This window comes from Carassius auratus, chromosome 21, assembly GCF_003368295.1.
Source record: "Carassius auratus strain Wakin chromosome 21, ASM336829v1, whole genome shotgun sequence".
Lineage (NCBI taxonomy): Eukaryota > Metazoa > Chordata > Actinopteri > Cypriniformes > Cyprinidae > Carassius > Carassius auratus.
The window spans coordinates 2,496,087-2,640,265 of NC_039263.1; the positions used below are offsets into that span (position 1 = coordinate 2,496,087).

The 144,179-nt window shown below is 41.1% G+C and overlaps 7 protein-coding genes and 1 long non-coding RNA gene across 14 annotated transcripts; 6 read left to right on the forward strand and 2 right to left on the reverse strand.

Annotated features, from left to right (window-relative positions):
• Positions 1–42,268: 42,268 nt before the first annotated feature.
• On the reverse strand, positions 42,269–49,852 carry LOC113038208 (uncharacterized). The gene is made up of 3 exons (XR_003274742.1): positions 49,691–49,852; positions 45,899–46,019; positions 42,269–42,413 (listed from the first exon to the last, which is right to left on the reverse strand). It is a non-coding gene; the product is annotated as an uncharacterized LOC113038208 (long non-coding RNA).
• Positions 42,410–60,024, forward strand: LOC113038205 (polypeptide N-acetylgalactosaminyltransferase 10-like). Of its 3 annotated transcripts, XR_003274741.1 has the most exons (13): positions 42,410–42,686; positions 46,715–46,805; positions 46,883–47,021; positions 48,307–48,473; positions 53,672–53,857; positions 53,936–54,119; positions 54,691–54,808; positions 55,201–55,308; positions 55,801–56,022; positions 56,103–56,219; positions 56,376–56,525; positions 58,472–59,475; positions 59,763–60,024. XR_003274741.1 is itself a non-coding variant. In XM_026195464.1 (12 exons), the coding sequence occupies exons 1-12, from the start codon at positions 42,540–42,542 to the stop codon at positions 58,631–58,633; spliced, it is 1,791 nt and encodes a 596-aa protein (XP_026051249.1). In that variant the 5' UTR covers positions 42,410–42,539; the 3' UTR covers positions 58,634–59,623. The 3 variants fall into 3 exon arrangements, 2 of the variants coding, with proteins under 2 accessions (XP_026051249.1, XP_026051250.1); XM_026195464.1 differs by lacking the exon at positions 59,763–60,024 and having other exon boundaries at positions 58,472–59,623; XM_026195465.1 differs by lacking the exons at positions 42,410–42,686; positions 59,763–60,024 and adding an exon at positions 42,744–42,886 and having other exon boundaries at positions 58,472–59,623.
• A 153-nt stretch (positions 60,025–60,177) lies between these two features.
• Positions 60,178–63,451, forward strand: LOC113038207 (histone deacetylase complex subunit SAP30L-like). The gene is made up of 4 exons (XM_026195468.1): positions 60,178–60,523; positions 60,945–61,067; positions 61,339–61,437; positions 61,896–63,451. The coding sequence occupies exons 1-4, from the start codon at positions 60,338–60,340 to the stop codon at positions 62,022–62,024; spliced, it is 537 nt and encodes a 178-aa protein (XP_026051253.1). The 5' UTR covers positions 60,178–60,337; the 3' UTR covers positions 62,025–63,451.
• Positions 63,452–64,104: 653 nt separating this feature from the next.
• Positions 64,105–75,863, forward strand: LOC113038204 (probable ATP-dependent RNA helicase DDX46). 2 transcript variants are annotated; one of them, XM_026195462.1, is made up of 23 exons: positions 64,105–64,237; positions 64,663–64,830; positions 64,908–64,970; positions 65,405–65,486; positions 65,561–65,729; positions 66,038–66,243; positions 66,649–66,759; positions 67,084–67,249; positions 67,324–67,444; positions 67,516–67,691; positions 68,033–68,154; positions 68,222–68,300; positions 69,024–69,106; positions 70,166–70,330; positions 70,734–70,896; positions 71,300–71,493; positions 71,683–71,820; positions 73,735–73,884; positions 74,127–74,357; positions 74,480–74,698; positions 75,259–75,403; positions 75,472–75,545; positions 75,619–75,863. In XM_026195462.1, exons 1-23 carry the CDS (start codon positions 64,221–64,223, stop codon positions 75,664–75,666), a joined length of 3,090 nt encoding a protein of 1,029 aa, XP_026051247.1. In that variant the 5' UTR covers positions 64,105–64,220; the 3' UTR covers positions 75,667–75,863. The 2 variants fall into 2 exon arrangements, with proteins under 2 accessions (XP_026051247.1, XP_026051248.1); XM_026195463.1 differs by having other exon boundaries at positions 65,564–65,729.
• A 4,027-nt stretch (positions 75,864–79,890) lies between these two features.
• Positions 79,891–85,037, forward strand: c21h5orf24 (chromosome 21 C5orf24 homolog). Of its 2 annotated transcripts, none has more exons than XM_026195467.1 (3): positions 79,891–80,277; positions 81,969–82,564; positions 84,157–85,037. In XM_026195467.1, exons 2-3 carry the CDS (start codon positions 81,975–81,977, stop codon positions 84,347–84,349), a joined length of 783 nt encoding a protein of 260 aa, XP_026051252.1. In that variant the 5' UTR covers positions 79,891–80,277; positions 81,969–81,974; the 3' UTR covers positions 84,350–85,037. The 2 variants fall into 2 exon arrangements, with proteins under 2 accessions (XP_026051252.1, XP_026051251.1); XM_026195466.1 differs by having other exon boundaries at positions 81,972–82,564.
• An 869-nt stretch (positions 85,038–85,906) lies between these two features.
• Positions 85,907–88,828, forward strand: LOC113038209 (thioredoxin domain-containing protein 15-like). Its single transcript, XM_026195469.1, has 5 exons — positions 85,907–86,102; positions 86,174–86,391; positions 87,046–87,209; positions 87,287–87,417; positions 88,099–88,828. Exons 1-5 carry the CDS (start codon positions 86,024–86,026, stop codon positions 88,278–88,280), a joined length of 774 nt encoding a protein of 257 aa, XP_026051254.1. The 5' UTR covers positions 85,907–86,023; the 3' UTR covers positions 88,281–88,828.
• Positions 88,829–91,242: 2,414 nt separating this feature from the next.
• LOC113038210 (pterin-4-alpha-carbinolamine dehydratase 2-like) lies at positions 91,243–109,503 on the forward strand. Of its 3 annotated transcripts, none has more exons than XM_026195472.1 (5): positions 91,243–91,425; positions 94,883–95,008; positions 102,221–102,301; positions 102,873–102,987; positions 105,784–109,503. In XM_026195472.1, exons 1-4 carry the CDS (start codon positions 91,336–91,338, stop codon positions 102,966–102,968), a joined length of 393 nt encoding a protein of 130 aa, XP_026051257.1. In that variant the 5' UTR covers positions 91,243–91,335; the 3' UTR covers positions 102,969–102,987; positions 105,784–109,503. The 3 variants fall into 3 exon arrangements, with proteins under 3 accessions (XP_026051257.1, XP_026051255.1, XP_026051256.1); XM_026195470.1 differs by having other exon boundaries at positions 102,873–102,950; XM_026195471.1 differs by lacking the exon at positions 105,784–109,503 and having other exon boundaries at positions 102,873–103,511.
• Positions 109,504–112,700: 3,197 nt separating this feature from the next.
• LOC113038211 (pituitary homeobox 1-like) lies at positions 112,701–116,492 on the reverse strand. Its single transcript, XM_026195473.1, has 3 exons — positions 116,085–116,492; positions 115,156–115,358; positions 112,701–113,733 (listed from the first exon to the last, which is right to left on the reverse strand). Exons 1-3 carry the CDS (start codon positions 116,185–116,187, stop codon positions 113,197–113,199), a joined length of 843 nt encoding a protein of 280 aa, XP_026051258.1. The 5' UTR covers positions 116,188–116,492; the 3' UTR covers positions 112,701–113,196.
• Between the last annotated feature and the right edge of the window lie 27,687 nt (positions 116,493–144,179).

Consider the following 144,179-nt stretch of genomic DNA (forward strand, 5'->3'; position numbering starts at 1 on the left):
ATAGGGAAGTGAAACTAGGCTGCAAAGGCTCATGTGGTATTTTCGGAGAAATATGACGAATGTTTTGATATCTGTTTGAGACGTGGCTGCAGAGACGTGGCTTCAGTTTGATCACAAGGTTTATGGATTCGCAGAACTATAAGAGGAGGCAATTCACCCCTCTTTGCTCAGCTCAGACTGAGTTCAGCCTAGACCCTTCTAGCTGGACTTAGCCTTTTCTCACCTTCTTCTTTATCTTTGATTCCGGGCTCACTTGAATACTTCAAACTTCTCTCAGGTTTTATTCATCTCAGATATGATTATTATTATATTATTTGTTATTATATGAATACTATTATAACTTTTGACTTTGTATTGTTGGTTAAACAATTGTTATTTCAAACAATTTTATACTGATTCCAAATATGCATGGGGAGTGGTACACCACTTTGCCAAAACTTGGGAAGCAAGAGATTTCAAAACTGCAGATGGGAAACCCATAGCACATTCAAACCTGATAGGACAGTTAACCAAAGCAGTACAGCTACCTGCCGAAGTGGCCATAGTAAAGGTAAAAGGTCACGCAACAGGTGAGGAAGAACAGGCTGTAGGAAATAGGAGAGCTGATGAAGTCGCAAAAGAAGCACCCAAAGCCCAGATAAAATCACCATTTAATATGGGTGACAAAACACAGATAGCTATGACTATGCATGTGACTAATGTTCCTGACATTGACATTAAAATTTTGCAGAGTCAACCTACACAAGTTGATTTAGAGCACTGGAGTAAACATAACTGTGCTCCAGACAAAGATGGGCTCTTAAGAGATGAGAAAGGAAGAATAGCCTTACCAAAATTAGGACTAATAGTCCTTATTAGACATTACCATGGACTGTCACATACAAGTTGTGCAAAAGTAGTACAAGTTATTAATCAATTGTATTGCATTGTAGATGTACACAAAACAGCAAAGCTGATTTTAGACTCGTGTCTCACATGTGCTCAGGTAAATCCGCACAAACCTATTAAACACAACGCATTACCGCATCCAGAAGCACCATTTCAACATGTACAAATTGATTTCACGCACATGCCGCCAATAGGTAACTTGAAATACCTTTTGGTTATTGTGGATCGATTTTCAAAGTGGCCAGAAGCATTTCCATGTGCAAAGGAAGATGCTAAAACAGTGGTAAAGATTTTGACTAAGGAAATAATTCCTAGATTTGGGATACCTAACACTATTGAGAGTGATAATGGAACACCATTCACATCAAAGGTAACTCAGCTACTTGCTAAAGTATTATCGATTGATTGGCACCTGAACATACCTTTCCATCCACAGTCTTCGTCCAATGTGGAGAGACTTAACCAAACAGTCAAACGAAGGCTCACTAAGGCCTCTATTGATACAGGAAAGAAATGGGTAGATTTGCTACCTGCTGTCTTGACAGAACTAAGAATGACTCCATCTTCCACCGCTAAGTTTTCACCATTTGAAATACTAATGGGTAGACCTTTCCCGACCCCATGGGTTAAAGGTCGCGCAGGCTTTACTTCCTTAGGTGATCTGGAGGTGATCCAGGAGGACTACGTGACTTCCCTCATTGAGAAACTTAACTCCATATGTGCTGATGTTTCTTTGTGTCTTCCTCTTCCCTCAGAAAAGCCTACTCACCCCTTTGTTCCAGGACAGAGTGTGCTCATCAAAAGCCTGAAACCAACGAAGGTGGGAGAACCAAGATATCTTGGACCAGCCACTGTGATCGCAGTAACCCGGACGGGAGTGCTGACAGATTATCAACCGCAGTGGATACACGCCTCACGCCTGAAGAATTACTCTACAGGAGAGCAGGCAAGCTCCAATTTCACATAGAATCTCGAACGGGGATTCACCTTACTGTTTAACAGGGAGGAAAAGGCACTGGTTAAGCGGAGGAAGGAACTACCTCTTATAGTGAGGTGGGGGTTGTCCAAAGCAAGAAGATAGTTGGCCCATTGAGTCAAAACAGTGCTAACTCCTTAAACCACCCTGTTACCATTAAGGGCTAAATTCTATTGATGGACATACCACCGTTGATTTCAATGAGGAACTTGGATTCTACACACTGTTGTGCCTATTGTTATATTCATAGTGATTCTTCTGATAATAGCACCCTGTATGATGCAAGGTATTAGTACTTCTATAATGCGTTCTGTTACAGCGCTCACTACAGGAAATACCTACCAAGCAATGCTACATGTATCCAATCCAGTATCAACCTTTGTTAGGGTTCCAGAGCAGTTGGAGATGAATGTGATTGAAGCTGAGGATTTTCCAACAGATGCTGATAGCTCTACTGGAGATGATTATGTGCATACTTATGAGTTAGAGCCTGAACTGTATAACAGAAATGAATTCTAACTGAAGATATATATCACATTTGATTACTGTGTATGAAAGTACATAAGATATGCCCAAGATTGTTCACGATTGTGTAAGACATGTCTTCGACTGTCTTAAAGTGGCCATTGTGAGATTCTGCTCGTACACGTGAACATCTTGTGATAAAGGACATTGTGGTGTGATAACAGTATGATGTATTCCTTTGAACCTTACTCTATATTCATGGTGTTGCTCAATGCAGTGTGTTATGCTTGATCAGCTAAATATCTGCCAGACATTACGTTGTTTCATTTCCCTATAAAAGTAGCACCCCTTGTACAATAAAGTTGAGCTTAGAATGAACTACACCACTTGTGTGACTCATTCTTGGTTCCCGGGTACCTGCTCTTCTCTGCTCAGATAACCCAACCTGAACCAAAATAATATTTATGATCTCGAAGGCAAGAATATACAATTTATGCACATTTGCGATACAGGTATTGTTGTATACTTTGTATTATTATTTTTAACATGTTGATTACTTTTGAATATTATAATGCATTTTGTATTATTCTTAATTTGGCAACATCCATCATATATGGATTGCTTTTAAAACTATATGGATTTTGGGATTTGTATTTTCTATATTTGAAGCTGATTTTAATACTTACTAATCTGTTTGCAAGTTATGAGTTGTACTCTCATTTCCTATATTCTTTGAATAAATTTGCATACTAAAATACCAACCCACCGTCTGACATGGATTGAAAGTAAATTTTTTGCATCAAACTCATAACTTGCAAACAGATTAGTAAATAGGTTAGAGACTTTTGTAGAAGTTGAAGTATCAACTCAAGCTTTTTACTCAAGTAAAAGTGTAAAAGTACTGGTTTAAAAAACTACTTAAAGTATAAAAGTAAAAGTAATGTAAGGGAAAAAATGCCATTAAGAACAAAAGCTTGGGCCATGCCACAGGGGCCTATAGTGCACTACCCCTCCTCAAAAAAACATTTTTCTAAAGGCCATAGGCCATAATGACTATAATGTTATATTAAAATGTTCATGTTGAAAAATTTGCGATGCACTAGGCTTCCTGTTTCAGACGCATATATGCCCATTGAAAATGAACGCACTTTAGTACAATGCAAATACAGAGCTAGAGATTTGATGACTAGTTGTCTATAAGTATTGTAATACTGCAAAAAGTCTAACTTCAGAGGCATGTCATCAATAACCTTTAATGGAATGTACTGTACATCCAAGCTTAGCTGCAGGAATCTGCGAGGGGAATGGACAAGAACATGAGTGTACCAAGGGCAGGCTTAGTAACAATTACTCTTGTATGGTTGTCTATTTACAATAAACATTATAGTGCTGTCAAAATTTATGATTAAGCCAAGTGATTAATCAAAAACTAAAAATGAAAAATAACTCATAATCCTGATACCTTCTTGATTGATATCTTCTTGTATTTGGTACATACGTCTGCTATGTCCAGTGTATGGGGGGTAACGAGATACAAAGTTGGTAAAGCCTAGTTATCACAACATTGTCAATCGTGTCATCAATCGCAAACGATAATTTATTAAAACGTCTCGCTACCGAACTACCTACAGTAGCTTAATTTGCGGAGGAAGAAGAGAAAGCACTCATTTGGTAAATGAGCCAGTGAGAAATAATAACTTTTAAATAGGGTCCAGTGCCTTTTCGATACTTTTAAAACGGTACCGGCGCCTAAACGGTGCCTGAACTGATAAAAAAAAGAACCACAAAAAAAAACTATGGATAACATTAAGGAACATTACATATATTTAAGATAAATCCATAGCTTTCAGCTTGGATGCTCTCATTTCCCAAGTTGTGCTTCCCTTAATCTAAGGCTAATAAATGTATTTCACAATCTGGGTCATTATTTAATACAAAACCACACATAATATTTCTACTGTATCTCTGTCACTCACTCTGATATTTAGTTAAGATGAGTGCTGTCTGTCACTGTCTTTTATCAGTTCTGTGAATTACTGTATGCTCATTCTTTATAAAGTAGCAACAATGTCGTTTTTAAAATACAGTACTGTGCAAAAGTCTTATGGAAAATAAAAAAAATTATTTTCACCCCAAAAAAAGGGTTTTAAGCCAGTTATTTATATCTTTTGCTGCAGTGTGTCCATAGGAAATATCAGTTTCCCATTAATTTTAATAATAATCTAGTGCTATTTTGAATGCACAAGCAGTTTGACAACAGCAGAATGAATGTTTGGAAATGTAAACTGATATTTTCTACTGACACACTACAGCAAAATATATAAATAGCCGAACACCATTCTTTTAAGTGAAAATACTAACGTGCCTAAGACTTTTGCAAAGTAGTGTATGTATAAAGTACGTATGATTTAATTAAGTATATTTAAATAAGTGTAATTAAAGTATGTGTTCGTTCACATGTGTTAAGGGCTAGATTGTCGCTGGAGGAAACGGCTGTGGTGTGATGAGCACTGACAAGCTAAAACTTTACAGTAGATAAGAAACCGACTGCGTGACCTTTTGTAAACTGTATTTATGACAAAGAACTGCACAGATACAGATATTCTAACAATCTATCGGTAAACACACACCTTGTGTCCTCTGTCTCTGTTTGAGCTCGCGCTGCTCCGCCGCGGTCTGGAGATTGAAGAGCGCACTGAAAGACGGGAGGAGACCGGACTGACGCCGGTTTCATATGAAATTTAAGCGGACTGACTCTGAGGCGATGGGATACCGGTTCGGTTCCATACCCAACCCTACTTTTAAGAAATATATTTTTGATAAACGAACCAAACACTGGCTATGTACTTGCTGGAGTGTGATGTCATGTGGATGGATTTGTGTCATGTGCAGGTGCGATGGATCGCGTACAAACCAATAGGATGTCGGAATGGTGTATGTTTATACTTCTCATCCAACCACAATCAAATTCAGTTTACAAATTTATCTGGATAGTTTTTTTTTTATTTTTTATGATGACAAGCCGGAATGAAAACAAGCCGAAATGAAATAGCAGTAACGAAGCTATTTTTAAAATGTAAGGTGTAGAAAGTACAGATACTTGCGTGAAAATGTAAGGAGTAGAAGTAAAAAGTCGGCTGAAAAATAATTACTCAAGTAAAGTATAGATACCCCAAATTTCTACTTAAGTACAGTAACGAAGTATTTGTACTTCGTTACTTGACACCTCTGATTAACCCTTGTCTTATGTTGTGGGTCAATTTGACCCGTTTAGATTTTCTAGTTGTTGGAAATACTGGTTAACCTATGTTTTTTTTCTTGATAATTTGTGACTTTTTCTCATTTATCATCATTAACATGCATGCAAAGTTTCAACATGCTGGTGTTTTTTGACAAATACAAACAAAATTACTATTACGTTCGTGATGTTCGCGGGTCAATTTGACCCGCATATTTTAACGCTCTAAGGAAACTGTACTGAACCAAAATAATAACCTTTCTTGGTTATATTTTGTTATTTTATTATTTTACTACTTTATGAAGCTAAAAAATTAGGATTTCCACACTTATTTCAATACAGAAAAATATTTTGTAAGCCTCAGATGGTAAAAATTACCTATCATTTATTTTTTCAAGCTACCTGAAATAATATTAAACCTTTTTTCTTTTATTGATATTTTGTGACTTTTTCTCATTTATCATCATGGACATGTATGCAAAGTTTCAACATGCTGGTTTTTTTTACATATACACGCAAAATTAATATTACATGTGTGATGTCCGTGGGTCAGTTTGACTCTCATAGACAGCCATTCAAAAGAAACTGTACAGACACAAAATAAAAAAAAATATTTCATGTATGTCAGGCAACAGCTCCAGTTCTAAAGTGTAAGTGTATCTAAAAGTGCTCTAACCCTAACCAAACACACGTCGAAAAGCTAAATCATTGTGTTCAAAATTAATAGCAAATTACAAATGACAAACCTGAGCTACCCAAAGAGATTCTGAACATGGAGGGCAGAAACATGCATCCGGAGTCAGACCCACAGAAAATAAAGGAGTGAACACAGATGATAGGAAAAAACGGAAGAGATATGAGGTGTGCCCATCCAAGCGCGACAACAAAACCAGCACCATGTGTGTGAAGTGCAAGAAATTTACATGCCAAAAGCACACACTTGCTGTGTGCTCATCATGTCAAAAGTAACTTCTTGACTTTATGAAATGAGTTTACAAAACAGCCAACTTAAGAAAAATAAATATTTTCATCGTACAGCTATATTTAATTGTTCAGTTATGATGTTCTAAGAAAAAAAAAATGTATATGCAAAACAAGTCAACATACTGTTTATTTTCAAATTTTGTCAAAACAAAACATCTTTAAAAATGGTTAAAAAAAACATTTGCATTAAATCATACCTTCAGATATATTTTTGGGGGAATATTTGACAAATGTTCATAATAAAAGTTTACAGTTTGTACCTGAATCTTTGTTGTTTTTCATAGTGTGATTTTTGAGGAATTGTATTGAATCCAATTAGGGTCAATTTGACCCGCTCCATAAAGGGTGTACACAGAAATCGAACAGTGCACTAGGGTTAAATTGAAATCTTTTAAGAATCAGCCTTCACCTTTTTCAAATGCATCTGATAAGGCATTGTTCTTGCCCGTCATGCATTTATTTGTACTATTTTTCATGGTTTTCTTTTTTATATATATTAGGGGTGTAACGATACGCGTATTCGTATTGAACCGTTCGGTACGACGCTTTCGGTTCGGTACGCGGTACGCATTATGTATACCGAACGGTTCGTTGGACTAATTCATTATATTAAAAAAAAAAAAAAAAAAAAAAAAAAAGAGAGAAATATAATGATATGCGTTCAACAAGGTAGCCCAATAACCCAAACGACGTAACAGGCAACGCCCCTGACACTCCCGAAGAAGAAAAAAACACCATCTTATATGTTTATGTTAGGCTACTCAGCAGGCGCTCGCTCACTCAGTACGCGCTGAAGGCTCGTTGCAAAATGGCCAATGCGTTTAACAGACCAGAAAAAGAAGATCCTCCAGTAACCAACAGGTCTGGTGTTTGGGTGCACTTTGGATTCCCTTTAAGCTATAATGGTGATGGCAAGAGAGTGGTGGATAAAAAAACAACGGTATGTCGCCTCTGTTACATGACAGGGTACACCAGCGGGAATACAAAAAAAAAAAAAAAACACCAGCGGGAATACTTGAAACATGTCAACTCATTTACGCCGACATCACCTTATTGTGTCAGTATCTGGGAAAAGACGAAAAAAAGGAGAAACATGCACGCAGCAAACTATCCCTGCAGCATTTAGACACTATAGCTTACAGGGAATCCAACCCAAACACCAGACCTGTTGGTTATTTTAGGATCTTATATTTCTGGTCTGTTAAATGCATTAGACATTTTGCAACGAGCCTTCAGCGCGTGCTGAGTGAGCGAGCGCCTTAGGGGCCGTTCACATATCGCGCCTAAAAACGCATGGAAAACGCTAAGCGCGTCTTTCTCCTCCTTTCCAAAGCGCTCGGGCTGAAGCGCTCATGAGGCGTCTGTCTTTGCTAAGCAACAATGACGTGCTCTCTCCATGAGACGCGGAAATTTCAGCGAATGATAAATGGATTTGCAAGCTCTAAAAATCGCTTGCAGTAGCTCTGCTACTAAATTTATTTCAAAATTGCAATCCATATACAACTGTGAACAGCTGTTCCTTCATCTTGGCTGAGTTTTCAACGTTGTTACGGGAAAGGATGAAGCTGATTGGTTAGTTCTTGTCACATGACCCGCGGTGCGCTTGCGGCATTCTGAAAAGTTGAGATGTTTTTACATTTTGCTGTATCTAAAACGTACCGAACCGAACCGAACCGTGACATCAGTGTATCGTATCGAACCGAACCGTGAATTTTGTGAACCGTTACACCCCTAATATATATATATATATATATATATATAATTCCATTGTTTTTCGTTATGTCTAAATTATAAATAAATTCAAATGAGCATTTTACTATTAACCTACTCTTCATTTGGTCCGTTTTGCAACATGACTCATTTAAACACTCATGACTGTCTCCTGGGTCCTAACCTCCACACCTCGCAATCGCTCCAAGTGGGCTTTGAACCCAGGTCTCCAGCATGGGAGGCAGATACACTAACAAGGAGGTTTACCTGCACAACACCTACTCGCTGGCCTCCGTTACATATCTATAGTCGATCTGCCTATATCCTGTGCACTCTCAGACTGCTCTCTTCTGCAACTCTCTTCTCATTACAAAACACGACTTCTTACTGATGATTGGCTGCAAGTGTGTTTTGGGGCATAGTCCGACAGTGTCTTCAAAACCCACCAATTCACGATATCAACAAATTAGAATACTTCATAAAACCAAATTAAAAAATACATTTAGTGAATTGTTGGCCTTCTGGAAAGTATGTTAATTAACTGTACATGTACTCAGTACTTGGTAGGGGCTCCTTTAGCTTTAATTACTGCCTCAATTCGGCGTGGCATGGAGGTGATCAGTTTGTGGCACTGCTGAGGTGGTCTGGAAGCCCAAGTTTCTTTGACAGTGGCCTTCAACTCATCTGCTTTGTTTGGTCTCTTGTTTCTCATTTTACTCTTGACAATAGCCCATAGATTCTCTCTGAGGTTCAGGTCTGGTGAGTTTGCTGGCCAGTCAAGCACACCAACACCATGGTCATTTAACCAACTTTTGGTGCTTTTGGCATCTTCAATAAGCTGGTCAGCAGAAGGAAGCATGAAGTGCTCCAAAATTTCTTGGTAAATGGGTAAAATGACTTTGGTTTTCAAAAAACACAATGGACCAACACCAGCAGATGACATTGCACCCCAAATCATCACAGACTGTGGAAATTTAAAACTGGAATTCAAGCAACTTGGGCTATGACCTTCTCCTCACTTCCTCCAGAGTCTAGGACCTTGGTTTCCAAATGAAATACAAAACTTGCTATCATCTGAAAAAAGACTTTGGACCAATGGCAACAGTGCATTTCTTCTTCTCCTTAGCCCAGGTAAGACTCATCTGATGTTGTCTTTGGTACAGGAGTACCAAACAAGAGTAATACAACAACTGTATCCAAATTCTTTGACACGTCTGTGTGTGATGGCTCTTGATGCCTTCACCCCAGCCTCGGTCCATTCCTTGTGAAGTTCAATCAAATTCTTGAATCCAGTTTGCTTGGCAATCTTCACAAGGCTGCGGTTCTCTCTGTCGGATGTGCATCTTTTTCTTCCACACTTTTTCCTTCCACTCAACTTTCTTTTAACATACATGGATACAGCACTCTGTGAAAAGCCAGCTTATTGGCAAAAATAGCAAAAACTACGACTTTATTCAGCATTGTCTTCTCTTCCGTGTCTGTGTGAGAGAGAGTTCAAAACAAAGCAGTTTGTGATATCCGGTTTGCGAACAAATCATTTGATGTAACCGGATCTTTTTGAACCAGTTCACCAAATCGAACTGATTCGTTTTAAACGGTTCGCGTCTCTAATACGCATTAATCCACAAATGACTTAAGCTGTTAACTTGTTTAATGTGGCTGACACTCCCTCTGAGTTCAAACAAACCAATATCCCGGAGTAATTCATGTACTCAAACAGTACACTGACTGAACTGCTGTGTTCAAGACAACTTGAAAATGAAAATGATTTAAGAATTGACTTAAAATGAATTTAAGACAGTTTAAAAATAGAAAATGATTTTACATAAAATACAGTGCAATACATAAAATATAGTGTAATCAGTTCGGACATCACATAGTGCTCATTCAATAAATGCACAGCTAAACAATGAGCAATAGCTACATTTGCTATAGATGTTATTAATCTTTGTTAAAAAATACAAGTCTTAGTTCATGTTAGCTCATTAAATAACACAATTGCAACTTTAAATTTTAACAATGTGTTATTAAATATTGGAATATCTAAGATTAATGAATGTTCAGAATAATTTTTTCATTGGCAGTTTATGTTAACTAATGAAGCCATAATGTAAAGTGTGAACGAACAATAAAAGATCAAAACACTTTCAAACAATATCTAGGGCATTTGTAGTCCAGATTTAAAAAAAAAAAAAAAGTTTGAAGATAAATAGCCTATTAAGTCTAAATATTTCAGTAGTTGGCTCTGTAAAAAACATCATAGGGAAAACACAAATCTGAATGATTATTTAAGATTATTTTTATGTTTCCAGGGTAAGGGCTGCATTTAGCGCCATCTACTGTCAGAGACTGAATGTGCTTTCATTCAGCGCGTCTCTCACCTGTTCCTCCATGTGCTTCTCATGTGCTTGTTTACATCAGAGCGCATGCACTCTTTCAAGCAGCAAACAGCGGTGTTGTGCATTTTAAGCAGCTGATAGGAATAATATTCTTAAAATGCATTCCAAATTCGGAATAATTTGTAATGTATATTTATTCACGGTATTTAGAAGTGCCCACGGTAACAATATCGTGCATATTAATCACCGCAATATATCGCATTACCGAATACCAGCACAAGTCTAATGGACAGTATACCTTACACACAGCTTCAATGGAGGGACTGAGAGCTCTCGGACTAAATCTAAAATATCTTAAACCAAAGATAAACTGTGGTCTTACGGACAACAATGAGGGTAAGTTATTAATGACATAATTTTGCTATTTGGGTGAACTATCCCTTTAAGTCTGTGTGCACTGAATTGATTTAATACATGAGTTTCACAATTTGAGTTGAATTACTGAAATAAATTAACTTTTCCTCGACATTCTAATTTATTGAGAAGCACCTGTATATAATATGAACAGAACAGGGGCCAAAATAGAGCCCTGAGGAACTTTAAACCAGTCAAGAGCACAACCTGTAATGACCCACACATTCTTCAAGGAGTGATATTAGGATTATATGATCTAAAGTATCAAAAAAGCACTTAAATCTAATAGTAATAAATAAAGCCCTCCCTACACCATCTCTAACGCTACTCAATACCTACATAAAATTATGTTGTATGCAAAAGCAGTATGAATATCAGAGCATTACTTTTTTTTAACAGTTAGTGTGGAAGATTTTTATTAATAAGATTTTAATCAATCAAGAATAATTAATGTGAATCTAGCCCTTTTTGCTGCTAGTTATTATTCTATTAAAATCTTATAGGTCTAAAATCTAATAGAAAGTTGCCTACGTGCTGGAATGTACAAAACTGATGAGAAACACATGGTCAGACATACAGGGCCTTTCTTTAGAATAAATCAAGCAGGGGGCCTCTCCTCTCTAGGGAGGTATTAAAATTGTGAGCATAAGGAAAGTCTGACTATTTTGGAAACGCCCTGTATAGGGTATATAATGAGATGCTACCTAGCATTCGGGGGATGTTCTCACAGAGAATGTCTCGGCTTTGTTTCTCTCTGAAATAAAGTCTATCTTCTGGAAACAAAACCCCGAGACTGCGTGATTCCTCAGATGCATGCCAGACAAAAATACACTACATTTGGCGACCCAGATGGGACTGGAAAGGAGCAGAGTGGACGACTGCTTTTGAGCTGACTGATGAGCAACACACACACACAGTGGTGGCCACCATAGAATAAGGTAAGCATCTTTGCTTATATAATTAGTGTGTGTTGTTGACTGGTCAGTTCTGAGCGGTAAGGTCACTTAAAATCTGCTCTTCCAAATTTAGAACTAATTAAATAAATAAAAATGGGCGGTTTTGTTTGCAGAAGAAAAACTGCATACACATATTTGGTTTACTGAAAGGTCTTTTGGAAAGGGCCTGATTTTAATCTGGATAGTGTAAGCAGAAATACATTGCATGCAATGGTCTGTGTTCATTGTGGGCTGGGCCTATAAGGGACAGCAATACACGTGAGCCAGATGTACTGTAGTATGGAAATCGTGGAAAAGGCCTTTGGATACCGCTCTGTATATGTAAGATACAGAGGTCAGAACGGAAAGGCAGGTCACTCAGGAGAGTGTGGAGTACTCTGTATTTATGTACGTTTTAATGTAAGTGTCTGTGTGACTGGCTGTGTTTGTGTGAGAAAATAGACTCTATATCTTTTGGAGCAAGAGGTGCTCTCCGCTCCTGGACCATCACTTGAGTGTGATTAGGTTACAGAGACAGACGGGCGTGGCTGGTGTTGAGAAAGGATAAGTGCAGGAGCCCTAAAACAATAAAGTTAACTGTATGAAGGTTGTTTTAGAGAAAAAATAAATAAAATGTACCAAGAAATGGACTAATATAGAGATGGCAGATATGGTGGAATATAGAAATAATAATAAATTAATTAAAATAAGATATGCATTTATTATTTAATAACTTGTCTTAATATATGAATTTAAAAGATGCACGTGCTTAAAACTTTATATCTAATATGTGAAGACATCTAAAATTTGTATCTTGTTATCCCTGGGACAGTATGAAAGTTAATCCATTACAGAGTTTCAGAGATTGGGCTTGTGTAAATGTAAAAAATAAAATAAATAACTTGTGCAATGTGGAATGAAAGCAAGATTGGGTGAGCAAGTTAATAGACAATTGGATTCAAAAGCCATAGGCATTTTACAATAGGAAGGGAACTAGTTGCTTAAAGAATTAAATTTAATTATTTTATTTACAATAATAGGAATTATTTTCTGTTGGTTAAGAAACATTAATTCACAAATACTAGATTATTCTGAATCATGTATGCAAATTTAGAATACAAATTATGATTGAAGTCCTTATTTTACCATACGCATGTCATGCTGTTATAAAAGAAAGGTTTATTTTATTGCAGTATACTTAGATAATAAAGGTAGCTGATTTCTGCATCTTGCAAAGAAGAAAAAATGCTTGCTATATTCCTGCAATGAAGAACTTGCTTTACTAACAAAGAATAAGAGAACTGCTGTTTTCAACCAGATGATTTTGTTTTTATTAAGGGACCACTGAAAGAGGAGGTTGAAAACTGAAAATTAGAAAAAGAGCTGACTGCTCAGAAACAATTTGGTCAGAAGTTACATAGGTACATTTGATTAATGCAGACTCTGAGTGTTAAACTTTCAGATGACTTCTGGAACAGTGCCTTGACAAAGGAAAGCGATGAACTGGAGTCTGTCGAGGAATGGCAAAGCAGCAAACACAGCTGCAGAGAGAAGAAGAGGGAGGGGCTGATGGACGCTATACCCTCCTGAAAGAGAAGAACACACTGACACAAGGAGAAAGACTGAAATTAAAGCAGGAAAAGGTGAATCTTTTACTTAAGACTTTTCCTGAGGGTGAAAAGAACATTATGAAATGCAAAACTCTGGCAGAAAGCAACCAGAAGCCAGACTGAGAAGAAGCAGAGAAACAACAGAGACCGTACGTCACAACATCAGGTCTTTGAGTGCCATCACAGACTGACGACCCAGTACAACAGCCCAGGCTGATGAGGTCACCAGAAGGACTTCCATCCCTTCAGTGCACAGGTCCTGCAGATTCAATGAACACTATAGAGACTGCTTCAAATGTTAATTATTTATTTCATTATTTTATTAACTATATCTTGATTATTCACTGGTCTCACAGCACTTCTTTAAATTCTGTAACTCTCTCAATCTGCTTTTCAATAGGTTCCAGTCCAGCCTTATGTCTTAAAGAAAAAATAATTTTGACAGACAGAAGTGAGTACTTGACTCACCAATCAGATAAACACGGAGCTGGATTTGGCAGAGTAAGGCTGTTTCATTAACCAACTAGGGGAAAATGCACAACTAAATACTTGACAACAATGCTGAACCCTTTTGGGAAAAGAGAATAAATACATAAATAAAAAAGGGTATCTTGATGAATAATAGGAAAAATATATATGGTTGAAAAAATAGAAATATTGGTCACTCCATTTTGTTTAAAGGTAATTTTCTAAGGTAAAACTGAATAAAATAATAATGAATAAAAAAATTATTTCCAAAATCATGAAATCACATATACTGTCATCACTGGGGATAACAAGATGGAAATGTTGATGGCCATGGATCCTAGATTTACAGAGATCTCCAATCCTCTTCTCAGAGTTGCTCATGAGCAATAACAAAAAAGTATTTGACTAAACTTTAAATTAGACGAACAAGTGACATTTGAGAAATGATAATTGGCTCTCTCAAATGCCCAATGCCTAGGCCCAATATTCTAAACAAATCAATCTATTAGATTTTGGAAAAAGAAAGGAAAGAAGGAAAAAGAGGTTTATACAGTGGTGTTACACTAAACTTTATGGTGACTGAGGTTGCCCAGTTGCATGCAAGTTTTTGGCCAAAAAGGGGAGTGAAAGTGTGTGAAAAAGTATGAATGATGGTGTTGTATGGCATGAAAGTAAGTGTCTGACGAGACACTGAGGCAATTCAGTCAATTTGACAAAACAGCTGTATACAAATTTGAATGTGGGCCCACAGGGCAAACTTATGCCCAGTAAAATAATGACCATGGATGAATTTGGTTAAGTTTCCTGGTCTGTACCTGGGTCTTTGTTGTGGCAGAAAGAAAAACAGTGCCACACATGCGCAGCGTATAACATGGGAAGGCAGAGCTGAGCAAAGCAAGCTTGCTCTGTCTACCCAACATTTAACTTTCTTTTCAGCATAACATTATGGAGCTGATTCTGTGTCAAAAGGATAAAATATTGTCTTTCTAAATGTTAAAATAAAGTGGGTTGAGTGTTTTCCAGGTCAAAAGGCCTATGCTACGGAGCAAGATAGGCTTAGATAAATTATCCATTAATCTAGTGGAACTCAGTTTACAAAACAAAGAGATAACTGAATAAGCAAATTGTTGAGAATAAAATTGAAATGAATTTAACAATAGTAAGTATGCCGATAACGGAGTAAAACCAAATTCTTTGTTATATTATAAACAAATGGGTATTCACCCTTTTCTCATTATAAAGACAGCACTGAATTTGTGAAAACTCAAAAAGGGGCCAAGACAGCCCTCAACCCACATTACATCTCCACAGGTCACACCAAGAAGGACGACTAGCAAGATGAACAAATTAGCATGCTTGATAACACTAACAAAAAATTCTTAAGTTTTCCATTTACAGGTGACAGCAGTTCTAGTAAGACCAAGGAATGCTTCGCTCCATCAAAGAGAACCAGTGAGGGTGCAGTAATGATCTCAAGAGAGCCTTGCATTAATCAGCAAAACGGTTACAGAGTGACACCTGAGTTCACATCTCTATCCTTAAAATACACCAACCAGATTCAACAACTCCACACAGCATGAAGTGAGGGATGAAGGGCGTGCTAGTAACGACCCACCCTTGCCAACGAGGGAAAGACCACTGCAACGACTCGCAAAGAGTCTCCCTGGTGAAGATGGAATGAGAGAGTGATGGGACTGCTACTGAGATCAAAATACTTGGCAGCAGATATGAGCCAACAAATAGAAAAGAAAAAATGGAAAGATAATGTCAAGAAATGTCAGATCAAGAAGTTGAAGGTTATGAGAAGGGAAATATGGATGTAGGAAGGATAGAAGGGAGAATAGAGCAATTGAATGCAACAAATAGAATGAAAAAAGCAAAGTAGAAAAGCTCGAGATTATTTGAAAATTGAAGAAGGAAAAGTATGTGTTATGTCTGGGGGACAATGCTGTATTTATAGAAGGAGCATTTAATGAAGTAATGATCAAATTGAAAAGACTAAGAATGGTAGATAAAGAAAATGTTGGAAAAGATAATAAAATGTAAGACTGGTTTGATTTAAAGTTAGGAGCATGGGGAGCATAGTTTATAATTAAATTGGGAAAGTTTTTAGGAATTGCATTATTGACAGGAGATTTACTATTTTAATGTATACTTCCTATATTGAGGTCACGAGTCAAAGCCACAGTTAAGCAAATTAAATTCAAAGATGTCAAGATAATGGGGAATTGATACATAAGGTATCTAAACTGAAGATCAACTCTTATAATCTTGTGATATTCAATGTGTGATGTATGTATTTTTATGCCTTTTATACATAACTGTGATAACCAGGCAAATGCTGAACCAATTGCATGTTCATGCTTATAACATTGTTTACTATTAAAGAAGGAATTGGGGAGACTGGATCTTTTACTCACTCCTTGTCAAATTAGGAGAGAGATGTTTGGTCCAGTAATCCCTCAGAGTGGAATTTCATAATCTAGTCACTGGGGATAATACAATGTGACTTATTTAGTCACTAGATAGTGTAACTAATATGACTGGATTATGGAGTAGCACTCTGGATAAGAATAATCAAATATGAGACTTATTAAGTCTCAAAGGGGAGAATATGTGGAAGATTTTTATTAGTAAGGTTTTAATTAATCAAGTAATCAATGTGAATCTAGCCATTTTTGCTGCTAGTTATTATTCTATTAAAATCTTATGGGTCTAAAATCTAATAGAAAGTTGCCTACGTGCTGGAATGTACAAAACTGATGAGAAACACATGGTCAGACATACAGGGCCTTTCTTTAGAATAAATCAAGCAGGGGGCCTCTCCTCTCTAGGGAGGTATTAAAATTGTGATATCAGATATCTTTATTAGTCCCCAAAGGGGCAATTCAGTTCTACAGCCAACCCATCCAATAAGGTATTAGCACACAATAATATAAGGATTATAAGTAAAAAATGTATACAACGATCACACCCTGACACACACATACAGCACAACACACACATTCACCTGCCAGTGACAGAACAAAGCAGTGGAATCCAAGAGCCATTTATGTAGTTATGAGTTCTCATTCAAGAATCTTATAGCAGAGGGAAGGAATGAGTTTGCATAACGATTCGTTTTCCGTATTGGCACATAATACCGCCGACCTGACTGCATGAGCACAAATCCATACCTGAGCACATGATCTGGTTGGCACAGTATTCTATCTGCTTTTTGGACCACTCTTTTTTTCCAGAGAGAACAGAGATCATTTAATTGGGTACCAGTAATTTTTGAGCATGCTTTAACAATGTCATTCAAACTCTTTTTGTCTTTCACAGCTAAACCATTAAACCAACCCAAGAAAGAAAAAGTTAATAGACTCTCAATGAATGCCTGATAGAATGTACATAAAAATTTTTTACAAACCCCAAAGGAGTTCAACTTCCTCAGTAGGTATATTCATTGGTTTGCTCGCTTAATAATGCTATCAGTGTTCTCTCTGAAATTCAAGTGTGAGTCAAATACTGTGCCCAAATACTTGTATGTTTGAACCACTTGAACACCTTCATTGTGTATTACACTCAGTTTAGGGTCGTCACTAACCTTCCTAAAATCTATTATCAATTCTTTAGTCTTTGACACATTTAAGTCAAGGAGACTGTCATCGCACCATCTAGCAAACTCCTCAAGGGCACTGCTATGATCAGGTTGGTTGCCCTGTAAAAGGGACAACAGGGCTGTGTCATCTGAAAACCTCACTAAGTAGCTGTTCTCCCAAGATGACCTGCAGTTGTCGGTGTATAATATGAAAAGAAGGGGAGAGAGCACACAGCCCTGAGGAGAGCCTGTGTTTGATATCATAACAGATGACATATTTCCATTTACACAGACCTGCTGCCTTCTATTTGTTAAAAAGTTTAAGATGAGTAATAGGATCTGCTCAGGTAACTTAAAATATGAAGCTAATCGTTCAATCAGAATGTGAGGCTGCATTTTATTAAAAGCTGAACTAAAGTCAGCAAATAAAATTCTTACATATGATGCAGGTTTCTCAAGATGTTTATACACCTTGTCAAGAATAAAAAGTTTTGCATCCTCTACACCCTTGCCCGCTTGATATGCGAACTGTAGAGGATCTAATTTGTCTACAGTTAGGGGGATGATTGTGTCCTTCAAGATCTTTTCAAAACATTTCATGACCAGGGAAGTTAATGCAATTGGTCTAAAATCATTGAGGTCTTTAGGAAATGTTGTTTTTGGGATGGGTATTACTGTTGATGTTTTCCATAAATCAGGTATATCCCCACTATCAGCACATTTTTGAAAGATAACTGTAAAAGCCTCACTAAGCTGCTCAGCACAATAATGGAGTGTACGCCCACAGATTGCGTCAGGACCGGGAGCCTTGCCTATTTTTATACTTTTAAGTAGTGTTGTGACTTTTTCCTGTTGTATTTTTATCCCTCTCTGAGGCTTCCACGTCTCTCTCAGTGTGACTAGGCTATCTGAGAAGGACCTTTCGAACCTACAGAAAAATTTATTAAAAATATCTGGCAAATCGCCGTCATATATACCACTCAATTTTATTGGTTGCCCTGTTCTACACACAGGCTGATTAATGGCTGCCATGGTTTTAATGCCTTGCCAGGCTGCCTTTAAATCCCCACTATTATATTGATTTTCAATTTTATTCTTGTATTGGCTTTTTGCTTTCCTTATTTCATTTTTGACTTCTCTTGAGACAGCTTTTTTCTCTACCAGGTCTCCTAAATAGAATGTCTTTTTTTCCTGTTGATAACACTTTTCAATTCCTTCGTTAACCAAGGCTTGTTATTAGGATAAATGACCACTTTTTTAGATGGAATAATCATATCAACACAATATTTGACATAGGCAGACGTTGTTTCTGTAAGTTCATTAATATCATTACAAGTGTCATAAAAACAAGTCCAATCAGTACATTCCAGACACCCCTGTAGAGAGGAAATGCTGTCTTCTGTCCAAAGTTTTATGTTTTTTTCCTCACGCTCAAGGCGTCTGAACGTGGGCTTATACACAGGCATCAAATAAATACTGTTGTGGTAGGAGGCACCAAGTGGTGGCATAGCCATAGAGCTATAGGCTCCATTTACTGAACCATAACATAGATCTAAAGTGGTGTTCCTCTGCATTGTAGAACAAGTTATATACTGTTCATATGATCTTAAGGTCTTGTCTAAAGTACAGTGGTTAAAATCTCCTATAAAAAACTTGGGGTCCTCTGGGCAAATAGAGTCCAGTCTGTGAGTGACATCAGCGATAACTTGCGCTGCAATTGAAGCATTGGCTCGCGGATGAATGTACACAAGCGTATAAAACAATTGTTGGAACTCTCGAGGTAAATAGAACGGCCGGAGAGACATTGTCAACAATTCAATATCCGAAGTGCATATTCTTTCTCTCACTACTACAGTGTTACAGTACCTTTTGTTTACGTAGAGGCACACTCCTCCTCCCCGACTTTTCCCAGTTGTCATCGGGTCTCGGTCCAGGCGAATTGGGCTACCAAACCCATTCATAATCAGGTCCTCGTCCCGGTCTAACTCCCTTAGCCATGTTTCCGAGAAGGCGAGAAGACAAGTGTCTCTTATACCGGGTTTGCTCTTGATCCAAGCTTCCAGCTCGTCTGTCTTGTGTCTTAATGACTGCACGTTTGACAACAGGATTGTGGGGAGTGGGGGTAGCTTATGGCGGTTATCGAGCCTGAGGATTTTAAGTCTCCGATGCAGGCCTCCTCTTCTCCCTCTTTTCCGATGTTTGCTCCGTGCATGCAATCTGCACAACTCCACCGGAATATCTGTGTGGTGGAGGCGTGGTTTAGCGAAGTCTGCAACGGGAGAGCGAGTGAAGAGACGAGCGGCGATAAGTGGTTCAGGTGAGAAACAAGTAACACCTGGATCTCGTTTCAGTGATTGGCGTGGGGAACCCGCATTTAAGGAGCACGACAGCCGGCGAAAGGCGAGAGAGACGGGGACTCGTGAGCGCATGAAGCTGGAGAGCGATCGAGCCAGACAGACGCAGTATTCGTGGCCAAAGTGCTGTTAGAGAGTGCGCGCACCTGCCGCGCTTGTTTATTTGTTTGTTTTGTTTTTTTGAATAAAGCCTCTCACGAGCCCCGTACGCCGACTCTGGTCTCCTTCCTCTACCCTGATTGAACCTTCGTTACACTGGTGCCGAAACCCGGGAGGAAGGAGAGCGTTCGCCATGCAGACTCCGTCAGCTACATCAGCCTCGCCATTTGCGGACATCATATCATCTCCCGCCTTCCAAAGAAGACCGCCCAGTGGGTCCAGTGCCACCGCCCGGCGTCGCTGGATCTGGCCATCCAACTGGCGGAGGATCAGCTGGCGGCGTGCTCCGGGGTCGGCGAGCCCCTCCCTGCTGTCTCTCTCTCTCTCTCTCTGTTTCCCCCTCCCCCCCCACTCCGAAATCTCTCCCTCTCCCTAGGTCCCGTTGGGTGGGGCCACCGAGGGCTGCGCCCCGCTGGAGGGTGGCGATGGAGCCTGCGGCCGGGGCCCGAGGTCCCGCACGAGGGATGGCCGCTCCCCAGCGACGGGGGAGTGAAGACACTCTGGCTGCTTCCCCACGTCAATCCCGATGATGGAGGTGGGGACAATGGTCCGGATCCCGGACGACCCGCAGGCTGCCCCCGATCAAGCCGGGCTGTACCAAATACCCGTGAGTATTAAGGGGGGTACCTATCAGGCTCTGGTGGATTCAGGTTGTAACCAGACCTCCATCCATCAAAGCCTGATACAATCCGGGGCATTGGATACGGGCCGCATGGTTAAGGTGAGGTGTGTGCACGGGGATATAAGGGAATATCCATTAAAAGCCATAGGCATTAAATTTCGGGGCCATAAGCATAGTGTGGAGGTGGCCGTTAGTCCGCGCCTCCGGCATCTGCTAATTTTGGGGACGAATTGGCCAGCGTTTCAGCATTTACTAGGGTGTTTGACAGCGGGTGCCGTCGGGGGAAAGAACCGGCCGGGGGGCGGGGCGAGCGCTCAGGTGGGAGAATCTGTCCCGGGACCTAGCGGGGCGGTCTCAGGGGAACCGAGCGGCAAGCGAGGCTTAACCTTGCCGGCCGCGATGACTTTCCCCTGGAACAATCCCAGGACGAGACGCTGAAGCATGCCTTCGAGCAGGTCCGCTCGATCGATGGGCGGGTCCTCCACCCTGAGCGTCCGCTATCCCACCCGTATTTTGCCGTTATTAAAGACAGGTTGTATCGAGTGACCCACGACGCTCAGACAAATGAAGATACAACCCAGCTGTTAGTATCGCGGAGTCGTCGGGAAATGCTTTTCCAGACGGCGCATTGTAATCCTATGGCAGGGCACTTAGGAGTAGCAGCAACACTAAATCGTCTAACGACCCGATTCTTTTGGCCGGGCATTCACGAGAACGTGCGCAGGTGATGCGCGTCTTGTCGGGAATGTCAGCTGGTAAACCCACCGGCCGTTCCAAAAGCGCCTTTGCGCCCTATTCCTCTAGTGCAGGTCCCCTTCGAGCGAATTGGTATGGACCTGATCGGGCCGTTAGAGCGATCCGCACGGGGACACCGTTTCGCGTTAGTCTTAGTGGATTACGCGACACGGTATCCGGAAGCAGTGGCGCTCCGCAACATCTCAGCCAAAAGTGTGGCGGATGCCTTGTTTCGTTTAATCTCCCGCGTGGGAATCCCAAAAGAGATTCTCACGGACCAGGGCACCGCGTTTATGTCGCGCACGTTAAACGAATTGTACGGATTATTGGGCATTAATGCGGTGCGTACCAGCGTCTATCACCCACAAACGGACGGTCTGGTGGAACGGTTTAATGGCACATTAAAAACCATGATCCGGAAATTCGTACATGAAGACGCGAAAAATTGGGACCGTTGGCTAGAACCCCTCTTATTTGCTGTGCGCGAAGTCCCCCAAGCCTCCACGGGGTTTTCCCCTTTCGACCGGGGAACTAAGCTGCGAGAATTTGCACCGGGAGATAAAGTGCTCGTTTTACTGCCAACCTCTAGCTCCAAATTGTTAGCCAAGTGACAAGGACCATTTGAGGTCACACGGCGGATAGGAGATCTCAATTATGAGGTAGTACGGACAGATAGAGGCGACTCACGGCAAATCTACCACCTCAACCTCCTTAAAAAATGGAGCGGGGAGGAGTCAGTGTTGCTAGCGACGGTAGTGAGTGGGGAGGAGGATCTCGGGCCAGAGGCGATTATTAAAGGAAAACCCCTCGCACTGGCTCTAGTAGGGGACCACCTCTCGCCCTCGCAGCTCACTGACATCGCGCAGTTGCAGGTAGAATTTGCAGACGTGTTTTCGCCCCTACCCGGCCGTACGGACCTGATTCAGCACCACATTGAGACAGAGCCGGGGGTCGTAATTCACAGCCGGCCATATAGATTGCCTGAACACAAAAAAAAGGTAGTTCAGACCGAATTAGAGGCTATGCTGGGGATGGGAGTAATCGAGGAGTCACACAGCGATTGGGCGAGCCCGATAGTTTTGGTGCCCAAAACGGATGGCTCGGTACGGTTCTGTGTAAACTATCACAGGGTGAATGCAATTTCCAAATTTGATGCTTATCCAATGCCGCGGATTGACGAGTTGCTCGATCGGTTAGGCACGGCTCGTTTTTATTCGACATTGGACTTAACCAAAGGTTATTGGCAGATCCCCTTATCTCCCATATCCAAAGAAAAGACCGCCTTCACCACGCCGTTTGGATTACACCAATTTGTTACGCTTCCGTTTGGCTTGTTCGGGGCCCCGGCTACGTTTCAGCGCCTCATGGATCAAGTGCTGCGGCCCCATGCTGCATATGCCGCCGCCTACCTGGATGATATTATCATCTATAGTGGGGACTGGCAGCGGCATATGGAGCATGTGAGGGCGATCCTCAGGGCGCTGAGACGGGCGGGGCTAACGGCCAACCCGAAGAAGTGCGCAGTTGGGCGGGTGGAGGTAAAGTATCTGGGCTTCCACTTGGGCCACGGGCAGGTGCGTCCCCAAATTGATAAGACGGCAGCAATTGCAACCTGTCCCAGGCCCAAGACCAAAAAGGAGGTGAGGCAGTTCTTGGGGCTGGCGGGATATTACAGGAGGTTTATTCCTCATTATTCGGACCTCACCAGCCCGTTGACTGACCTCACTAAAAAGGAGGTACCAGATACGGTCCAGTGGACGGAGCCGTGCCAACGGGCCTTTACCCGAGTTAAAGCGGCCCTGTGTGGCGGGCCGCTCCTGCACTCTCCTAACTTTGCTCTCCCTTTTTTTTGCAGACCGACGCGTCGGACAGGGGGCTGGGTGCGGTCCTGTCCCAGGAGGTGGGGGGGGTAAGACCGCCCGGTGCTGTACATTAGTCGGAAGCTCTCCAAGAGAGAGACTAAGTACAGCACCATAGAGAAGGAGTGTTTGGCCATCAGGTGGGCGGTTCTCACCCTTCGTTACTACCTCCTGGGACGGGAGTTCACCCTCTGCTCGGATCACGCGCCCCTCCAGTGGCTCCACCGCATGAAGGATACCAACGCGCGAATCACCCGTTGGTATCTAGCTTTACAGCCATTTAAGTTCAAGGTGATTCACAGGCCGGGGGCGCAGATGGCTGTGGCCGATTTCCTCTCCAGGAATGGGGGGGGCTGCAGGCCGGATGGCTCCCCGGCCTGAGTCGGGCGGTGGGGGTATGTGGCGGAGGCGTGGTTTAGCGAAGTCTGCAACGGGAGAGCGAGTGAAGAGACGAGCGGCGATAAGTGGTTCAGGTGAGAAACAAGTAACACCTGGATCTCGTTTCAGTGATTGGCGTGGGAAACCCGCATTTAAGGAGCGCGACAGCCGGCGAAAGGCGAGAGAGACGGGGACTCGTGAGCGCATGAAGCTGGAGAGCGATCGAGCCAGACAGACGCAGTATTCGTGGCCAAAGTGCTGTTAGAGAGTGCGCGCACCTGCCACGCTTGTTTATTTGTTTGTTTTGTTTTTTTGAATAAAGCCTCTCACGAGCCCCGTACGCCGACTCTGGTCTCCTTCCTCTACCCTGATTGAACCTTCGTTACAATCTGGTATAATACCGGCAGACGCTGTTCGTAGGGAGATCAGAAACTCCCGACTGTAGATAATTTCCCCCAATACTCCATACTCCGAACCGTAACAGGAGGAGAGTTCCAGCAGTAGCGTTATCACAATAGATATTGCGAACAGTAGATCAAAAGTCTTTAGAAGCCACATCTCTGAATTACTGACACTTCCATTCACGCATAATCATTAATGTCCACAATAAACACTCAATAAAACGAGTAAAACAAACAATGGATGGGCAAGCTGCTGGGTCGCACACACACTGGAGCGCCCCGGAAGTGAGTATTTTCTCTAACGGGTACTGTAAGATACAAGCTCATTAACCCAGTGTTATTAGGGGGTTTCTCAGATTTCATAAGTATATGTTTTTTTTAGCTGCAGTATTTGCAAGTAAAACAAAAAAGCCTTTGTGATAGGTCATGCAAAGTGAAGTGACATCACCTAGCATCCAAATTTTAGGATCAGGATCAATATGATTCTTTGATATTTCAGAAATTGTTGCAATAACATACTTCCAGAGTGTCTCTAAGGCTGGACAACTCCAGAGCATCTAAAGAAGAGTCCCAGTAGATATTTTACATGTTTGACACATGGCAGAGATCCCACCATTAAGTTTGTTTGGCCTGTAGGGGCTATAATATGTTCTATGTAAGATGTTAGATTGAATTTGTCTATGCTTGGTGGATACCAATACCGTTTTTCAATTACTAATATCATATGAACCCTCAAGATCTGATTCCCATTTTTGCTTTGTTGAAAATTGTTGGTATGCTGGAAGATTGTTAATAAGAATTGATTGTTCACAAAAAATTGTTCACAAGTAACAATGTGTTTAAACCCAAGAGTCTATGTGATTCCTGCCATGCATCAAAGGAGAGCAGGGTATTTCATAATCACAGAAAGCTCAGAAAAGGGTAGTTTTCATTTCATGCTGCTCCCAGGGTTACATTTACAGACCCATTTCACATCACTGTTCCTTGAATGCATCCAAATCCACAAGTAGGCTGAACTGTGATGCTAGATAATTCAATCAAAATTTTGGGAGATTCAGCCCTCCCTTAGCCTAAGGGGACTGATGTGTGGTTAAATTCACTCTTGGGGTTTTCTTATAAACATGTGGATATAGATAAAAATTTGGATTTTAATTAATTTTAATTAATCTAATTAATGTTGTTTAGTTGCTTTGACGCAATGTTTTTTGTTTAAAGCCCTACATAAATAAAGGTGACTTGACTTGATATAGCGTTCTTAAAAAAAATATTTACATAAAAACATTTGGTAATGAAAGAGATTAAATACTGTCTTTGTGAATGTGTGTTATTAAATCATCTCGGGGGAGTACAGTATGTTCGTTCATCAGAGTTTGGCTGAAAATAACTGTTTTGGAGGCTTAAGTTGTATGTAAACTTTTAAAATGGGACGAACACCTCGGAATATGTTTTGAGAAACTTCATTAACACTCCATGAGTCGACATATCATTAGGTTTCGGATGTTTAAGCACAGCATTATGAAACACATAGGGCAAATTCCAAACTGCTTTTTGCACCCTTGAAGGGCACTTCTGGAAGGGGACACCATTTGTAGGGACGTTCCAAATGAATGTGAACAACCGAAGCCCTACAGTACACCCTTCAAAGAACACAATTCAAGGACTCTGGCCTTCAGAGGGAGCAGGGCATAGAGAATTCACCCATTATCTAACTTCTTTTATTTTGGTTTTACCTCGTTGTCTGTCTCTGTGTATTTTGGCAAGTCTTTGAATATTTTCTTGAACAGAATCTAAATTTTACTTATCCTAAAGCCAGCTTTTCTTTCCTCCCTTCTCCAAAAAGTAATTCAGTTGTCTAGCAATTTGTCTTTTTACACACACACACACACACACACACACACACACACACAAAAGAAGAAAAGGGCCAAGATCAAAATGGCTAAACACAAAGCTTTTGATGGTCTTCTTAACCACAAATTACTGATATAGAAATCAGTGAGAATTAAGCAGATGTATTGGGGGCTCGTCCGGGATCACTCCCACCTTGTGGCCGGAAGCTGATCCACTGATACGGCAACCTTGGACCAAAAGTGACCTGATGCAACCAGCGAGCTGCAGCCAGCGGAAAAAGATCTCCAGAAACCATCGATGCTGTCTACGGATGAAGAGGTTACCTGTAATGAATGAAGACTAATGACTGTGCTGTGCTGAAATCTACAACCATCAAGAACAGAGCGTGAATTGTGATCCTGGACTCTTGTGACCAAGTGCGAAGAATTGGGAAGCAGTATGGCAGATGGTGAGAGAAAAAGGTTGGTGTGAGCCATCAAAAAGACCCTTCTCACTCTCTCTGTAGGTGAACTGTTCCAGATTGCCAAGTCATTGGGTCCAGTGCCAGGAATTGACGAGTCTCGCGTTAAGTTGACAGATGAGGAGGGTTGTTTTGAGTACATTTACAGTTTCATGTCCAGTGAACCTTTACTGGAGTTACAGGATTCTGGGATGGCACACTTATTAAATTTAATGGAATTTATCGACATAGTCATTCAGGGTCGTGCTTCACAAGTTGCTGTAGCAATTTCTCCTGATAACCCCGAAAAGAACTTAAATTACCATTTCAGTTTTGATCGTACAGATAAGAGCAATACATCAATCGAATCTGTAAAGGGTCGGCTTTTTTTTTGTATACAGACATAATAACAACAGAACTTTGTGCACTTATAAAATAAAGATAACAAACAAGGTGTGCTGTCTGCAGCCTTTGTCTGCGCTGATCTTCATTTACAAACGCGTCATTAAAATGAACTGTAGCTCCGTGAATACTCAACGAAGAGACATGAGAGAGATATCTATAGAAAGCCTGACATATCTACTTTTAAACTAAACAAGTGTTGCCGAAAACAGATATTGGAAAACAACGCAATGTCCATTTTTCACATCTCCCTTCATTATCTTCTAATGTGACCATGCCCCTGCGCTGACGCTCTAATCAGATTCTGCACAGTGTCCTTGTGTAAAGGAGAAGGTGCCAAAAACAGATGTGATCCAGCAGTTAAAGGAGAAACTTGAAGAGCTTACAAGTACAGTTGAGCTCATGAGACAGTCAATGCAGACACAGGTGGCAGGACAGTTCAGCCACAATGGAAAAGGTAGAGGAGACCGCAGGAGGGAGAAACCATATGGCTGTGACAAGTGCGTGGAGCAAAATCATCCCGACTGCCCTCACTGTTTCCACTCTGGTGAAGAAGGCCACCAGGCAGTGGGCTGTCTAAAGCAGTGGTTCCCAAACTTTTCCATTCCACGACCCACCTAGACAGGTGTAATCTATTTCACGACCCACCAAAATATTTGAGAGAAAAAAAATGGTTGACATTACTTTAAGCCTAATCTTACTTAAAAGTGTGATGACAGAAATTAAGTATTTAAGAAAAATAACCATTTTATTTTAGAGTACACCTGCAAAATTTCACGACTAATATTTAAGTTTAAATTTTTGTTTACAGACATTAAAATATGAAATGTCCATAAAAACGTGAAGCAGGCTCACTCCAGTGAACTGTAATCTGCGCTGCTGTGTTTTGTTGCAGAAAATGCATTCATGATCCTTCCGTGTGTGTCGGCGAGAACGGAGCACAATCCAACACTTTTTTAGAAAAGCATAAGAAGCAAAGCAGAACTAAAACAGTATGGAGATTAAAATAATTGTGAAATAGGTAAAAAAAACAACAAAAAAAAAACAGATGTGTCTTGTTTTAAATTTAAAAAAGAAACTGGATGACATTAAGTTCAGGCAGAAATGTATTTTTGCAATGGTTAAATAAATGTTCAGCAATATCTTCAAAAGATTTCTGAACTTTGGCAAATTTTTCTCTAAACAGAGATGATGCTAAATGATGATACATTTTTGTTATGTGGAAATGTTTAAATCTTGTAGTGTTACAATTAACCCTGCGTTTGTGCCTTTCTTAACCTGTACATGTGAAATGCTTTTTACAAACCATTTCCCGAACTAAAACGGATGATAGAAATTAATGAACATGGTCTACCTGAAACCGTTTTCGTAACATTTGAATTCTCTGGTGTATGCAATCTCATGCAGAATATAGTGTATTGAAGAGAGCAAGTTTTTTCTCTTTAAATAATGTGGACCGATTGAACCTTTTAACGACATTGCTCTGAGACCTTCACGGTTATTACAGCTCGAGCGTGCCTGCGCTTCAAAACACGCAACGCACGCGAATTGACTTAATTGCAATTTCGAAAATCACACTAAGGATATTGCAGTTCGTAATTTTTGTTGGTGGGCTATATCGTTGTGACGAGTGGGTTCCCGGTTCCCACATCCTTCTTCCCGTGATTGTGAAGTTTTTAATGCGTTACACCGGTGCCGAAGCCTGGAAGGAAGGAGGGACACGCTGCCGAAGATCCCCCGCTGTGGTGTCTGCCACCGAGGATGCTCGAGGTGGTGGGCTGGAGTGAGTTGACGGGGGGAAGTATGAACTCACTCCAGCCCACTGCCTTGATGACTCCTTCAGGAAGGAGGTGGGAACCGGCTGACAATCAAACAAAGTTTTAATAACCAAATAAACACAAAACAGCGCAACAGCCCCTCGCGGACGACTGCCGCGCACAAACAGAAATCAAACACAAAATAAAACCCAGGCCTGGTCGTCGCTCCTCTTTTGTATCCCTCCAGTCTCCTCCATGGTTACTGAGACCGGTAAGTGTCACAGGTGTTTCTCATTTCCAATAACTCCACCGGCCTCGCTCCGTTCCCATGGCCCTCTGCCTCGCCCCACTCGTCACATTCGTGCAGCCCTAGACTGAACTGTGTGAGTGTGTGTGTTTCATTGAAATGCAAAATTAGCCAAGTGACTTTGTGCGACCCACCTTGTTCCATTCTGTGACCCACAAGTGGGTCGCGACCCACAGTTTAAATACCCCTGGTCTAAAGAGACCAACATGTCAGGGAAACTGGAGCCGGTCCCTGCCGAGGGACAATCAGTGACCGGGTCTCAGCGATTGTCCCAACCACTTGACACTTGTCATACTGATCAACCCGGAATTGAAAGGAGACTGGCAAAAGACAAAATAATGGAAAAGGGACGGAAAGAACCAAACAAGACAACCAATCCATTCACTTATGACCTACAAAAGGGAACATATAGCCTTAATGGATTAGCAGTCAGTGCTCTGCTAGACACTGGGGCTCAAGTCAGTATGATTGATAGAGACTGGAAGAGTAAATATCTACCTGACACTCCTGTTAGGGCACTTAGTGACATTATAGGTGACAAAGACGAGTTAAGGGTGTATGCAGTGAACGGTGACATCCTCCCTTTTGATGGCTGGGTTACCCTTACAGTCAATTTGATGGGGAATGAGGACCCTAATCTGTCAATCACTGTGCCTTTTCTTGTCAGCAGTCTTGCTCTGGAGAGACCAATGTTGGGTTTCAACATGCTGGAAGAGATGATACAAGAACAACTTGAAAAGCTGATTTCAACCCTTGTCGTCCTACTCTGTAATGCCTTGTGTATACCAGCAGAGAAGGCAGAGCTAATGGTGAGCTTCATCCAAGCCAGCAAACCCTCTGTGCAGTGCGGGATCCTACGGACAGGCAGACAGAACATGGTTATCCCAGCAGGTCAAGTAGCCTGGGTCAAGTGCCAAGTCCCTCCCCTCACGAGTACATCTGACACAGTCTTCCTATTTGAGCCTGATGACGACATTGTGCAGTTGACAAAACTGGATGTGGGTGAAGGTCTGTTGGAGGTACAAAATCCAAAAAAACCTTATGAAGCTGTACCTGTGGATAACAACACTAAACATGCAACAAAAACAGCACTTGGCGGCATCCACTGTGTTGAAGAAGTGATTGCAACAGACTCACCTGAAGCACCCAAGCCCATTGTGACTGTTAACAGTGCTGTATCGACACCTGTTGACGCCCATCCATGTACAGAGAGCATACTTCACAGTCCCGAAGCCACTGTTTAAAGAGGTAAAGGAGTATATACAGGAGCTGCTGATGAGAGGCTGGATTGTTAAATCCAAGTCCCCTTATGCTCCCCCTGTGTTAGGATGAAGGATGGCAGTCTACGTTTTTGTATCGATTATCGCCTCCTGAACAAAAAGACTGTTCCTGATCGACATCCACTACCCAGAATACAAGACCTGACAGACACACTGGGGGCTACACCCGGTTTAGCATCCTAGACCAGGGAAAAGCTTACCATCAGGGTTTCATCGCCGAGGGTTCACGTCACCTGACTGCCTTCGTCACCCCGTGGGGCCTCTACGAATGGGTCCGTATCCCATTCGGTCTCTCAAATGCCCCAGCAGCATTTCAGCGGAGCATGGAGGAGGTGCTAGGTACCTCAGGGATGAATGCTGCATCCCTTATCTGGATGATGTACTCTGTTAGGCGAGAACATTTGATGAACATGTGGAGGCCCTCCGCAAAGTGCTCCAGGCTCTTCAACATCACGGAGTAAAACTGAGACCTGAGAAGTGTGAGCTCTTCAGACAAGAAATAAGGTATGTGGGGCACCTTGTGTCAGCTGATGGTATCAAGATGTGGGAAAACCACCAAACTCCCACAGCTGACTTCCGGACAGCCTGTTGACTGGACCACTAAACATCAGGAAGCTTTAGAGCAATTGGTCACTCTCCTTATAACCCCACCTGTCTTAGCGTATCCTGATTTCAACCTACCTTTCACGCTGCATACAGACGCCTCAGACCAGGGCCTGGGGGTTGTCCTCTATCAGTGCCAGAATGGAAAGCTGAGAGTCATTGGCTATGGCTCAAGGACTTTGACACCTGCTGAATCTAACTGCCACCTGCACAGTGGAAAACTGGAGTTCCTCACATTGAAATGGGCTGTGTGTGAAAAGTTCCAGGACTACCTGTACTACGCTCCCCATTTCACTGTGTACACGGACAACAACCCCCTGACCTATATCATGAGTACAGCAAAACTCCATGCTGTTGTCCATCGGTGGGTGGGAGAACTCTCAGATTTCCAGTTCCACATCAGGTATAGGCCTGGAAAATCAAATGTTGATGCAGACACACTCTTCCGGCTCCCCTTGGACATGGGGAAATATGAGGTGGCTTGTACAGAGGAGTTCTCAAACGAGGCAGTGCATGTCACATGGGATGGGAGTCAGGCAGCAGAATGGAAGGATGTGGCCTGGGTTGCAGCACTTAACACGTGTTCACCGGATCCTCCACCACAACCTCATTGTCACCTGCCAGCTATCAGCCGTCATGATCTTGTTAAGGCTCAAAGAGATGATAAAGCCATAGGCAAGATTATTGAGTTAAAGGAGTCAAACACAAAACTGACAGATGACATACACCAAACTGTAAGTGGAGCCACCAGAAAGCTGCTGCATGAGTGGAGTAAGCTGCAACCTTTACAGAAGGACGATCCAGCGAAAGCAGTTAGTACTCCCTCTGAAATACAGGCCGATTGCTCAGAAGTACCTACACAATGAGATGGGCTATGTAGGCACAGAGAGAGTGCTCCATCTTGCTCTGCAAAGATTTTACTGGCCCTTTATGGCCAGAGAAATTGAAGACTATGTCACCCAAAAATGTCTCGGTATCAGGTCTAAGAAACCCACAACACACACGAGAGCTCCTACGGGCATCATCACATCTAACTTCCCTTTAGAGCTTGTGTGTATTGACTATTTGCATCTGAAAACCAGCTGTGGGGGATATGAATATATTCTAGTAGTGCTTGATAATTTCACTAGATTTGCCCAGGCATATCCCAGGAAGAACAAGAGTGGGAAAACAGCTGCTGAGCGCATCTTCAATGATTTTATACCCTGTTTCGGATAGCCATCCAAACTACATCGTGACCAGGGTCGTGAATTTGAGAACAAACTGCTCCAATCATTACAGCGTTTGTCAGGGGTTGGCCACTCGCGGACGTCACCCTATCACCCACAACCCACCATCCTCCAGATGTTAAGAACATTGACTCATAGTGAGAAACTACGGTGGAAGGATCACCTCCCGCATTATATACACATACAATTGCACCAGACATGATTCAACCGGCTACTCACCGTTTTTCCTTCTCTACGGATGTCACCCACATCTCCCAGTTGACTTGCTGTTTGGATTGATTGGAGAAAGGGAACCATATTCACCTACAGGATTTGCAGGAAAATGGGCTAAAAAGATGTCAGAAGCCTACCGCATTGCTGGCGAGAATAGCAAAAAGTCCAGTGCAAGGGAAAAAATGACGTATGACAAGAAAGCAAGAGGGGTTGTACTGCAACCATGGAACAGAGTTCTGGTCCGGAACCTCAGTGAATGTGGAGGGCCTGGAAAATTAAGGGCATACTGGGAGAACACTGTATACATAGTCGAACGTCAACTCGCTGAGAACCCAGTGTACGTTGTCTGCCCTGAAACTGGAGACAAACAGAAAAGCAGGACACTGCACCGTAATCTCATTTTGCTGGTGAATGAATTACCTGTCGATGTCACTCCACCTGACACCAGATCTATTCCTGAGAAGAAAACACATAACAGACAAAACCAAGAGATAATGACACACAAAGACACACAAAGACGAGCAGACACCAGTGATGACAGTGAAAATGATTCTGGCTCGGAATACTGGTTAAGGAGACTGACTGAAAGGATAGAGGAAAGACCTGTTACCTACCAGGAGCAACTCACCAGGTATCCAGAGATTCGGGGGTCAGACCCGCACCTTTAAGGAGAGAAAGTCATACTGTACCTGAACACTTACCAGATCCTACTTTACTCACTGGACCTGTGGAAGGGGAGGAAAACAATGGACACCAAGACTCTGACTCAGAAGCTCGACCTTTGACTCCTTCTGTCGAGCACACTCAGTCAGACATTAGAAGGTCCGCTCGTGAGAAAAGGCCACGTCGTTTTCTCACATATGAGTCATTAGGTGAGCCATCAGTCCAGACGCACGCCACAGTTAACTCGATGACCGGATACACAGCACCCTATATACCTGTCATAGAAGCCTGTCATCACACAACACCTGCACACTCAATCTTTCCATACATCCCGCTTCTTTGTATGTCATATTCACACCTACTCCTTTACTCCCGCCTGTTAATGTCACCTGTTGCTACCAAAATCACATCCGAAGAGTTTTATTTTTATCTCCTTGAACATTTTTGTAAAGTCTTAATACTCTTGAAATGTATGATATAGTGTAAAATGTGAAAGGCTAATGTTAAAAACTGAGTTTGTCATGGTTAAAAGCTAATGTTAAAAGCAAATGTGATTTATATTTAAAAAAAATGGTTAAAACCAAGCTAAAATCTGTCAGCTCATGCTTTTTGAGAAGAGTAAAAATGACTTTTGCTGGAAATGGAAAATGCATTTAGGAACCATCTGTAAATGGTAACAAACTATGTTTTATATGTAAGTGATAACATAAGCTATGTTTTATTTTGAGTTAAAAAGATACAACTTAAGGGGTAACCGTGGTTATTGTCATTTTGATTTATTTAATCACACAAAACTTAAAACTCAGTATTTGCTGAAAGATAGAAAAAAAAGACAAATTGTATTTTATTTTGAAGTCGTGTTTATTTGATAGTGAACACTGAGTATTTGTAACAGAGGAGGATTTAAAATGTGAATGTCTAATAAATCCTCTCTCCCTCTTTCTGCTGAGCAAGATGAAAAACAGAAGCAGAGTTTGCTCGGTCTCATTTATTTCTCCTGTTTCCAGAGAGAGAATATAAGCTGTTTATGTGGTGCCAGCCGGTACCTGTAACAGATGCACTCCTTAAAAAAGCTTTTGCTGTGTCAGAAATAATCAAAGACAGATGAGAATGAGGTTTGTGGCTGAATTCAGAGTAGTGTGGCAGGATGAATTATGATGAAACATGAGTTTGTGGGAATTATAATGAATGCACAGGAGGGGATTTAGTGATTTGGGGTCCCCAGTCGCAATACAGGAATGGGGCACTATTTCACACATTTACAACCTTGAGGTTCCTTTCACTGTTGTGATGCTCTCTGCTGCACGACTGTGTCCCATAGTTGTGTCCAATCATTTAGATTTGTCATGTACAAGTTTTAAATAAAGGATTTCTTTAATGTTGTAGATCTCTTGTTCACATTTAAACTGGTTATAATAGTAGTTTGGACACAAGGTGGTGCTTTGGGGTAATTTTCATGCTGTCTACTCTATACAAAGCAAGGCTGTCTAATTTAAAATATAATATATATATATATATATATATATATATATATATATATATATATATATATATATATATATATATATATATATATATATATAAAATATATATATATATATATATAAAATATATATATAAAATAAAAAAAATTAAATTACACATTTAAATTAAACTGAAGGAAATTCATTCATTCAACACACTTTAACAATGATTATTTCAACCATACATGAAGTGTGCCTGTGTAGAAAGTGACTGTGCATGGTCCTTCTTGAGCGCCATTTAAACTAATTGAAATAGACTCTATATAATACATACTGTTAGTATTCAATTATACCTTCAGATGCATGATATTTGTACGGCCCTATGAAAACTGTTTTATTTTTCCCAAAGTAGCCTATGTTTTATTTTTTCCAAAATATTTCTTTCAGTTTTTATTTTTTCTGTCTTTCATTCCAATGAAAATTAAACAAACCATTTAAATTTTGTACATTCAAAGTGCCACACAACAGAAGTTTACTGTGTAAGGAGCACTCTCACGGAATTAGTCAAAAATTAAATGATTAAATCAAATGCAATTCAGTACACTTTAATCAAAATGCAATATGGACTAGTGTATGTAAATATTAAATAGCAAAAAAATACTATTTAGCTACTACAGATGACAACCCCGAGTGTTGAGAGTGCTTGCTAGCAAACTAGCAAACGAAACATGCATCTGTGCCGTTCATTCTGTCACATTACACATTACACAGTAGCCTAAATTACATTTTATGAATTCCGGGATTCAATCCCCGTTTTCTACATCGGGGAAATCTTAGGGGCCCTTACCTTTTTCTAATAAGCACGTTCAACATGGACATACAGACGGTTGTTGTGGTATTGAACACCACAGCCACCACTTGTTCATCATCACTGAACGTGCATCTCACATATAGAAAACATTTTAGGGGGCCCTTGGCTTTTAGGGGCCCAAGGCGGTCGTCTGCCTTTGCCTAATGTCCTCATCATGGGGGGAGTTGTGTTCTAGTGGTTAGAGAGTTTGACTCCTAACCCTAGGGTTGTGGGTTTGAGTCTCAGGCTGGCAATACCACGATTGAGGAGCACTTGAGCAAGACACTGAACCCCCAACTGCTCCCCGTTCACCGCAGCATAAATGATGAACACAGCTCCGGGTGTGTCTGTGTGTGTGTGTGTGTGTGTTCACAGTGTGTGTGTGTGTTCACAGTGTGTGTGTGTTCACTGCTCCGGGTGTTTGTTCACAGTGTGTGTGTGTTCACAGTGTGTGTGTGTTCACTCCTCCGGGTGTGTGTTCACAGTGTGTGTTCACAGTGTGTGTGTGTGTTCAAAGTGTGTGTGTGTGTGTGTGTGTGTGCACGCACTCTTTGGATGGGTTTAATGCAGAGCACACATTCTGAGTATGGGTCATCATACTTGGCTGAATGTCACATCACATCATTTTCACTTTCACTTTTCACTAATGGTTAAGTCCACCTCTGTAAATGCATCTTTACCAGTAAAGTGTGGAGGAAGATCACTGTCAAAAGCTCATTAATTCAGACTGTTTGTGATTATTACAGTCTCACATTAAGCTCTAAATAACCAGAAGATGTTTTTCAACTAATCATGAGCTGTTTGAAGCCATCAGTACTGAGTGGAACAACACTGACTTAAAGATGTACGAAGATGAAGGCAAAGGCTGTCCCAAACCATACAAAATGTTTTCATCTACAGTATTTGTGTAATTGATGGTTTTTATGGTAAAGCATGCACAATTAAAAGCTAATTTTTAGGCCAGGAGTGTGTACACAGCATCATTCATTTCATATATAATCATACAAATCCAGTAATTTCTTTAATATTTTACCATTTATCACATCCTTTCCTGGTATAGTGTTCTGCGAGATGTTGGATGCTACTCTTCAAACTCATCATCCAAACCACATTTATTTGAGTTTCACTTAGTAAGAAAAAAATGATGTGTCACGGTAGGAAATCCAGTGTTTCCTCCGTGTCATGTTTTGTGATTGTTTTTGTACTTACGTTGTCTCCATGTGCTAGTTTAGTTGATTGTCATCACCTGGGTGTTGATTGTCTCGCTCCAGCTGATCTTCATCACACCTCAGCTACTTATACTCACCTCGCTCTCTCTCTGTTGTCAGATCCTCTCTCATGTCTTCGTGTCCTAGTTGGATTACCATCTTCCGTGTTCGTGTGCTGGAGTGGATTAAGTGTTGTTGTCCTCGTGTCAGTGTTCCGGTCTGTTCCTGGTTTCAACCATTGACCACCTTCACCTGCACCGCCGACTTCACCACCCAGCTCTTCTCACGCCACCGTAGACCTTCCTTGCCATTGCCAACATCCTGGACTCTCTTTCTCAATAAACTACATCTGATCGCCTGCAATTGCTTCCTCCTCTTTTATCTGTCGTTACAGAAGGATCTGACCATCATGGAAGCAGCAGGCGACCGCTCCCCATCTCATCTGGAAGAATTTCTGCAACGAGCTGTGGGTCGTATGGATCGCCAAGACAAGGCGATAGATGAGATGGGTCGAGCCTTCCAAGCAATGGTGACGAAGGTGTCCGAGCTCGCTCTCCAGACGCAACACCAACAACAACCGTCACCCGCTGCGCCTCCCACGCCACCCACACCGCCGATCGTCTCCGGGGGGATTTCCCAGCCCGAACCACGCCTCCCCATCCCGGAGAAATATGCGGGTGAGCCAGAGTTCTGTCGATCATTTTTGTCTCATTGTTCTCTGCACTTCGCCATGCAGCCCCGCACGTTCTACACCGAGGAAATGAAGGTGGCATTCGTCTTATCACTACTTACGGGAAGGGCTGCCCTCTGGGGGACGGCGGTGTGGGAAAACCAAGACAGCTGCTGTGCCTCGTTCCACGCCCTTTCGGAAGAGATGAGACGGGTCTTCGACCGCTCCGTCGCCGGGAGGGAAGCGGCTCGCCTTCTCACGGACCTACGTCAGGGGGAAAGGTCCGTTTCCGATTACTCGATTGAGTTCCGCACCCTGGCGGCGGAGTGTAAGTGGAACGAAGAGGCGCAGTGGGATCACTTCCTGCATGGGTTGGCTGACCGCATCCAACAGGAGATCCGCGCCGTCGAGCTCCCCACTTCTCTCAATAGTCTGATTGACCTCACCATCAGAGTTGACAATCGACTCGATCAAGCCGCCAGACGGAGGGGGAGAACAGTTCTCGCGAACAGACCGGAGGCTCAGTATCAGTGCTCAGATGTTGCGGTCAGCCCACCGGGAGATCTTGAACCCATGCAGGTGGGGCGAGCTCGGCTCTCCCGGGAGGAGAGGATCAGGCGGAGATCCCTGGGACTATGTTTATACTGCGGCAGTCAAGAACATCACATCCAGCGTTGTCCGGTAAAAGACCAAGCCCGATAGTAAAACGGAGGCTACTATCGGGTGGGATCTCTGCCAGGAAGACCTCATCTACATCGACACTCCTTCCGGTGAGTCTACGGTGGTCCACCCACGCACTCGATCATCACGCTTTGTCTGGGGCAGAGGGTAATTTCATGGACTTCAAGTTCGCTTGTAAGCTTAACATTCCTCTCACCTCCCTCAAACACCCCATTGCACCCTTTGCTCTCAACGGACACAGACTACCAGTCATCACTCAGACCACCTTACCTGTTTCCCTCACCACATCTGGCAACCATACTGAGGAGATATCATTTTACATCACGGACTCACCTCAATCCCCCATCGTTCTCGGTCACACCTGGCTTCAGAAACACAACCCCAGGATCAATTGGCGCCTTGGATCTGTGGTTAGCTGGAGCGAGGAATGTCATTTGTCTTGTCTTTTGTCTGCTGGTGTTAATGTTTCTGAGTCTGTGTTTCAGGGGGAAGCAGTGGATTTGGCTAGCGTGCCCGCGGAGTACCACGACCTGAAGGAGGTGTTCAGTAAGTCTCGTGCTGATTCTCTTCCTCCTCATCGTCCCTATGACTGTGCGATAGAGTTATTGCCAGGTACTTCTCCGCCTAAGGGCAAGTTATATTCTCTGTCTATTCCAGAGACGGCGGCCATGGAGAAATATATATCCAGTTCTCTAGCAACGGGGTTTATCCGCCCTTCTTCTTCTCCAGCGGGGGCGGGGTTCTTTTTTGTGGGAAAGAAGGACGGATCCTTGCGACCTTGCATTGACTACCGAGGGCTGAACAACATAACGGTAAAGAATACCTATCCTTTACCGCTTATGTCTTCAGCTTTTGAGAGGTTGCAGGGAGCGTCCGTTTTCACTAAATTGGACTTACGTAATGCTTATCATTTGGTCCGCATCAGGGAGGGGGATGAGTGGAAGACTGCCTTTAACACCCCTAGAGGCCATTTTGAGTACTGCGTTATGCCGTTCGGGCTAACCAACTCGCCGGCAGTCTTTCAAGCACTCGTTAATGACGTGTTGCGAGACATGGTCGATCTGTTCATATATGTTTACCTGGATGACATATTGATTTTTTCTTCGTCTCTCCAGGAACACGTGCAACACGTACGACGAGTGCTTCTGCGGTTGCTAGAGAATGGATTGTTTGTCAAGGCGGAGAAATGCGTTTTTCATGCACAGTCTGTTTCTTTTCTAGGACACATCATTTCGACTGAGGGTGTTCGCATGGATCCTGAGAAGGTTAAGGCTGTGGTAAATTGGCCATCCCCAGAGTCTCGCAAGGCCCTGCAGAGATTTCTGGGGTTCGCCAATTTTTACCGGCGTTTCATTCGCAATTTCAGCCAACTAGCCGCTCCTCTGACCGCCTTGACCTCCCCTAGTTTGACGTTCAGGTGGTCAGACGCAGCTGAGGCTGCGTTTGCCAAACTGAAAAGCTGCTTTGTTTCAGCTCCCATTCTCGTTACCCCTGATCGCTCACGTCAATTCATAGTGGAGGTCGACGCGTCAGAGGTGGGGGTAGGAGCAGTGTTATCCCAACGCGCATCCTCAGACGGAAAGGTGCATCCGTGCGCGTATTATTCTCACCGTTTATCTCCTGCAGAAGTTAATTATGACATTGGCAATCGAGAGTTGTTGGCAGTCAAACTTGCACTGGAAGAATGGCGTCACTGGCTTGAGGGGTCGGGTGTACCTTTCATTGTATGGACGGACCATAAGAATCTCGAATACATTAGAACCGCCAAAAGACTTAACTCCAGGCAGGCGCGGTGGGCATTGTTTTTCGGTCGTTTCGATTTTACACTTTCTTACCGGCCGGGTTCCAAAAACATCAAACCCGATGCTTTATCCCGTCTTTTTGAGCGTTCCGATCGTACTGCTACTCCCGAGCCCATTTTACCGGGGACCATCATTATCTCCGCGCTCAGATGGGAGGTCGAATCGAAGGTGTTGACCGCCTTAGAAGGGGTAACGCCCCCGGCTCGTTGCCCACCGAACCGATTGTTTGTGCCGGAGGGGTTACGGTCAGACGTTCTCCAGTGGGGTCATTGTTCCAGTGTTGCTTGTCACCCAGGGGTTAGTAGAACTAGATTTCTAGTCAAGCAACGATTTTGGTGGCCTGGTATGGCTCGTGACGTCCACGATTTCGTCTTGGCTTGTTCAGTTTGCGCTATTGGTAAGACTTCCAATCGACCTCCAGATGGGTTACTCTTACCGCTGTCTGTCCCTTCAAGACCCTGGTCCCACATTTCGCTAGATTTTATCACCGCCCTCCCGCCCTCTAGAGGCAATACGGTGATTTTAACCGTAGTGGACCGGTTCTCGAAGGCGACTCATTTTATTCCCTTGCCCAAATTACCTTCAGCCAAGGAAACAGCGGTAGCTGTCATTGACCACGTCTTCCGTATACATGGCCTTCCGACAGACGTGGTTTCTGACAGGGGTCCCCAATTTGTGTCCAAATTTTGGCGAGAATTTTGTAGATTGTTAGGAGCGACTGTTAGTCTTTCTTCCGGGTTCCATCCCCAGAGCAATGGTCAAACCGAACGAGCCAATCAGGATGTCGAGAGGGTTTTGCGATGTTTGGTTTCCAATAATCCTTCGTCCTGGTGTCAGCAACTCTCAGTTGTGGAGTACGCACACAATTCTTTGCCAGTGTCATCTACGGGCATGTCTCCTTTTAAGTGTAGTTTAGGGTACCAACCACCTAATTTTGTCAGTACGGAATCCGAGGTTTCGGTCCCCTCCGCACACGCACTAGTCCAGAGGTGTCACCGCACCTGGACCAGAGCTCGCAGAGCTCTGCTCCAGGCTAGGTCGCGCACCAAGGCTAAGGCCGATCGCCACCGGTCGAAGCCTCCCCGTTACGTCGTCGGTCAAAGAGTGTGGCTTTCTACCCAGAATATTCCTATGCGTTCCGTTTCTAACAAACTTGCTCCCAAATTTATTGGCCCGTTTTCTATTACCAAGATTATTAATCCGGTAACCGTGCGTCTTAGCCTTCCTCCGGCGTACAGGAGGATTCATCCCGTGTTCCACGTGTCCAAAATTAAATCGGTGATTTCTTCCCGTCTTAATCCGCCTGCTCCGGTTCCCCCCCCGCCTCGTCTCGTTAATGGGGAGACCACCTATTCGGTTAATCGTATTCTGGACTCTAGACGGAGGGGACGCGGTTTTCAGTACTTGGTGGATTGGGAAGGTTACGGTCCGGAGGAGAGAAGCTGGGTTCCTGCTCGGGACATATTGGATCACCACCTTATAGATGATTACAATCTACAGGTAAAGCAGGCTGGGAACGTCAGGTGACGTCCTAGGGGAGAGGGTACTGTCACGGTAGGAAATCCAGTGTTTCCTCCGTGTCATGTTTTGTGATTGTTTTTGTACTTACGTTGTCTCCATGTGCTAGTTTAGTTGATTGTCATCACCTGGGTGTTGATTGTCTCGCTCCAGCTGATCTTCATCACACCTCAGCTACTTATACTCACCTCGCTCTCTCTCTCTGTTGTCAGATCCTCTCTCATGTCTTCGTGTCCTAGTTGGATTACCGTCTTCCGTGTTCGTGTGCTGGAGTGGATTAAGTGTTGTCGTCCTCGTGTCAGTGTTCCGGTCTGTTCCTGGTTTCAACCATTGACCACCTTCACCTGCACCGCCGACTTCACCACCCAGCTCTTCTCACGCCACCGTAGACCTTCCTTGCCATTGCCAACATCCTGGACTCTCTTTCTCAATAAACTACATCTGATCGCCTGCAATTGCTTCCTCCTCTTTTATCTGTCGTTACATGATGAGGTTTGAAGATCTTGATGAAGATGTTTATTGCAGCATAGCAGGGAAAAATACGACAGAGTCAGAATGAACCCAGAACATCCTAAGCTCAAACATTTTATACACTAAGAGTTTACTCCCCTTAATGTAAAAAGTTGCTCCTGTCATTACAGCTGTGGTCTGTTAAGTTCTGACACGTCTTTGTCTTCAGTGTCCCACACCTGTCCCTTCTACAGTCAGTCACCATTTGCTCAGGATGATCTCAAACAAACAACATAACTGTTGACTTTCTTCTTCTCTATAATAATTAAGCCATTTTGGGAAAAGAGCCTGATCAAATATATTGTGTAGAGGAATCTGGGTCGGGTCAGACTATTGATTCTTTCACCTTCCAGCAGAATTGCAGACATTTGGTCAAACTAGCCTTTTCATACTTCTACTCATTTTGTTAACATAAACTCTTATGTTAGGGTCATTGATCTTTTTAGAGAACTTATATACTAATAATGTATAATACATGTAATAAATATACAATAATGTATGTTTATAATATATGTGTATATATAAAACATACATTTATTATGTATTATTTTGCAGGGTGGTATGTCTGCTAATTAACTAAAACGGTGTAAATGTAGCCACTGCTTCATTCATAAAAGAGCAACTTGCGTTCCGTTCCATTAACAGGGAGCTGCTCAGACACAGCTCGGTGAAATATAAGAGGGGAAATCAGTAAACACCCTTTTTAAATTAACTTTATTTCAGTTCATCTTTACCAGGATTCCCGTGAAATAACCGTGCATGTTGTATTTTTAAAGTCATATTAAGTGAATTTGGTGCTGGAAGGACTCCCCGCTCGGAGATGAAGTGGTTCAGTCCAGGATCGCGGAAGTTCTGAGGAGAGAGAGAGAGAGAGAGAGAGTAATAATAGCTCCAAAAGAGAGAGAGAGAAGTTAGGGACTTGGGTGAGTTTGTGTTGATACATGTAAGGACACAGAAGCGCCACGCAGAGACTCCGAGATGCGGCGAAAGCAGAAGAGACTGCTGCAGATCGCGCTGCTGCTGCTGGTGGTCTTTCTGTTCCTGCCGAGCGTCGGCTTGTGGTCCTCGTCTCTGGAGCGAATGATTGACAGCTCCGCGGACGCCGGCGCACTCTCGCGCGCACAGGTACGACAGCGCACTCTTAAAGCGCTCATACACTCTGAGCTTACAACATCACACAGCAGAAACTCGCTCGTTGATGGCAGTGCTACGTGGCTAGAAGAGTTTTTGACTTCTTTGTGTTCCGCCTAAGCGTCAGTTGAGTAACGCGACGCGACTAGAACGCGTCGCTTTATCGCGCTGTTTACAGGCTTATCAACGTGCTGGTAAGTTATTGGTTGATCAGAAATAATATGGTTCTTTTGAACAAAGTTCACAGACTGATAACAAATTGACTTTAGACGTTATTGGAGATAAATGATGTGTAATTTCTGTCATGGACATTAAAACACTTAGCCCTAGTATACAGTATTCTTCACATTCGGATAAAACAAACATTAAACTTGTTTACTTTACTCTTTTGTTGTTTTTGATTGCTTCCGTTGTCTTCATTTATAAGTCACTTTACTTGTGTGATGCGATGATGTGTGTTTGGCATGTGTGTGATGATGTGTGTTGAGCAGGTGTGTGATGGGATGATGTGTGTTTGATGTGTGATGGGATGATGTGTGTTTGGCGTGTGTGTGATGGGATGATGTGTGTTTGATGTGTGATGGGATGATGTGTGTTGAGCAGGTGTGTGATGGGATGATGTGTGTTTGATGTGTGATGGGATGATGTGTGTTGAGCAGGTGTGTGATGGGATGATGTGTGTTTGATGTGTGATGGGATGATGTGTGTTTGGCGTGTGTATGATGGGATGATGTGTGTTGAGCAGGTGTGTGATGGGATGATGTGTGTTTGATGTGTGATGGGATGATGTGTGTTTGGCGTGTGTGTGATGGGATGATGTGTGTTTGATGTGTGATGGGATGATGTGTGTTTGGCGTGTGTGTGATGGGATGATGTGTGTTGAGCGGGTGTGTGATGGGATGATGTGTGTTTGATGTGTGATGGGATGATGTGTGTTTGGCGTGTGTATGATGGGATGATGTGTGTTGAGCAGGTGTGTGATGGGATGATGTGTGTTTGATGTGTGATGGGATGATGTGTGTTTGGCGTGTGTATGATGGGATGATGTGTGTTGAGCAGGTGTGTGATGGGATGATGTGTGTTGAGCAGGTGTGTGATGGGATGATGTGTGTTTTTTGGCGTGTGTGATGGGATGATGTGTGTTTGGCATGTGTGTGATGGGATGATGTCTGTTTGGCGTGTGTGTGATGGAATGATGTGTGTTGGGTGGGTGTGTGATGGGATGATGTGTGTTGAGCAGGTGTGTGATGGGATGATGTGTGTTTTTTGGCGTGTGTGATGGAATGATGTGTGTTGGGTGGGTGTGTGATGCGATGGTGTATGATGGGATGATGTGTGTTTTTTGGCGTGTGTGTGATGGAATGATGTGTGTTTGGTGGGTGTGTGATAAGATGGTGTATGATGGGATGATGTATGTTGAGCAGGTGTGTGATGGGATGATGTGTGTTTGGCATTTGCGTGATGGGATGATGTGTGTTCGGCGTATGTGTGATGGGATGATGTGTGTTGAGCAGGTGTGTGATGGGATGATGTGTGTTTGGCATTTGCGTGATGGGATGATTTGTGTTCGGCGTATGTGTGATGGGATGATGTGTGTTGAGCAGGTGTGTGATGGGATGATGTGTGTTTGGCATTTGCGTGATGGGATGATTTGTGTTCGGCGTATGTGTGATGGGATGATGTGTGTTTGGCATGTGTATGATGGGATGATGTGTGATGGGCGTGTGTGTGATGGGATGATGTGTGTTTGGCATGTGTATGATGGGATGATGTGTGATGGGCGTGTGTGTGATGGGATGATGTGTGATGGGCGTGTGTGTGATGGGATGATGTGTGTTTGGCGGGTGTGTGTGATGGGATGATGTGTGTTTGGCGGGTGTGTGTGATGGGATGATGTGATGGGATGATGTGTGTTGGGCGGGTGTGTGATGGATGGGTGTGTGATGGGAGGATATTTGTTGGGCTGGTGTGTGATAAGATAAGTGTAAAACAATCATCAAGCCATTGGCGCTTTCTGATGGCATTTGCTATAATGTGTAATGTAGTTTAGCTCTACAGTTCTTAATTTTCAATGCTATTCTTTGCTTAGGTCTGTTTTTATTACAACAAAAAAGTAACTATAATTATCCGATTAATCATCAGATTAATTGACCGATTACTCGATTGCCAAAATAATCGCCACTGACAGCCTTAGGGGCCATTCACATATCGCGCCTAAAAACGCGTGGAAAACGCTAGGCGCGCCGCTTTCTCCTTCTTTCCAAAGCGCTTGGGCAGAAGCGCTCCTGAGGCATCTGCCTTTGCTACACAACCATGACTCTCTCCCTGAAGACGCGGAAATTTCAGCAAAGGATAAATGGATTTGCAGCACTAAAAATCGCTCTCAGTAGCTCTGCTACTAAATTTATTTCAAAATGGCAATCCATATACAGCTATGAACAGCTGTTCCTTCATCTTGGCTGAGTTTTCAATGTTGTCACGGGAAAGGATGAAGCTATTTGGTTAGTTCTTGTCACATGACCCGCGGTGCGCTTGCGGCATTCTGAAAAGTTGAGATGTGTGCGCGCAAAATACGCAATATGTGAACGGCCCCTTAAAGTACAAATCTCTTTAAAAGTGTTTGGCAGGGAAAGAGTTAAGTACATTATGTAAGACTGGGAGACATAAATTCTAAAATCCTATGTGCTATGTGGGTTTGGAATGATATGAGGATTACAGATATATATATTTATATATATATATACATACCGTATTTTCCAGACTATAAGTCGCACAGTTTTTTTCATAGTTTGGCTGGTCCTGCGACTTATAGTCAGGTGTGACTTATTTATCAAAATTAATTTGACATGAACCAAGAGAAAACATTACCATCTACAGCCGCAAGAGGGCGCTCAATGCTGCTCAGTTCTCCTGTAGTCTACACTGAAGACATAGAGCGCCCTCTCGCGGCTGGAGACGGTAATGTTTTCTCTTGGTTCTAAATAAATGCGACTTATATTCTGGTGCGACTTATATATGTTTTTTTCCTCATCATGATGTATTTTTGGACTGATGCGACTTATACTCAGGTGCGAATTATAGTCCGAAAAATACGGTATATATTACAGATATACAGATATGTATATATATATATATATATATTCCTGTACTGCTGCTGTCAGGATGAAGATGATGGGAAGAGCTGGTGTTTATAGGGAAGGCTGTACTTGGTGTTGTTGAAAGGCAGTGTTGTTTAGGCTCTGGGCTGGCTCTGGTCCGGGCTGCTGGTCTGATAGTGCCTCTGTTTCCCGAGCTTCAGCAGGTGCATCCATCCCTTTCACACATTCACTGTAAGCATCGCTACACACACACACACACACACACACACACACACACTATTACACCTGGAAGAACCTTTTCATGTTACCTTGTCCACACAAACAGCTTTTCCATTACGGATCATTCACTCATCCCATTTACCACTGCTCTGCTTCATTGTCAAGGTTTTGGGACGTGCTTGTTATTAAAAGAGGTGTGGCCATGAACAGTGTTTACATTTAAAAATCAGACACATAGCAGGAAACTGCGTCCCAATTCACCTACTTACACTACGCCCTGTCCTAAAGCATGTACTCTTTTTGTGGAGAAAATGTAGATCTTTTTGAGTGTGTGGACAAACGACCAGCTCAGAAAGTTCTGTCACAGAATGAGAGGGGATTCATGACCCTTTACAGCTCCACTGATGAATCATCATACTTTAATAGAACAGAAATTAGTAATCAGACATCATTTTTAGACTTGCTAAGGGTTTCATGCAGACTCTTTATACAAGTAACATAGTTCTAACAACTGGCCCTAACTAAAAACTAGCATAGTTTCAATCATTCATTCATCATGGGTTCTGGTGTTTTGTAAAAGCTGGTTTGTTTGGTTCCATCCAAGGGTTTCTTTCTTTCGGTCCTCTTTACTGCTTCACAACTAATACATTACAAAGACTAGCACACAGTCTTCCTCATAACATCACATGCTTTATGTGTTTTCAGCAATTAAACAGACACAAAGTGCAGAAAGACACCTTTCGGAGAAAGGACTGGCATGACTATGAACTGATGAAGAGCGAAGCGGCACGTTCAGGTGTGTCACATGATGCATGAAGCATGATAGAGCTGGACTGTAGATGAATGTGATGGTAACGCTGTGGTGTGTTGAAGGTGTCGGCGAGCAGGGCAGGCCGTATCCACTGACCGACTCGGACCGTGTGGACCAGGCCTACAGGGAGAATGGATTCAACATATTTGTCAGCAATCGCATCGCCCTCAACAGATCCCTGCCTGACATCAGACACCCGAAGTGAGCCCCTCTCCTGTCCCTCTTCAATCTAAACCGCTGCAGCACACATCTGTCATGACTCCTGTAGTCTGCACACATTACTGTACATCAGCAGCAGATACTCTACACAACAGTAGTACACTATGACTACAACAGGCCAACAATGTCTTACTTTTTTTTTTATCATATACATAAATATAACTGTGATATTTAGGCCTGGAGAACTCTTGAATATTTTTGTTGTCAGAATACATTTAAGTCCTGCTCTTCTCTAAAATATGAAACTGTTGTTAAGGTGGTTTGGTGGGTATCTCTCGAGTCCCAGCTTAGTTTGTGGATGTGGGTGTGCTCTGAACTGAACTGCTCTATTAGTGTTTGCTCTCTGTCCAGGATACAATCCAGCGCTAACAGTTAAACAAATATAATACAAAATCAGTTAGCACAGGTATATTTGTAGCAATCGCCAAAAATGCATTATTAATTTTTTCTTTTATGCCAAAAATCATTAGGATATTAAGATCATGCTCCATGAAGATATTTTGTAAATTTCCTACCGTATATATATCTAAACTTAATTTTTGATTAGTAATATGCATTGCTAAAAACTATTTCGATTTTTTTGCTCTCTCAGATTTCAGATTTTCAAATAGTTGTATCTCAGACAAATATTGTCTTATCCCATCAAACAACACAACTGACCCTCATGACTTGTTTTGTGCTCCAGGGTCACATTTATTTTGAAAGCATCAGTCTTTCATTCTGGTTGTAATAGTGATCGGTTGCAGGCTGTTGTCGCTGTGAGATGTCTGATGTGTGTCAGTTTGACTTTTAAATACGATTCCGGTTCCACGTCAGAATATATTTACAGTAATGGACAAACCAGTTTAACCAGAGTGTGAATGAAGGGGTTGGGAGAAGAGAACTGGTGGCATTTTTTATAACCAGGGCCCTTGTCTTCGTGCCTCACCTCCACAGACAGTGTTGAGTCCTCCCCAGTCAATACAAATGGCTAAAATGATCCAAAGAATGTCATATTCTTGATGCTTTTGAAGTTTTAGCCTGGCCTGCGTCAGTCTAACAGCACTGAATGAATGTGACTGATGTTTTTAATTAGACTGTCAGCACATGTGATCACCATGTGCTATAGATTCAGTGCAGAGTTTTTTTTTTTTATATTTATATCAGTAATGCAAGTGTGGAAATAATTAAAAATAGTTCCAAACGAAAGCATAGCATCAAGCTGTGACCGTGTGTCTGTCATGAGTGTGTGTGTCACACTAAATGCAACCGTGTTTGTGTGTCACAGCTGTAAGACGAAGCTGTACACAGAAGATCTTCCTAACACCAGCATCATCATCCCCTTCCATAACGAGGGCTGGTCGTCTCTGCTGCGCACCGTTCACAGTGTCCTCAACCGCTCGCCGCCACAGCTCATCGCAGAGATCATCCTCGTGGATGACTTCAGTGACAAAGGTACGAGCCTCTGAGCATCCGCCAGCGCTTCATTCAGAGTGAGTCTGCACAGCGCATGTGCACGAGAGTCATTATCAGAAACACAATAAAGCTGTATGTCAGTCTTAACTTGTTATCTCGTGTAAGTCAGCCAGCGTATTTGATTTGTGTGACAGATTGTGAGCTGCTGTTTCTAGGATGATCCTGGTTTGTCCCCGGGTCTGTACTGCGTCACATGTTTGCATAAGGGTCAGATTATGATAGCCATAATCCTCTTTTTATGACTCTCCATGAGTCCTTAATGTATCTTGTTTTAATCAAGCATGAAAACACATTTCAGTTTTTGGGTTTCATCTCACTCGTCCTTACTATATTCGTGTCTGGAATTGATGCCAGGTCACATCACTGAAGTTAGGACCAGCCCGGACAAACACTGAAATACTGGCACTGCAAATACTGCAGAAAACCAACATTTTTTTAAACAGAAATATGGACCGAATCATTTGTGATGATAGCACATTTGATAAATAACATGTTTTTCTATACAGTATTAATGCTGGGTATGTCAGCTGTGAAAAAAAGACATCACAATGCATCACAGTATATCACAATATTTTACTATGCATAACAATAAATCACATCACAATATATCACAATGTTCCACAATTCATCACAGCATATCACTGTACATCACAAATATCACAACACATCATAATATATCACTATGCATAACAATATATCACAGTACATCACAATATATCACAGTACATCACAATATATAACAGTATATCACAATGCATCACCATATATCAGTATATCATAATGCATCACAGTATATGACAATGCATCATAATGCATCAAAAATATATCACAATATATCTCAATGCGTCACAATATACCACAGCTTATCACAATGCATCAAAATGTATCACAGTATATCAATATATCACAGTATATCACAATATATCAAAATGCTTCACAATATTTCACAGTATATCACAATGCGTCACAATATATCACAATATATCACAATGCATCACAATACATCACAGTGTATCACAATATATCACAATGCATCACAATATATCAACTACTGCTACTCACAAATCAGGCAACCAACTGGACCTTATTTATACACGACACTGCTCTACTGATCATGTTCTGGTTACTCCACTGCACACGTCGGATCACTTCCTCCTCACTCTTAACCTCAACATGATCCCTGACACATCACTTACCCCTCCACATGTCATCTTTCGACGTAACCTACGCACACTTTCACCCTCCCGGCTATCCGCAATGGTTTCATATTCACTTCCTTCCCCTAAACAGTTTGCATCTTTAAATGCTAACAGTTTTACTGATACTTTCTGCTCCACTCTTACATCTTGTTTAGACACTGTTTGCCCCTTATCTTCCAGGCCAGCCCGTAACACCCCTTCTGCCCCTTGGTTATCTGATGTTCTACGCGAACACCGTTCTAAGCTTAGAGCTGCTGAAAGGGTGTGGCGCAAGTCCAAAAATACTGCTGACCTTAATGTGTATCAGTGACTCCTACCTTCTTTCTCTGCTAAAAGGACATACTACCATAACAAAATTAACAATTCGTCTAACTCTCGCATGCTTTTTAAAACATTTCCCTCACTTCTTTGTCCTCCTCCTCCTCCTCCTGCTTCATCTCTAATAGCTGACAACTTTGCAACGTTTTTCATTAATAAAATTAAACACATTAGTGCACAATTTTCCACACCACAGTCAGTCAAGCTCATATCACGAGCAAACTTACACTCATTTACATCCTTCTCTTCACTCTCTGAGGCAGAAGTCTCAAAACTCATCCTTTCTAATCACACTACTACTTGCCCGCTTGATCCAATTCCATCTCATCTCCTTCAAGCCATTTCTCCTGAAGTTGTACCTGCACTCACTCACATCATCAACACTTCCCTCCACACTGGTGTTTTTCCCTCATCATTTAGACAGGCACATATAAATCCACTACTTAAGAAACCCAACCTCAACCCATCTCTTTTAGAGAACTACAGACCAGTTTCCATTCTTCCTTTTATTGCAAAAACACTTGTACGAGCTGTGTTCAACCAAGTCCCTACATTTCTCACACACAACAATCTCCTTGACAGCAACCAATCTGGCTTCAGAAGTGGACATTCAGCTGAGACGGCCTTGCTCTCAGTTGTTGAAGCTCTAAGACTGGCAAGAGCAGAATCCAGACCTTCAGTACTTATCCTGCTTGATCTGTCCGCTGTTTTTGACACGGTTAACCACCAGATCCTCCTATCAACCTTACTGGCAAAGGCCATCTCAGGAACCACACTTCAATGGTTTGAGTCTTACCTATCAGATAAGTCCTTCAAAGTATCTTGGAGAGGTGTCCAAGTCTCAACATCTAACTACTGGGGTGCCTCAGGGCTTAGTTCTTGGACCACTTCTCTTCTCTCTCTACATGGCATCATTAGGTTCTGTCATTCAGAAACATGGCTTTTCATACCACTGCTATGCTGATGACACTCAACTCTACCTCTCATTCCTTCCTGATGATCCGACGGTAGCTATTCGCATCTCAGCTTGTCTAACTGACATTTCTTCCTGGATGATGGACCATCACCTTCAACTCAACCTTGCCAAGACAGAACTGCTTGTGATTCCAGCAAACCCATCGTTTCATCACAATTTCACCATCAAGTTAGGCACATCAACCATAACTCCTTTAAAAACAGCTAGAAGCCTTGGAGTTATGATTGATGATCAGCTGACTTTCTCAGACCACATTGATAAAACTGTCCGATCCTGCAGATTTGCTTTATTCAACATCAAGAAGATCAAGCCCTTTCTTTCGGAACAAGCTGCACAACTCCTTGTTCAAGCTCTTGTTCTGTCCAGGCTGGACTATTGCAATGCCCTCTTGTCAGGTCTTCCAGCCAATTCTATCAAACCTTTACAATTAATTCGGAACGCGGCAGCAAGATTAATTTTTAATGAGCCAAAAAGAATACACGTCACACCTCTGTTTATCAATTTGCACTGGTTTCCAATAGCTGCTCGCATAAAATTCAAGGCATTGATGTTTGCCTACAAAACTACCACTGGCTCTGCACCCATTTACCTAAATTCGTTACTTCAAACTTATGTGCCCTCTAGAAGCTTGCGTTCTGCAAGTGAACATCGCTTGATTGTGCCATTCTAAAGAAGCACAAAGTCACTTTTACGGACTTTTAAATTAAATGTTCCCTTCTGGTGGAATGACCTCCCCAACTCAATCTGAGCAGCTGAGTCCTTAGCTGTCTTCAAGAATCGGCTCAAAACACATCTCTTCCATCTTTATTTCACCCTCTAACTTTAACACTCACTATTCTAATTCTATTCTTTAAAATATCTAACTACCTTTCTAATCTTTTTGTATTCTATTTTCTTTTCATTTATTATGCAATTGTATATGTATGTGTGTGTGTATGTGTAAAGACCTCTAACTAGCTTGCTCTATTCTTTCATTTTTTTATTCTATCTGTTTTCTTTTTATTTATTATATTAGTTAAAATCCCTTGCTACGTGTACTGTGTTAACCTAACTGAGACTTGTTATAGCACTTATATATCATTGCTCTTTTTGTTGTTTTTGATTGCTTCCACTGTCTTCATCTGTAAGTCGCTTTGGATAAAAGCGTCTGCTAAATGAATAAATGTAAATGTAAATGTAATGTAAATATATCACAATGCGTCACAATATATCACAATATATCACAATGCGTCACAGTATATCACAGTATATCACAATGCATCACAATATATCACAATACGTCACAATATATCACAATGCGTCACAATATATCACAGTATATCACAATGCTTCACAATATATCACAGTATATCACAATGCGTCACAATATATCACAGTATATCACAATGCGTCACAATATATCACAGTATATCACAATGCTTCACAATATATCACATTATATATCACAATACGTCACAATATATCACAGTATATCACAATGCGTCACAATATATCACAGTATATCACAATGCTTCACAATATATCACAGTATATCACAATGCTTCACAATATATCACAGGATATCACAATGCAACACAATATATCACAATGCTTCACAATTTATCACAGTATATCACAATGCATCACAATATATCACATTATATAACAATGTTTCACAATATATCACAGTATATCACAATGCGTCACAATATATCACAGGATATCACAATGCAACACAATATATCACAATGCTTCACAATATATCACAGTATATCACTATATGTCACAATGCGTCACTATATATCACAGTATATCAAAATGTTTCACAATATATCACAGTATATCACAATGCGTCACAATATATCACAATATATCACAGTATATCACAATGCGTCACAATATATCACAATATATCACAGGATATCACAATGCAACACAATATATCACAATGCTTCACAATATATCACAGTATATCACAATGCGTCACAATATATCACAATATATCACAGTATATCACAATGCAACACAATATATCACAAATTACATCCAAACCAGTTTTAGGGATTCCTGTCAAATTATTGCCTGAAATTGAGCAAAATATTGTGCTGTATCTGACTGAAATAAGTCATATAAGAATCATGAAAGGGACTAGCTCAATCATAGCGTATGTTTATGATCGAATCACATCACATCTGTTTTCATTGGTGGATTCAACATTGAGAAAGGAAGACGCTTCAATATTTTAAGCTCTATCCACAGTCTTCAAAGGACACAATGGTTTTATTTGAGGAACAGAATTTGTGCCACACATTTCAGTTTGCTGCATCAATATGGTTCACCTGAGAACTGACAGTACCCGGAGTATAACTTATCTGAAGAAGTCGTACCTGCACTCACTCATATCATTAACATGTGAAAGTAAAAGTCTTGACATTTGCCAGGTTTGGTATCCCGTACTTAGAATTGGTGCTCTGCATTTAACCCATCCAAGTGCAACACACACACACACACACACACACACACACACACACACACACACACACACACACACACACAGACAGACATACACAAACACCCGGAGCAGTGGGCAGCTATAGATCCAGCGCCGGGGAGCACCTGGTGGTTCAGTGCCTTGCTCAAGGGCACTTCAGTCATGAGTATTCAGGGAGGAAGAGAGCGCTGTTCATTCACTCTGTATCTTCTAGAACATCTGAAGGCTCCTCTGGAGGAGTACATGGTGCGGCTGCCGAAGGTTCGAATCCTGCGCACGAAGCAGCGTGAGGGTCTGATCCGGACCAGACTGCTGGGCGCCGCAGCGGCGAAGGGTCAGGTCATCACATTCCTGGACTCACACTGCGAGGCCAACGTCAACTGGCTGCCGCCGTTACTGGGTGAGAGCTTTAAAATCACCATCACTGTTATCATCTCTCTGTTATCATTCTGTTTATCAGTGAATGATTGGTTTTCAGATCGCATCGCAGAGAACCGGAAGACGATCGTGTGTCCGATGATCGATGTGATCGACCACGATAACTTCGCCTACGAGACGCAGGCCGGCGATGCGATGCGAGGGGCTTTCGACTGGGAGATGTTCTACAAACGCATCCCTATCCCAGCTAAGCTGCAGAAACCAGACCCCAGCGACCCGTTTGAGTGAGTGTGTGTGTGTGTGTGTGTGCGAGAGAAAGAGTGTGTGTGTGTTACTGCATGCTGTTTTTTCTCCATAAAATACTTTATTTCTGACATTCTGGAGGAAAGATGTTTTGAATGTTCACACTTCACTTCCTGCATGGAGCAATCGTGTCGTTATCTGATGTGTTATCTGACACTCATGCAGTCATTGAGATCCACACATTCAGTGGAGCTGACTCTCACACTCAGCAGCAGATGTTACAGTGTTTGATAAAGGATTCCGGCTCTAACACTCACAGCGTCATCATTGTTTGTGTGAGGCGTGTGTGACAGTAGCGCTCTGGGGAAAAACATACATCTGTGCTTTGAGCTAGCAGCTCTGTTCACAGCAGTCAGTGGAAACACAAGCGTGAACAAACTCCACTGACTTCCATAACTACATGTATTTACTACTTCTGTGACAAATACTCCACTGATTTAAAGCACTGGACTGATCGGCTCACTACAGGTGTATTTCTGTAATCGGTGTTCTGCTCAGTGTTTCTCTGTGTCGATGGTTTAGTTTGAGCCGTGTTTCTGTCTCCTCTGTGAGGTCTCCGGTGATGGCAGGAGGTCTCTTCGCTGTGGACAGGAAGTGGTTCTGGGAGCTGGGAGGATATGACACGGGTCTGGAGATCTGGGGAGGAGAGCAGTACGAGATCTCCTTCAAGGTGATGATTATGATATAAACCTGCTAACACTCACCATCAGCACACGATCACGATGAAAGATACATCTGATGCTGGTATGAAGGTCACACCGCTAACAGTTGCTATCTCATTATCCTGAACAATACAATAGCCTTCATTAATGTATTGACATTGATGTTCATTTCAAGCTGTTACTGTGATAACAAGCATCAATAGAAAAAACTTACATCTGAGACGGAGAATAAATCCAGTAACTGTGTTCATTATATCTCTGCTGATTCAGATAATGTATATTATCAGAAGCAGGAGCACACCTTTAGTCATGACAGCAGGCAGATCGTCTGATCTGAGGGTGCAGCAGTGCTCGTGTGTTTCCTTCATTCCTCTGAAAGCCTGTTCTCTTGCTCTCTGAGGTCTGGATGTGTGGTGGCCGTATGGAGGACATTCCCTGCTCTCGAGTCGGTCACATCTATAGGAAATACATGCCCTATAAAGTGCCGGGCGGAGTGAGTCTCCCCAGGGTGAGTTTGAGCGTCAGACCCGGTTCACTGCACTGAAGCTGTTTGACCGGCCAGAAACTGGGGAATATATTCAGATCATGTCTGCAGTGAATACCTGGGGTGTTTCTCAGACAGAAAGCTGCATCTGTATAGAACGAGACGCCTGGAGAAAATACTATAAATGTGTTACGAACTGACTTTCTATTCATGCAGTTCAGCGAAATACTTTGTGTGTAGTTTAACAGCACGTGATCAAGAAAGGCCCTCATCTCCATAATCGTTTTCTCTTTTAGAGTTTATAATGAATTAGGATAAACTCAGAACTTATTTATTTTCTGCTATTTCTGTTTGTGTGTATTAGTACTAAGTGTGTATATCGTTACATCCCTGATTGTGGGTGATTCAAAATAGTGAGGGATGTGAAAGGAAGGCCTAGTTTGCTGACGCAGCTTGAGAAACACTCTTCAGAGAGTAACAGATGGATAAAGCGTGTGATCCGCCGGTGTGTGGCAGAATCTGAAGCGCGTGGCCGAGGTGTGGATGGACGAGTACGCAGAGTTTATCTACCAGCGGCGGCCGGAGTACCGGCACCTGTCCGCCGGAGACGTGTCCGCACAGAAGGAGCTCAGGAGCCGGCTGAACTGCAGGAGCTTCAAGTGGTTCATGACAGAGGTGGCCTGGGATCTGCCCGATCACTATCCTCCGGTGGAGCCTCCGGCCGCGGCGTGGGGAGAGGTCAGGAGCTTCACTAGTCTACAGTCACAGCTGGGACACTACAGAGTGCTGATGTGTGTGTGTGTGTGTGTGTGTTTCAGCTGCGTAACGTGGGTTCTGGGCTCTGCGTGGAGAGCAAACACTTCTCCTCTGGCTCCCCGATCCGTCTGGAGAAGTGTCTGAAGAAACGTGGCGAGCCGGCCTGGAGCTACGGTCAGGTGAGAGACTCCGATTCATTCCCACAGAATTGTGTCTGAAGCTGAAGGTAGACTCTGTGTTTGTCAGTGTGTTATCTGGGTGATGTCTGATGGTGTAATCAAGTACAGAGTGTGCAGTGTTGCAGTAATGCTCGAGTCTGTGTGTGTGTTGTGCAGGTCTTCACGTTCGGGTGGAGAGAAGACATACGGGTGGGAGACCCGCTGCACACTAAGAAGGTCTGCTTCGACGCCGTGTCACACAACAGCCCTGTGACTCTGTACGACTGCCACGGGATGAAGGGGAACCAGCTGTGGTCCTACAGGAAGGTACTGAGCTCATCTGCCCAGAGATCAAACATCACAAACATCAGGCACCTTCTTTACTGTCAGATGAGTTTATTATTCCAACTTTATTTTAAACTTCCTGCCTGCTTCCCCTTCAGCCACGCCCACATCACAACATCCAATCAACAACCGATGCTCTGAATCAAGTCCCGCCTTATGAATACAGATAGTTTAATAAACAGGGTGACCATACAGCATGCACCCTTGCCAGGATCCCTTTATAGACTGAAGTATCCAGGTTTTGTCTGTTAGCGCTGTGCAGGTGGTACGTTGTATGACAAGAGAGCTATCGAGAACAGAGCAGATATGCTTTCAAACCATGCTCGTGGTACTTTGGTGTCATACAGCGGAAACTGAGGAAATGATGTCGCTCCTTTGCCAAGTGCATTCCTAACAACTACTTAAAGGGATAGTTCACACCGATAGCAAAATTATGTCATTAATAACTCACCCTAATGTCATTCCAAATCCGTGAGACCTCTGTTCATCTTCAGGACACAGTTTAAGATATTTTAGATTTAGTCCGAGAGCTCTCAGTCCCTCCATTGAAGCTGTGTGTACGTCTACTGTCCATGTCCAGAAAGGTACTAAATCGAACTGAAACGTTTTAATCTGAATTGTCTCTAATACACATTAATACCCAAATGACTCCAGCTGTTCACTTGTTTAATGTGGCTGACACTCCCTCTGAGTTCAAACAAACCAATATCCCGGAGTAATTCATTTACTCAAACAGTATCTGACTGAACTGCTGTGAAGAGAGAACTGAAGATGAACACCGAGCTGAGCCAGATAATGAACAATAGACTGACTCGTTCACTTGTGAAGAACCAGTTGCATCGGTTTTCGGATCACCAGTAGTGATGGGATGTTCAATTCTAAGTGTACTGTTTGAGTAAATGCATTACTCCGGGATATTGGTTTGTTTTAACTCAGAGGGAGTGTCAGCCACATTAAACAAGTGAACAGCTTAAGTCATTTGTGGATTAATGCGTATTAGAGACGTGAACCGTTTAAAATGATTCAGTTCGATTTGGTGAACGTGTTCAAGAAGATCCGGTTACATCGAGTAATTCGTTCGTGAACCGGATATCACAAACTGCTTTGTTCTGAACTCTCTCTCACAACAGACACGGAAGAGAAGACAATGCTGAATAAAGTCGTAGTTTTTGCTATTTTTGAACCAAAATGTATTTTCTATGCTTCAAAATATTCTAACGGACCCTCTGATGTCACATGGACTACTTTGATGATGTTTTTCTTACCTTTCTGGACATGGACAGTAGACCGTACACACAGCTTCAATGGAGGGACTGAGAGCTCTCGGACTAAATCTAAAAAATATCTTACACTGTGTTCAGAAGATAAACGGAGGTCTCACGGGTTTGGAACGACATGAGGATGAGTTATTAATGACATAATTTTCCTTTTTGGGTGAACTAACCCTTTAATGACACACATGTGCCCTGCTCACTCCGAAGTCCACACTTCAAGGGGAAAGGGATGATCACTTCTATTTGGAGTTGGTCCGGGAACCGTTCGTTACTGTTACTAGTACCTGCACATCCCTACTTCTGATGTGTCCCGTATAAAGACAGTCAGAAGAGAAAACCGTCAGATTTAACTTTACCTCAGAGATTAGAAAACAGTTTCACCCTCATCAACAAATAAAAGTGTGTCTGATTGTTGTCTTGTGCAGGTGTAAACTGTGATATACTGATATGTCTCTCTCTCTCTGTGTGTGTGTGTGTGTGTGTGTATCTGTGTGTGTCTGTCCCTGTGTGTGTGTGTGTGTGTGTGTGTGTGTGTGTGTGTGTGTGTGTGTGTGTGTATCTGTGTCTCCCTGTGTGTGTCTGTCCCTGTGTGTGTGTGTGTGTGTGTGTGTGTGTGTGTGTGTCTGTCCCTGTGTGTGTGTGTGTGTGTGGCAGGATAAGAGCCTCTATCACCCCATCAGTAACAGCTGTGTTGACTCTGATGCTGCACAGAAGCGGATCTTCATGAACTCCTGTGATTCCTCGTCTCTCAGCCAGCAGTGGCTCTTCCAGAACACCAACACCACGCTCCTAGACTCCTTCAACAGCCATCACTAGTGAAGACGGGACCAGACGCCCCTGTGCCTTTACTGAACTGATCTGACTCTGAACCGCTGAGCCCTGTCCTTCTGTCCACACTCCCTCCATCATCTTCATCTTCATCATCTTCATCATCATCACCCCGCTGGCGTCGATCAGCTGTGGTCTTTCACTCCGACTCTCCAGACTTTGCTGTGTGTCTGAGGAGAATCTCAAAGATGTCAGGAGATGAGTTCAGTCCTGACTCTTGTGATCCGTCGACGCCTCATAAACACTGCAGCGTTATTTATTCACTTCATTCCATCACGACCACGAAACGGCAGTCTTCACTGAGTGCTGTCTTTCTAAAACTAGATCCAGCTTCTCTGTTGTGTTAACAAATATAAACGTCTTTTGTCTTTTTAGAGGACATAATATTTTAATACAAAGACTTCAGGTGGATATGTTGACTGTTGGCTAAAATCATGTCATCATTCAGAAGCTGTTATGTGTTGTTCAGTCTGTCTGTGTGGGATCTGTTCTGATCCTGCAGCTGATGAAGTAAACTCGACGCTGTTCTACCGCAGTGTCTGATCAGTGACCGCTCGCTCCCAAACACAGATCCGGGAGGATCTTCAGTTCAACACTGTGTGGAGCTTGAATCCAGTCGCCGTGCCTTACTAAAGATCCCGGTGTGAAGAACTGCACACTAGTCTAGTTTTCTACACTTTTTACCTTTGAAGCTTTTTACAGATCATCTGCCCAGCACTTTGAAATGTTTATCAGATCCGAAGCACTTTCAGACGTTTCGTTGTCCAGAGGCTATTTTTGAGTATTAACAGTTTTGTAATTTCTGTCGATTCTGAAGAGCTTCATGATAAGTTAATGTCTGCTCGGTGTGTGTTTGTGCGTTTGTTATTTCCAGACTGTGTGTGGAATATGATGAGATGATTGACAGCTAATGAGTTTTGGCTTGATGGGGAATCTTACACCAGTTTGTACTGATGCATTAAAGTGATTCTGCCATCATTTAAATGTCTCATGAATTATTAATAATGCTTTGAAAATGTGTAGTAATCTGCTCAGTTCTGTTATTTTTCAATAATATTTAGTCTCGAGTTTTTATTATATGATCATAGAACAACCATTAAATCATTTTCTCTCTTAGTACACATATAATTGTATAACTGCTCTGGTCTTGTTTTGAACAGTTTGTATTTACACACACACGTTAGCCTTGGGACTGGATTCATTCAGTGAACTCATTTCAAGTTTTATTTTCATTAAAAATCACTTCAGGCGTGTTTTTCTCCAGCGGGACTATTGATGACGACAACAAAAGACGGAAGCACTTTCTCCTTCCTTTTAAAAATTAGTCCAGTTTTATATTGGGATTCTGTAGAGCACCATCGTGTGTGTGTGTGTGTGTGTGCGTGTGGTTACATGGTATCGAAGTTCCGGAAGTGGCGTTTGATCGACGCGCGCGCTGACCAATTGAAATCGATGACGCGACTCCGGAGTCCCGCCTTGGTCAAAAACCAACCAATGGGCTTCCAATGCTACAATTTCCGGTTTCTGGCAGGACGTGTTTCATTGTATCATGTACATTTGTTGAAATGGGCTCGACTGTTGCTCGGTAGTTTGGAGTTTGCCCGGTTCTCGGCGGAGTCGCGGGATCTTTAGCGAAGCGTTGCGGTGATTCTCGTGCGGGACGCGTCGCTCGTTCGTCTCGAGCTGCTCGTCATGAACGGGTTCAGCACGGAGGAGGACAGCCACGACGCGCCGCCCGCGCCGCCCTTCTTCGGCCAGAGCTGCTGTCTGATCGAGGACGGAGAGCGTTGCGGGCGCGCGGCGGGGAACGCGTCCTTCAGCAAGCGCATCCAGAAGAGCATCAGCCAGAGGAAGCTCAAGCTGGACATCGACAAGAGCGTAAGAGTCCAGAGCAGGGGGTGTGTGTGTGTGAGTGTGTGAGAGAGAGAGAGAGAGAGAGCGAGAGTGAGTGAGTGAGCGTGTGTAGGTGTGAGAGGAAGTGTGTCTGCTCTGTCTCTGATCTGAAGCGTGGTGTTGTGATGCTTCACTGTCAGCTCCTGCTTTACTCTGATCTCAGCTCAGTTCATCATCTGTGACCCTGGAGCACAAACTGGTCATAAGAGTCTATGTTTTTAGACACACTCTCACACACTTGCATATGCGTCACTGCTGTGTTTGGTCAGAATGTGTGGTAAATGTGATTCTTTGTCATATAAATCACACTGCAGACGTCAGATAGTGTTTTCTTGATCTAGTTATCAGTTCTACGTGCTTCAATCTAGAATTCAGTTTTAATTTAAAAGCGGTTTATTCCATGTAGGTTCGTCATTTGTACATCTGTGATTTCCACAAGAACTTCATCCAGAGCGTTCGTAACAAGCGCAAGAGGAAGACGAGTGATGACGGAGGAGAGTCCCCGGATCATGACGTGGAGGTGCCCGAGGTACAGCAGCGCTTCATGCTCTTACACTGCTCTTACACTGATACACACACACACACACACACACACGGGGGTTTAGTGTGTGATCATAACAGAGCAGCTCACATCACCTTCATATCCCTCTAACAACAGCCTCAGACTCTCATCAGCAAGAAACGGCATCAACTCCTAAACTATGTCCTCACAGCGTTTCAGTTTCCCCTTCGGAGCGGTTCCTCTGCTGTGAGTCTGTGACTGAAGCTGTGTGTGTGTGTGTGTGTGTGTGCTGCTTCAGGTGGATCTGTTTCAGCTCCAGGTCAACACACTGAGACGCTACAAGAGGCACTACAAGATCCAGACCAGACCCGGTCTCAACAAAGCCCAGCTCGCTGAGGTGCAACCCTCCTCACATCAACACAACACTCGTTACTGTTTGATTATAGATCTTTAAACTGGTATCAAAGTCTGCTCTCAGCCTTCAGCCCAGTGTTTCATTTTGTTCAGCTTTGACCAATAATTTTATTTTCGCTGCATCCCTAATATATGATTTATAAACATGATTTAAAACACTATGCACTTTTTCCAAAGATAGACATGTTATTGAATTGCTATACAAGCATGCATTAGTGATATTGTGCTCTGTGTCCTGTTGTGACCTGAAGAGACAAGCCAAAAGCTTTTTTCCTCCTAACTGAAATTAGGTCTTTTAGATTGGATTATTGATCATATTAAAGTACCAGTTTTCATCCAGTTGATATCGAGGACAAACGCTGGGTCCTTGTGCTCTGAGAAGGTGTTCTTCAGCTGTTCTTGTAATGAAGCCGGTGTCTTTCTGTGTCTCTTGTTCTCCAGACTGTGAGCCGTCACTTCCGCAATATTCCAGTCAACGAGAAGGAGACGCTCACGTACTTTATTTATATGGTGAAGAGCAGTAAAAGCCGTCTGGACCAGAAACCAGACGCGAGCAAACAAGTGGAGTGAGGTTCCCTCGCTGCTTCACTTCCTGTGTCTGTGTCCACACGGGACGCCCTGCAGTGATGAAGATGATGAAGATGTGCCAAACCCACGGGGACATCATTAACCCCCGGCGTCTCTGATGCTCAGACTTCACCGTGTGTCCAGAGAGGACCTGATTGAAAGCATGAGAGACTGAGTGACTGCAGATCTGTTCTCTGATGCACTGTGACACAAACACGGCTCTGCTTTTATATGACTGCTGCATATCTATATAGCTGTTTTTGTAGATTGTAATGTTAGTTTCCTCTCTTTCTTTGTTTCTAAATACAGTTCTTGTGGCACTACTAACATCTGGCCTGATTGTGTGTAAATGTGTCACGCTTCAGCTGTAATATCAGCTTATAAGACATCAGAAGAATGAATCTGGTGAGCCTCGTCCAAACACAGCAGTTATTTCTCTCTCTAGAATGTGTTATTATGCTGGAAGCGTGCATGTTATTAGTATAAACCCAAGCACTTTACCTGCGATCTCAGTAATCTGCTCAGAGTTTGGCTTTCAAGCATTTCTTTTTTAATATTTTTTTCAGCAGACCGAAGTTAGTTTTCTAGTGCGGCAGAATAAAAATGTTGAACAGACAGGTTACGAGTTGAAGGAAGTCATTTCTAATGAATAAAAGGTAATGACACAGACAGATCTGGAGAAGCAGACAGGAAGTCAGGTATGATGTGCTCGTGTTCATGAAGCGGTCAGATTCGGAGTGTATTCTACGAGTCCTTGCTCCAGTAATCTCAGAAGAGACACACACACACACACTCGTGACACGGTGATTAATCACAGAAATGAAACACAAGCCTCACATCACAGCTCATACAGGAACGTTACTGTGATTTCACATTCTAATTGAAGTCATCAAGACTGTTGTGGAGGAATGTAATGTGGAGAACAGAACTGAAGTGAAGAAAGACTGATGAAAGACATTTAGGGTCAGTTCTGGTATGCGCACTCCTTTTTTTTATTATTACACACCTTCAAATGTATTAAAATAATATAACCAAACAAACAAATAAAAATTTCCCAATTTTTGACCACCACCTGCCCAATCAAAAGAAGAACAATCGGTTCAGCCATTTGAACGAATCGGTTGGATAAATGATTCAGTGATTCACTCATTAAGAGTCAAATGTTTCTGGGTGAATCATCTGTTTGAATGAATCGGTTGAATCTCAATGACTCACTCATTAACATTCACTTGCTGTCTGTTTTAATGGCGGTTTTTTATTTCACATTTCGACTATTTTTTCATGTTTGAAATAACTTAAAATATCAGTGTTTAACATTTTATGTTTGAAATCATTATTAATGCATCAATAACTCCATCCATGATATACAATAAACTGTAAATGCTATTCCAGAAATGTTGTATTATGTGGAATAAAAGACACTTGGTACAGATGAAGTGATTCTTTTACAAGATAGAAGAAAGAGTTCAAACTCAACACAATCTTGATACTCAAGCTGTGTATATATCATATTTATTTATTTGCTCCTTTTCTATTTTGCATTTACTTGTACTTTTACTTAAGTGCGTTTAATATCATACTAAACATCACACTAAAGTACAACAAATATCACATACTTTAAGCATACTCTAATACTTCTGAACGGTGACTTCAGCTTCTACCAAAGTCTTTTTCTGGTAAGATAAATGAAGTTTTACTGGAGTATGATCTTCAGGTTCTTTAACCTCCACTGCATTAATGTGATCAGTGTTTATTTCATCTAGTGAAAACTGAACTGTAATGATGCTGGAATAATTAAAAGTCTAATTGTTACAGGAATAGGGTTTTAATAAAATCACCATCTCATAAAGAAATAACAAAATGACGAAGAAAATGTTTGAAGGGGATGCAGATTTATTTGATTTTATTATTGTATTTCAGCACAAACATAGGTGATAGTGAATGTTGCAGTGTTTGAATATTTCTGGTGGAGTTTATGTAACAACAATACTTTTGGGGTATTACGTAAAATGCGTTATAAATAGGTTTCATACAGCGCCTGAAGACATTCTGCCTAAAGTCTTCTTTCACATGCGGAAGAAAGTCGCTAATGTTGGAAAGACGAACGTTCAGTTTTGGGTGAACTGTCTCTTTAATAAAATGCATCAGCGGAAGCTGTCATCGTGCCGCCGGATGTGAGAGCGTCACAGCGAAGAAACCATGGGACGAGAGTCGCGGTAAATATTTCAATGTTTATTCAGCTGTATTTTAAAACGGTTTTTTTTTTTATATTTAAAATGACAAAAATGTATTAATGAGGTGTTATTAAAACCTCTGCACTCTTCCATAGCTTCGTAAAGACTGTGTTTGAGTCAGATTGAGCTTCTGCTCGACCAACCGCCTAAAGAGCTAACTGAAGTTAACTGCTTTTATTGATAACGTTTACACCATTATGTGTGTAAAAAACCGGCTGCGAATACCTGTACTGACTACACACACACACACACACACACGCGGATATCTGTAATACTTCTGAATAGGAGGACTGTCTGTTGAAGAGGATGAGCAGCGGTGTAGAGGAGCTTCAGTGCAGTGTTCTGTGGATGTGAGAACAGCTTCCGGTCGCAGCTGCTCTAGACTGTGTTTGTGTTTGTGTTTGCAGGCACTACAGGAAGCGCTCGGGCTCCAGGTCTAAGAGCCGCTCGCCGGACTCCAAGCGGCTGAAGAAGGAGGAGCAGACGGGGTCCCGGGCCCGCGAGCGCAGCCGGAGAGAGAGGTCACGCAGCCGAGAGCGCCGCAGGTCACGCTCCAGAGACCGCAAGAGACCGAGGTCAGAGGTCACACGCTCCTGCAAGCGTCCACTCCGCTGCGCTCCTGAGTCCTAACCTCTGCCTCGTCTCTTCACAGGCGCTCCAGGAGCCGAGAGCGGAGACGGTCCCGCAGCCGAGAGCCCAGGAGCCGAGGGAGGAGGTCAGCACACACACACTCACACTCAATCACTCACTCACACACACACTCACACACACTCTTACACACTCACTCACTCACACACACACACACACTCACTCACTCACTCACTCACTCACTCACTCACTCACTCACTCACTCACACACACACACACACAATCTTACTGATCAAACACTGTTACTGTGCACGTTTTGTCACGATTTAAAATCTTTTATCAGATAGAAACTGCTAATTGTGAGTAAAAAAAGAAAGAAATTGCATTATAGAGAACATTAAGTTTTGGGGAATGTGGAATTTAATTATTTGATTTATCATTATTCAGTTCTTTTAATATTTTGCCACTCTTGGTTTCTGTAAATGAGCAGCTTTGTCATTATGTCAGAAGTATTAGATACTGTCTTTAGAGTCCGAAGCGTGTGATCTGCTGATGTTACAGCAAGGAGAAGATCGAGAACACAGAGCCGTCCGCTGACAAGAAGAAGATCAAGGAGGAGAAGGAGGAGGAGAAGCCTGAAGATGTAAGGGTTCATTCAGATCTTCTGTCTTCAGATGATGATAATCAATAACTGTGTGTGTGATGATGCTCCTGCAGCAGGACTTCGACCAGAACACTCTGGAGGAGGAGATGAGGAAGAGGAAGGAGCGCGTGGAGAAGTGGAGGGAGGAGCAGAGGAAGAAGGCCATGGAGAACATCGGAGAACTGAAGAAGGAGCTGGAGGAGATGAAGCAGGGCAAGAAGTGGAGTCTGGAGGACGATGACGGTCAGAGAGACTTCTGTATATTACACTTGTTCAGCAATCACAAATCTCACGGTTTGGATCACATCAGTTTCTGAACCAAGGATCGGATCAGCAACAAAAGAAACATATATTTAAGTAATAAATGGAAAGCAATATAAATTTGTGACTGGTGCCATATAAAGAATACAATATATACATAAACAGTGATCACTCATGAGATCAGACACTTATAATGAGGAGCATGAGTCTAACATCTGTGCACTCAACAGTAAAGTTGAGTTTACTCGTCTTTAATTCAGTTTGGTGTGTGTGTGTGTGTGTGTGTTCAGATGACGATGAGGAGACTCAAGCGCCCGTGGAGCCAGACGGAGAGGAAGAGGAGGGAGAGAAGGAGGGATCGGCCGGGACGGAGGAGGAGACACAGATGGAGCAGGAGACCGGAGAGGAGCTGGACCCGCTGGACGCTTACATGGAGGAGGTCAAGGAGGAGGTCAAGAAGTTCAACATGGGCACCATGAGAGGAGGAAACGACAAGGTGCTGTCCACGAACACCTCCGTCCGTCTGAACACGAGTCTCTCCTGTCAGCAGTGTTAGGAAGATCACTGCGATTAAAGCTTACTCTAGTTCAGATCATCAATTAAGATTATAATTATTACATTTAAAACACAGCCGCTGTGAAATCTTACAAATATTCAGATGTCACCCCTTTCATAATCTTTAACATCAAGTCACTGTCATTTATTTCCCAGTTGTATTTCTTCTCAGTAACAGATTACAGTACGTGTGTTTTGTTATTAACCCTGTAGTTGTTACGTGTGACTTGTTCCTGTTGACCGTGCTCTGACCAGTCTCTGTGTGCAGACGAGAGCTGTGGATCTGACCTCAGGCTAAACACGTGGTTCCTCAGAGTAGCTGAAGATATGCATTGTGTGTCAGCAGAAGGGCAGTGTGTCTGTGACCAAAGTGGTGACCGTTGTGAAGACCAAGAAGATGGTGCACACCACCAAGAAGAAAGGAGAGCTGATGGAGAACGACCAGGACGCCATGGAGGTACAGACGTGATGGAGCACACGCGTGTTTAACTGCACTCCTGACACGCATCACACTTCAGAGTGTTTACATGCAGGGAAGTCTGGGAAATGAGAAAAACCTGTCTGTGCTGATGGCTTTTAGTGTTCTCATCTCAAGATCAGTCTGTTCGAAACATGCTCGTAAATGTGCTCAATGTTTTATAGATGGCAGAAAAGACTTCGAAGAAAAATAAAAGCTGTTAGCCGAGAAAGATTATTAATGAGGTCAGCTCAAACTGGACTGACATGAAAGAGCACAGGCCTCGATACAAACGTGTGTGTGTGTGTGTGTGTGTGTGTGCAGTATTCATCAGAGGAAGAGGAAGTGGACTTGCAGACGGCCCTCACAGGCTTCCAGACCAAACAGAGGAAAGTTCTGGAGCCGGTTGATCATCAGAAGATCGAGTACGAATCCTTCCGTAAGAACTTCTACGTGGAGGTGCCAGAGCTGGCCAGGATGAGTCCTGAAGGTACAGCACACACACACACACACCTGCGCTCTTACACACAGCTCAGGGTGACCGCGTCTGACCCGTCTGCTCAGAGGTGAACGAGTACCGTCTGGAGCTGGAGGGGATCACCGTCAAAGGCAAGGGCTGTCCGAAGCCCATCAAGACCTGGGTGCAGTGTGGGATCTCCATGAAAGTGCTGCAGGCGATGAAGAAGTGAGTAGAGCTGCTGTTCAGGACGTTCTCCAGACAGAACCAGTGTTTCTCTTTACCTCTCTCTGTTCTAGACACAACTATGAGAAGCCCACCCCCATCCAGGCCCAGGCCATCCCTGCCATCATGTCTGGACGAGACCTCATCGGCATCGCTAAAACAGGAAGTGGGAAGACCATCGCCTTCCTGCTGCCCATGTTCCGGCACATCTTGGACCAGCGTCCGCTGGGAGAGGGAGAAGGACCCATCGGTGAGCTCTTCACTGCTGCGCTTCACCTCTGTGCAGGAATCGAGTCAAGATCAAAGCTGCTGTAAAGTACAAAGTAACACACACCTTTGTTTACTGTGTGTTGCTCGGCAACCACTTCTGTTACAATAACAACTGTTTCTGAGGAGCTGCATTGTTTGGGGGAAGAATACTGTGTTTATTAATATCATTACACTTTATGAACTCTGCTTTGTTATGTGAAGCCTTACTATGTGTATGGAATAACCGTTATATATAAGCAGTAATCCCTGTGAAGCTGTGGTTTACAGTGAATATATAACAGCTAAGAGTGATTATCAGAGTAATGTGTGTTTCTCTGTCAGCTGTGATCATGACACCGACGCGAGAGCTAGCGCTGCAGATCACCAAAGAGTGCAAGAAGTTCTCCAAGTCTCTGGGTCTGCGTGTGGTGTGTGTGTACGGCGGCACGGGCATCAGCGAGCAGGTGTGTGTGTGTGTGATCTCTTCATGAGCTCACACAGAGCCTGATCTAAACCAGCGTCTGTCCACAGATCGCAGAGCTGAAGCGCGGCGCAGAGATCATCGTGTGCACACCGGGACGCATGATCGACATGCTCGGAGCCAACAACGGTGCGTGTCTCGTGAGCTCGTGCTGGATATCCTCACACACACCCATCAGCTCAATATTTAGATTGTTTTGCTCCCTCAGATTCCAGATTTTCAAATAGTTGTATCTCAGACAGATATTGTCCTCCGAACAAACCACACATCACTGGAGAGATGATTTATTCAGCTTCAGATGATGCATACATCTACATTTCAGAAAATGTATCCTTAATTGACCCAGACAATGTAATATCTTTACTAAACACCATAATACTGTTAGAAACCGCATCCCCTCTATCAGAATCTGTGCAGTTTTTCAATATTACTTGTTTTACTGTTACCTTATGAGCCATGCCAAGCATGTGCTGGTTAATGCAGATGTCTAAAAGCATCTTTCTAAAACAACAATAAAAATATAATTCAGCACGTAATCGCATCAGTTTCAAAACTAAACGGGAGCGTGATGTATAGTTACGTGCTGTCAGAGCGTTTAAGAGACACTAGATGTGTTCAAATGCAGATGGACTGAATTTAATGTGCAAACACTGAAGTTTAGTCGAGATTAAGGCTGCCTTTTTGTTTATGTACATAAATGCGCTCAGAATAGCTATTTTGTCATGCAATAGTTGCCAGGGTTATCAAGTTATTGTGTGTGATTAACTGTATTCAGTCCAGTCGGATGTTTTCAGGTTGATCTGTAGTGAATGTAAGATGCTCGTAGAGGTTCACTGCTGTTGTGTTGCTCAGGTCGCGTGACAAACCTGCGCAGGGTCACGTATGTGGTGATGGACGAGGCTGACCGCATGTTCGACATGGGCTTCGAACCACAGGTCAGTCACACTACACACCGTTATATTGGTGACTGTCGCATTGCATTCTGGGTAGCCGTATTTTAGGATACACTCAGAAACACACGGAGACAACAAACAAATCACCAGAGAAAGTTCACATCACATTTTCATTCATACTTTTTGAGAACTACTTACACTCATTTAGAATAAAACTAATAACATTTATTTTAATAATAATAAAACACTCTTTGGGGTCAATATGAGTAATTACTAAAAAATATAGATTTTTAATCCTACAAATAAATCTTTGTTTGTTTACTTCTGGTCTATACATTAATGCTGTGTTTTGGGAGATGTGAAGTCATTATGTACCTGTTTACCACAAAATTCCTCAACTGCACTATTAGCTTGCATGTGAAATATTATATTTAGGGGAAAAAATGATGTAAATTAGCTGTTTCTGGATGGTGTAGAATTCTGGCATCTGCTGGTTATAGAAGAACCTGTTTTTGAGAGAATAGTGTAATGAGAATATATATATATATATATATATACAGTATATCTATATCCAGCAGAGGTCCATAGAGAGCCATGCATTGTCCTGGAAGTGGCCAACGGCTCCTCTCAATACTTTTCTGATATATATGTTGTAAATATATAACATTATAAAATGCATAAAAACAGTATTAGTTTTTGTTTGATGTATTTAGAAGTGCCTGCTTCTGTAATAATGCTCCATAAATTTGTAGAAATGCCACACAAGTTAAACTAAAACTTAATAGAAATATACTTTAGAGTTAAATATTTGCATCTCTAAACTACATTTGAGTGTTTTGATAAATTAAAGTTAAAGTAATGAAGTCATTAATCAAATGGCTGTTTTATCTGAGAGCTTGATCTGGTGTAGTCTTTCTCCTCTCTCAGGATGTGTTCGTATCGTCTGGTCATCTCAGCCTCAGACTGACCGTGTCTCGTGCTGTGATGGTGGTCAGGGGCTTGTGTTTGTGTTCTCATCTAAAGCAGCTGCACCGTGACACAGTCCTGTGCGGTCGCACTGCTCACCTCAGGTGTGTGTGTGTGTGTGTGTGTGTGTCACAGGTGATGCGTATCGTGGATAACGTGCGTCCCGACCGGCAGACCGTCATGTTCTCGGCCACCTTCCCTCGCACCATGGAGGCTCTGGCGCGCAGGATCCTGTCCAAACCCATCGAGGTGCAGGTGGGCGGCCGGAGCGTGGTGTGTTCAGACGTGGAGCAGCACGTGGTGAGTGTGTGTGTGTGTGTGTGCTCGAGTTCATTAACCTGACTCGTCTTCTGTTGTGAAGAAGAATACCTTCAAAGTTATGATGCTCAAAGTTCAGTGTAGAGATGCAATGATATCGTTATTCATTATTAAATGAAGGTTACATTTATTTGATCAAAAATACAGTAAAATGTTGAAATATTATATCAAATATTAAACATCTGTTTTCTGTGTGGATCTGTGTTAAAGTGTAATGTATTGCTGTATTTTCAGCATCATTCCTCCAGTCTCCAGCATCACATGATCTTCAGAAATCGTTCTGATATGATGTAAAATATCTCCATTGTTCCAGATTTCTGAGCTGTAGTGTATGTGATGAACTGGTGAAGTGTGAAGTGTTCTGAAGCTGGCTGTGCTTCCACAGATCGTGATCTCGGAGGAGAAGAAGTTCCTGAAGCTGCTGGAGATTCTGGGGCACTATCAGGAGAAGGGCTCCGTCATCATCTTCGTGGACAAACAGGAGCACGCTGATGGACTCCTCAAAGACCTGATGAAGGCCTCGTACCCCTGCATGTCCCTGCACGGAGGTCAGCATCTCTGTCCCGATACACACCGGCTCAGAACCGCTGCTGTGTGACGGATGACACGTGTGCATCAGAGACAGACGGAGAGCTGCTGTTTCACACATCTACAGTTAACACCTTCAGACACTTCACATCTGAATCACCTTGACCTTTCAGATCTTAAACATCTGAACATATATTACGTATAAGACCAGTATGTACTGGATGTAGTTGTAGTGATTTGTTTAAAATCATGTTGAGCTCTTTATTTGTGCTAGATTAATAAAGAAGTTATAAGAGTCATGTTGTATTTTCAAGTTGATTCGTTAAAAACCGTATAGAGACACACAGTTGTGAGTGAAAGTGTTAGCCCTTCACTGGGCAGCAGTGCTGATGTGTGTGTGTGTGTGTGTGTGTGTGTGTGCAGGCATCGATCAGTACGACAGGGACAGCATCATCAATGACTTCAAGAACGGCGCGTGTCGTCTGCTGGTGGCCACGTCTGTGGCGGCGCGAGGTCTGGACGTCAAGCAGCTGATCCTGGTCATCAACTACGGCTGTCCCAACCACTACGAGGACTACGTGCACCGCGCCGGACGCACGGGACGAGCCGGGAACAAGGTGTGTGTGTGCTGAGGACGAGCCTCATGTCTGTCTCTGTGTGTCTCTCTCTCTCTCTCTCTGTCTCTGTCTCTGTGTGTTGAGGACGAGCCTCATGTGTCTCTCTCTCTCTCTCTCTCTCTCTCTGTGTGTGTGTGTTGAGGACAAGCCTCATGTGTCTCTCTCTCTCTCTCTGTGTGTGTGTGGTAGGGTTATGCGTACACCTTCATCACTGAAGAACAGGCTCGTTACGCCGGAGACATCATCAAAGCGCTGGAGTTGTCCGGGTCGTCCGTCCCGTCGGAGCTGGAGATGCTCTGGGCCAACTTCAAGGAGCAGCAGAAAGCTGTAAGAGCTCCTGAGCTTCTGTGAACATCACATCACACAGACGACCATTCTTCATCCTGAGATAAAGTCTTAAAGTGCACAATCATTTTTCTAAACGCTGTGCTGGAAGCTTCCAGAGAGACCTCATACTTCCACAGTTAATTCAGTGATGGTGTGTGTGTGTGTGTGTTATGGGTGTTCAGTGATGGGGTGTGTGTGTGTGTTACGGGTGTTCAGTGATGGGGTGTGTGTGTGTGTGTTATGGGTGTTCAGTGATGGGGTGTGTGTGTGTGTGTGTGTTACGGGTGTTCAGTGATGGTGTGTGTGTGTGTTACAGGTTTTCAGTGATGGTGTGTGTGTTACAGGTTTTCAGTGATGGTGTGTGTGTTACGGGTGTTCAGTGATGGGGTGTGTGTGTGTGTTACGGGTGTTCAGTGATGGGGTGTGTGTGTGTTACAGGTTTTCAGTGATGGTGTGTGTGTTACGGGTGTTCAGTGATGGGGGTGTGTGTGTGTTACGGGTGTTCAGTGATGGGGTGTGTGTGTGTGTTATGGATGTGCAGTGATGGGGTGTGTGTGTGTTACGGGTGTTCAGAGATGGGGTGTGTGTGTTACGGGTGTTCAGTGATTGGGTGTGTGTTACGGGTGTTCAGTGATGGGGTGTGTGTGTTACGGGTGTTTAGTGATGGTGTGTGTGTATGTGTTACGGGTGTTCAGTGACGGTGTGTGTGTGTTACGGGTGTTCAGTGATGGGGTGTGTGTGTGTGTTATGGGTGTGCAGTGATGGGGTGTGTGTGTGTTACGGGTGTTGAGTGATGGTGTGTGTGTTACGGGTGTTGAGTGATGGTGTGTGTGTTACGGGTGTTGAGTGATGGTGTGTGTGTTACGGGTGTTCAGTGACGGTGTGTGTGTTACGGGTGGTCAGTGATGGGGTGTGTGTTACGGGTGTTCAGTGATGGGGTGTGTGTGTGTTACGGGTGTTCAGTGACGGGGTGTGTGTGTTACGGGTCTTCAGTGATGGGGTGTGGGTGTGCAGTGATGGGGTGTGTGTGTGTTACGGGTGTTCAGTGATGGGGTGTGTGTGTGTGTTATGGGTGTTCAGTGACAGTGTGTGTGTGTGTGTGTGTTACGGGTGTTCAGTGATGGGGTGTGTGTGTGTGTGTGTTATGGATGTGCAGTTATGGGGTGTGTGTGTGTTACGGGTGTTCAGTGATAGGGTGTGTGTTACGGGTGTTCAGTGATGGGGAGTGTGTGTGTGTTACAGGTGTTCAGTGATGGGGTGTGTGTGTGTGTTACGGGTGTTCAGTGACTGTGTGTGTGTTACGGGTGTTCAGTGACTGTGTGTGTGTTACGGGTGTTCAGTGATGGGGTGTGTGTGTGTGTGTGTTATGGGTGTGCAGTGATGGGGTGTGTGTGTGTGTTATGGGTGTGCAGTGATGGGGTGTGTGTGTGTTACGGGTGTTGAGTGATGGTGTGTGTGTTACGGGTGTTCAGTGACGGTGTGTGTGTTACGGGTGGTCAGTGATGGGGTGTGTGTGTGTTACGGGTGTTTAGTGATGGGGTGTGTGTGTGTTACGGGTGTTCAGTGATGGGGTGTGGGTGTGTGTGTTACGGGTGTTCAGTGACAGCATGTGTGTGTGTGTTACGGGTGTTCAGTGATGGGGTGTGTGTGTGTTACGGGTGTTCAGTGATGGGGTGTGTGTGTGTTACAGGTGTTCAGTGATGGGGTGTGTGTTACGGGTGTTCAGTGATGGGGTGTGTGTGTGTGTTACGGGTGTTCAGTGATGGGGTGTGTGTGTGTGTTACGGGTGTTCAGTGATGGGGTGTGTGTTACGGGTGTTCAGTGATGGGGTGTGTGTGTGTGTGTTACAGGTGTTCAGTGATGGGGTGTGTTTGTGTTACGGGTGTTCAGTGACGGGGTGTTGTGTCTCCGCAGGAGGGGAAGAGCATCAAGAGCAGCAGTGGATTCTCTGGGAAGGGCTTTAAGTTCGATGAGACGGAGCATGCGCTGGCTAACGAGAGGAAGAAGCTGCAGAAGGCTGCGCTGGGTCTGCACGACTCTGACGACGAGGACGCAGCTCTGGACGTGAGCTCATCTCATCAGCTCATATACACACTGATCACAACACACAACACAGACTCATTACAGCAGAGAAATAAGAGTGAATCATCGTACACACACACACACACGTTATGAGTGAAAGAGACTAAGACTTCCTCTGATGTCTGGTTATGTGGAAGTGATCAGATTTATTCATACTGTCGTCCTCGCAGTGCTCTGGTGACTGAGAGTTACACTGTGTGTGTGTGTGTGTGGTGCGTCTGCAGATCGACGAGCAGATCGAGAGCATGTTTAACTCTAAGAAGCGTGTGAAGGACTTCTCTGCTCCGGGTGGTGCTGCAGGAGCGTCTGCGTCCGGCGTGAGTGGATCCCTGACCGCTGTGTCCGGTCTGAGTGGCCTGAGCGCTCCGTCCGCAGGGAACATCCAGAAACTGGAGATCGCCAAGAAACTGGCCCTCAAGATCCAGGCACAGAAGAACCTCGGCGCGGAGGCACAGGTCAGACACACTGCTTTTACATCAACCTTATCAAGAAAGACTGTTTTCAGGAAATGGCTGGTCTTGTGCTCACACTGAAGGCGTGTGTCTGCTGATATTAACACTGCGCTGTTGTGTTTCAGGATGTGATGCAGCAGGCCACAAACGCCATCCTGCGCGGCGGGACGATGATCGCACCCTCCGTCTCCGCCAAGACCATCGCGGAGCAGCAGGCGGAGAAGATCAACGCCAAACTGAACTACACACCGGTGGAGAAGCTGGAGGAGGAGCGGCAGGCCGCCGAGGCCACGGACACCGTCAAGAGATACGAGGAGGAGCTGGAGATCAACGACTTCCCTCAGGTCCCACAACTCCTCTCAACACAGACACACTGTACACTAACAATCTGAAGCTTTCATCTTAAAGTTAATTCATATTAAAATACCCCTGTTTGGACTCAATGTGTTATGTTATTAAATAGTCATTACTTAAAGGGTCAGTTCATCCAAAAATGAAAGTAAAGCATAAATTAGTCACCCTGAAGTCATCCTAGGTGTATATGACGTTCTCCTTTCAGACAAATTCAGTTGGAGTTATATTAAACATTGTCTGTGATCTTTCAAGCTGTTGAATGTCACTAAGCAGGTGTTGCATGCATCAGTCCAAAAGAAGTTTAATAAAAAGCACCCATCAATTACAAGAAAGTGTCTCACACTGCTACTGGGGCTGAAGAAAGGCCTTCTGTAGTGAATCCATGTGTTTCTGGATGAAAAATATCTATATTCAAAACGTAATCACTTTAATCTAGCTTGTGCCAACAGCTCCGGGAGCGTGACGTACTGTATGGAGTGTGTGTGTGTGTGTGTGAGTGTGTGTGTTCTCCGTGAGGACAGCCTGATCGCTGATGCTGTGTGTTTTGCAGACTGCGAGGTGGAAGGTGACGTCTAAGGAGGCTCTTCAGCGCATCGGAGAGTATTCAGAGGCGGCCATCACTATACGAGGAACATATTTCCCACCGGGCAAAGAGCCCAAAGAGGGAGAGCGCAAGATCTACCTGGCCATCGAGAGTAAGTGTGCTCTCCGGATGCTGGAGGACGCTGGTCTGCTGTGTCTAAAGCGTCTGTGTTGTTGACAGGTGCGAACGAGCTGGCCGTGCAGAAGGCCAAAGCAGAGATCACACGGCTGATCAAGGAAGAGCTGATCCGTCTGGTGAGTTCCTCCTCACTGATCCTCTCTGAACCGGCTCAGACTCACACTCAATCATCTTTCTCTCTGCTCTCAGCAAAACTCCTACCAGCCCACCAGCAAGAGCCGATACAAGGTCCTGTAGCCCAAGACCGACCACAGAAGACCGCTGCCAACTCTTATCTGATCCCACAATGCTCTCTGCTATCTGAGCTTCAGTTATCTAGATGTTTTTACCTATTGTTTCTTATAGTTTGCATCAATGATGTTGAATGTTTTAGAAGATTCCATGTAACTGGACAGTCAGCTTCATTTGGAAATAAAGTGTTCTGTTCGTATGAATCTGTAATATCAGTCATTTCTCACTAAGCTATTCACAGTTTTTAATTTTACATTTGTGATTTACATTGAGCAGATGCTTTTATCCAAAGTGAGAACAAGAAAAGCATTTAGAATCAACAAAAGAACAATTATATACAAGTGTTATAACAAGTCTGTTAGCTTAACACAATACACATAGCAAGCATGTATATAAGAAAACTGATAGAATAGAAAAAGAATAGAGAAGCTAGTATTAGTTTTTTGTTTTTTAAGAAAACCGAGCAGTTAGTAAATAGAGTGCAAGTCTAAAAGGGGTAAGTGTTTTTTAAAGAATAGAATTAGAATAGAGTGCTTGAGTTAGAGGTATATAAAGATGGAAGAGATTTGATGAAAGTCAAGTCGACTAGTCGCTGATGACGTCATTAATGAACAAATAAACCTGGAGCTGAGACTCGAACCCTGTGTGCACATCGATGGCATACGACACGCATCTACTGCTCCTGTAACAGCTCGTCTTTATCAGGTTTTATCAGAACAGTGTTGACAAAACATTTCCACGATGAATGACTCTGTGCACACTATCTGTGCGTGACGTATGAGCTACTGTCTGTAGTCTCTGTGTGTTTGCTACAATGCATCAGCGCATTAGATTAGAGCAGCGATTAACTTCAGTTTCGAGCATCCAGTAATATAATCACACATCATTGTGGAGCACTGTCAGAGCATGCATTTATTTGTCATTTTAACTCTTTGGAAACCGAGCCTAAATGTAAAAGTACTTAAAAGATTTCTTATCTCATTGCGACCAGCGACTAGTTGACATCAAGCTTAAAGCATCAATGCAGAGCATTGAAGCTGACTAGTTTGTGCAACCACTAGTGTTTAGCCGATTCTTGAAGATGGCTAAGGACTCAGCTGCTCGGATTGAGTTGGGAAGGTCATTCCACCAGGAGGGAACATTTAATTTAAAAGTCTGTAAAAGTGACTTTCTTTGGAATGGCACAATCAAGCGATGTTCACTTGCAGAACGCAAACATCTAGAGGCACATAAGTCTGAAGTAACAAATTTAGGTAAATGGGTGCAGAGCCAGTGGTAGTTTTGTAGGCAAACATCAATGCCTTGAATTTTATGCGAGCAGCTATTGGAAGCCAGTGCAAATTGATAAACAGAGGTGTGACGTGTATTCTTTTTGACTCATTAAAAATTAATCTTGCTGCCGCGTTCCGAATTAATTGTAAAGGTTTGATAGAATTGGCTGGAAGACCTGCCAAGAGATTATTGCAATAGTCCAGCCACAGAACAAGAGCTTGAACAAGGAGTTGTGCAGCATGTTCCCAAAGAAAGGGCTTGATCTTCTTGATGTTGAATAAAGCAAATCTGCAGGACCGGACAGTTTTAGCAATGTGGTCTGAGAAAGTCAGCTGATCATCAATCATAACTCCAAGACTTCTGGCTGTTTTTGAAGGAGTTATGGTTGATGTGCCTAACTTGATGGTGAAATTGTGATGGAACGATGGGTTTGCTGGAATCACAAGCAGTTCTGTCTTGGCAAGGTTGAGTTGAAGGTGATGGTCCATCATCCAGGAAGAAATGTCTGTTAGACAAGCTGAGATGCGAATAGCTACCGTCGGATCATCAGGATGGAATGAGAGGTAGAGTTGAGTGTCATCAGCATAGCAGTGGTATGAAAAGCCATGTTTCTGAATGACAGAACCTAATGATGCCATGTAGACAGAGAAGAGAAGTGGTCCAAGAACTGAGCCCTGAGGCACCCCAGTAGTTAAATGTTGAGACTTGGACACCTCACCTCTCCAAGATACTTTGAAGGACCTATCTGATAGGTAAGACTCAAACCATTGAAGTGTGGTTCCTGAGATGCTCTTTGCCAGTAGGGTTGATAGGAGGATCTGGTGGTTAACCGTGTCAAAAGAAGCGGACAGATCAAGCAGGATAAGTACTGAAGATCTGGATTCTGCTCTTGCCAGTCTTAGGGCTTCAACAACTGAGAGCAAGGCCGTCTCAGCTGAATGTCCACTTCTGAAGCCAGATTGGTTGCTGTCAAGGAGATTGTTGTGTGTGAGAAAAGTAGAGACTTTGAACACAGCTCGTTCAAGTGTTTTTGCAATAAAAGGAAGAAGGGAAACTGGTCTGTAGTTCTCTAAAAGAGATGGATTGAGGTTGGGTTTCTTAAGTAGTGGATTTATATGTGCCTGTCTAAATGATGAGGGAAAAACACCAGTGTGGAGGGAAGTGTTGATGATGTGAGTGAGTGGAGGTACAACTTCAGGAGAAATGGCTTAAAGGAGATGAGATGGAATTGGATCAAGTGGGCAAGTAGTAGGGTGATTAGAAAGGATGAGTTTTGACACTTCTGCCTCAGAGAGTGAAGAGAAGGATGTGAATGAGTGTAAGTTTGCTGGTGATATGAGCTTGACTGACTGTGGTGTGGAAAATGGTGCACTAATGGTTGTAATCATATTAATGAAGAATATGGCAAAGTCGTCAGCTATTAGAGATGAAGCAGGAGGGGGAGCACATAGCAGCGAGGAAAATGTTTTAAAGAGCATGTGAGAGTTATTTAATTTTTAATTAGTTTTGTTATGATAGTATGTACTTTTAGCAGTGGAGACATTAGCAGAGAAAGAAGACAGGAGTGTCTGATGCACATTAAGGTCAGTAGGATTTTTATGGATTTGCTTCGAACGATGCTCACGGAGAACATCAGACAGTCAAAGAGCAGACAGTGTCTGCTGCAATCTGGTTAGAGTTGAGCTTTCAGATGTTTTTAAAAACAATAGTTCACCTAAAATTAAAATATGATGACATTTTACTCGTCCTGGAGTTTTGCTCTAGTTGAGACATTTGCATCTCCTCATTCCTTTGCTGTGATGTGTGAGACTCCTCTCTATATTCAGAGCTGGGTAGAGACCGATTACATCTGATTTGGAATCAGATTCTAAAGTACTTGTAATAAGATTAAATTGCATTTTAAAATACTCTGAATCAGACTACAGTTACGTTTTTATTGATGATTACATATTATTACCAAAATAAATTATTCATCTAAATAAATTATTTATCTTAAATAGCCTACGGTCAGAAAGTCTCCAGTTTTGTGGGCGTTCTCTCAGAGATCAGTCATTAGTCAGGTGTCTAACAGCATTTGGGCACTGGATTTACACAAATCTTTACACATTTAAGAAGTGTTCCAACACTGATTTTAATTTGGATCATTTCTCACTCAGTTATTTTACCATCTGTTACTTTGTAAGGAGTTTGTCTTTTAAACACATTAAAATACACAAATATTTTCGTCATCTGATCCTCTTTCACCTAATATATTTTTATTTGAAGTAACCTGAGATTTTTAAATCAATATTTCAATATCACATTTGCATGTGTGATAATTATGACATATATATTCTTTTATTTTATTTTGATTCATTTTAAAATTATTTGTTTCAATGTAACATTTGTATTATTTAATTAGAAGCTTTTCTTTAAACTCATAAACCCCCTGCAGTTTCTTCACAAACCCAGTTTGGGAAACCTTGATGCTTGCTGTAATATAATGTTTAATAACAATTGGAATATATTTATATTTTGTATTTGTATTTTTATATCAGTATGGTGCATTGCTATTTATATCAGCGTGATAAACGACTTGGGTCAAAAGTTGTATAATTACTTAACCTTAAATGTGTAATGTTATGGATTACGTTACAATTTTTGTCATGTAATTTGGAATCAGTATAAGATTGCAGTTTGTAAGTAAACTGTAAGTAAACCTAACCCTAATCTACCCAGCTCTGCTGATTTTACTGATTAAAGAAAAACTGCTAAAGAAAAAAAAACCACACGCAAAGCAATGTGTATCTATATAAATGTAGCGTTGTAATTGGTCTGGTGTGATGATGGGCATCTGTCAATCTCAGCGCTGGTTTAATTGCTGCAGCGCAAGCGGCTGTGATTGGTCCATCCTGCGCAGCGCGGAGTAAAGTAACAGATGTCAGCATCAGCGTCTCTGCGTCAGTCTGAACAATAATGTGCGTCTAAATAACAGCACAGACAGACGCTTTCAATCGCTGATCTGGAACCAAAGAGTGAAGACTTGAACTAGATGAAGTAGTATTTATATCCATCGTGTCAGATGAATAGTACTCTCCCTCGCTGTCAGTGCAGCTCAGAGCGCATGCGCGTTATCCTTTTGATTTCTTAATATTTAATATCAATGGCTGACGCTGATATCTGAAGCATCTCCTAAAATTACGAAGAAAGCTTTGACACGTTATCTGAACTTCGAAGTGAACGTCAGCCTCTTGTGTTTTATTCGACGAGCTTCGATCATTATCGGTCAGAATTCATCCGTAGCTCAAAGATGGGACAAAAATGTCAGGTTTAACCCTTTCCTCTCCAGCGTCACACTAACGCGAGGTACAGTCACCGATCATCTCTTTAAAACACTGTTTCTGTCGCTGTGCATGGACTCAGATCTGTGTTCCTTCCAGTCGAACGTTTTATTTGATTTATTTGTTATTTACGTTATTTGCTGGAGACAGAATTAAGGGGCTTTGTCATGTGTGACAGTAGTGTGCCTCTTATTTTAATATTCATGTCTCAGTCAAAGCTATGCATGCTAATGTAGTCCTGACTGAATATTAGAAGAGCTTCTCAGATACACACACACACACACACACACACACACACACACACACACACACACACAGCTGCTGAGGTTAACACCAAACACTTGAAGATCCGTGAAATTAGTTTAGTCCACGACTGTGATGATGATGATGATGAAGAAGATGAAGACGATGATGAAGATGAAGAAAGTTATTAATCTGACTACTCTTTAAAGCAGGACACTACAGATGAACAGAGTAAAACGTTTCAGACAGCTTTTTAGTATTAGTACAGATTTCGAAATTTAGTTTGAATATGCAAATATGACACTTTCTGATTAAATATGCGCATATTTGCCGATATTTTCCGAACAGAAAGTCAAAATATAGAATAAAGCAAGGTTCAGCCAGGTTGTTTTTTTTTACATGTATTAAAGTCTTAATATAAAATTTCTCTTTTTAATCACTCCATAAATCAGAAAATACTGTCAACAGACAGAAACCAATCACATTTGCATCACGTTTTAATCAGTAAAATGTTGTATAGATAAGTGTGAATGAAATATGAACAACCCTTCAGAACACAGAGAGGAAAAAAACTCTACTAAAGTTTGTTGTTTGTAGGGGAACAAACTCTTTAAAGGGGTCATGACATTGATTTTTTATTTTTATTTGTATTATTATTTTAATATGTTCCTTGAGGTTTACTCATAATGTGGGCGGGGCCTATGCTGATAAGAAGACTATTCGTTGATGTCTAGCCCCGGAGGCGTGATTATGCAAATGTTTGTGCCCGTGTGACGTCATCTTGCCCCTCGGATCCAGATGAGCGGTTTTTGGAGATCGATTAAATAAATGCTTTGTTTATAATGCAAAGACTCTAAAAGATCGAGGTAAATTAGATTTCTCATCTCATGACCCCTTTAAAGATAAGGATCGGGATTGTAACCTAAAGTTGCAAATTGATAAAATGAACACAACTGGATGTTTTTTCCACTAGTTTGAAAAGATACATTCTCATTATCTAAATCTCAGAAATGACCGGTGCATGAAAAACAAATGTTTTGTCTGTCGTGTCTCGCCCTAAACAGACATATCTGACCCAGAAGCACAAAACCAGTCATATTTAATAGTTTTGCTGAATATATCATCTCTCTCTTGATGTATGGTTTGTTAGGAGGACAATATTAGTCTATAACTATATAAAGTTGTTCAAATGAAGTTCTTAGCAATGCATATTACTAATAAAAAATTAAGTTTTGATATATTTACCGTAGGAAATTTACTAAATATCTTAATGGAACATGATTTTTACTTAATATCCTAATGATTTTTGACATAAAAGAGAAATGTATAATTGTAACTCACACAGTGTATTGTTGTGTATTTCTACAAACATAGCTGTGCTGCTGATATCAGATGTTGTATATGTGGTTAAAAGCTTTAAGAAAGAGTCTGGTTTCATGGGATCTTTATCCCCTCTCTCCTGGCGTCTGTCAGCAGAAGATGATGCGTCAGGGGCCCGGGGCCGGCAGTGATTTCTGTGTGGACAGCCGGCCGTCGTGTTTAGCCGAGGACGGGAGACTCTCTCCGAGCCACTTTGATCTGTGCCCCACCAAGTTCTATCCGTCTGCTCCTCCTCAGCGGCCTCGGCAGATGTGCTTCACTTACCTGCCTCCTCCAGCCGTCCTCAAACCCACGCCGTGCCGCGAGGAGCCACCGCTGTCCCCGGGGCCCGCCGCCGCTCAGACCAACGACAAGAGCAGCAGCTCCAAGAAGAAGAGTGCGTCCGGGAGATCTGGGAAGCGCGGGCGTCCACCGGGCACCACCAAATCAGCCGGATACAGAACCAGCACAGGCAGACCCCTGGGCACCACCAGGGCCGCCGGCTTCAAGACCAGTCCTGGACGGCCCCTGGGCACCACCAGAGCTGCAGGGTATAAAGTGAGTCCCGGTCGCCCGCCGGGGAGCTTAAAGAGCCAGTCACGCCCGAGCAAACTGAGCTACAGCGCCTGCAGCGGAGCCGCGTTTCCCTACAGCATCATACACAAACCTGGAGCCGGTGACGCCGCGCTGAAGGAGGAGACCACCACAGAGTAACAACACCCTTCACTTGAGATCTTACAGCAGCTCAGACCAGACTCAGATCTGATCATACTCAGCCGTTTAAGATCAGGATCAGTGTGTTTCTTCTTCAGATCTGTAGAAATGTAGCACTGCATCAGTGTCTCATCAATGGATGCTCTGCAGTGAATGGGTGCCGTCAGAATGAGAGTCTGATAAAAACATCACAATAATCCACAGCACTCCAGTCCATCAGTGAACATCTGGAGAAGACAAAACCTGAAACACATCCAGCATTAAGATGATTTTAACTCAAACACATAGAGTCTATAATCATAATAACACTTCCTCCAGTGAAACAGTGTTCTGGTCTGAATCAGGAGAGAAATCTGCACAGATCAAGCAGCGTTTAAACAGATCTAAACTAATCTGTGAGAGACTTTTCACTGGAGGAAGTGTTATTATGGATTATTTGAGTTAAAATCATCTTAATGCTGGATGTGTTTCAGCTTTTGTCTTCTCCAGATGTTCACTGATGGACTGGAGTGCTGTGGATTATTGGGATGTTTTTATCAGACTCTCATTCTGACGGCACCCATTCACTGCAGAGCATCCATTGCTGTCAGTAGTATTACTTCTGCGATGTGTGTGTGTAGTTTCCCTCTGGCTTACAGTACGTTATGTGTGTGTACGCAGTAATGCTCACAACACCCTTTTTTGGGTAAAAATAGGAAAGATAATACTTTTCTGTAAAGAAACAGGATTCTCTGAATTATCGTCATTGATAATGTTTTCCCAATAAATACCAGAAATATTGTGATATATTTTTAGGCCCATATCACCCATCTCTATCTGTCTTTAATTACTCACCCTCAAATCGTTCTAAACCCGTGAGACCTCCATTAATCTTCAGAACATAAATTAAGATGTTTTTGATGAAATCCGAGAGCTCTCTGACCCTCTGTAGATAACAACGGTCTTACTCTGTGGATTGTGTTCTGGGGTGATCTCCTAAACGGTGTAAGTCAGAAGAAGAATTGATGAATCTTTGCACACAGTATTATAGCTTCGTGAAATTATGGTTGAAGCCCTGATGTCACGTGGATTATTTTAATGATGTCCTTGCTATGTTTCTGAGCCTTGATCGTGTAAGGATCCTTTCTGTCTATGGAGGTTCAGAGAGCTCTCGGATTTCATCAAAAATAGCTTAAATTATGTTCTGAAGATGAAGGAATGTCTCTAGGTCTGGAACAACATGAGGGTGAGTAATTAATGACACAATTTTCATTTCTGGGTGAACTAAGCCTTTAACTATCAGGGCTGGATGGACAGGCAAACTCATGAACAATAAAATATACAACGCTTTGCTTTCCAGCTCATTCATAAATCAAATTAAAACAAAGCAGAATATTCAGAAAAAAAATCAGTCACACTCTTTATTCATCATTTTGTAGAAGTAGAAATTAAGAATCTGACTGCCACCGTCACATCCATTCTTCTGTGAATTAACCCTTTAATGTTTGGCAGTGTATTTGGGTCAGTGTTTTCCATCAGTGTATGTTCTGCTGGTGTTTGCTGCTTTTGTCTGTTCATGAAATCATGTCATTTTTTCTTCTTCATCTAGAATGCCAAAAATGCTGTTCCAGGCTCCGCCGTTCCTCCTCAGCGGCTTCCCCGTACGAAACCAAAAAACCCCTCCGCCGATTAGCGTCATGCCATCGGAGGCCTTTCCCCCGGCGGCCGCGTGTCCAGACGGCGGTCAGTCGAGAAACACTCTGCCGGTACCCATCCACAGCGCTCTGCCATCATACTCCTGAACTCGTCTGCCTCACACACACACACACACACACACAGGCCACTGGACTCTGTTGACCGCAGCAGACCGTCTGGCCGTTTCTCTCTCCGCTGAAGCTGTAAATACGTCTCTGGTGCTCTGTGGTCACTCTGAACGTCCACTGCATGTCATGTTGGGTTGTTCGTGAGCTCGTTTCTTCAGCTTGATTTGCGTAGTGACACAATAACGTTTCATTTTCATAGTTTCACTGAAGTGTGTTTCTCCTTTCCAGCACTCCACCAAAGAACTCCAGCAGCTCTCTATAGCGTGTGCATGGACACACACACACACACACACACACACACACACACACACACGCTCTGTAATCACACACATCTATCACCACACGTCTTGTAATAGTTCCTTTTGTATTGTATTGATTCTTCTGACTCTGATGATTATTGTTGGTGTGGGAATGCTGTCAGCATCTTGTGAACAAGTGATGTAGGAATCTTCTCATGGTTTAATATCACGATGATTGAGGTGAGTAGTGTGTAGCCTGTTAGTAGCAATGTGTGGCATTAAGAGCAGGTTTATGTTCAATATCTGTTACATTCATATAATCAGTGACGTGAGCTTTTATCTTTTCCTTGTTTATTTACTTTGTAATACAGTTACAATAAGAAGAAATACATGTTTGTGGATGTTTTATTAAAATGTAACTAAATCAAGGAAGTCTTATTTCTGTTTATTTAATTTTACACCAGTAACCAAATAACTTTGGAATTGTATTTTGCTTTAATGGTTATAAAGTATACAACATAAACAGTAGTAGGCCTACATATAAGAACACAAGAATAGCCCATATCTTACAATCAAAGAAAAATACCACATTGATTTCATAGTTTTAGTTTTTGATATGGATTAAATAAATGTTTTGATCTCAACATCAAAATCCGTCGACCGAGGTAGAAATTACATTTACATTCAGTCATTTAGCACACTTTTTTTTTTTAAAGCCTCTTACAAATGAGGACAACAGAAGAGGTCAAAACCAACAAGTCAAGTCTCAGTTAGCTTAACGCAGTACACTTTGCAGGTGTTCTTTTTCCCCTGTACTAAGCTGGGACCATCAGGATGGAATGAGAGGTAGAGTTGAGTGTCATCAGCATAGCAGTGGTATGAAAAGCCATGTTTCTGAATGACAGAACCTAATGATGCCATGTAGACAGAGAAGAGAAGTGGTCCAAGAACTGAGCCCTGAGGCACCCCAGTAGTTAGATGTTGAGACTTGGACACCTCACCTCTCCAAGATACCTTATTTTAAACTACAGAAAAAGGGTTAAAATAGACAGCTTTATCTGTTATGTTTATATCCGTGTAATATCTAGTAATGTGGTGTATATTACTGGTCGTGTGCATAGCGGTTAAATAATACTGTTCCTAGGCTAATATAACTCTCCACTGCACTAAATTTAATTCATAATGCAGTTAAACACAAACCACTGTGATTGGTCCTTCCACAGAAGCGCACAGAAATGTAAGAAAAAACACATTCTGTTCCTGGACCAATCACAGTGGTTTGAGTCCGCTCGCTCGCCGTAGCTGCGCCGGATCCGGAAGCCGAATCTTTTCAGTCCATTTAAAGTAAACATCAACATTAAGATCTTCGCGAGCCATGCGCTGATTCTGAGCTCTGTTCGTGAACGGCGGCAGAATGGGCTCAGCACCGGACAGACTCCGTGGCGTGGCGGTCTGGCTGATCATCGCCGGACTCGTGCGTCTGTCACACGGAGGTATAAACACACCACACCGAGTCCTGACACAAACACCGGAGCGCTGATCTGACCGCTCTCTGTCTCCGCAGGCGCAGTGGACCCGGAGCCGGTGGAGCAGGTGTCGGGAGAAGCTTGCGCTGAGGGCCGCTGTGAGACCGAGACCGAGCCGCTGCTGTCCGCCGTCCTCCACAGCGACCCCGGGGACATCCCGAGCCTCACCGGCACCGAGAGCCGGAGCCCCAGAGTGACCTGCGACAGACGGAGCATCACCGAGCGCTCCACGGTGCAGATCCTCAACGCGTCTCAGGTGAAGCCCTGCAAGGTCGCATCAGAGACATTTATCATGTTACAGATGTCTATTATCAAATAAATTCTGTTCTTCTGAACTTTCTGTTCATCTGTGAATCCTGAAAAATAAAATGCATCACAGTTTCCACAGAAATATTGATCAGCAGAACAGTGTTCAACATTGCTAATAATTTAATGTCTCTTCATTACTGTGAGGGAAGGTTTAGGGTTGTGGTAGATGTAGACGTTAATAATCCATAACTTTACAGTAGTATTGTTCGTTGTTGAATTGTATACCCACTGTTTTAACGTGATGTAAAGAAATCTGACAGTGAAGGACAAATCAACAGAACACCGGCTTATTATAAGGTTATATAAAGAGATCGTGCGAGTATTTAGAGTAGATTTATTTTGTTGTTTAAATAAAAATGAAAATGAGTAGATCAAGCAGAGTTAGAACAGAGAGTGTTAATGAAGAGGGACTCAATGAAGACGGATGTAGAAACACATCTTCTGTATTGTGATTTACATCTGAGTGAAACGGAATGTGTGGGCGGGGCTTGGTTGTGTGCATCTGCTGCTGATTGGTTGTTGAGATGAGGGGGCGTGGCTCTCAGATGAACCCGATCCACAGATGAGTTGCTCACAGTAAGATGTTTTGGTTCCTCCGCAGGACCTGATGGAGCTCCTGAACGCCAGCAGCACTGAATGCTCCTTGGTTCTCTTTTACACCACGTGGTGTCAGTTTTCGGCAAACCTTGCCCCTCACTTCAACACCCTGCCGCGAGTCTTTCCCAGCATGCACTTCGTGGCGCTCGACGCGTCCCAGCACAGCAGGTTGATGAGTGAGGTTCTTCATGATGATGTGTCCCGCTGAAGATGTTTCTGTCTTCATCTTCTCTCTCTGTTCACAGTCTGTCCACGCGCTTCGGGACTGTGGCCGTCCCCAATATACTCCTGTTTCAAGGAGCCAAACCCATGGCCAGGTTCAACCAGACGGAGCGAACGCTAGAAACACTCAGCTCTTTCATCACGAACCAGACAGGTGTGCTGCTCATATTAACCCCTGAAGTGCCACCCGTTGGCATTAAAGTGCACTCTCCAAACTTAAATCACTGTAACTCAGGAACGCTTCAGAAGACAGGCGTGAGGTTGGGCTCTTCTTATGAGAAGACAATCTGCAGATTATTATCGCACAAGTGGAATCATTCCAAAATGTGATGTTATAGAAGTTTACATTAACTGGAAAGAAACCGTACCGTACCATTTTTTGCTTTTATTTCAAATAAATATTTTACTGAAGATTTTTGAATCCAAAATTGCTGTAAAATTAAAGGATTATGTCTAAATAAGGTATGTTTCAAATTTGAAGTTGGTATATTAGAAACCGCGGTTCCTGTGAGATTTTATTTAAGGCGTTATACCACAAACAGCCACCGGAGGCCATCAATGCTCCACTGATTCTTTTTTAATGCGTTTTTGTGACACAAATGTCTAGAAGGGGGAGGAGACTGCTTAAAGATTTTACACTACAATTTCCATGGTAATGCAATGTCTGATTTCAAAGGGGTTTCCACAGGACGAATTTGGGTGGTTTAAGCTTTCAAATGATGTAGAATGTGTGATAGGTGAGCTGTTGGCACTCATGGGGTTAAACTGATGCAGTGATGCGTACGCTGTGTGTGTACGACTCGGTGACTGTGTGTGGTTCCTCACCGTGCTGTAGGTTTTGAAGCGAGTCCAGATCAGACCGTCCTGGAGGAAGGACCTCTGCCTGCGGTTCCTGTCCGAGGCATCGACTGGCTCTTTGTGTTTTCGGTCCTGTTCCTGTCCGGCTTCGGTCTCTATGCCCTCCTCTGCTCGGACAGCGTTCTCCGGCTCGTTCCAGACCACGTGCATCAGGACTAGAGTCTCTCCCGGGGTTCTAGTGTACATATCTGCAGAATGAATGAGTGTATGAATGTAAAGAATCTGCTCATATTGTTTGGAATATCACCTGGTGTGTGTTACTGGACAAGAAAGACACTGGTATACAACATTAACTGTTAGCATACTTCTGTCAGTGCACTAGTGCTCCTTTGAGAACACAGCCCAGGATGGTAAAGCAATGGAAGAATGCATCGACCCACAATCCTTTGCACACATTGTGATTCATGAAAAGAGCCCGTGGGAAATGAATCAGCACTGAGCTCATCTGATTTCACTACGAACTGCAAGACAAAAACATTTTTTTAAGTGACATTACCTGTACTGCATTAATAAAAAGTCTGTTAATGTAAAGAATTTTACTATGAAGGATTTTTCCACAATTAATTTCATTAAGTATTCTGGACCAGTCGAAGACGGAGACCTTAATAAAGCAGACATTAATGTTTCATCTGTGACCCAGGAGCACAAAACCAGTCATAATTCTGAAATTGAGATGTACACATCATCTGAATAAATGATCTCTCCAGTGATGTGTGGTTTGTTCAGACGACAATATTTGTCTGAGATACAACTATTTGATAATCTGGAATCAAATGATGTTCTTAGCAATGCATATTACTAATCAAAAATGAAATTTTGATATATTTACAGTAGGAGATTTACTAAATATCTTCATGAACATGATCTTTACTTAATATCCTAATTATTTTAGGCATAAAAGAGAAATGTATAATTGTGACTCATGTCTATTCTACAAATATACGTCTGAGATACTGATGACTGCTTCTGTGCTGCAGGGACACATGTATATCATCAAAGGGTTATATTAGTGTTACTAGTATTACATCAGCAATTTATTTGTAATATTCAAACTTCTAATTCGTTGTTAATTAGTGATTGCAACATTTCAGTGCAGCCTTCACTAACAGCTGCCACTGTACACTGAACAAAATTATAAACACAACACTTTTGTTTTTGCCCCCATTTTTCATGAGAACTTTTTCTATGTACACACAAGGCCTGTTTCTCTCAAATATTGTTCACAAATCTGTCTAAATCTGTGTTCGTGAGCACTTCTTCACCTCACAGGTGTGGCATATCAAGATGCTGATTAGACAGCATGATTATTGCACAGGTGTTGTGTTCAGTGTAGATATACAGGTGCTGGTCATATAATATTTGAATATCATCCAAACGTTGATTTCACTAATTCCATTCAAAAAGTGAAACTTGTATATTATATTCATTCATTACACACAGACTGATACATTTCAAATGTTTATTTCTTTTAATTCTGATGATTAAACTGACAACCAAGGAAAATCCCAAACTCAGTATCTCAGAAAATTAGAATATTACTTAAGACCAATACATAGAAAAGTTTTTTAGAAATCTTGTAAAGTATGAGCATGTACAGCACTCAATACTGAGTTGTGGCTCTTTTGTCTGAATGACTGCAGCAGTGCGGCGTGGCGTGGAGTGGATCAGTCTGTGGCACTGCTCAGGTGTTATGAGACCCCAGGTGTCTCTGATAGTGACCTTCAGCTCTTCTGCATTCTTGAGATCTTCCTCTTCACAATACCCCACAGATTGTCTATGGGGTTAAGGTCAGGAGAGTTTACTGGCCAATTAAGAACAGGGATACCATGCTCCTTAAACCAGGTACTGGTAGCTTTGGCACTGTGTGCAGGTGCAAGTCCTGTTGGAGAATGAAATCTGCATCTCCATAAAGTTGGTCAGCAGCAGGAAGCATGAAGTGCTCTAAAACTTCCTGCTATACGACTGTGTTGACCTTTGACCTCAGAAAACACAGTGAACCAACACCAGCAGATGACATGGCCCCACAAACCATCACTCACTGTGGAAACTTTACACTGGACTCAAGCAACGAGGATTGTGTGCCTCTCCTCTCTTCCTCCAGACTCTGGGACCCTGATATCCAAAGGAAATGCTTATTTACTCTCATCAGAGAACATAACTGTGGTCCACTCAGCAGCAGTCCAGTCCTGTTTGAAGCGAGACGCTTCTGACGCCGTCTGTTGTTCAAGAGTGTCTTGACACAAGGAATGTGAAGCTGAAACCCATGTCTTGCATATGTCTGTGTGTAGTGGTTCTTGAAGCACTGACTCCAGCTGCAGTCCACTCTTTGTGAATCTCCCCCTCATTTCTGAATGGGTTTTGTTTCACAATCCGCTCCAGTGTGCAGTTATCTCTATTGCTTGAACACTTTTCTTCGACCACATCTTTTCCTTCCCTTCTCCTCTCTATTAATGTGCTTGGACACAGAGCTCTGTGAACAGACAGCCTCTTTTACAATGACCTTTTGTGTCTTGTGCAAGGTGTCAGTGGTCGTCTTTTGGACAACTGTCAGGTCAGCAGTCTTCCCCATGATTGTGTATCCTACAGAACTAGACTGAGAGATCATTTAAAGGCTTTGCAGGTGTTTTGAATTAATTATCTGATTAGAGCGTGACACCAGGTGTCTTCAATATTGAACCTTTTCACAATATTCTAATTTTCTGAGATACTGAGTTTGGGATTTTCCTTAGTTGTCAGTTATAAACATCAAAATTAAAAGAAATAAACATTTGAAATATATCAGTCTGTGTGTAATGAATGAATATAATATACAAGTTTCACTTTTTCAATGGAATTAATAAAATAAATCAACTTTGTTGATGATATTCTAATTATATGACCAGCACCTGTATGTATCCCTACATGCACTGCATGATCCAGCAGTCACTACTGTGACCATCAGCATGTTCACTCATTCTATGACCACACTCAACAAAACTGAATATAAATTAATTCATATATTAATACTAGACACCCTAAAGATAACATGTTCTAAAATTCTGTGTCATATCTTTGTGTTAACAAGCAGTCATCATCTTCCCATGGTGCAAAACAGGAAGTAAACTGCTCTGGTCATGTGACACTGCACACATTTCAACTGCTGGATCCTAAGGGGCCTCACTAGTGCGCACAGTGTGATTGTGATCAGGCGCGCTCGGGGCAGTCCTGCAGCGTGATGAGCTGGTTAATGTTTACTCTGAGGCCGAGCGCGGTTACTAAACTAACCCGCTGTTATCTGTCTGCTGACGCTGGCGCGGGGAAAATGGTAAGACATTATTCTCATTTCGCCAACGCTTTCTTTCGCGAATGTGCGTGCGGGAGTGTGACGTCGGCAGCTGCTCGACCAATCAGCGGCGTCGCTGCTGGAGGTCAGCGACTGATTGAATGCTAACACGATCTAGTATTTGGCTCCTAATCAAAGAAACAATGTTATTCCCAGAAAGGGAGGCATTCCGTGTTTATGGGTTTGTTGAATTTGAGACATAAGTTGCGTCCCAAATGAACCCCGATAGCGCCAGTCAACAAACCTCCAGCGCCATCTAGAGGACGCGTTTGGAATTACACGTTTTAAAAGCGATTCTATCTTTCTTTCTTTCTCTCTTTCTTTCTTTCTTTCTTTCGTTCTTTCTTTCGTTCTTTCTTTCTTTTGCTGGGGTATTTTGATTGTAACCTATAGTATAACAGACACCTTTTTATTATATATATATATACATACAAAATTAGTATAATTTCCGAGTACAAATTCGTCCTCAAAAGTAGGTAACGCAAATTATAAGCAATGTCAAACACACACAAATACAATGACAATGTATCCCAGATTGCCTTGTATGTAGTTTGCGTTATTTTGTCTGGTAAAAGTTAAAAAAACATGCTATTAAAACTGCAGTGAAAATTAATTTTTGATCGGTCTGATTGTTTTATAATTCTGTTCACCCGACAGATGGCGCAATAAACCCGTTATTTAACTGATAGCAAGTTTATTTGTTATAGCGCTTTTTACGATACAAATCATTGTAAAGCAACTTTACAGAAAATAAAATTTCTACAATATTTAGTAGTAGCTTATTAGTAGTGACTGTCAGTTTATGTGCATATGACAGGATTATTCAGAAAAATTAATACAAGATGTAGTCACCCAGACGATGAACATTATTAACAGCAGTTCCCACGTGGAAAAAACCTATATAAACATATATGTTTTAATAAAGGTTTTGATATAGGTATATATATATGTGTATATATATATAAATACACACACACCTATATACATGTATGCACGTATAAATGCACCTATATGTTCACCTATAATAGTAAAATTAAAATCCATAGGTGCTAGGCAACATAAATAAAAGTCCAAAATGTAGAAATGTACAATATTTATTTTCTCAAGATCAAGTACAAAACCAAAAATATAGTACAAGATCAAAAATAAGACAAAAAACCTGCTAGGCAACATAAATAAAAGTCCAAAATATAGAACTGTACATTATGTATTTACAAGAACAATCGAATAGTACAAGAACAAAAAACTGAACAGAATTTTTTTTTATCTTGTTGCTCTTCTCAGCTCCGTGAGCTCCGTGAATTAATAGATGTGCCTGTCAAAAAAAAAAAGTTCGGGGGTCCATCTCCGTGTGGACGGGGCCGAAGAAGTAACGTGTACTTACGGTTATCGATACAAATGTAGCGGAGTAAAGAGTACAATGTTTGCCTCTCAAATGTAGTTGAGTAAAGTCATGAGTACTCCCCAAAAATGATACTCGGGTAAAGTACAGATCCCTCAAAACTGTACTTAAGTAATGTACTCAAGTAAATGTACTCCGTTACTGTCCGGCTCTGTATATCATGTTAATATATTGCCATACTTTAATTCCATAACATGCCAATTACATGTGATACCAATTTCACGTGTTCGCATATACATAAGTTCTTGCATAATTTTTTTCGTTAATTCTTAATTTTTGCCTTGATAATAGAAAATATGAGCTAGGCATCATGTATTAATGAGATATGAGCTACAAAATGACCAGATCCTGCCATTAGCTATATAGAAGACATATCTTGTATGTATAGGTCTTATATGTGGATATGAAGAAGCAATACAGGAGACCTATATTTCCTGTATATGCACATACAGTATATGCACCTCAATTTTGCCTATATGTGCATATATCCACATATAGGTTCTTTCCACGTGGGTTATTATATGATGCAGTCACACTTGTAGCAATAATTGTTAGTTCTGTTTGTTGATTCAGGGTTAGCATCATCTGAGGTCCTCTGAGGGTCAGCATCATCTCTTCTCAGGTGTTCTGGATCCAGACTGGAGCTTGTGTAAATCCTAGTTACCACGGGATGAAGATCCCAGCAGAAACAGAGAAACACATAGAGACATCATTAGCATAGCTGCTGTTCCAACAGAGTTAAATTAATTAGTTTAACCCAAGCTAAAGAATAAGAATGCGCATTTGATCAGATGCAACTACACTCACAATTTAAGAGATGCATTATTCAAATGCTTGGCGAAAGAGATGTGTTTTTAATCTAGATAGGTAGTCAGTGCAGAGACTGTAAAATTGGGGTAATATGATCATATTTTCTTGACCTGGTAAGGACTCTAGCTGCTGTATTTTAGACTACCTGTAGCTTGTTTATTGACGAAGCAGGACAACCACCTAGAAGTGCATTACAATAGTCCAGTCTAGAGGTCATGAATGCATGAACTAGCTTTTCTGCATCAGAAACAGATAACATGTTTCGTAGCTTGGCAATGTTTCTAAGATGGAAGAATACAGTTTTTATAACATGGGAAATATGATTTTCAAAAGACAAGTTGCTGTCTAATATAACACCCAGATTTCTGACTGTAGAGGAAGTAACCGTACATCCGTCTAGTTTCAAATTGTAATCTACTAGGTTCTGTGTACTGTTTTTTTGTCCAATAAGTAATATCTCTGTCTTATCCGAATTTAATAGGAGAAAATTATTGGTAATCCAATTTTGAACACACTCTGTTAGCTTAGATAATTTAGAAGTTTAATCTGGTCTCGTTAAGATATATAGCTGAGTATCATCAGCATAATAGTGGAAACTAATCCCGTATTTTCTAATAATATTACCATGGGGCAACGTGTATATTGAAAATACCAGAGGACCTAGGACGGATCCTTGTGGCACTCCATATTGTACTGGTGATAAATGATATGACTCCCCATTTAAATAAACAAAATGGTAAAGAAACATGTTTTAGTATTAGTTCTTTAAAAGTACATATTAGTATCTTTGAAAAAAAAGCATAATTTTTAATTTTAATTTTCCATTAATTCAATTTTTTTAACAATACTAAATCACTATGGATGATTTAACTAACTTGATTATGCTATCATTTTAATCATTTTAAAGGTTAAAATCTAACATTTTAAATTTACATTAAACAAAAAAAAAATTGGTATGTTGAGGTTACGTTGTAATAATTTGGTTTGATACACAGGTAGTTTAATGTTATGTGTTAAGTGGTTTTTAAAATACATTTCTGAATGCATAAAGGTCTAGACCATGGAAGAAGGAAGTTTTGAATCTTTGCAAGTATAGAAAACACAATGTGCAATTTTATCTGTACTACTGCACACTATTCACACTCCCTCAATCTGAGTGAAAGTTTAATCTCATTATGTGTTAATTTACTGATGTGATATGATGATATGATGATGTGTTGTGTGCAGGCCACAGACTGGCTGTCCTCCGCTGAGCGAGAACAGTTCCTCATGGAGCTGAGGGCCACCGGATGGATGGAGGTTAAGGACCGCGATGCTCTCTACAAGGAGCTGAACTTCAAAACCTTCAACCAGGTCAGCCACTCGACACACCTTAAATGTCTCCGCACAGCTGACACGACTGTCTCCGCACACCTAAACTACTGACACGACTGTCTCCACACACCTAAACTATTAACACAACTGTCTCAGCACATCTAAACTGTCTCTGCACAACTAAACTACTGACACAACTTTCTCAGCACACCTTAACTGTCTCTGCACAGTTAAACTACTGACACGACTGTCTCTGCACACCTAAACTGTCTCAGCACACCTAAACTATTAACACGATTGTCTCAGCACACCTAAACTGTCTCAGCACACCTAAACTATTAACACAACTGTCTCAGCACATCTAAACTGTCTCTGCACAACTAAACTACTGACACAACTTTCTCAGCACACCTTAACTGTCTCTGCACAGTTAAACTACTGACACGACTGTCTCTGCACACCTAAACTGTCTCCGCACACCTAAACTATTAACACGATTGTCTCAGCACACCTAAACTGTCTCAGCACACCTAAACTATTAACACGACTGTCTCAGCACATCTAAACTGTCTCCGCACACCTAAACTAATGACACAACTGTCTCTGCACACCTAAACTAATGACACAACTGTCTCCGCACACCTAAACTATCGACATGACTGTCTCAGCACACTTAAACTGTATCTGCACACCTAAACTAGTGACACGACTGTTTCCACACACCTAAACTACTGACACGACTGTCTCCACACACCTAAACTACTGACACGACTGTTTCCACACACCTAATCTACTGACACGACTGTCTCCACACACCTAAACTACTGTTACGACTGTCTCCACACACCTAAACTACTGTTACGACTGTCTCCACACACCTAAACTACTGACACGACTGTCTCCACACACCTAAACTACTGTTACGACTGTCTCAGCACACCTAAACTGTCTCCGCACACCTAAACTATCGACATGACTGTCTCAGCACACTTAAACTGTCTCTGCACACCTAAACTACTGAAACGACTGCCTCCACACACCTAAACTACTGACACGACTGTCTCCACAGACCTAAACTACTGACACGACTGTCTCCACACACCTAAACTACTGACATGACTGTCTCAGCACACTAAACTACTGAAAAGACTGCCTCCACACACCTAAACTACTGAAAAAGACTGTCTCCACAGACCTAATCTACTGACACGACTGTCTCCACACACCTAAACTACTGACATGACTGTCTCAGCACACTAAACTACTGAAAAGACTGCCTCCACACACCTAAACTACTGAAAAAGACTGTCTCCACACACCTAAACTACTGACACGACTGTCTCCACACACGTAAACTACTGACACGACTGTCTCAGCACACCTAATCTACTGACACGACTGCCTCCACACACCTAAACTACTGACACGACTGTCTCCACAGACCTAATCTACTGACACGACTGTCTCCACACACGTAAACTACTGACACGACTGTCTCCACACACGTAAACTACTGACACGACTGTCTCAGCACACCTAAACTACTGACACGACTGTCTCCACAGACCTAAACTACTGACACGACTGTCTCAGTACATCTAATCTACTGACACGACTGTCTCCACACACCTAAACTACTGACACGACTGTCTCCACACACGTAAACTACTGACACGACTGTCTCAGCACATCTAATCTACTGACACGACTGCCTCCACACACCTAAACTACTGACACGACTGTCTCCACACACCTAAACTACTGTTACGACTGTCTCAGCACACCTAAACTGTCTCCGCACACCTAAACTATCGACATGACTGTCTCAGCACACTTAAACTGTCTCTGCACACCTAAACTACTGAAACGACTGCCTCCACACACCTAAACTACTGACACGACTGTCTCCACAGACCTAAACTACTGACACGACTGTCTCAGTACACCTAATCTACTGACACGACTGTCTCCACACACCTAAACTACTGTTACAACTGTCTCAGCACACCTAAACTGTCTACGCGCACCTAAACTACTGACATGACTGTCTCAGCACACCTAAACTGTCTCCGCACACATTAACTACTGAAAAGACTGCCTCCACACACCTAAACTACTGAAAAAGACTGTCTCCACACACCTAAACTACTGACACGACTGTCTCCACACACGTAAACTACTGACACGACTGTCTCAGCACACCTAAACTGTCTCCGCACGCCTAAACTACTAACACAACTGTCTCTGCACATCTAAACTGTCTCCACACAGCTAAATTACTAAAATCACTGTCTCCGCACAGTTAAACCACTAACACAACTGTCTCAGCACACCTAAACTACTGACACGACTGTCTCCACACACCTAAACTACTGACACGACTGTCTCCGCACACCTAAACCATCTCTGCACAGCTAAGCTACTAAAATGACTGTGTCCACACACCTAAACTACTGACACCTAAACTGTCTCCGCACAGCTAAACTATTAACACGACTGTCTCAGCACACCTAAACTACTGACAAGACTGTCTCCGCACACCTAAACTGTCTCCGCACAGCTAAACTACTGACACGACTGTCTCCGCACACCTAAACTGTCTCCGCACAGCTAAACTACTAACACCACTGTCTCCGCACAGCTAAACCACTAACATGACTGTCTCAGCACACCTAAACCATCTCCGCACAGCTAAACTACTAACACAACTGTGTCCGCACAGCTGAACCACTGACACGACTGTCTCCGCACACCTAAACTGTCTCTGCATAGCTAAACTACTAACACAACTGTGTCCGCACAGCTAAACCACTAACACGACTGTCTCAGCACACCTAAACTGTCTCCGCTGAGCTAAACTACTAACACGACTGTCTCTGCACACCTTAGTTGCAGGTGTAACCCAAGCACTTTTTCCCAAACCCTTGTTGAGGAGTATGTGCTTTGATGGCTGAGTGAAGACAGAAAAACAATACTTTTATAAATGTTCATTTATTTGATCCATAATACAGTAAAAATGGTGAAATAGTATTAGAATATAAATCAGCTGTTCTGTGTCAATCTCTGTTAAACTGTAATGTATTTCTGTGATGCGCAGCTGTATTTTCAGCATCATTACTCCAGTCTTCAGTGTCACGTGATATTCAGAAATCATTCTGATATGCTTCTTTACTGCTCAAGTTGTTCTCTAGCTTCGGTGTTTATAAAATTATATTAGTGATCATTGTGTTGTTGCTGTTGCTAGAGATATACAATTATTCAAGCAGGAACCACAAATTATTGTAAGTGCTGCATGAAACATTTTAATACTGTAGACAAGGTCCTCGCTCAATTTGACTGGGACAATATTACATTAATCCCAGATATTGGAAGTGCTTGGAAATATTTTATGACAATTGTATTATTTATTATTGACAAGTATGCACTTATTAAAAAATGTTTTGGGATAAACTGTGAATCTCAACTGCATTGTCTGACCTCATTCACGAGCGGGATGCTGCAGGGGCTAAGGCCAGACAAACCAACTTAAATCCTGACTGGTTGAACAGCTGTTTAACAGCTTCAAAACAAATGTATTGTTGTATTTACACCCACATAAACTTTTGTCTATCAACCAATCAGGATTTCATAAAAAAACAGCACCATTAAGGCTGTTGTAATTGACCTTGTGGAGTCCCTAGATGGAAAACACCACTGTGCGTGTCTTTCAATTGATTTAACTAAAGCATTTGATACAGTGGAGCATGAGATTATGTTAGATAGGCTTAGAAGTGTTGGTGTATCAGACAATGTAGTCTTGTGGTTTAGTGTTTATTTAAAGGGAAGAATTCATCAAATCAGACTTAATGTAAGTTGGCACGGGAGTCCCCCAAGGATCTGTATTGGGGCCATTATTATTTACTATATATATAAATTGTCTAGATGTTAATATTGAAAATCCAAGGTTCCACTTTTATGCAGACGACAACAAGCTCTGGATGATTTAAAATCAGCATTTGATATTATTCAAACAAGGTTTTGTTCTTTAAAGTTTATCTTAAATGTCGAGAAAACTAAATTTATCTGGTTATCAAATTCCAAATTCCAGAACCACACTGACCCCAGAAACACATCTCAGTGTTTTTAAGCCTTCTCTCTCTCTCTGTTTCTCACTCTCTCTCTCCCTTTCTCTGTCTCTCTCCCCTCTCTCTCTCCCCTCTCCCCCCTCCCCTCTGTCTCTCTCTCTCTCTCTCTCTCTTTCTCCTTCTCCTTCTCCTCATGTCAGTCTGTATTACCGTGAGGCACAGCAGAGCTGTTCTTGGCAGCTGTTGAGGTTTTGATCAAAATTATTTCTTTCACAAACAATCAGATTCGTTAAAATGTTTCATGTGCCTCAGAAAACCACTAACTATCCTATCAGTCCCTCTGTTTCTCTTTCACGCTGTCTTTTGTTCACTTTGTTTGCCTCTCCTTGTAATAGTGACCTCACTGTTTTCCATTTGCACATCTCAGTCATTCTCTTTCTCTCTTCTGCATGTGTTTGGTTCTCGGCATCCTTCATCATCCTGGACTTTAGACAAAGTAATGTCATTAAATGTTGCATGCACTTACAAAAAGAAAATCAGTATCATCTTCAGTATTTTTGTCTTGTTTTCCAGTACAATCTGTAGATCAAGATATATTTACTGGATATGTAAAATGAATACACAGTCTTGTTTTCTGAAAAATGTATCAAAATTATTATTATTATTATTTTTTTTTTTTTGAAGAACAAACATCTTTATTTACATTCAGAGACCATATTGTGTTCCATTCAATTTATCACTTAAATTTGCTCTTAAAAATGTGTTACATTTTCAGAAAGTCTGTTCAGGGAATGTCCTCTAACAGAGTCTGTTGTCTCAGAGCACTTGAGTTCTGATCAAAATCAATAGATGCATCAGTTATTTTAAGAGACAACGAACCCTTTAGTCCTTCCTCTGATTTTGGTGTCCACAGTAAAATATGTGCCCTCAAACAAAACCAACAGTGAGCCATTGATGTGGAGTAAATGCTCAAACTCTGCGATTTAAATGGTCAAACTATGTTGCATGTCAATGCCGTATTATTACCTTTCTCCAAAGATTTCTGCACATTTGGGAGAGCATTATATGAAGCCGATTGGCAGCTGTGGGCATCAGGAGGGCCGGAGCCCCTGAGAGGAGCCGTAATCACACTCATTTATGTTCTGAAGCGTCCGATGCAAGGCGTTCGCCCGGTCTGTGTGCGTTTAGGCCGCTGAGCCCAATCCGGCAGCAGCACATGTGTTTGGAAGCGCAGCAGGGAACGTCCACATGCGCTCATCAGTGCTTTATGACAATCATGCCGTAATAACAGAAAATGCCCCTAAAGTGGTGTACGGGGTAACGTGCGGTGGTGGTTCTGATTATTGGAGATGAGGGCCTGTAACATGTCAAGACTAATTACCTGCTCCTGACAGAGCGAGGCGTCGCTCCACAATACAGAGCAAACGACAGACCCCAGAACCTCCGTCCTTGACCTCTCTAGTGCCTTTTAGTCTGCCGCATGTGTATCTAATGTTGAACAACACTAGATTGTAAAATGCTGTTTGTGTTTGTGATTCAGTGCTCAGAGCTCAGTTTGAAGCGTGAGCTCAAGTCAGATCAAATTGGACCAGCTCAGTAATCAAAGCTTATTTTAACTTGTTTTTTTTTGCCTGCCAGAAACCAAACGTCAAAAAGGAAATGTTTTGGCGAACGTTAACATGCCCCGCGATTGAATAATGGCCAATATTCCTAATGAAAGCTGAGCAGAAGCAGACCATGTGCTTAAATTGCAGATGGAGTCGAGTTGCAGGATTTTGTCAATCACTTTAAATGGATAACAGGACGGTTTGCTTGATAGCCGGTTTGATAAAATAGCCAATTGTGTTACATCATGTGTTCCGCAAATTGCTTACAATATACGACACTCGTAATTACCTCCCCCTCTTTTTTTAAACTACTCCTGTTTCATTATGAGCGCGTTTGGCCAAGCCCACAGATTTGTCTGCGAAGGCTTGTGTACAATGGCGGTTCAGTTGACTTAATTAGCGAAGGAAGTATTTAAAGGCTTAATTGAGATTGCATTGGGAAATTGCTCTGAAATAGCCAGTGTGTTTTTTTCACAGGCGGTTTGGCTCGAGTTAGATCTGACCTCTGATTGGAGGATGCAGTAACTCTGTCCTCCTCCAATCTCAGCTCAGCTAAACATCTGAGCTCACATACTCACGCTATTTAGATTGAGACTTCCTCTGAAACAGTTGCTGCACTGGACTCAGAGCATCTCTATTCACTTTGCCAAAGCTGCAACCCATTCCTCTGTTCAGTATATACAGTGGGTTATTGCATTTAACTATGTGTGCCTTGTTAAGTTATTACAAATATATGCCTCTAAAAATCGGTATTCACAGTTAATATACTGTTCAGCTTTTTAACCCTCTGGTGCTATTCAGTCAATTTCGACCCCAACTTTTTATTTATTATTACTATTACTTTATTCGGAATGGTACAAAACATGGTAAAAGATTTGGCATTTGCTATGTGAACACACACACACACACACACACACACACACACTCTCTCTCTCTCTCTCTCTCTCTGTTAAAAATGACCACAATGGAAAGGAATGGCAAGTGATTTTCATCTAGTGGAAAACTGAAAGCTCAATGTTTTTGAGATGGAAACACAACTTGTTTAAATTTATGGCTTTGATTTTCAAGCAGTTTTAGAGTAAAACATGTTTTGGAACAAAATAACATCTATATCTTTTTTAGCTTCAATTACTTATTTTCTCTCTTTTTTCACTTAAGCAAAAATCTCCCAAGTGTTTTCTTTAAAAGAGACCAAACTTAATGCCGTGCTCACTCAAGATTTATGACTGTTTAAGTTGTAAATTTCAATTTCAGGTCTATCCTCAAAAATTGGTAACAGTTAATAGATAAATCATCCATACTTTAGTACCATAAAATATAACTCTAAAGATATTCATTAAAAATGATAATAATAAAGTAAATTAATAAATTAAATTAAATTAGTACATCAATTTAACTGAAATAAATAAATAAATGTCACGACAGGCCAGCCACACCAGAGTTCGCCCTTATTTGGTGTTGATCTACTAATAATTGAGGAGAACCTGTCTGGTGTAATATTGTGGTGTTTAATCTGTGTGCAAGATGAGTTGAGAGAGTCCTGTGATCTTCCATTGCTGCGTCTGTTTTCTTCTCCTCAGGCGTTCGGCTTCATGTGTCGAGTGGCTCTGCAAGCAGAGAAGATGAACCATCATCCAGAGTGGTTCAATGTTTATAACAAGGTAATAACTTCAAACAGAGCCACATATTTCTCACTCTTGAGCAGCAGTTTATAAAGTTTTTCCAAATGTTTAACATGAATCCACTGTGTTTGAAGTACACGAGAGGCCACACACATCAGGCCTTTGAAAGTGTCGCATTTGCACGGCAAACAATCACACTATGTAGTGCACTAGCTCACATTTCATGTCAGTTCGAGTGAGAAAACTGGAGTGAGCGCTGGGAAATAATCCTGACGATCTGTTGTGGAAATTTTCTTTGTGAAATAAGCAGTAGTGGTTTCGTAAATCAGCTTACTGTGCGGTAGGCTGACTTCTTTATTAAAGTAATTGCAGGACTGGACAAGCTTGGGCTGTTCTCAGTGCTCACTACTGCAGTCGCCCACCACAGAAGACATCACTGTGACATCAGCATAAACATGAAACCTAGCATTTATAATGATAACAATAACATGAGTGAAATAAGTAGAGGACCCAAAACAGAGCCCTGAGGAACACCCATAGTGATCTGTAAAGGTGTGGATATATCAAAAGCTAGCTGTTGATCATGACGGAGTTTCTGGCTGTTTTTCAGGTCCAGATCACTTTATCGACACATGACTGTGGAGGACTGTCAAAGAAGGACATTCGACTGGCCAAGTTCATTGATAAGGTGGCTCTGTCCCTGTAGAGGCTCGTCCTTATTGAACGTACATTCATTTTCAATATTTAAAATCTTTTGTATTTTCTCAAAAAGAGAAATGGTTCATTTGTTAATTCACACGTGTGTTTCAAATTTGTTTTATTTTATTTGGATCTACATGATTCTGGTAAATGCATATCAAACAGATGTTGGAAAACTGTTAATAGATACATTTCATATTCATTAAATATCTGATACAATTTTCCCTCTTTACTTCTGTATCGATGGATACTTGTTCACTATGCTGCCCTTCAGACTAAACGTGTACACTCCCTGCGCTTTAAGATGAGCTCTTAAGTCCCCTTCACAGGGCGCTGTTGGACAATAGGAAGTAGAAGTGATGACCAAATGAAGCCTCGTGAACTACTGAAGGCTTTCAGGAAAAGATTAAAATCGTCACAATTGAACAATATAATAAACAATATTAGCAGCCAAAAGCCTGTCAAAGACGCTCTGTAGGATGAAGCATCCACCACACATTCCACAGATCGATTCAAGTTACGTGCACAAATAAAAGCCTTACAGTTTGTTCTGGTATATTAATTTACCCATTGAACTGTCAATTTTAGTATCAGTACGAATGTCAATATGATGAAATAGAAGAATAATGTACACACATGAATTGCACGTGAAAAATTTAAAATTTTCCTGAAATAATTTGGATTCTTCATAATACTTGTATGACTGGACATCTAAAATGTAACCGAATAAGTCTGAATTAAAACTTACTCGTAAAGAAGATCTGGATCGAATATTCCGACACACAAAGTGAGTCTCGCACGTGACTGGACAGAAAGTGTAGCTTCTGTTTGTCATTGGTCACGTGATTTCTAGGTAAACAACACAAGCTTAAAATTGAAGCTTCATCTGGCACGCCCCTTTCTTCTCAACACTAGCTCGAATGTCACATCACTAGGAATTAGCTGACCGCTCTCTACATAGGCAGTTACTAAACGTTAATGAGTTGATGTGCTCGAGGAAGGCAGACACACAAATAAGCTCCCAGTTCATACTCTTACAAAAGTTTGTACGTTAGTATATTGCTAAGCTAAATAAAACAAAAACAGACAACACATGCATTTTTTTTTTTATTAGAGCTGTTTTAATCAACATACTGCAAAATAAAATTAATTAAAAAAAAAAATTTATGTTCACAATACATTTTGTGATTTACTAATATTATCAGGGTAGGGGATAAAGGAATGAGGTGAGGACTCACTGATGCAGGAGAATGGGCTTTTATTGGCAAAAATAAAACAAACCAAGGCTGCATCCGAAAACTGAAACATTCTGACTTCGGGCGTCGCATTCCAAAGTAGGAAGGCATCAAGGCACGTCCGAAATCAGTGCCAGCTTCATTTCCTGTCTCCTGAAATGCCTTCATATGGCCGATTTTTGAAGGCAGCGTACATGTATCCTTCGCTGCCTTTGGTATTCCACAATCCTGTGCGTTCCATTCTGTGACAGTTAAGCCAAAAAATAAAGATGGCGTCTGAAAGTTGCGGACTGTGGTCAGTTTGTGTGTAAATGTATGTTTCTGAACAACCTTTTCCACTTTTTATATAATTTCTAGCGAGAAATTAATATAGCAGCAATTAAATATACACAGTTATCACCAAAACTCTCTATAATTTGCTGTAGATCAGTAAACCAAAAGCCAAAAGCAAAAACACTGCCTGCAAAGTCATTGCCTGATTAGACAGCAAGGCAGCAAGTCAAATGCCTGAGTTTTCGGATGCAGCCCAAAACTACCCCATAGGGGAAAACAGGCTGTCAACCAGGCTTGGCAAGACAGGACAGGATACATGCAATGATGAACTGACCCGGGACTGCAAACAGGGAGCAAAAGAGGAGGGTAATGAGGAAAACACAGGTGGGGCTAATTAACCAATAATCAGGAAACAAGATGGGTGTGGACAAGAAAAATGACATGAGAGCACATTGCTTTTGTCTTTGTTTCTTGTGTGCCATGTGCTCTCATGTCATTTTTCTTGTCCACACCCATCTTATACAAAACAAAAACACAAGCACATGGCCAGGAAAACAAGACACATAATAAATCTGTAATAAATAATTTCAGAATGGTTTGTGTACCAAACTCCATGCATTTCATTTGTAATGACAGACCTATATTTCATTTTAGTCAGTTTATAAGCATGCAGCATTTTGACTGTACCACTTTACTTGGGCTACACATAATGACAACACATTTCCATAATTTCTTAGGACAAAAAAGAGCATAGAGTATGTTTCATATAGACGTGGTGTGCACCTCGGTGAGCCGACAGAGATTACATAATTTTAAACAAGACTACTATTTAAAATAATGAAAGGAATACAATTTCTGTAACCATTTAACCAATGTTTAACCAACCATGTTTATTTTGTTTGCTGTGCATCAATTTTATGAAAGTGCTTTGGCTTTAAAAATGTATATAAAATACATACCAAATGCACCATAAAATTATCATAAAAAGTATTTTATTTGTGTGCTGTAATATGAATATCTGGTTTGCATGTGGTTGTGTGAGGAACAGATGCAATTGCAATCTTCTTCTACATCCTCTGTTGAGACCATAAGTGTCTCTTACGGTCCCTTTTATTAAGAATTCAATTACGACAAGCATTATATTCCCTCACTTATAAGCTCATTTTGTGCATTTATTTTCAGTATTTGGTAAAACATCCATAACATAGTGTTATGCAAGGATTGATCATTTCTATACCATGTGAGTATCGCCAATGATTTCCACACTTACCAGCACTGTATTAATGGCTACTTTTTTTGTTTGTTTCTATCCAGGAAATGACTCCACATCCACAAACACAGTCATGACCAGTATATCACAAAATATCTTATTCACTTGATTTTGTTGTTTGGTAAAACTTCTATAGTAGACTCTACAGTACTTGTTTTCCACTGGTTGATTGCTATCATAATCAAAGTTTACTCATAATGATTTCAAAGCTGAAGGTATAGAATGGGTCTATTAAGCTGCATTATTCGCAGGAGATCGTAGGTCAACTGAGCTGTTGGTTTCTAGCAGGTCACTTGTATCAGCCAGCAGGTCATTTTAAGTGCTCTCATTATTAGTCGCTCACTGCTTCGCTCCTCATCTGCTTTAAATTGCTTTGTTGCATTACCAATGGCCAATCTAATAAACTCACTCTTTACTAAAGGGTACTGCACCAACTCTTTCCACAAACCTTGGACGTTGTGTTAAAACAGAGCTAGCTTGAGTCAGCAGTAGAAAATAACATCTTCAGGAACTGTAGTCTGGCATTGCTTGCAAGAGTAGTGTTTCTTGCCTGCTGCTGGAAGTCAAATGTTATGGTGTTTGGGCACTAGCCAGAGAAGTCAAATATCTGCAAATCAAGATAACGAGGTCTCCTCATGTCCTTGCATTTAAATACATTTTACAGAGTTAAATTTCAACCCGAACCGCACTGGTGTCACCTGTGTGATAAACAAACTGTGGTCCAGGCCCTCCAATAAGATACTGGCTTCGTCCCCAGAGCGTCCATATATTTGCAGAGAGTTTCACACAGGTCTGTGAGTGTTTACCATGCCCCAGTCAAACTCTGAAGAAAAGTTGATATTTACCAGACTAGAAATGGTTTCAAATCTATTTTCTAAAGAGTTTAGAATCCACCAATCCACTAGAAAGTTTGCACAAATGAAAGAAATTCAACACCACTGTCCAAGTCCCAGTGTATTCAGTGAAATTCAATAATGAAAATATTTAAACAAGGTGATTTTGACCTTGAGGAAAACTTTGATCGTTAAACAAAACCTAATTGCCATTGGCAGATGGTGACTCAGTAGGTGGGTGTAATCTATAGGTGTTTTTAAACTTCTTCCAATTTTGGCACACTGCACTGTCTACTGGCTTCAGAAAAAAAAAGAAAATCCAAGAAACTGCCAAGAAAGTTGCTTTGTTGATGTAGCCCGTACATAGTATTGTGAAAGACTGGCAGCTTCTCCTGCAAGATCTCATTCCCAGAGCAGGGTAAGAAAGCACAAAACTGCTATATTAACTTGCTGAAAGAAGTCCACCTCGTGGCCGAGCCAACTCTTTGTGCCATTGGTAAGGAGTATGCTCCAACAGGACAGCACTTCCAAACTAGCAGCACACATCAAGTGCTGGATGTTTAACCTCAAGGAGATCAGGCAGAGCGGTTGAGTTATCTCAGAAGAAACATGGATTTACTAATCGGGTGCTGAGGTAAACCCATCCCTCCAAACGAGCTATCGCATTACCGAACATCTGATAAATGTGATTACAGATGAACTGGACATAGATGTCATTAAAACATTTATCAGTGAGTGGTGTAGTTTCATCATGTTAGTCCCCGAAAGGATGGAGCGCTTTTGAATGTAGAGTGGAGACTCTTCCAGCAACCGTTCCTCTGCAGACAGATGCCTCTGGAGTCAGTGGAAGGGAATTACATATCAACGGCTTTCCTGACCTGGATTTCCCTGAGAGCCGTGATACTCTAGAAGAAGGGTTTGGCTAGAACATGGCCCCTGGATTCCCTCCGTTTCTACCTTCTGGGGAGACCCTTCGTGCTAGAGACAGACTATCAACTTCAGTGACTGGAATGCATGAAGGACTCCAATGCACAAATTACAGTCTCGCTCCCTTCAGTCCTACAAACTCAATGTGAAATATTATCTTGTTTCTCAAATATTGTTAGAGGGGCCAAAGCGTGATCCCAGCTGTCCTCTAAAACAGCTCCTATAGCAGACACTGGGGTTAGATAAACTGGCCCCCTGAGGACCGACCCAACAGACATCAGCCATATAGCTCATACATGCAGCAAACATTTTACCTCTTAAAAGAGCTGAAAGGACTTTTATCAATGTTTTATACCCTTGCTGGAATAATGATAGTGGACGCCGAGTATGGTGGTGGAGTATGGTTTCAGGGTGTCATATCATCTATTGTGTGGTATCATATTAATCTGTTTAATGTACGTTTACCCATGAGTGTAAACTGTCAGATAATAGAGATGCTAGTCTGTAACTAGCGTTCAGTAAGATTAGTTATTATTGAAGAGTGCTGTTATTGAAGAATTGCAGTTCTTGCTTTGAGGTTGTTTCTTTGATTTATTTGGAGTTGGAATAATTGGAGTTCAGTATATTGTATTGTATATTTATTTCCTTATTTTGTCACATTTTGCTGTCTGCTGGTTTGGGCTGGCAGTGTCCTCCATTGACACCTTAATTCACACCTTAGCTTTATTCAGTTTCTCAAGAAGACTCGTGTGGTCAAGCCAGGAGGTGTAACCTTTCATAACTCCTTCCTGTTTTAGCCATTCTGTAATATTAAAGCCTGCCACAGATCCAGTCACTCAATGATCCTTTCATCCTATTCCTGTTCCAGCCAAAAGTTGAAGTCTGGCACGGTCCAGTAACAGTAACGGTAACCTGCTGTAGATGCTGTAACTAAACCCTCTGACTGCAAGAGTCATCATCCTCCACTGACAGCCAGGGGTGCGTTTCCCAAACACAACTATGGTCGCAAGTTCTGTCATTACCAATAGAGTTCAATGGAACTAATGACCAGTGTTATCTAAATACGCAGCATAGAAACCTCAGCTATGGAGGTAGAGTAATAACTGTCAGAACCCTTTACTGCAGGGGGTCCTGCTGAACATAGGAGATATTTTGAAGAACCAAACAGTTGACTTCCACAGTACTGTGTCAGTGTCAGTCAGTGGCTAACTGTCTGGTTACTCGCAATCTTCAGAATATCTTCTTTTGTGTTCAGCAGAAGAAAGAAACTCATTCAGGATTGGAACTTGATGGAAATTTGATTTGATTGAAAATTTAATTTTTGGGTGAACTATCTTTTCTAAGACAGTTTCCACTCAACTAAATACACTACTGAAGCTGCTGGATTTAGGTTTACAGGTAAAGTTTTTCCATAAATTACATCACTTCAGTCCATTACAATAGTATATTGTTTTTAATTTAACTGGTAATCGGAAAAGAAAACCTTAAGTCTGTCTTTTAGTGATCATCTATCTATATGTTTCTTAGTTTGTGAAACTGACTGAGGAGGGCAGAATCAGCAATAACAGCCGCTAATGTGACACAATCATCTGAATGGAGTTGTTCATCCTCGGCTAGTGTGGCCAAACTATATCAGTTTGTATTATATTTATTCCACTGGTTTAAATATTGTTTATCACTATACCTGTGTTTTAAGGATCCCTTTTAAGTCTTGTAAGTTTTTTTAAATACATAATTCGATTAATACTTTACCTATCAATGCCCACATCATATGTTAATTACAAAAATTATTTCAATTAGGGGATAAAATGGGTAACTCTTTAAGTATAGTCCTTGTTATACATTGTACATATACTTAACATTAGTACAAAAAAAATTATGCATAATTCCATGCCATAACCTTAAACCTTAGCCTTAAGTAAATGCATGTATTATTATTAAACAGTACTTGAATTTACAATCGCACTGTAAAACGGACACCTTGAAATAAAGTGTAACCAAAAATGTATTAGCCTACTCTTTTTTTTCTTTAATTATTAATATTATTATTATTATTATATTACAGGTACTGAAAAATACGCACAGGAACACAGTAGTGTGATGTTTATTTTTTAATCCCCAGAAGAACGTATTGTAGAATTCACCCTATAGGTCTTTACCCGATATATATATATAAATATATATATATATATATATATATATATATATATATATATATATATATATATATATATATATATATATATATATATATATGACAGGCTCGCCACGAGATTCCACCCAAGTCTCCTTCGCCTAATTTTCGTATTGCACTAAAATTCAACTGTTGCGAGCACATGTAATTTAGCATTTAGACTGTAGCCGCCTGGCAGCAGAACAGATGAAGTGTGTTAATCACAATAACAGACGAAGGACCTGATCCACAGTCTTTCTTTCATTAGATCTGAACAGTCTGAAGCAGCAGATGAAGCTCTGTCAGAGAGAGTGAGAAACTCTTCAGGATCAGTTAATCATCTCCTCTCGACATGATCTTCAGCAGTTTCTGGAGTCTTCGCAGGGCCGTTAGAAATTAAAGGGTTTTAACTGTGTGTCTTTATGTGATCATATGCATTGCTTAAATTCGCTCTCCATGGTTTGTGTGTCTTTGCTGACTTTCAGAGTCAATGGTTTTAATTGATTTGTGCTATTTTTTTCCCTTCTATTTCTTATAGGTAAAAAGTCTTCAACAACCTATTTTGTATTATATATCGATAATAATCAATAGTTTTATTTCTAAATGTTTATTAGGGTTTTTTTCATAACATTTGATATTTGTGGGTTGTCATTAATCACTGTCTTTATATTGCTTCTCGTGAATTATGAGATTCAAAGTATATATTATTTTTACTACATGCTTTTTCAGTCAATGTTATGGTTCTGTCTTATCAAGCGTCCCATCTTCCTTTGCCAAACAACCTTTGTGTTTGTGGTGACAGAATTATTACATAATATTACTCACATTACAAAGTGCAATAACTGTACTTTATAACAGACAAACTCTCTTGATGTTTATACCGATGGATTATAATTAAACTTACAAATCATTTAAATGCTAAGTGCGATTTCAGGCTAAATATCGTCTTTTTATTGTCATTAGTGTATGTTGCTACAGCTTTACACTGAACGAGCTGACTGAGCAAGAATAAAACAAAAGACCTCTTTAAATAATAATAATGTGTAATAAATAATAAATGTCCAGAGTTTCCCAAGTAATAAAAGGCTAATGATTTAATAATGTCAAATGAGTTTCATATAGAGAGTAGTAAATGTCACATTATTGTTCTAGTTAATGTAAGATATTAAAGAGCTTGAGCAGCTGTTTTTACCTGGGCTCGATCTTCACAATATTAATATTAATTAATATTAGTCTGATTCGGATTAGCCGGGTTCAGTGAGATTCAATCCGAATTTGAAAAAGTATCGATGTTGCAACATTTGAGGTTACCCGATGAAACTTTGATAATTCAGTAAATGTTTGTTATTGTTATATTATACAATATATAATATTATAATAGGTTCTCCAAATACTTTAATGTTAAAAACTGGTAATGTTACATATCAGTTGTTATGTCACCGTTGTTATAAGCTTTTATTACATTTCCACGATTTGTATGTAATTTGAATACTGCGAAAGCAATAGCTACATGAAGATAGTATCACTAAAACTAAACATCTGTTAGATTTTTATGAACCCTACACTCCGAAATGTCAAAACAAGCCTAACTGAGAGCATATGATTATTAATGTTCCGCTTTTCGTTGTTCTGTCGTAGGAGAACCTTCTCTAACCCAGCTTTAATTGAGGAGATAGGAAAGCTGAAGGTGCCACAGTATAGATTTCCCAAGAGACTGATGAAGATTGATTTAGGATGAGTAATTAAACACGCGGAAGTGACGTGCATTGTCTTCTTATCATAAGCGATTAGAAAATCAGTCAACACAATGAGCTTTGACTTCATATCAGTGATCGATTGATCAGAGAGGATCATTTACTGATCATTTATTAGACCTGGATAGAAGCAAAAAACTTTTCCCCCATTTCTTTCTTTTAGAAGGACCGTAGCTATAAAAAAAAAATAAACATTTGCAAAGATCCGACAATTTATTTTGTGCTTCTCTTTTGTGCGCTTTAGATGTATAATTCGTTATACTAGCCTATTGAAATCTATTTCATAATAAAAACCCCTTCTTTAAATCAAACTGATCCAATCCTGACTAGATTTTACACACAAAGAAAAAGTGTGGCGTGATTCACTAGAATTTTTTTTCTTCAAAAACCGCTCGAAGTGTTATTTTCAATGTTATTTCTGCTCAAGGCTGCTGCGCATAAATAAATAATACTCATAATAATTATTGTAATATCTGTGGCAGCGCTTAACAAGTCCATGCGTGTCAGTTTGTGTAAAGACTGAAAAGTTCTCGGCTCTATTTTCATCGGATTCTGTTCTCGGCGGGTTCGGCGCTGTCCTCGGTGTGTGGTGTCTCTCTCTTTGTCTCTGTTTGGTTTGGGGAATGACTCTAACGCGTCCTTGAAGAGGCATGTCAACATTGTGCAGCAAACTCATTCTGTTAGCAAACCGAGGAAGTGACCATTAACACTGGCCTCTCGGAGACGACCTTTTAGGAAATTAAAGGCATTATTATCAGTGGCATTAGGGAAAACATCAGTTACGACAGACCTTCTCCTACGCATCGTCCAAACAGCTAGACCTAAATACACCCAAGCAGATAAAACAGTCACTTAATGTGGCAAACCGAGATAAGGAATAGATTTTCAAGTTTGCCTTTCTCTCTTTCATCCTAGAGGTATATTTGGAAATAAAAGCGTGCTTGGGAAATCATTTATAATTAAGGAATGTGCTGGAGCATTAAATACCCCAATGGCAGGATTAAGTGCAGTCAAACAGCATATATTGACACAGATTGATATCTATATGGAAAGAGAAAAGGCAAGTTTAATTGATCCTGCATGCATTGAAATTAAGCTCGGCGAATAGGAAAAAAATCCCTTAGATATGATTGAATGATTGTTTAAAGATATAATATTTTTCAATTAAAAGTTTTCGATTATGTAGCTACAATGTCCGTTTTAATTATTATTGTTTTATTTTTAATAATCTGTCTACAGTCCACGCTGATTTAAGCAGTCCTTTCGACGAATAATTTTAGGAATTGTTTCTTTTTAGGTTTATTTAAACATTGCCTTTAACATAAACACAATTTCAATCAACAGGGGTACAACATAAAGCTATAGCTTTGTCATTTAGTCTACATTCATATAATTTTACAAAACATGTTGTTTTCACTGGAAGAAAAGCATGCGGTAAATCTATCGACACAATGAAACAACGAGGTGGAGAGAATCCAGGCTGTGTGTGAGATCCACGAGGACAACACACACTGTCCGTGACACCGAGCACAAACACGACGAACACGACTCATCACGAGACACAATCACACATCTGACAAACCGTTGTTCCCATGGAGCACTGCGTGCAGTTTTGTTCCGCGTTTATATTTATGTACAATGTATGAGTTTGACTTGTCTTCAGAACGTTGAATCCAAACAATGGATTTAAACTGTTGTGCAAGTTTAGGTAAACACAGACAATCCGCTGTAAAATCCAGCACGGGGATTTCTCCCGGTTCCGTTCACTCGTCAGCTGTTGTACTGACACGCGTTCAGACCGGAGCCGGGACTCTGTAACCCGCTATATCCGAAAGATGCGTGCTGCTTGGATTTCAGTCTTAAGGAGTTACAGGTGTCTCTGTAGACGCTGTACGGAGATCCCGGAGGACCGTAGGGGCACGCGGACGAGCTCATGGCCGGACTGATCGCGGAGCTCCCGATACCGTTCAGGTTACCGATGTTGTTCAGGCCGGTGGTCGGCATCCCGGGCACGGCGGAGTGTCCCATCCCGGACGCCATGCTCATGGAGGAGATGGAGGTCGGGGAGGAGAACATGGACTGGGACGTGAGGGGACTCATGGAATTGAAGAAGGTGAAGTTCTTGGTGGACAGCGGGGCTGTGGCCAGGCCTTTGTTGGTCCAGTTGTTGTAGGTGTAGGCGGGGTACACGTCATCGTAGGGCTGCATGAGTCCGCTGAACTGGGGCAGGTAACTGTTCTTACACAGATCCATCTGCTGGTTGCGCTCCCGTTTTCTCCACTTCGCCCTCCGGTTCTTGAACCAAACCTACGGAAGAGGACGCGTTATTCAGAGAAGTTGACTCGCAGCAGTACTAGTCATAAACTTATGCAAAAAATTGTTTTCCTACTATAGAGGTCATTTGCTAAATACATAATATTTACAATTAGATGAGCACATTAGCTACATTTGTATGTGAATAGTTTATAATTTACAATATCAGCGAGATATTTTTATAAGCATAATTTACCACAAAACCCTGCAGCACAGAAGCAGTCATCAGTATCTCAGAGATACAGTATTTGTAGAAATAGACAACAATACATTGCATGGGTCACAATTATACATTATGCCAAAAATCATTAGAATATTAAATAAAGATTTTATTTGTAAAAATATATTTAAAAATATTTAGTAAATGTCCTACAATAAATATATTTATCTTTTTTATTAGTAATATGCATTTCTAATTTTAAAGATGATTTTCCCAGTATTTCGATTTTTTTGCTCCCTCAGAATCCAGATTATCAAATAGTTGTATCTCAGGCAAATATTGTCCTCCGAACAAACCACACATCACTGGAGAGATCATTTAGGGTAAAAAAAATTTTTTTTGCTCCAGGGTCACATTTAGGGTTTTGAAAACCAATCAAGAAACCTCAGGCATGTATTTGTTTATACATTTAACCAAACATCAGTCATTTAGCGAACGCTTTACTAATAATGATCGGAATATGTGTTTGAATGCTGTGGAAGTATTTCAAAGATCTGCTTCATTTCTGAAAATCGTATAAAGTACTTTTTCTATTGTGGCCTGGAAGTAGAGCTTTTAGTAATTTAAAAATAATGAGAAGCAATATTAGTCTAATTAAAATAAAATAATAATGTATTCAAATTCATAACAGGATACGCACTGAACGAACAAATCAACAATTTACAAATTGAACACATTTACGAACTGATAAAACTTGATTTAGCTTATTAAATAAGTAATTTTAATTTGCTAGTTAATATGCACATTTGATCCGCTTCATCTAGTAAATATTCCACGGAAATAAGTGAGTCTTGTCCTGAAACGCATCCAAGATCATTCTGTAGCTAAAATATTAGATAGCACTTTATTTTAAGGTGTCCTTGTAACACGTTACAATGCTAACCCTAACATACTGGTAAAAAAAAAATGAATATATCCAAATGTAAGTCGCTTTGGATAAGAGCGTCTGCTAACATACATTATTTATTAAATTATTACTTTTCTTATAACAACAAATTATGCATAAGTACATGCATGATCAAGTATCCCTAAATCAAACCCTAACCATGTAGTGCATATAGTTAATTAATATCACTCAATAGGCTCAAATGTATAATGATATTGTAACAAGGACACCTTAAAATAAAGTGTAATCAAATGTTTCGCTAACGCCAATGTTTGTGAGTGCTTCAGGGTGTCGGTGGGTGGTGTCGTACCCGGACCCGGGCCTCCGTGAGGTTGGTCCACACGGCGATCTCCTCTCGGGTGCTCATGTCCGGGTATCGGTTCCTCTGGAAGGTGGCTTCCAGCTCCTGCAGCTGCTGGCTGGTGAAGTGAGTCCTCTGACGTCTCTGTTTCTTTTTCTTGGAATCTTCGGCATTCCCATCGTCACTTCTCTGCTCCACAGACCTCTCCTTTTCTGGGGAGAATAATGTTGAGGTGATATGTGGTGCTCGATCGCATCTATTTTTGCCAGAGATTTGGAAGGAATCGGACTCAAAACGGTGTTCAGACTGACGTGCTGCTCGTCAATCCATAAATATGCAAACATGTCTTATTAAAACATGTTTCTCAAACGGGACCTATTTGCACACAATGCTCACGGCTTTATTATTTTAAATATCCAACATAGAAGTTAATGGACAGAACTGTCGGCCGTGTTTTAAACTCAGGCCTAGTTCATTGTTTACGCTCCTCGACTACTTTCATATAAAGATTAGCAGTTTATGCAACAGCTTCCTCCAGCTAATAAACGAGAATTTCATTCTAATATCATTTAGAAACAGGTCTGGTAGCGGTTACCGATCTCTTTAGGGAATTTAGGACCAAAACAGGCTATGTCCAGCAGTTGAAATTATATTGAGAAAGCAGCAGATGCGTTTTAGTTTTTGCTAATGCAAAGCAACAAGCTTCCAACGTTCAACAAGCGCTACACTGCTTCTGCTAAATTAAGCTAAAAAACATCTAAACAAATAAATAAGTTATTTCTATGTACTAAAATAAAAAATGCAGGCATAGCAGATATGGCAAGAGACAATATTCTTAACATGTAAACTCATGCTTTTAGTCAAATAGGCTTGCATATCTTGCGGTATGTTAATGTTGTTTTATTCTATGGAGGGGTATGTAAATACATGTCGTTTACCTGCTGTTTCATTATCTGAAGATTCGCTGCTCGAGTTCTCTAACGTTTCTCTGGTGCTGTTGCTTCTCGGCAGAGGAAAAGATGAGGCCATGTCCAAATTCATTCAACCTTTAAAACAATCATGTGTTACAAACACTCTCCAGCGCTGCGACGCAAGCGTCGGTGAATCACAGAGCAATCCACTTCGCTTTTCTAATGAATAAACCCGTGCACAGCAGCGATCTCCTCCACACACTGCAGGTATATTCCTGAAGAGTGTGTGTTTGGAGGAATGGAGAACAGCAGCAGAAGCTAGCAGCAGGACCCACCTCCTCTCTCCTCTCCCCCGTGTCCACGGTCAGTCCCACCCACAGAGACGATCATCTCTCACACACACTTATTCCTTCAGTCCAGCTTCTGCTAGTATCGGAAACACTGTTTGGACTCAGGCTGCATGCGCCATGAACATTAAGAGGCTATTAGCTAAAAATAAAATGAAAAAAATCTACAGCTAGACTAGTCCACCTGAATTGTGTTTCTAATAAGGTTGATTTGGCTCATTTTTACATCAACCATATTTTGTCCAATGTGCTCAATTACTGTTTGTCAGCACTTGTTGCTAATTGTTAACATTAAAAAGAGGCTCACTTTATTCGTCATTGCCAATTCCATTTATTGAGTGAGCAGTTTCTTTGAATCCTGCGACATGTCAGAAGCAGAAAACCCAGAAAACTCTTTTGGATGCGAGGTTCAGGAACACGTTATTATGCTCAGTGACTGTCCAGGACTCCTGCCTAGTAACATTGTAACCACTATTGCCCAAACAATGATGGTACCAAGCAACTATTTGGAAACATAACGTAAAATGTCCATGAATGAGAAATATAATATGGTCTTATTGTGACAGTTTCATTCAGTCAGAAAACATCTCAGTTTCCCGCGCGGGATTTCTTCAGGTGAGTGGCGCCTGCTGCTTGGTGAGAATAAAGCCGCCTGAGAGCCGCCTGAGAGCCGCCTGAGAGCCGCCTTACAATCATCTGAGGCCCTTAAACTAAAATGATTAGATTCAGAAAAGAGCCATTTCTAAATGTTTACGACACAGAGTCAGCCACCAGCTTTATCTAATTATTTGCACACTGCAGACAACTATATTTTTATTTTATAAACAGAAACCGAAGGTTAATGTTTTTACTGCTGTAGCTTTGGAAAAAAATAGGCTATATAAAAAAATAAAATAATCAATACATCGGCATATTTATGACAACCCCCCCCACCCCCACCCCCGTTTTTGGTCTTAGCATCTGACCTATTTTCAATGAATAGCCTACTTTATTATTATTGTCATTATTGTAATTTACGGAGAAATAATTTAGTCAGACTGTATTTTCCTACACAAACATTTAACAGTAATAATGCACGCTCTTTCTTCTTTAGGGATGGATTGACTCATATCTGCGGTTTATTTATTTTAATAGTATTTTCATCTGTTAATTTTGGTTCATTAGTCGCCATACTCTCGTGAATAACTGTCCATTTAAATAATACTCCCAAATAATACTAACAATTGCATCGTGGTCAAAGGCCTAAAGATTTGTTTCGTTAGTTTGCAGGTGAATATATTTCAATTCATACAATCTGTAATAGAAAATTGTGCATTTCTATAATGACAGTTCGCGAGAATTATTTAAATGTGAGAACATGTAATGTAGGTGTCCTCGATATTTCAAGAAATGGACATTATCTTATCTTAGCTTAGTCTAACAGCTTAATGCATTCAAATAAATCGATCATGTGTTTTATTTATTTATTTTAATGCATTGCTTTGACATCTACGAGCGCGATAAAGAGTGGAATCATTTATAATAGTCCATCCGTCACGAATTACAAACTACAGCAAAATAAAGCTGTTTCAAGAAAAGAGCTGACTGCAAATCCGCGTAATGCACACAACTAAATCATTCTCATTTTCCTCTTAATGAAGGTTTAAACTCCTCGATGCTTCGGCCGTATACAGCTCAGATTCTCAGGTTAATTTAGATCAGACACATCTGACTCCTTTACTTAACAACCGGGAGATATTTGACAAACGGATAAATTATAATACTAAACAGTACAATAGAATAATAATAATGTAAAAATATTTTAAGGAAGCCCATGCACTGATTTTTTTTAAACAAAAAATAACAATACCAATTAACTGGTTTTATTCCGTTTTATTCAAGTCAAAAATGTTATTTAGCATCCCTGAATCAACCTAAATACATTTATGTACTAACAAAACTCATTGATGGGTTCACTCTAAAAAAGGCTGGGTTGTTTCAACCCAACTTTGGGTCAAAATTGGACTAACCCAACTTTTGGGTAAAATAAAATTAATGTCAAAAATTCCACCCAACTGTTGGGTTAGTCTATATTTGACCCAAAGTTGGGTTGAAACAACCCGGCATTTTTATTTTTTATAGTGAAATCGTCTGCAGCATATAGAAAACTTTAAAGAAGCCTGTGAATAATTGTTTGACTTGTGGATGTTATTATAATTGTTTACGACTATGCAGCTGGTCTTAGTAGTGTCAGCTATACTTTGCTGTAAATAATTATAAGCTGTTATTATTATTATTATTATTTTATTTAGAGTTTTGTTATTTAGCTATATTATGTTATTTAGCGATGCATTCACAAGGAGGTGCCGCGTGACAACGGAATAATAAACTATTTATTTATAGCAATATGAAAAACTCCTCCAGATGATTTTGAACTAAGATACGGAAATAGACCTACTAGATTTAGAAAACACTCAGTGTCTCCAAAATAAATAAATACATAAATACAAATCTACAACAAACTGAAATCGCAAGGCTGTTTTAGTGATGAACACCTCCTTGAGGTCTGTTGATGCTAGCCTACTTCCACTCTTATTTGCTGTTATATTTAATATATTTTGTATTGTTTTGGGATCTTAGAAAAGCTCAGTGTGCATGGAAGATAAATGCTCTGACCAAGGTTTACTGACGCGTTTAAAGATGTTGCTTCGTCATTTAAGGATTTACAAAACAAAAACAAAAAACAAAAAAAAGTTAAGCAGAAGTATGGCAGCATATTTCTGCACTGGCTGAGTGAAATGAGTGAAAATGACTCCTTCACATCGGTTAGCATCGGCGCGTGCCACATTACTCTGAAAGTGTGTTCTTTTAATTAAGGCTTGATCCACACGAACGCTTTACTGCACGGACTCACAGGCCTCTGTTTATTTGAGATTATTCCTGACCTGAGTCTAGCATGAGATCTTCTGGAATCATTTGCTTCAAACACTCAAGTGCTTCTGTATGACTGCGAGATTAGTCAGTTAGGTTTTCGGCTATTCTCTGATTTGTTTGCTAATATTGTTTAGCCTAATTTGCTTACAAATTAAAACAAAGTTGCAGCTGAAAAACATTGTATGGTGCAAGGAATAATGACTGATTGAAACTAACCCAATTAAACCAAGGCTATATATATATATATATATGCATATATATATATATATATATATATATATATATATATATATATATATATATATATATATATATATAAATATATTTATATACTCATTAGTTTTGGTCCTCAAATGCTAAAGTATTTTTTTTTATTACATGGGCTATCCATTCAAGCATCATTTAGCTAGAACTAGTAAAGAAGACTTGAGCCGTTGATCTGTAGTAATAAGAGAAAGTGTGTGTGTGTGTGTGTGTGTGTGTGTGTGTGTGTTTGTGTGTGCAAAACCTGTCAAGAATGCAAAAAAAAAAAAAAAAACTCCATTTGTGGGCTTCCTCATAGGTTAAACCGGTGTAAAAAAATAAAGAAAACAAATTTATTTTATTTTATTTTTTATTTATTGTTTTAGTTTTCTACATTTTTCACAAGGTGGTTTATTCGTACGAATTCGTAAGACCACACTCGTACAAATTAATACGACTGTTGCCAAATCGTACGTATTTTACGATTTGCACAATTTGTATGAATTTATACGAATGACCTACACCTAACCCCGCCCCTAAACCTAACCGTCACCGGGGTTTAGACAAATCGTATAAAATCGTACGAGTGAGGTCGTACAAATTAAATACATACGAATTGGCCGTGAGATAGCGTCGGTTAGCCCGATCTGATGAAAGTGCACGATTCTCTGTTTGTGTTTGTGTTTGTGTTTGTGTTTGTGTTTGTGGTGCAGATGACACGCAGCTGTAAGTGTAGAGTAGTGTAGTAGCAGCACATCATGCTCTCTGTGTTCATGCACACCGAAGTCAGCTTCTGCATATAAAAAGATGAAAGCTAATGTCGTTTAAAAAGAAAACGGGCGTTGTCATATTTATTTGGAAAATGAAATAGTGTTTGTAATCTGTAATGAGGTTTCTCCTTTCTATCAAGTAAATACATATAACACAAAATAATGGTTTTGACGAAATCAGTGTAATCGCAGGTAAATCCACCTTTTATTATTATTATGCAGGTCCCGGATGGAATCTATTTCTTTACTTCACTAATCATCAACAGTCCTCTCTGTAAGAGCAGTCAGGGGAAGTACAGGTGATTCACACAGCAGTGCTTCAGTCTTAACTCCTGGAGGTCCTCAATCAGGTCCTGGTCCTCCTGCAGCTTAATCTGTCTCTCTGAGGGATTTCATGAGAGGACCTTGGTCCAGTTCAAAGAGACAGATGTCGCTGAAAATTGGGTCTTTTTCCCATTCTTTGATTGTATTGCCACTTTAATAGTCCATACATGTTGTCAAGTCAGTGGAGTAACAGAAATTATCTATATTTCTGATAAATAATGATACGTCTTACATCTTAGCTGCTTTACTATAAATCTGCTTTGATACAATCTAAACTCCATAAAGTGTTATAGAAATAAAGATGACTCTTCAAAATGCTAGTCAATATTATTATGTTAGACTAAAACTAAAGCTTTCACAGGGTATAAAATATTTGGTATTTTTAGTATTTTCTATGTATTTCTCACTTTGTTACACATGTGGTGATTCCAATCAAAAGTAACCAGCCACTAAACATGCTCATAAATTTCCTGTTACGCCACATCTAAAAACTGAGGAGCAAGCGTAGGTTAATGAGGCCTTCGACCAATCAGCTCCGAAGAGAAGTACAGAACCTGTGCTGTAACTGAAAGAAAACAAGCTGGAAATAACACAGCACAAAGCAGAAAGAGAGATTTATAAGCCATGGTCATTTCTGACTGGGAACACTATATTAAGTGAAGGGTATTTCAGCAGCTCAAGGGTTAAGAGCCACTCTGTGTTGGTTTAGTAAAGTGTTTTTGATCAATGTCATGAAGCATCAGTTTCCTGCTACATCCGCTGCAGTGACCGCACACAATTACTCTGTTAATAAGAGCTGATTAGTCTCTCTGCTGGACTACAATAGTCACACAAACATCAGACAGCTCACAGCCTGAAACCCAACATAAGCAGTGACTTAGGTGACACGGTTCCTGAACTGCTGTTGTCTGTTTGCTAGTTTAGTCTTTAGCCTGTGGTTCCAGTAACGCTGAGCTAATGTCAGACCGATCGCAGTGATGGTTTACTCCATGATGTGCAAGATATTTCCCACACAACGGCCTGTGGTCCTCAGTAAGAGTCTTGTGTCTGTAGTTCTGACAGTGCTTGATGAGGAAAACATCATCCATGGGAGCTCAGCATCTTTACGCATCGCTGCTCTCTGTATTCTGGGCTCTTTATGTGTCCTGACAATAAGATTTATCGAGCAAATATTACCGTTGTGGAAAATACATATTTAAACAATTTTTCAGACAAACACAGAGACAAAGTGAACGCAGGGTGATGTCAGAGCGCAGACACACACCGAGCCTTCGCTTCACAGCTTCTGAATGAGAGGAAGGTGAGGTCTTCAGATGAGAAAACACACTGTCGAGATGATTAAAAAGCTGTCAGGGTGTGTGCTAAAGACAAGAGAAGAGAGGGAGATTCAGAAATAACGAAAAAACAGGAGTTTGTATGAGGAGACTCTTGTTACTGCTTCAGTTTACAAAATAAAAAAATCATAATGCATTTAGCAGTTTGCAGATTAAAGGTAAGTGACTAGAGAGAATCATCTGCAGACAAACCTCAGTTTTGTGTTCTGTTTTGTGCTATTTGCTCTGTGATAAACTGTATCTGTAGCCCATCTCTCAGCTGACGTCCTCTGAGATCAGCAAAATTCAACACTACGGCAAATAATTGTGAATGCAAATACAAATCCAGCAGTTTTGGTCTTGAAGCGTTCACACAACATGATGCTCGGTGAAAACCAGATCTGCAAACAGGGAACACGGAATATGTTTAAAAAGCCTTTACATACTAATGCACAAAAGTACTAGTTATTTTATATCTTATACAGTATTGCATTTTATTGTGTCTGTTTCATAGAGCATCAACTGGATAGAAAGCTTGTACCATCAACTATGGACAGTTTTTTCGTCTCTTACAGTTTAATCTTGGGCAAAAAATCTGAACATAGCAATGATCTGCTGATTTACGTTTTCTGTGCATTCCAGCCTGTTCAGGGTGAAATCAGTCCAGAGAAACACATCTGTCTCAAACACAATTTACTGCCAGGCCTAAGAGTTCAACATGCTCCAGATCTGGGGAAAGCCCTCTCAAGCACCACAGTCAGGAACAACCCTGGCTTTTTTATCTAGATGGTCAGATAAAATGCTATCTGCCCCCATAAAGCTGTTCATGGCAGTCTTTAGCAGGAGGCACGTCAATGTCACTGTGTTCAGGGCTCTGATAAAGTTCAAGCCAAACACAGACTCATTTAGAAGGCCAATAAAAGACTGCCGAAACTCTTCCCTCGTTCCTGTCTACGGGCATCCAGGCACATGTGAATGAACGGCATGAACTCTGGCTATCCTCAGTGGGAATGAGAAGTGATGGTTCGGAGCACGTTTGTGACGGGGCAGCTGAAGAAGAGCTCTGATTGGCTGTTTGCATGCATCTCCTCAATCCACTACTCAAACACAAAGCAGTTTGGCAGAAAAGCATGCATCTCTCAGTAAGTTTGCACTCTTTAACTGTGTGGCAGATATGATTGGCATGCAGAACGGACCACGATGTTGGCTAACCACTTGGCTGTTAATTTTCCTCCTGAAGACGTTGTTTTCTTAGGAGAGAAGCCCAAACATGAAGAACCTGTTTATTCGCAGAGAATACACCTTTGTCTGGGGCTCCAGGTGAGATAAAGGAGACAGACAGAGAGGACCACCAGTGTTGTGTGCATGTGTGTCTGTGTGGCCGTGTTTGCCTGTGTGTTTGTTGCTGGGTGTGTTTGTGTACATATGCAAACATGTGTGACTAATTCAGCCAGCAGGACTTTGTATGGGACCGTTCTGTGAGCTAGGAGCTGTAGTAACTCGATCACTGTCAGTCTAAACAGCACATTTACCCTGCTCTCTCCTCAAAGCTGAGCTTGAGCCTCATGCAGAACCAACACAGGAGGAGTATGAAGGCACGTGAGTGACCGGAGGAGAGTCTGCAAGTGAGAAGAATGGAAAACAAGGGCAGTTTAGAGGGAAACCTTAGTACCTCAGTTACAGAAAATGTGTGAATGAGCCACTTTTGAGCAAACATGCCACACTTTACTGGGTAATAGATGCTAAATTAAAACACACAGTCCTTTCTGGAATATAGTATAGTTTACTAAAGAGACAAAATTCCATCAGTGTGACGCTGTCATGGGCCAGTAACTCCTGAAATAAAAAAACTGAATCTATTTGTTCGCACTACTGCTGCTAAAATGATTCCTCAGCAGCAAAAGAACTTAATGAAATGGTTTCTGATGTGAGTATCATGAAGCTGGAGCTGTTGACATCGCTGACACGCTGGGACACTGACTGAAGAAATAGGAAAATATTCAACCAAAGGAAAAACGTTGTGCTACCTACATTTTTGCAAAACTCAAAAATGACTGTAATTACAATTCACTATTCACCAACTCTCACTATTAACTGAAGTTGCTGATTAGCATGCTAGCATATTACTAGCATACTGTCTGTTTATTAGAAGGCTACTTATAAAACTCATATCATATTTCTAGCTCCATCATACCTTAACTTAACAACTACTGTACGAGTAATAAACAACAATTTAGGTGTTTATCGAGTCAAAAGCTATAGTTAAAAGTGAGAATCTGTCCTTAAAAAAATAAAGTGTTGCCATTAATAATTAGTATATTTCTTGCATTTCCTTGAACAATACTGTTATGAGCTCAAAACAAGTCTAGCTTAGTGCATGATTTGTTATATTAATGTTTGCATCACATAACACGTGTGGCTTTTCTGGAGAAGTAAACTTGCTCTATTGCTCACCCGGTACAGTTAAAGTGATAAAAGAGTGCAAAAACATGAAAACATTAAAACATTAAATTTAATTATATTAAAACATGGCCAGATTCACCTTTATTTATTTTAGAAAAAAATGTAACATGATTTTAGCGCCACTCACTGAACATGTAATTTCCCAACGATATGTACAACAATCACACCGCCAGATTCACGATCATCTGTAAGAACCGCTTTTAGCGCCACCAACTGGACATTTCACTCTGAAAGTGTCGAGGTGCTAGAAGCATTATCAGTTTATATAAATGTTCCCACATGCATGTTTCTCCAATGAGCCTAGGGTTTAAAATCACAGAATGACCTTCTATGTGATTGTGCACTTCCAGTTTAGTGTGAGGAGTTCCCACAAGGCACTCTCCTGTTTGAACACGAGCACACAGAGAGGTCCATCCAGAAACGGTTTGGTGAGATGGGTGTGTGAAAACAGGCCTGCACAGAGCCTTGACCTCAACCCCAGCGAACACCTCTGGACTGTTTAGCCTGATCTCACTAGGTGCGTTTACATGGACACGTTTTGCTTCCATCGGAATGAATTCATTCTGATTGATGAATCTTAACGTAGTGTTTACATGAATGGTAAATAAAGTGATCGGGTTGATGTTTACATGTAACAAGCGATTTACTCTTTTGACATGTGGACACTGCATGAATATACAGAGTTTCCCGCTGCTGTTTTAAAAAACACACGTATTTATCTACTTCGGGTCCTAATTAGGTGAAGACTAGCACTTCAACTGTTGTGCTGCTTAATTTTACTTACAGCAACATGCCCATGGACACTGAAGAATAGCGGTTTGTATGTGTACTGCATGTCGATGCATACAATGACGCAGAAGAATAAATGAAAATTGATGCATAGCCTAATGCATCAAGGCTACAGCGTAGGTCCGATGCAGAAGTATAAATCAGCCGTAAGCCACAGAAGGTCATTGCTGAAAGGACTGGCTTTTCACAGAGTGCTGTATCAAAATATATTCATAAAAAGTTGACTCGAAGGAAAAACTGTGGTATGAAAAGGTGCACAAGCAGCAGGGATGACCACAGCCTTGGGAAGATTGTCAGGAAAAGCCAATTCTGTCAGGGTTATGCACTTACACTGTTTGTCTTGTGTTTTTCTTTCTTGTGTCTATGTCTTGTTTCAGCACATGGCCTTGTTTTCCTTGTCCATGTGCTTCCTTATCCCCTCCTCCTTGTTTCCTCTTTAACACACCCTCTTGTTAGCCTAGTTGGTCTAATTGTGCTCACCTGTTCCTCATGTATTTTCCTCTCTATTTATAGTGCACCTTACTTACCCTTTTGTGCTTGCTGGTTTGTGGTCATTCTCACCCCCTTTGTCCCTGTCTGGTATGTCTTGTGCCCTTGTTTTGTCTAGTCCTTGTAATTCTATGTTCTTGCCTTGCTCCTTGTTTTAGTAATTCGTTTGTTCTTGCCTTTTGCATTCGTTTGTAATATTTATTTAGTTTTTCTAGTCTCGATTCTTGGTTTTGTTTGATCATTCTCTTAAGCTGGTTAAATTGGTAATTTCTTATTTTGTTACTTTACTTTTAATAGTTCATTGGTTAATATTCTTTGTCTTGGATTTAACTTGTGTTTTTGTGGAGCTTTGACCTGTCTAGTCTTGTGTTCGAGTTCCTGACCTGTCCCCATGTGTCCTGCCCTGGTTCTACCTGCCTGGCATCTGGTCTGTCTCCAGAGTCAGTGTCTCCAGAGTTTCTGAGCTCTGCTCTATGGTGCCTTGTGTGGTCTTCTCTGTCAGCCTGGTCTTGGAGCCCCCTCTGATGCCAATGTATTCTGCCAGTTGTTTCCTGAAGCCTTCTCAGTGGCCTTCCCTAGCTGTTCCTGTTGTGGTATCTGTTGTGCACTTCACTACCTCTTGTATCAGTCTCTCTTGTCAATAAAACCTTGTTATTTCTCTCTTCAATTGGGTCCTCCTTCCTAGATCCATGACAAATTCAAGTACTTGAGAAAGTTTCACAAGGAGTGGACTGAAGCTGGAGTCAGCACATCAGGAGTCACCATGCTCAGATGTCTTCAGGAAAAGAGCTACAGCTGTCACACTCCAAGAAACAAGACAAAATCCTCAGAAGTATTTCACCTGGGGTAAGGAGAAACAGAACTGGACTGTTGCTCAGTGGTCCACAGTCCTCTTTTCAGATGAAAGTAAATTTAGCATTTCATTTGTAAATCAAGGTCTGGAGTCTGGAGGAAGACTGGACAGGCATAGAATCAAAAGTTCAGTTCCTGAAGTCAGTAATGATTTGGGTCTGCTGGTGTTTCTCCATTGTGTTTTATCAAGTCCAAAGTCAATGCAGACATCTACCAGGAGATCTTGGAGCACTTTATGCGGCCATCTGCTGACAAGCTTTATGGAGATGCAGATTTCATTTTGTAGCAGGACTTTAGCACCTGCCCACAGTGCCAATATCACTTCCAAGTGGTTTGATGACCATGATACAACTGTGCTTGATTGGCCAGCCAGCTCACCTGACCTGAACCTCACAGAGAATCTATGGGGTATAGTGAAGAGGAAGATGAGTAACATCTGACAAACAACACAGAAGAGCTGAAGACCACTATCAAAGCAACCATGGCTTCAGTAACACCTCAGCAGTGCCAAGACCAAGGCCTCCATGCTGCACTGAAGCAGTCATTCATACAAGAGGAGCCCAACCAAGTATTGAGTGCATAATTAAACCTGCTTTGGAGATCTTGAACATTTCTGTTTTGTAAATCTTTTTTGGATTGGTCTTTGAGAAAACAGAAGTAAGTGCAGAGTGTTGTGTGTGAACATGATCTCACTGTAGTTCTAGTCTAAATATGAACTAATATACTGATATTTACAAGTAATGAGTAATATTTACTCATCTCACCTGCACAAAAACAGATTCAGATGCAAACTCTGAATATTATACAGACCTGCAATAATTAAATATCTTAAATAAGACATTTATCATTAATGTATTTAATCCCATTTTATTAACCAATAACTGACCTTTGATGATCCAATTCAACCATACTGATAAGCAAACTTGACATATTTGTGTTTCATTTTTGATGTTGAATAGTGTTGAACTTTCATCTCCTGCGTCATATTCTTCATGCAATTAGTTAATTAACAGTAGGGTTTTCTTTAATAATTATTATAATATATTATAATAATTATAATTAATAATTATTAATTTATTGGATTAAAAGGCTTTTAAACAAGTTATGTGTAATTATGACACCCAGCACTCTGATGCTGCTGTCTACCACAAGCTATAAATGAAGAGTTTCGATGACATGAAGCTGCACTGGTGGAGGGTTGATGCTAGGAATCTCTTTTTGTTTTCCTAACAGGTTTTAAACATCATGATGTGAGTGTAGAGTCTGAGTTCAGTGTCAAAGCTATATTTCCTCAGTGCTGCTCTCATTGAGAATATTTGAACTGATAAATATTCTTAGTATGTGTATTCTTGGCCCGGTCTCATCTCCCTTGTCTCTCTACTTCCTCCGCTGTCAATAACGAAAACATGAGCAGCTGCATTTGTCTCCACATTGTTTGGTTCAGCAGAAGGGGCCGCGCTCAGCTAAAACCGATGGGCCATATTTCAGGCCCAAAGTATCTGTCGGAGTGAGTGGACAGGCTTTGATCAGAGCAGACGGCAGTGGGCTGATGCTGATGGGGTCAGAGCTGAGGGATTACAGCCTACTGCAGAACTTTACACTTTATGTTCTGTCCACTGAAACACACGACCCTGAGCAGAGATAGTACCACCGCTGTCGAGTGTGTGTGTGAGTGTGAGTGTGTGTGAGTGTGTGTGCTGGTGTGTTTGAGTGTGTGTGTGTATGAGTGTGTGAGTGTGTGTGCCGGTGTGTGTGTGTGCGCTCGTGGCAAAACAGTATACAGTATAAACATAATATATGTGTGCATACTGTGTATATTTACATGAATATATGTATATTCATATAATTTAAATGTTATATATAACATTAATCAACATTTTTGTTTTATATATACATGTGTGTATTTATATATACATAATAAATATACACAGTAAAACTCTCAATTATCGACAGATATAAAAAGTCTTAAGGGCAGGTAAGAGCTTATATGTCGCTGCTGCTTTGACTTGTTTCAGTCAGTTGCTTTAAAGTTTGGCAATGCACATTAGATATAATGATTACTAAATCAGTTAAGGCTCATGGAAGCTATAACAGAGATTTGTAGTTCAGTAGACTAAAGTAGTAATTGGTTAGGAGACTGGTATCGTTACCCACAAAAATGTGGTTTTGTGAACCTAGCTAACAGCTGCAGAGTATGTTGCTTCATGTGTTATTAAGGTAAGTGACACTTTATATTTTTTGCTCCTAAACTCTAAAGTTTGAGGTTCAGTACAGTGCATACAGTAGTAGCCTTATCTTCTTTCATTTATTTATGGAAATATGGAAATTAAGCAATCATGACACATTATTACAGGGAAATCCATCCCAATATCTCTAAAATATAAGTTATTATTATAGGCTTTCCATTGTGATATAGGGTAAGTTGCATTCTTTAAAGATACTTTTGTGATTTATTGTTAGCTACTGTAAAAAAAAAAAGTCACGTAATGTAGTTTTCAATTCTTAACATAAGAAGCTGTAATGTGTTAAAACATCATCCATGTTTTGGGTGGAAAAAATCTCTGGCAAATCAAAGTGTGGAGTACCCACAATGAATGAAGCCAATTAAGTTCAAGTTCAATCAAGACAAACTTTAAGTTGGCTTGAGAAAGCCTGACCAGAAAGTTTGAAAAGTTTACAAAGTTTGAAACGTTTGAAAAGTTTGAAAATGTGAAAAGTTTAAAAAGATGTAAAAGTTTAAGAAGTTTAAAAAAGAGAGTGATTAACATATTGCTAGCATAACAAGCAAGTGACTACCATGTCATTAGCATGATTAACAAAGTTGCTAGCATGTTGCTAGCATGATTAGCAAGTGACTAGAATGTACTTAGCATGATTAGCAAGGTATCTATTATGTCGTTAGCATTATTAGCAAATTACTAGCATGTTTCTAGCATGTTTCTAGCATGATTAGTATGCGACTAACAAGTTGCTAGCATGATTAACATGTTTCTAGCATGACTAGCATGCGACTAACATTTTACTAGCATGATTTTAGCATGATTAGCATGTTGCTAGTATGTTTCTAGCATGATTAGCATGCGACTAGCATGTTGCTAACATTCTTCTAGAAATTATTTGAATGTTGCTAGCATTGTTTCTAGCATGAATAGCATGTTGTTACCATGTTTCTAGCATTACTAAAATGTGACTAGCATGTTTCTAGCATTACTTTAGCATGATTAACATTCTGCTATCATGTTTCTAGAATGATTAGCATTCGACTAGCACGATTAGCATGTTGATAGAATGTTTATAGCATGATTAGCATGGGACTAGCATGTTGATAGCATGATTTTAGCATGATTAGCATGTTGCTAGCATGTTTCTTGCATGATTAGCATGTCGCTAGCATGTCTCTAGCATGATTAGCATGTTGCTAGCATGTTGCTAGCATGTTGCTAGCATGATTTTAGCATGATTAGCATGTTGTTAACATGTTTCTAACATGACTAGCATTGCGACTAGCATGTTTCTAGCATTATTAGCATATTGTTAGCATTTTCTAGCATGATTAGCATGCGACTAGCATGTTGCTAACATTCTTCTAGAAATTATTTGAATGTTGCTAGCATTGTTTCTAGCATGAATAGCATGTTGTTACCATGTTTCTAGCATTACTAAAATGTGACTAGCATGTTTCTAGCATGACTTTAGCATGATTAACATTCTGCTATCATGTTTCTAGAATGATTAGCATTCGACTAGCATGATTAGCATGTTGATAGAATGTTTATAGCATGATTAGCATGCGACTAGCATGTTAATAGCATGATTTTAGCATGATTAGAATGTTGCTAGCATGTTTCTTGCATGATTAGCATGTTGCTAGCATGTTTCTAGCATGATTAGCATTTGACTAGCATGTTGCTAGCATGTTGCTAGCATGATTTTAGCATGATTAGCATGTTGTTAACATGTTTCTAACATGACTAGCATTGCGACTAGCATGTTTCTAGCATTATTAGCATATTGCTAGCATTTTTTAGCATGACTAGCATGCGACTAGCATGTTGCTAGCATGATTTTATCATGATTAGCATGTTGCTAGCATGTTTCTAGCATGATTAGAATTTTTGCTAGCATGTCGCTAGCATGTATCTAACATGATTAGCATGTTGCTAGCATGTTGTTAGCATGTTTCTAGCATGACTAGCATGCGACTAGCATGTTGCTAGCTGCATTTTTCTAGCATGACTAGCATGCGTCTAGCATGTTGCTAGCTTGATTTTATCATGATTTGCATGTTGCTAGCATGTTTCTAGCATGATTAGAATTTTTGCTAGCATGTCGCTAGCATGTATCTAACATAATTAGCATGTTGCTAGCATGTTTCTAGCATGACTAGCATGCGACTAGCATATTATTAGGATAGATAGATAGAGATAAATAGATATATAGAGATAGATAGATAGATAGATAGATAGATAGATAGATAGATTAGATGAGTTTGAATGAGTTTAAATTGATTAGCATCAAAGCTTGATTGAGTCTATTGGGATTTGGAGCTTGGGTCATCTGAACATCCTGTCAATGAAAGTCTATGGGATTTTTATGACTTTTTAATATTAATTTTTAAGAAAATCATAACTCAAACCAGTCTGAAAAGATATAGCACACCAAGTCAGAACAGTATGAAGGTCTGACCCGAGTTTGGAGTATGTAGCTTGAACGGTCTTGGAGGAGTAGGTGTCCAAAAATTTTCCAGCCAGAAAAATAATAAGAAGAATAAGTTACTAAATAGGATTTCAGTAAGTTGGCTTTCTCAAGCCAACTTTATAAAAGACCCTCACGATTGTCTCTTATAAATATCAGATCATTTTTATAAAGTAGGGTTAGTTCAGGGTGTCAAGTGGTAAAACCCCAAGAATGTCAGAAAAATGTCATTTTAGAAATACATTTAGAAGAGTATAGTTTTATGATTAGATGTGTTCACTCATATTGTCATGGTCTAGGGAAAATATGTCAATACTTCTTTCTTAATGGTTGCACCACTTAGCATTTTGAACCTAGTCACTATGAATTATAAATTTAATACAACATACAAATTACACAGAATGCATGAAACCAACAGAAATTCTGCGTTTAAAAAATATGCCACATGCATTTTAAACTAGATTTCAAAGAGTCATTTCCAGGTTTTAAGTGTCATTGACCTGCGTTCACTGGATCCATTAACAGATTATTAGTCAGAAGATGGTTTCCTAAATCACATCAGAGTAATAGCTTGGATCCATACGTCTTGAGTTTGGCTGTTTTTAATGGCGCTGGTGTGTAGTGGTGTAGTGCATGAGTTAATCAGGATGAAGGACGGTCTGTGCTCTGTCCAGAGGTCATGTAAACACAGCTGGTGTTTATGTCCTGCTTGCTTGTGTCTGGAGCAGCGTATTCCTCATCCGTACACGTCCAGGCCTTCTGTCTGTGTTTTCAATAAATCAGTGCATCTGTACTTTCAGTGTGGCTTATCTCACCTCAGATCCGTCTCTTCTAGGAGCTGTGCTGTGTTTCAGTCTCAATCCTTCACATGTATCCCTCCGTTTGAGCTCCTTATCTGTTCTGGCATACTGTATATTAACCTCTGCATTAGCAGCATCTGGACTGAGGACTTTGCTGGACAGTAGCATATATTTTAAGATTTGGATCAGATTGTCTCTTGGTATATTTTCTGTTTTTATCCTTTGACCCAGGCATAAGAATTGCAAAAGATATTTTTGCAAGAGTAAAAAGCACACACACACACACACACACACACACACACAATTAGAATCTGTTTTCTGTGTGAATCTGTGTTAAAGTGTAATGTATTTCTGTGATGCTCCGCTGTATTTTCAGCATCATTCCTCCAGTCTTCAGTGTCACATGATCTTCAGAAATCAGAATAATGTATGTGTGACCCTGGAACACAAAATGTAGATGCACACATCATCTGAAGCAGAATAAATGATCTCTCCAGTGATGTGTGGTTTGTTCGGAGGACAATATTTGTCTGAGATACAATTATTTGAAAATCTGGAATCTGAGGGAGCAAAAAAAATCTAAATATTGAGAAAATCATCTTTAAAGTTGTTCAGATGAAGTTCTTAGCAATGCATATTACTAATCAAACATTAAGTTTTGATATATTTACAGTAGTACATTTACTAAATATCTTCATGATCTTTACTTAATATCCTAATGATTTTTGTCATAAAAGAGAAATGTATAATTGTGACTCTCAGTGTCTTGTTGTCTGTTTCTCCAGATATACGTCTGTGACACTGATGCTGCTTCTGTGCTGCTGGACACTGATATGTTTCAACTTTAAATGGAGTAACAGGAATATCCAGTGTGTTGAAAGTGTTTCTGGTGTATCCTCACACATTGTTCAGACATGCTTCTCGTGTTACTCCTGCCGTCGATGGGTACGGCAGGGAGAAACTAATTGCATTGTCGTATGCAGATGTCATTTGTGTTCAGATGCACTTGAGGAATAATAGATTTTCTTCCAGCAGTGCCACAGCTGACTCTCACAGCGAGCTGTTTAATATGAATCCCACCGGCTGAGCATGTAAAGAAGCGATCTCCTCCTGACAGGGCCAGACAGCTGCGAGGAGGAAGACAGCTTCATTATTGTGTTCGTGTTACAGATGGATGACGCCGCTGACAGACACACTGAATAAATTGGCAGTCGTCTGAGAAAGAAACAAGCTTACCTTACGGCTTCCAGGAGTCTCAAGGTGTATTTTTAGTCAAATGAGTTGCGCAGCGGTTATGTTAAACGTGTCCTGTCACCGTTCACCCGTCTTTGTTGAGGCTCTGAGGACATGATCTGAATGTGCGATGACTTTTACAGGATCACACCTGAACTGCTTCCAAAGAGAAGTCTTTTGTTAGCTTCATGCTACAGATGTGTGTCTGTCACTGACTGCTGACATCTATAACACCCAGACGTCTAATATTCTAATGATTACAGCATTTTAGTGAAGTTTGTACACCACTCTCAGTTACAAGATGAATCGTCTGTGCCCTGATCCGGATCTCAGATATAAATCATGTGCTGACAATCCTGAGAAGAACTGAAAAGCTCATCTGTCATGAAACTCAATCAGTGAGATACGAAATCGATTCGTTTACCTGCTTTAACCAGATTTACATTCTTGTTTTTCTGTTTTTCTGTGTTTTTCTGAAGTTAAGATATCAGATCAGGTGTCTTTCTGTGCTGCGTCTGAGGTCAGTTCTTCTCTCTTCCTCACAGAGAATTACACGAACAACATACGCACTGACTAACCACACACCAGTCAAAATGATTTTCTCAAATGTTTTGCTTTAGACGTGTTCCTGTGCTGTCAGGAATCTGTTGGGCACTGCATGTGTGTGTCTATGTTTGATATATAGAAGTCTGCTGCGGTGCTGATGGACGTGTGTGTGTATTCACTGAGTGAATGAAGGCCGAACACACCTCTGTATTGTTCAGGAGTGATTAGATGGGCTTGTTTGCCCTTTTGCCTTTAGTTGTAACAATGCCATCCCAAAGCGTTTAGTGCTAGTTCACTTACTGCTAATGGAGGGTGTGACAGAAAACTAAAGCCTCTTTCACTGGAGCTGACACATCGGATCTGATCGCAAAGAGACTCCTACACAACAAGAAGAAGGCACTGTTGTCCTTTCAAGCTTCTGCAAATGAAAAGAAATTGTTTTATCAAAAAGGCAACGGACAAATAAGCTGCGTTTTATTCACGTATTAAATCATAAAACAAAGCCTGATGCAAGGTTGCTCTGTTTATAAGAACCTTGTTCACATTAAACCACAGATGTGGATGTATGTCCATGTGTTGGGAATTTATATAAAGCTCAGATTTGTATGATATAAAAATGTAGATCACATCCATATTGGTATAATTATAAGACATTCAGAACAGCTTTATTATATCTTCTGAACGGTTTGAACTCAAGCCTTCATACAGTTATAGTGAAGCCAGTCTAGAACACAGCTGTGCATCAGAAGAGACAGATAACAGATGTGTTTCTGTGTGGCTGAATCAATGATATGATGCGTTCAGAGCTTCACGTGTGTTAAATGAAGGATTGCAATGACCTCCGTGACAAAACACTGCAAGAAATGCTCAAAATCTCTCCCGATACCAATCCACACTTTCTTAAAACACAAGTGAACTCTCAATCTCTTCAAACGCTGATTTTCTTGTGTAATCCGCACATGCTCTCAGTTATTTCAGTACTGATCATCAGTGTCAGGCGTAACACATCACAAGTAACACGAGTCACCTAATCACATTACATTTCCAAGTAACTAGTAAAGTAACGCATTACTTTTTAATTTACAAGACGTTACAAGAAGTTTCAAATGCCAGTTACTTTGTTTTACATCATTGACTGTCCGCATGTTGGGAGAAATTGGGAGTAAGATGTCCCTGTAATTGTAGAAAAAACTAAACTGTATTCCTCGAAATGATAAAAAAAATAAAAAAAAACAAACATGAAATGCAATGTCAAATGCAGTATATGATGCAAACCTGCAATAATTAAATTTTAATAACACAAAAGTAGCAAAACGCATTACTTTCCATAGAAAGTTGCTAAGTAACATAATTAGTAACTTTCTAGGGAGTAATGCAACATTGTAATTCATTACTTTTAAAAGTATCTTTCCCAACACAGAGACTAATGTGTGCATCGATCAGGACGTGTCTCTGTCTCAGTGCTTCAGACAGTTTTCTCAGACTGATGGAAAGCCGCTGCGGTCACTCATTGTTCGCCGCTGTGACAAGCAAACACTGTATGGGCTTGTAGACACACCTGGCGCAGACGTGTTAGAGAGAGGCGTACGGCGCTGGTTTCGAGGGTCTCCTGCCATCAATGCAGCTCCTCGGAAATGGCTCCCCGGAGCGCAGTCAAAATAAAAGCAGGCCTCGAGCGAATCTGGCTTTAAGACAGGTAAAACCTGAAGAGCAGCTGAGCCGTCTGTCACGCTGAGACATCTGCCCTTCATCAGTCTGACAGACGGATAATCTCCCCTCTCCGGTGGCTCCTTCTCTTTCACATTACAGGCTCGGCCCATTATCCAGCCAGACAGCGTTATGAGATGCATCCTGGGATGCTTTAGAATCGTATTAAAAGAGTTTGCATGTCTCATCAGTAACACTTTTTCAATAGTCCACTTCAGACATTCAAAGTTACTAGTTTGCATGCATGACTTATTCCACTAACCCTAACCTAACAGTCCACTACTATTCTAATGAGAGTTAGCGGACGAACAAAGACATTGGTGGTTTCAGAAGAAGCTTTAACAGAACTAACACTTTACTTAAAGACTCGATATTTAATATGCACTTTTGAAAACCTCAGTGGGTCCGAATGGGGTTTGAGCTGGATCGGAAAGCTTTTGGGATAATGAGAAACGTAAATGAAGGTGATTGTATGTATAACGAAAGACAGATCCGTTTCCATGCGGATCTGCTGCATGCAATATGTCATTCCAGTTTGTGCTGAATGCATCTGAATGTTTCCCACACGCAGCACGATGCATTCATTCTTTAATACACGCTGTTTTAACCAGGTCACATGAAGAGTGTTCATCAGCAGAGGTGAATGAACTTGAGAAGTGAGCTGGATTACAGTGAATGCCTGATGAATGTAGGTTTAAGACGTGGAAAAGAAAACACTGCACTCTTTCACTGTGACCGCACCTAGTTTTGTGAAAGACCTCCCGTAGAGTCTGCGCTCCACTAGATCCCATAATCCCTCAGTTTGCACTTCAAGTAAATTATGAGCTGAGTTGCCAAACTGAACATATGAGAGAGAAACTGTGTTTTCTCTGTCTGCTTAAGAATGTCAAGACATCGCGGCTTATATAGTCATGCATGCGTGATTGTGTCAGATGCCAAAGTAGCACCAAAGTCTTTAGATATCAGCGGTTCCTGTACAAATGCAATATTTTCATTCCACGTGTCCTGTCAGGATTTACATCCAAGATCATGCTAAACGCCATAAAAGAGAGTCATGTCTGACGTTTTCGTTTCAGACGTGTCTTTCAGGGTCTGGATGTGTTCGGTGTTTGATTGACAGCAATAAATGTGGGAAAAACAAGTCAAATGTTATATCAAATTGTGTTTGTTAGCCGGAGCGGGGCCATGCCTGAGTGTCCCCGCAGGGATTTGGGATAAATATACATGAGAGGTGCAGCTCCAGTCTTTCCATCTAATTTGCGAGGAAAGGTGTGGATGCACGGGGAACAAGGAGCTGTGGATCAGTAATGGGCCGCTGTCCTAACAAGCTGCTTCGTAAATCCCACCGTCCCGCTCTCTTTACCTGAATCTCCTCCTGCTGTAAGCTTGCACACGTCTGTTACTCTCATTTGTGGAACGCTGTTGTGTTTTTCATGCTTCGCTCGCACTACCAGAGTGTTTTTGACATTCACTCATACTCACAGAAAGCAGAACGAGAGCGTGTTGTTTGCTGTAAATTGGCTTCAGCTGTGGAGAGTTGTGTTAGCACAAGAGCAGGGCAGATTTCTTACTAATTGTAATCCGTTACTGATTCTACATTACATGACAAAAATTGTTACCCATTGTAATATAATCTAATTACTTTTAGATTACTTTTGACCTAACTCGTTCATCACATTGATTTAAACAGGATAATCTTAACCATACTGACATAAAAATACGATGAGTATGAAAATATATTCATTTGTTGTTATTAACAACATAAAGTTCTCTTTTGTTGATATTTATTGCTTCCGTTGTCCTTATTTGTAAGTCGCTTTGAACAGAAGTATCTGTTAAATGACTAAATGTAATGTAATGTTAGGGTTAGGGTTAGGGTTTCCCAAACTGGGCTTTGTGAAGGAACTGAAGGGGGTTCATGAGTTTAATAATTAAAATAAAAAAGAAGCTTATTAAATCGAAAACAGACTAAGTAAATCAAATGTTTTATTTGTTTACCTGCATGTCATGTGACCGTAACCAAAGTTAGAGAACCAAGAACAGGCAATACTTAATTATTAAAATATTTATTTTCAAATCTCAGGTGTAATTTAAGTAAATATATTAGGAGAAAGAGGATTAGATTTGTGTAAATCCAGCGGTCAAATGCTGTGTTGACACCTGAACAGTTAATCTCTGAGAGAACGTCCACAAAACTGGAGACTTTCTGAGTCTATATAAGCAGTAGACTACTTTAGAAATCAAAATGTAAAAGATGAAAAACAGGAACTTGGGGGAATCAATAAATTATATCGGTCTCAGAAAATCAACACATTGTTTTTATTGTTAAACTGAACTGTTTAACTGAGACAGATATGAGAGCAGGTGCTGGTGTTCCCTGTGTCCTCAAAATAAAGTCCTTCCTCTGACATATCGGGCAAACCAAAAGAAAAAATGACTGGCACCTGCCGATAAAAAAAAAAGCCAAATATCGGCAAAACATAATTTTTTTTTGTCAATGGCAATGATAAAAAAAATGCCAAATATTGGCCAAACAGAAAAAAAGAACTGTTAACAATAATTAAAAAAATTGGCAAATATCGGCAAAATAGAAAAAGATTTAACAGACGGCGATATTTAAAAAATCGCAAATATTGCCCAAACAGACAAATTAACCGATAATGATAATAAAAATGCAGAATATAGCACAAAAAATAAATAATATTTGCTACATTATTTAATCCAAATATCGAGCAAGCAGAAAAAAAATATTAGTTCATGCCGATAATCTTGAAAATGTAAAATATCGGCAAATATTTTGGCTGATAAAAAAAATCTATAAATGTATTGCTATTTTGTGGATAATATGTGATCCAAAAAAACTAACTGTAGTCTGATTATGAGTATTTTCAAATGAAATTTAATCTAATTACAATGTACTTAATTTTTTTAATCTGATAACGTAATCCAGATCACATGCTCTGGCTGGCACTAAAGTAAACTCTCCTCCAGCACTGCTCCAGATTCAGTCTCTCTCATGTAACTCACTCAGACTCAGATCAGCACATCAGTCTCCAGATAAGAGGGCTGCAGGGTGTCAGCCTCGTTTCAAACGGTTCTCGATACAATGGTGAGATTATGCTTTGCATCAACCGTTAAATCTAACGATATGAGCTTCTCTAAAGGACTCTCGTGACTCACGTCTATAGTGCTCTCAAATTCATGAACGGCTTCTGTTATGCTCTTCTATTCTAATAGACTTTGTAAATGAGATGATTGCGGAACAGAAGGGTTTTCTCTGGTAGTCTGTGCATGTTTTAATGACTCGTTATGTGCACCAGGAAAAACATGCTAACAAGAAGCAACCTGCAGAATGTCACGCAATGCAAGCCTCCAGAAGGGCCACCAGGCAAACCTTATGATACACATAAAAGAAACAAATGGCAACAATATCCTGCAGGTTTCTTCTAGGCGTTTACAGTCGAGTGCAGCTGGTGAATGGACAGGACAAACAGAAAGATACAGAGGCACGCATATACAGAGGCAATCACATTTATTTACACTCAGACATAAAACACACATTTGTCAGCGGGAGGTTTTGCTACCAAAAAGAAAGGGGAACGTCATTTGTTGAATGGGAGGGCAAGCTCACACACGGTGCTTCGTCAACACAAGCCACTCAATAGACTGCTGAAGTATTTCTTGAAACGCCAACCTCATGATCTTTCATCAGTCGGCACATCCAACCAACCAGAACATCCAGCTCTGATGAACGGCCAAACACCAGTCATATCTTACATTTACACAAGTACAGCGAGAACGATGAACTTCTCATGTGGGACGATGTTCAAATACATTGTACAGTTCTTTATGGAAGAAGGCTAATCCATATAATGACTGCTTAAAAAAGAAACATCAAAACTTCGCTCTGTTTGTCTGAGCGTTCGCAACACTGCAGCAGTGACATGACCGTGGGACTTTCTGAATATTTCAAATAAATTGCATTCATAGAGTTAAATTAAATCAAATGCACAGTAGCTTTCTTATCTCAATGCTCTTGACATCTCAGGATCTTCAGTACTGTTTCCACCAGACCATGACGTTTCTGTATCCACGCCTTAACCCAACACACAGAAAACAACATCCTCCATCGTTGCAAATGTCATCGGCCTGAAACGTCAGCTTCAACAAAGTGTGATGAATGTCATGTTTTTGTAGAGCTCAAATGCACATGTTGAGTCAGGCTGTCTGATGGGCTTCTTAATGATCCTGATGTGTGTTCTCTTGTACCTTGTTCTGTGTGGGTATGTCTGTAATTGGTTTACCGCAGTGATGCATGGCTGCTTTCAAGCCAGCTGCTGTAAGTCAAAGCCTTTTAAAAAATGAATTTTGTGCCACTGTTCATTGTTTAATTGAACTATAAATGGCTGCAAATTACAGAAAGAGAAAAAAATATATAGAAAATGCCCTTTTGACAGGTTTAATACCGAAAGAAAAAGTCTGCAAACCTTGGAAAGTATGTACTCAGAATTCCTGTTCGTCTACAAAACAACAGCAACAAAAAAGCAAGCTCCATTTATTTCATAGACGTAACACTGAGAATAATGCAGATTATCATGTTTGTGGATGCCTAGTTTACTTCTTTACTGCTAATCATCGTCTTAAACAACAAAATCTGTGAAAACACAGTTTCTACTGCCGTTCAGCTTCAGTTAACGTCTTCAGATCTGCTGGAGATATGATGCTTTCCCACCTCGGGCCAGGATTATTACTGTTAACTAAACCAGTAGCGGAGAAAGAAGACGACGCTGTGTTTGTGTTCGAGCAGTGATGTGGCACGGCGCTCTGGTGTGTCTCAAGAGATTCATGCAGGTATAACAGTGTGTAATTTAGTTTTTTTGCTTTGATTTTGAATCCAGCTCTAAGTGGCTTGATGATTTCGGTTTCCATTGAACATTGTCACATCATTTTATTCATCAACACGTTGGAAACTTGGAGCTCTGTTCCATTGTTAATGAATAACTACACACACTCTTAAAAATAAAGGTGCTTCCTGATGCCATAGAAGATCCTTTTTGTCTTTAACATCTAAAGAAGCTTTCTGTGTCATAAAAGGTTCATTGTGGTGAAAGAAGGTTCTTCAGATTAAAGAAAGGTAAGAAAAAGATGGTTCTTCAAAGAACCTTTGACTGAATGTTTCTTTGTGGAACCAAGAGTGGTTCTTCTATAGCATCGCTGTGAAGAACCTTATAAATCACCTTTATTTGTAAGACTGCAGGAACAAATGACTTAATGCACTACTAACATTCTAGTAACTAAAAAGAAACTGCTGTTTTTATTTATTTAGTAAGTAAAAGCATTCAGTTGAAACTGGTAGTTCACTTTTAGCTATATATCCTGGAGAACTTCTGTATACAGGTTCATAATTAATGTGAATTATGCATAATGTGTGATTTAACTGAAGATCGTGGTGACCCACTACTGACTCAAGCATTACCGAATCCTTCTGAAGGAACCTCTGATTATCTGGATCAGTATTCTGAAGTGAAAAGCATGAGTTATTGTACGTTTTTGAGATATATGTAAGGTTTTGGATAGTTATGACTTAAGTGTGACTACATCCTACTGAAGAAATGAATAATTATTTGGATCAGTATTCTGAAGTGAAGATCACGGTAAACCACTAGTAAGGATTTAAGTGTTCCCAAAATGAAAAACTACAAATACCTCAAAAGTGTACAGTGATTTCAGTAATTACTAGGGAGTTATCATGATCTTCACTTTAGAATATTCATCCCAAAAATGTGTAATTTGGTAATACTTCACTTTATATTTAATTACACCTTATGTGTTATTCACATTAATTATTCAGGTTAGTAGTTCTCAGGGAGGTTTGGAAACAGTAGTATTTCCTGATCAGCTAATAGTGAACTACCACATCTGACTACACACTGTTACTCACTAATTCATTCATTCATAGTCTCGTGTTAGATACTAGTAGTTACTACAGTGCCTATATTGCTTTTATTACTAGCTTTATACAGTGCTGTATACATGTTACACTGTCTGATCTGGCCTGATGATATGCCAGCAGGATTCATGCAGCACTTGTGATGAAGTACACAATACTCCATCTTCTGCTTTATGGCCTGTTTCTCTGATTTTGACATCCTGCTCTGTTTCAGTTCAGGTCTGTTTTGAAGAGACGGCCTGATCACTTTTCTTCTTACTATAACAGTTGTCTAACGCATGTTTCCATGCTATAACATGATGCAAAACAAAGAAGCGAATGAAAATGCCGAGGCTGGAAAGGGAGTTGTTTTCCTCTGAAGTTCCCAGTGGTTTTCCAGGAGGAGTGAATTAGACGGATGATGTTTAAGGAAGATAATCCTGAGATCAGATGGCATCTTCACGAGATGGAGACACGTATGATCTGTGTTTGGTAGCAGACAGAAGTTTGAGATAAAGTCTAGTACGCTTGTAACTGTACATCAGTTTTGCATATGCATGCTTTAATATTTCATATCACTATTTTCATTTACAATAGAGTTCATTTTGTGATAATATTGAGATGCCAGGGACGAGGAAGAAGAAGGAGATGAGGATCAGGTCTGAGTGCAGCTTTTTAATGATAGAAAAGAAAACTAAAGGAAAACAGTAACACATTAAACAACTCGGAAAGAAAATACATACAGGCAAAGCACTTCAATACACAAGGGTAACTAGGCTAACAAGACACAGGTGTGAACGATGAGGGACTAACGAGGGAAACCACTTTAAAACTGGAACAGGAATCCAAACAAGCAGAACATCGGCGTAAGACTCCAAAACAACACAAAACAGACATTAGCAATCAAGCTTTTTGAGGTTTGCTGTATACTCTGGTGTGTACTGTACCTTTGGATATGAAGTTAGCATTCTTTGGATGATGAAATTAAGGTCAAGCTTGTACCAGAAAAACGTCTGGAGAAGTCTTGGGACCGCTCATGATGGAAAGCTTGATGTGTGAAGCACGGAGCAGTGTGATGCATGAGCTGCATGTGTTCAGTGGGTCACTGCTGTTTAGTGATGAAGAAGCGTGTATAACACATTATGTTATATCCCCTTGATTTAAAGCCCTAAGTCTGCACTTCAATTTCATCTTTTAATTCTGTTCTGGTGGTATACAGAGCAAAAAATCTGAAAATTGTGTCAATGTCCAAATACATGTGGAGCTAAGTGTATAGTGTGTTCACATTACTTCTGAAGGAAATGCTGCGAGGGAGAATACTGTACGCTCAAGCAGTGAAGGAGCATCTGCTCTTATAGAGTAAATACTGTTGAGGAGAGCGTGACAAAACAAGGGATTTAGACTTTGATGCTTGTAAACAGTTGAAAACGGGGGTTTGTGAGATTGGATGACCGGTGAAAGCAGATTCAGCTGAAGCTTTACTGTGCTGCAGATGCTGATCGTGTGGTGACAGAGCATAGACACGCCCACTGACACGCCCCCTGACAGGCCACACCCACACACAGATGCATGGTAATACCAGGTCAACTCAATCATCTTTACAAAGTAATGAAGTGTTTGACTCACTGAAGATCCTCAGACTGTGTGACTCGATGAGATGATGAGATGAAGTGTTTCTCCTCACATGTGAAACAGTCTCGTTCCTGTAATGAACCTGTCTTGGCTTGCAGTGCTCAGATGTTTCGAATGAGAGGAGAAACCACAGACAGAAGCAGAAGGACAGCAGATGAGTCTCTCTCGATCTACAAGAAGATCAGAAGCTTCTGCACATCATCAAACACAATGTTTCATATTGGTTAGGGAAAACATGCAGGACAGATTACTGTGGTTATGTGGACACACACACTCACACACACACACACACACACACACACACACACACACACACACTGTTTTCTAAAACGATGTTTAATAGTAATATAATTGATCAGGATCAGAGGGATGTGAAGACATGTATAAAGTAACAGCACAACTTACACATCATTCTTCACATCATCTTTTCTTTCACAAAATCAGTGTAATGGCAATATTTCCATCCGCTGAATATAAGACCTGCACTTATCAACAAGAAACCAACGCTTCCTAACGGCGAATGTGTTTGTGAAACAGCGTTCATGAGAAGCTCAGGATAGCGGCACAATATATAATAGTTATTCTCAAGAACAAAATCCAATATGTTTAGACATGGAAGCATATTTCAGCAAATTTAAGATTGAAAAAACAAACTTAGAAAGTGGGACCAATCTGCTTTCTCCTTAATAAATGTCCCAGGTCTGTGTGAGAGTGAAGGTTTAGTGCTGCACTCACACTGTGTTCATTTATAAAGACGTCCTATTTAACCAGCGCTATAAACCAGCTCTGATTAACCCACTGGAGCGGGGTCTGTTTAACACCTTCACATTACACAGAATTGATCTGGTACACTGTCTAATTGTTCAGGTTTATTAAATGAGTGTTAGTGAAGGTAGATTGAGCACATTTCTCTCTCGGTAGGTGCTAAGCCCTCTCCTTACTTTAGTGATTGTGCAGTTATGATGAGCGTACAGCGGTTATTAGTGAGAATAAACAGGGCTGAGAGGGTTATATTCCTCCATATACTGCACATCTTGAGCGTTAGGTGTGAATGTGATCTCTAATCTGACCCTGGAG

Bases quoted from the DNA above. Each gene is read 5' to 3' on its own strand.
- LOC113038205 (XM_026195464.1), top strand. From the start codon at position 42,540: ATGCGGCGAAAGCAGAAGAGACTGCTGCAGATCGCGCTGCTGCTGCTG. The intron at 42,687-46,714 runs GTACGACAGCGC...ATGTGTTTTCAG, and splicing joins GCGCACTCTCGCGCGCACAG to CAATTAAACAGACACAAAGT. The intron at 54,120-54,690 runs GTGAGTGTGTGT...CTCCTCTGTGAG, and splicing joins GACCCCAGCGACCCGTTTGA to GTCTCCGGTGATGGCAGGAG.
- LOC113038207 (XM_026195468.1), top strand. From the start codon at position 60,338: ATGAACGGGTTCAGCACGGAGGAGGACAGCCACGACGCGCCGCCCGCG. The intron at 60,524-60,944 runs GTAAGAGTCCAG...TATTCCATGTAG, and splicing joins AGCTGGACATCGACAAGAGC to GTTCGTCATTTGTACATCTG. The intron at 61,068-61,338 runs GTACAGCAGCGC...GTGCTGCTTCAG, and splicing joins ATGACGTGGAGGTGCCCGAG to GTGGATCTGTTTCAGCTCCA.
- LOC113038204 (XM_026195462.1), top strand. The intron at 67,692-68,032 runs GTGAGCTCTTCA...TTTCTCTGTCAG, and splicing joins AGAGGGAGAAGGACCCATCG to CTGTGATCATGACACCGACG. The intron at 70,331-70,733 runs GTGAGTGTGTGT...GTGCTTCCACAG, and splicing joins CAGACGTGGAGCAGCACGTG to ATCGTGATCTCGGAGGAGAA.
- c21h5orf24 (XM_026195467.1), top strand. From the start codon at position 81,975: ATGATGCGTCAGGGGCCCGGGGCCGGCAGTGATTTCTGTGTGGACAGC. The intron at 82,565-84,156 runs GTAACAACACCC...TTCTTCATCTAG, and splicing joins AAGGAGGAGACCACCACAGA to AATGCCAAAAATGCTGTTCC.
- LOC113038209 (XM_026195469.1), top strand. From the start codon at position 86,024: ATGGGCTCAGCACCGGACAGACTCCGTGGCGTGGCGGTCTGGCTGATC. The intron at 87,210-87,286 runs GTTGATGAGTGA...CTCTGTTCACAG, and splicing joins GACGCGTCCCAGCACAGCAG to TCTGTCCACGCGCTTCGGGA. The intron at 87,418-88,098 runs GTGTGCTGCTCA...ACCGTGCTGTAG, and splicing joins TTTCATCACGAACCAGACAG to GTTTTGAAGCGAGTCCAGAT.
- LOC113038210 (XM_026195470.1), top strand. From the start codon at position 91,336: ATGAGCTGGTTAATGTTTACTCTGAGGCCGAGCGCGGTTACTAAACTA. The intron at 95,009-102,220 runs GTCAGCCACTCG...TCTTCTCCTCAG, and splicing joins ACTTCAAAACCTTCAACCAG to GCGTTCGGCTTCATGTGTCG. The intron at 102,302-102,872 runs GTAATAACTTCA...GCTGTTTTTCAG, and splicing joins GGTTCAATGTTTATAACAAG to GTCCAGATCACTTTATCGAC.
- LOC113038211 (XM_026195473.1), bottom strand. From the start codon at position 116,187: ATGAATTTGGACATGGCCTCATCTTTTCCTCTGCCGAGAAGCAACAGC. The intron at 115,359-116,084 runs GTAAACGACATG...TATTCTCCCCAG, and splicing joins TTCAGATAATGAAACAGCAG to AAAAGGAGAGGTCTGTGGAG. The intron at 113,734-115,155 runs GTACGACACCAC...CCTCTTCCGTAG, and splicing joins TCACGGAGGCCCGGGTCCGG to GTTTGGTTCAAGAACCGGAG.